Here is a 143,804-nt window from a genome sequence, read left to right on the forward strand (position 1 = left end):
TAAAACACCTGGCCAAACGCAAAACAGAGCTACTGGAAAGGGACTCAGGTAGGGGTTCTTGGGGTGCAGATAAGGACCTTACAAGCGCACAAGAGCGTCCCCATTTCCACCCGTGAGGAGCTGGAGGAGGGCGCCCCTCAACACACGCGCGAGTCTCGCGTTGATCCTTTTCTTTTCTTTTCCTTAGACGGAAACTCTTTCCCCGGAGGAATTTCGTAGCGTGTGAAGCTGCCCTGGATGCGTGAGGAGGAGGAGCAACCACAACCCCCGGCAAGGCGGGAGGGGTGGACTTGGGTGCCGTCGGCGTCAATGAATGAAGGCGAGAGCGTCTCCGCAAGGCGGGATAAGGCGCCCCTAGTGTTTCCTCGGCGCTGCAAGCGGCCGGCTCCGGCTGCTCCGTCCCCTCCGCAATCCGAGCCGCGTCCCCTCCTCTTCTCCGGCCTGTGACCGAGCCGGGCCCAGCTCAGGGAGGAGGAGGAAAACAGGGAGCAGGAGGAGGAGCAGCCGCCGCCGGATGCGGCGAGGAAAGAGCTCCGGCTCCCCTACGCAGCGCTGCCGGCCACTCACCTGAGCGCGCCGCGGCGGGAGGAGGAGGAGGAGGAGCCGGCCGGGCTGCTGCCGCTGCCGCCGCGGTAATCCCGGCCCAGGGGGCGGCGGCGGGCGACCCAGAAGCTATGGCAAGGGCTCCGGGAGCCTAGAGGCGGGCCGCCTCAGCCTCGCTCCGAGAAGCCGCGCCGCAGAGGCCTGCGAGTCCAGGGCGGGCGGCGGCGGCAGCGGCGGGCTCGGCCATTCCCAGCTTGGCCCGGGCCGGCTCTGCAGCAGCGCCTCTCCCGCGCAAGATGTCCACCCGCACGCCGCTGCCCACCGTCAACGAGCGGGACACCGAGAACGTGAGTGCCGCCGCCGCCGCCAGTGCTTTGAGAGCCCTTCTACTCTGCCAGCCGGCGCGGGGCTCGCTCAGGCCGGAGTCGCCCTTCTTGGCCTCGGCCGGCCGGGTTTTTTTGGGGGGGGGTGAGAGGGAGAGCAGGAGGGGGCTTGGCGGCCACGGCTTCCCCGCCTCGCGTGGGTGAGGGACCACCTTGAGGTCTCTTTTTCCTTCCCCGCATTCCTGGGGGCACTTTGGGAACCAGGCAGGGGCTGAGGGCAGCCCCTTTCCTCTCGCCTCCCTTGCCCAGCCAGGCCTCCGCCGGGTGGCCCCTTGCGCGCCTTTGCCTGCACTGCAGCCACGCCTCGGTGGGATGCGCTCTCTCCTCCCCATGCCACACCCGGGGGCTGCTTTCTTCTTCTCCTCCTCCTGCTTTTCCGTTCCTTCCTTTATGCAAGGCACCCCCAAGCCAGCCCAGGCAAAGTGTCTTCTTTGCATGTCTAGTTTGCAGCCAGCCTGTCTCTTGTTTTCACACAGAGCTCTATCTGTGCTTTCAGGTAAACTTTCCACATGGCTTCCCTCTCCATAGGGCCGGCCTCCCCTCCCTGACTGTACTCTCTTCTTCTTCTTCCTGCCCTGCCTATTGCCAGGCTTGCATCCTTCCCTGGGCCCGGCCGGTGACCTCCAAAAGCCAGGCTGCTCTGTCAATCCATCACTCGGGGCAAGCGCAGGATCTGCCTTCACTTCCGCCTGCCCCTCGCCCCTGCTGGTGATGTCTGTGCACGAAAGCTTCTTCTGAACTTTGCTCCTTTTGTTCTTGGGGAAAGCTCTGGTCTTTCTCTCTTAGATCCTTCTTTTTTTATTTTATTTTTGGTGGTGGTGTCCTAGTGGACTTCCCTCCCGGTGGGGTGACTGGAGCTTAAGATAGCAGCCAGACAAATTATAAAGCAGGGTGATTCTCTTCCAAGGGAAGGTTGTTATAGGAACAGTACAGAACAGGAAAATGTACAGTACAGAACGGAAAGCTTTGTAATGACCAGGGTTCAGTGCATGCAAGTGCCTTCAATTGCTCTCTATTTTGTAAATACAAGCATAACCCAGGATGAAAGATGTTGGGGCTTTGGGGTAGCGAAAACATGTCTGGAATGCCTATTTCACATGGTTAGTAGCAAAGGGAGACAGAAGGTTTAGAGTCTGTAAAATCTGGCTTTATGTCTGCACGTGCTATTTCTGGTAGGCATGATTAATGGGAAGTGAACTGTGTGTGGGAGGGAAAAGACATATTTGTAGTGAAGTAATCTAACGGCCTGAATTGAAGCAGACTTTACTATGTTAATGTGAAATGGGATACAGTGTGAACAGGCCCATTGACTTCACTGGCGCTGTTGACAATGTTCACTTTTCTAAGCAAGCAGTGTTTATCCTTTCCTGGGGACACTGTGTCAGTGTCCTAGGCATTATTCACATACTCTGGTTTGGAGAGTTGGATTTAAGGTGAAAGTGTGTGACAACGTGAGGAAGGAGACAAAAGGCAGATTATGAAAATCGTGGCTTCTGTGGATTGTGCTATAATAAGAAATGCTGTCCAAAGAAACTGCATTGAAACATATTATAAATGATTATTATATCAATTCATGGAGTTTTTAAATGTAAGCTAAAAAGTGTACATTTTAGTATAGTGTAAATACATCACACACCTCCAATAATTCTCTCCCTATTAAGTTCTTATAGAAGAGATGTTTGAAAGATTTTTATAGGATACAGAGCTAACAATATGTCTTTATTTCCCCCTTGTAATTAGTGTGGGAAAGTTATTGGTGCAGGAGAGACATTCACCCCAGTAAAATGTGACCTTAAATGGGCTTTTTGAAATATCTTCTTTAATGGCGCCAGAATGTTTAGCAATGCTATCAATTTGTTTGAAGAGTGTTAAGAGGCTCTCTAATTAATGATCTTTTTATCGCTTCTTTTAAAAAAATCTTTGCCTAACACTCCCGCGAAGTGAAACTTTATTGGAATGTATAACGTGTAGGAATATTTTTAGGGAAAAATTCATTGGGAAGATACCCCCCCCCCATCTTTTAAAATTCTTTTCTAAACTCTGCAATGATGCATTGTGATTTAGGCCTTGGATGAATTTTTAAGGGAGTAAAAATGTGCTGTAGTTGCCAAGTTGCAACCAGGAAATATTGTCCTCCCTCCCATTATGCCTTTTGGAACAAATGGGTCTGAAATTGCCCCACAGCAGGCGGATCTGTTAAGGAAACAGGCATAATCACTTGGTTGTGACTTGACAATCCTTGGGTGAGTTGAATTTGTTTTGCTTTATAATTTTGCTACTCCGGCTATTCATTTTTACAGTAGATAAATATGCAGGCATAGAGTCACTCAATTTATGCGATTTCCTTATCACATTGGATATAGAGCGGATTATAGGTCTATAGTGAGAAAGAGTGTGATTGTCTTACCCACTGCGCCCACCTTTTCTTATATTCACAGAGTGAGTCAGCAGGTGGTAGAATTACTGAATAGGCCAAGCAGTTGTTCCTAAAGTACATTTTCTCTTCATTTTTACTTTTTGTCTCTTCCAACTTGGCATTCTTTTTGAGTATTACTTTTCGTTTGTGCTAGATCTTTTTGCTGATGGGTTTTGGGATATATAAGAGCAAACCAAATTGTGTGCTGGAAGAGAATATTTCCATATGCCTGTACTCACTGCAGTTTCTTCTGCAAGGAAGAACGAAGGACCATTGTTTCTCTAGCCACAATGCTCTTAAATGCAACCCCTTCCAGAGGCAAAAATCTCTGTAAGTTCTAAAGAGGTGCTGTTTGTATTTAGGCTGAACATAATATTTTGGATTTTCAATCAAGCCTGTAATTGGAATAGGTTTTTTGCTCTGACACAGCATGTTTTGACATAATGTACTTGAGAAATTGAATTTTATTGCTTCAAAGTTTGAGCTGATAGTTTACATGCATAACAGTACTTTACAGTAACATCAGGTTTTGTTTGTTTGTTTTGGTAAAGCAAATAAAAGCACATAGATGTTTAGGCTTGTTCAAGTGAGCTTTCTTTGGAGTCCTATATCCAATTTAAAATGAGTTTCTTTAGTAGTTATACTTAACTGCATTATGGTAACTGGTAGGAACTATAAATAAAGAACCAGGCCTTGTGGAGAGGATATTGAAAAGAGGGAGAAAGTAGTTGGTATCTTAGGTTGCCTTAGGGAAAGAATATTGGGGAAGCAAAATAGTATTTGAGGATCACAAATAAGGAGATGATTTGGGAAAAGTTCTTACAACATATATGTGCCAGCAGTACCAGAAGTCACAATTTGTAGGCATTGAAGTAGTACTTGATTAGTGACCTAAAGCTAAGGTCTGGCTTTTGTGCCAAATGAATGTTCTACAGCTGTTATTATAAAACTACTTCCACAGACCGGGCCTGCTCTTAAGCTACTGGAGCTATGTGGCAGGAAATCACATTGGATGAACTATTAATGTGTTTCTTGCAGCAGTGCTGCCTACCTCCAGGTAAAGCAATAGCGGTATAGGGAACAATCACTTTGCAATCCATCTCATGTAATTTCCTGTATACAGACATGACTGGAGCAGTACAGATGGAGCCACAGGGAAGCAGCTGCCTCACTGTTTTGGTAATGTTAGAATGAGCCCTAGCAGATACACTTCTGGATTTTTTTGAAATAAGTTTTTTCCAGGCTTCAGAGCAACCAAGACATTGACAGATAGATGTATGGACACCCTTATGGGCAAAGGTTGGCATTCTGATACGTTATAGAACAGACAGTGGTATTTGATGGTGAATATCTTCTCTGGTGATGTTTGCAATCTTGATTTAATTGATTCTTCTTCTTCTCTAATTAGCTCAGGATAACTGTGCTAGTTTACCCAACTGTCGCTCCATGATAACCAAAGTGGCAAGTACTGGCAAGGCAAAGTTGTTGAAGATGTTTAATGAAATGGAGATTGTTGTAGGATTTGGGCAAGGAATAATAACAACTAGAAATAATGGCTGTTTATGCCAGTGATAAAATAATTAACTTTGTCAGATGACATGGTTGGGGCTAAACAGGTTTGAATGTGTTCTGGGTTCTCTCATTGGAGGTACAGGTATGATGGGGGATAAGCACTGAGATGTGTCATGCATGAGACACACACAGAGAAAGGCAACTTCAGAAAGGGCCAGAGGAAGGCAGTGGCACAATTCCTGGTCACATTACACTGAGTTTGTGTCCCAGTGGAATGAACCACTGAAGTGTTTTAAGTGGGATAGCACAGTCAGTAGCGCATGAGACTTACTCTTAGGGTTATGGCTTCGATGCCCATGTTGGGCAAAAAGATTCCTACATTGCAGGGGGTTGGACTAGATGACCCTTGTGGTCCCTTCCAATTCTGTGATTCTCCAGAGTGCTACAGTAGGGCAGTGGAATCACTATACAAAAGGAGTTGCTTTGCCCCAGCTGGTGCAGAAAGGAGTTTGTTCCAAGACAACTGTAAAGATCAGAAATGTCACAAACAATTGGCAGGGAGGTATTATCCTTTCAGACCTGTTATACACAGTTTTATGCCAAATTTTCTGAATTTCTCTAAAATGTGGAATAGAACATTATTCCTTTAGAAACTCCTTCATCACATTTTGTTAAATTGTTTCATGGCCAGGAGACTGTACGGTGGTACCTTGGGTTACAGACACTTCAGGTTACAGACGCTTCAGGTTACAGACTCCGCTAACGCAGAAATAGTACCTCGGGTTAAGAACTTTGCTTCAGGATGAGAACAGAAATGGCGCGGTGGCGGTGCGGCGGCAGTGGGAGGCCCCATTAGTTAAAGTGGTATCCCAGGTTAAGAACAGCTTCAGGTTAAGAACGGACCTCCAGAACGAATTAAGTTCTTAATCTGAGGTACCGCTGTACATGTAATTTATATATAGCATGTAAATTTTGATCTAAAGTCTTACCGTAAGCAAGGTTAACTGTCAGGGACTTTCAGGGCTCTGAAGAGTGTGGGGCAGAGGCAGAGGACCCAGGGGAGTAACTCAGGAGATGAAACCAGCAATTTATGGGGTTTGACACTGCCTGCAAGGCAGGAGCCAGAGCGGGGGGAGGAGGAAGAGTCAGGGTAGTCCAAGACAGAGGAAGGCACACAGGCTACGGCAGAAGAAGAAAAAGAGGCTGCTCAGATGACAGATGGGCCTCCTAAAACCCCTCTGCCTCCTAAAACCAAGAGAAACTTGAAGCAGCAAGAACAAGTACAACTTCTGTGCAGGAGAAGTCTCAGACTGTTGGTGCATCAGAGGAAGGTGTATAACCAGGCCAGGCGGAGGGGGCCTCGCTTTTGCTGCAGGGGGCAGTCGCCTAGTGGCTAGAGCAGACAAAGGCAAACTCGGTCCTCCAGATGTTTTGGCGCTACAACTCCCATCATCCCTAGCTAATAAGACCAGTGGTCAGGGATGATGGGAGTCCCAAAACATCTGGAGGGCTGAGTTTTCCTATGCCTGGGCTAGGCTGGGCTGTGTGTGCGTGTGTATCTGGAGCACTGCAGGAGTTGCTGTAAGTGCTTCTTCTGTACATAAAGACTTTGACAATCAGACACATGCTTGCCTTAGCTGGGGTGGGCCAGGACACTGACATATTGCTACTTAAGCAAGAGCATCTTAAGCCTTTGGATCTTCAATTTAACTTAAATTTGTTTGTCTCTATACTAGGGTATTATTTTATGGTAGCTTTAAAAAAACTCATGATTTTTCTGCTACAGACATGGTGTACATGGGAACAGTTTAGACTGAAAAATCTGCGTGTCTCAAGAATGACATCATATAAGACAGTTGGTAAAGCAGTTAGCTGTCAAAACAGGTAGGGATAGTAAACAAATCTCTTTTTTGAGGAAAGGACAAAGGTTTAATAATGGGTATGGTTAAAATGTAGAATAAAAGTTGAATGGCTATATTTATAAAGTTAATAATATCTAGCTTTGCTCCCGTGTAAGAAAGAATGGATCAGATATGAAGAGAGGAGTTGCGGGAGACAATTCTTTCTAAATATTTTCTTTCACTGCCTTGAGGAACGTATGGCCTAGTTTTTAAGCATTCCAGGTTCAAAGTAGAACTGCTGTTTGCCAATAGATATAGAGTGGTTTGGTGATGGGTGATAGCATGTTTTTTCCCTGGATATCCAAATGAATTGATCCAGACTAAATTTCTCTGAAACAACTTCTAGTTGGCTTGGGGCCAGGAATCCTTCTCTTTTCTGCAGTGAATAACTTGTTTTTACACAATAAAATACTTGTGATAAAAGCTCATCTGAATAAAGCTTATGATTGTTGGGAAACCTCATCTGGTAAGATTTTTTGTCTTGAAATTTTGAGTTTGAGTGAAGACTAAGAGTAATCTTATATAATTTCTGTGCTACCTTTTATTCCTAATTTAATTCAGGGAACTCCAGATTTGAAGAATTATCTGACAGTGAGTTCAGTTGTGTGTGGCAATCTACACAACTGGACATCTGTGTTGGGTATTGAGGTCACTTTGTGATGGATACAACATTTGGTGTTGGCATCTGTCTGTCTCTGGAGACAATAGATGAGTATGCCTTTGCAGGTGAAGTCAAGCCATTGGAAGGTTACAATGCCTGTTGTGGCTGTAGATACCAGAGATACATGTTTAGTTGCAGCTGGGGCAGATGCACCATGGCATTTCTTCTCTGTGTGTTCCTCCCAGCAGTCATTCCTCCTCTGGCCACTGCTATGGATGCATGACCTGATTGGCTGTCTCCAGGCACCACAATTGTCTTCAAGAGATTCCCACATGGTGGGGTTGCCATTGCCAGCCTTCATGTCATGATTGCAGGTATCTTTGTAACACAGAGAGTTGGTCTGCCAGCGGGCTTAGTTCCTGAAGCCAGCTCCCTGTAAAGCACATCCTTGGGGATCCTGCCAGCTTTCATTCTGTGGCCATGACCAAGCCAGCATAGATGTCGCTGAGACAGGAGTGCAGATATGCTGAGACTGTGGGCTTGGGAGAGCACACCTTTGTTTGAGACTCTGTCCTGCCATGTGATGCCCAAAATCTTCCTGAGGCAAGTCGATGGAAGAAGATTGGAAAAAAAATTAAAGTATATTTACAGAAATACTGCAAAATTAATGAATGTTAGAAGTATATTGGAATGAAGTTATATGGTTTTAGCAGAAGGGTTATTAAGAATTATATGAACATTAAGTGTTAATGTGTTAAATTGGGAAATTGAAAGTTAAATTGTTTTATGATAAATTACAGACTAAATTGAAGAAGAGGGAAAGGATTTGTTGAACCAGATAATTTGAACCAGAATACAAAAAAGGGAGGTGCGAGGAAGTCGAGGAAATAAGCTAATGAAAGATCTGGATACAAAAATTTGGATTTGTGTTTTTGAATTTTTTTTCTTATGTTGCATTGTTGTATTGTATTTTTTTCTTTTTCTTATTTTTTTGTTGTTGATGTATTGTTTGTTGAATTTGTGTATTGTTTTTCTTTTACTGTGTTTCTTTTATAAGTATAAAATATCTAATAAATTTTTATTAAAAAAAAAATCTTTCTGAGGCAGCACATGTGGAAGGCATTGAGGTATCGCTTCTGGCGGTTGTAAGTTGCCCACAGATAGTGTACTCAGCATACAAGTCTGGTAGACCTTCTTCTTGGTTCTAGATGTTAGCATCACATTCTCCCATACACTTTTGGAGCAACATTGAGAAATACATATATAGTTTGTTGCAGATGAGATGGGGGGGCAGGTTTCATTTGAAGATTGAACTTTAACCATAGAGTTGTAGCCCATTCTCACACATATTTTGTGTGACTACACAAGTTCACTTGAGAATGGGATATATTGTGGCATGTTTGTTAACACTTCTACAGTGATGGATGGCTTCGGGATATGTTAAGTTAAAAATATTAGTGTGTAATGAGGTTTCTCATTTTTATTTGAACTCATTTCCCCCCTCATGAGATTAGGTGCTATTTTGCTGGAAATAAATTAAAATGCTTTAAAATGCAATAAACATACCTTCTGGAAGTAAGCATTCCTTCTTTAATTTGTCTTCTGACATAACTGAGGTTTGGGAAGGTATATGCCAATCCTGTATTTATCTGACAAATTACATATAATTTAAACTGCTAATGGTTTCAGCTCTCTACTTACTTGAGTGTGCCATTTATCTAAACATACATGCATTTCATTATCTGAGTGATACTGAATTAGGCTGTCAAGACATACTGGACACTGATATCCTCAAAGGCATATGGAAGAGTTTCTGTGTTGCGAAAAATATTTATCATAAAAAACCATGCTGGCCTTTAAAAATAGCTTTCATGGTGGCTTACAAAATTTTAGAAAGAAACAAAATACAATAAACGGGAAGGGACACCATCATAAAACAAAATGTAAAATCTTAGGAGGATAAAAAGGTCTTTGCCTGGCACTGGGTAGATAGTATCATGGGTGCCAGGCAAGCTTCTAGTTCCAAAAATGGAGTGTCATAGCTAAAAATCCATCCCAAATTGCCACATGCCTCAGCTCAGTAGCAGCATACCCAGAGGAGAACTTTGGCATCTGATCTCAGTAAATGAGCAGGTAAAGGTAGTGATAGGCATTCCTTTGATTCCAGGTTGTGGCAGAAATGGTCCTGAGTGCTCAAGGTGGAAGAGAAGAAGAATGGAACTGCCTGCTCAAGATACATGCTTGTGTAAAGCCAATTATTTTCTGTGGCTCATGGAAAGGAAGGACCAGGAGAAATAGTGCTGTTGGTTGCAGAGGGTTTTGTTTAAATCAATTAATACAGAATCCAGTAGTCCAGTCAGAGCCTATAATTGCTGGCCTTCTCCCCTCTTGTTTTTTGTGCACTTCCAGTTTCCTCATCTGTGTTGCACTGACGTAACTCTTCTCTGTTGTGCTATATTTCTGGGCATCCAGCCTCTACTATATTTAGTGGTGAAGTTTATGTGCGTGGATCCCCATATTGGATGCTATACGGGTCCTACAAATGTATTCATATTTCTCCCTTTGCTTTTATAAAACTTCGATGGGTGGGAAGTTCAAATTCTGAAAAGCTTTAAATAAGAGCTCAGAATAAATAATTCAAATGGAACATTAAATGAAAAAATCATTTCATTTAGTTCAGAATGTCCTTTTTCTTGTTGGATCTTGAATTTCCTTCATACAACACGAGAGCAACTCTTTATACAACTCACAAAATATACAGATAGACAGCACTTTAATACTTAGGCTTAGCATAATCATATTGATTTCCTGATTTCATTCCTTGGGGTATCAATATTGATTATACATTTTGTAAAATAAAATAAACTAGTGCATGCTGTTTGTTTTTAGCTGCATCTAAGCAACTTACCTCTCCATCAACAACTGATGTAACTTTGTGTCTAAGAGTTGAGATGAAATTTTGCTAGATGACTTTAGCAAGTCTCTGTTATCAGCTTTGTATCAGCTTCCTATCTGCAACATGTAGGAATATTATTGCTGGATTGTCTTACAGAAATATGTTGTAAAGAATGCTCAGTCCTGAGCTACATGCCGTGGGGGTGTGTGGGAACTATCAAACTACATCCCTCCTCTCTCAATGTATAGTACAGGGTGTGTTTGTGTTTGTAGAAATGTGACAGTGACATCATGTTAGTGTTTTACAGGTCTGCTTAATTGGCTGCCACTTGTAGGGGCAGGGAAAACATGAATGTGATGTCATCTCACACTTTTTCCATCTGCACATTATGGGGGAGACATGAATCCGTTCTCTTTAAGACATTTATGTACAAGCACCAAACCAGGAGATTCCTGAAATCACCCCTCCCCTCCGAAATCTGCAGTTAAACTGGGTTGTCTCTTGTTATCTTCATGCTTTCTGGTTGGAAGTAGCAGGTAATGGTTGAATTGTGAAGCTGGATTAAATCTTTTGTAATTCAACAGATATTACTAGGGTATTTGGGTATCCTTTTCTCACTTTAAATCTACTTCATTAAGAGCAGATAGAGCCTTCTGTAGTGAGATATTTCTGATAATGAAATGCATAGATTGCTGTAACATGAGTGTGTAGCTGCAGAGCAGCATTTTTCCGTCCATTGGGAGATAAGACTGCTTCCTTCATATTGCCCTCCTGCAATGTCTTTTTATTGTTTATATGTAGGAGGGGTGAATGTAATTTCAGAATTTACAATCTTTCCAGGCACAATAACTACCTGAAGGTCATTTCTGATAAGGCTGGAAAATTAAGAAATCATTTTATAAAATTGGCTTTTTTCATGGTTTATGAACAAAGCTGTATTGAAGTGTTGGAAGTGAAACAAAATGGTTTTGCACTGTGCATTAGAATATGTTTGAACGATTGCTACTATTCTGCAGGTATGAGGCAGGCTATAGAAATCATCTGCATAGGAAGTTGGTTAGGAATATTGGGAGTTAGAAATATGCCTGGAAATATGCTCAGTGAGAGAGTAGGAAATAAATTGCTTTGTTTTATTAGTTTTGGTACATAATGAGTACACAACCACAACTACTTTGAAGTTGCATACTGATGAATATTGGAGTTGCAAGCAACCTTAACTAGAAGAAAGCTGGGTTGTTGCTGTACCAGGCTGTCTTCTTATCTGACTTTTTCTGCCTCAAGGATGACTTGCTCTATAAGGCAGAAGGAACTTGGGAAACTTGGCATGTGGCCTGAGATGGCAGTGGTCCTTCTCAGTTAACAGCCACTAGAGCACCATGCTGTGTTTCCCAGATGTTCAACACAGTGGGGAGTTTGGGTTTGCTACTTTCTCCCACTTCTTCTCTTGGCCTCTGAAGGCAGCCCTGTTTAGGGAAGTTTTATTCTGTTTTTAATGTTCTGTTGAAAGCCAACAGTGGCTGGGGAAACCCAGCCAGTGTAGAAATAATATATTATTATTATTATTATTATTATTATTATTATTATTATTATTATTTTCTTTTCTTTTATTGATTGGCCAGGAACCACAGAAGGATGCTCTGTTAACTGGAATTAGTCTGTAAGGCAGACATTGGTCATGTTCGTCTGTGGCTTAAGTCCAAGCAATCTGAAAGACCATATTCCCTCATATAAACCAGCTTCGGTTTTGAGATTCAGGAGAGGCCCTTCTCTCAGTCCTGCCATTCTCACAAACATGCTTTGTAGGCGCACGGGAGAGTTGTATTGGCTGGGCATAATTATATGAAAATCAAATGTGTGAGAATTTTCTGTATGTATCTTCATAAACCTACAATGATAACTATTGCTTTGGAATTTATTTTTTGTTATGAAGAAAAGTCTCTCTGTTCCTTTGATGTGCGGTGTAGAGAAGCAGTAGCTGACTGTAAAACAAGTTCACATTGCTAATGAATCAAATAACTTTCCTCCCTCCTTTCAAGTGTTATCGTTCCGCAGCTTCTATAAAACTGTGTTTTGACCCAGATGCTATGATTTATTGGGCTTTCTTTTTCTTAAATTTAACTAGTCCTAGACTGATGTCTCTCTATGAAAACTGGAAAGAGGAGGTGAACCAGGCTCCAGAGAATTCTGGCTGGAGTATAGGGTTGCTATCCTACCTACAAACTTCCCTTGCTCATGGATTGCAGCTAAGGATATCTACTACTACACCCATGGCATTGGTGTTGGCTCAAAACTGCTAATAAGAACTGGTTAGCAAAAACCGGGAAAACCACATATCAGCCACCCTCAGACATAAAGTTGAAAAAAGTACACGGGGAAGACAAGTAGAGCAAAAGAGTGCTTGCTCTGGCAGCACATGTACTGAAAGTGGAACAATACAGAGATTAGCACAATTGTTGTTGTTTAGTCGTTTAGTCGTGTCCGACTCTTCGTGACCCCCATGGACCAGAGCACGCCAGGCACTCCTGTCTTCCACTGCCTCCCGCAGTTTGGTCAAACTCATGCTGGTAGCTTCGAGAACACTGTCCAACCATCTCGTTCTCTGTCGTCGCCTTCTCCTTGTGCCCTCAATCTTTCCCAACGTCGGGGTCTTTTCCAGGGAGTCTTTTCATGAGGTGGCCAAAGTATTGGAGCCTCAACTTCACGATCTGTCCTTCCAGTGAGCACTCAGGGCTGATTTCCTTCAGAATGGATAGGTTTGATCTTCTTGCAGTCCATGGGACTCTCAAGAGTCTCCTCCAGCACCATAATTCAAAAGCATCAATTCTTTGGCAATCAGCCTTCTTTATGGTCTAGCTCTCACTTCCATACATCACTACTGGGAAAACCAGTTAGCACATTAGCACAATTAGAGCAGCAGAAACCCACATATGGAGGAGGGAGTCCGCATGATGTTGGACTCATGATTCCCATCAACCCCAGCCAGAACAGCCAATGGTCAGAGATGATGGCAGTTGTAATCCAACAACATCCAGAGGGCTACAAGTTCTCCGAGCAATGCTGATGCAGGAAGCTCATCCACTTAGCACCCAGTTGTGTGGTATCCATTGTCTCTTGGAGGGCTTGCTGGGTGTGGAAGTCAAGGGTCCAGAGGGAAAAGAAAGAAGAAAAGACCTGGAAAAATTGCCTCTTAAAGTCTCCTGAACATGAACACCCCCCTTTTCTTATTGTCAGTTGAGCTGCTTGCTGTATCCACCACAGGAAATATGTAATAGAAACTAGCACTAAGATCTCTGCAGATTATTTGACTTAACGTTTTCTTCCCTCACATGGGCCAGTGCATCAACGATACATTAGCATGTATCCCTGCTAGGAACACACCCTTTGAAAATGTATTGATCTAAGAAGATCGTATTGATCTAAGAAGATCCTAAGGCAACTGAGCAAGAGATGCCTGCGATGGTGGGAGTGGTAGAGGCCTTTGACAAGCAGCTTCACTTGATTGTTTCATGGGAAGAAGCTTGTGTAATCCAAGTGTGTGGCTGGATCTTAATTAACAAAGACTGCTGTGTCTCCCCAGGTTTTCAGCTGGCAGAGAGCAGAAGGACTCCGGCTACTTCCTGGCTGCTTTTTAGCTTCTTGTTTGGACAAGAAGGATGGGTCCTTAGGATGGGTGGTGGGTGCACCACCATTTTTTCCCCATTTAGTATCCCATCTCATGAAAATGTACCTTTCTGTAGAGGAAGACTATGCACTTTCTACTGATCTAAAGGGGATATGTCAGAGAGATTTTGGATGCAAGCTAATGGTAGGCCAGACAACCATGAAATCCCAGAGCCAGTACTACTATGACCAGTGGAAAGAAAGGCAGGTTCATTTGCCTGTAAAGTTTGGGGATTTTTGCTTCCTGCACATCTTTCATTAAAAAAAAAGTTCTTGGACCTTATGGCTATGAAGAAGTGTAGTGTGACCCAGGACCACCTACAAGTTTTATACTTTTTTACAACCTAATGTACTGTGTCCATACTTTTTTAGTTTGGGGAGTTTTATTCCCCCCCCCTATTGTATTGGATGTTGTGCTGTAATAGTGTTTGCTTTCTTAGGGGGATAGTATCTAGAAAGGCAGCTTATTAATGCTTGAAATAAAACAAATGAAAATAAAAACCCCAGAGCCGACAGGCTTTTGCTATTTTGCAGTACAAATCAGTGGTATCCTTGGGATTTGGTGGATCTGAAAATGTACCCAGCTGACCAAACTAGTCTGTCTATCTTTATGGACTTGCCACACTCTTTGACAGATATTATTATTATTAATATTGATTGTTTGTTTGTTTGTTTCTGGCAGAGTTGTTTGCCTGTATTATCTAACTTATTGGTATCATTTACTAGTTAGAATATTGCTGATAACCTATTTCTTGGTTTCCTCTGTATGTCTGTCTGCCAGTGACTAAAAATAGCCCTGGCTCCAGTTACTTGTAGACAGTTGTTGAATCTAAGACTTTTTTCTTTTCTTAGGTCATGTGCTATTAAGTTGTTGTTAATCTGGGGCCATTTTTAGTTAGATCATAACATGAACCCCATGATCGATATTTTTAAGGTTGCTTCTACCAAATCATTTCTACATACTTTCTACTATATATTTAAAGTTTTGTATTGTAGAGATTGCAATTTTGGGTGAACAGATTAATAAGAGCTTTGCTCCAGACTACTGGATACTATTGATGGTATATTAAGTGCAACAGACTCAACTAATTAATGCATATGGGCAGTTACCTATGGAGTGAACATTTTAAAAATCTGTGCTGTACCTAAGAGGTAAAGGAGTTAATGCAAGTGAATCTGGCCTTGATTTGACAGTGAAGGAGCAAAGAGCCAACTTCACTAGTCTACTCTAATTTAACTCTTTACAACTTACTGGTAATAAGCAAATACTCATCAAAAGCTACAGTAAAACCCCTTGCCCTTCAAAACATACTTTTCTGTTGAATATGTGTTTTCAGAATGGCTTCCCCAAGATGAACTGTTGTTGCTCTGGCTTATTGAGAGCCTGAGACATATTTCAGCTTCTTTTTGGTTTTGGTTTTTCTTGCAAGTTTCCAGTGTAATCAGAGTTGGCCTAATAAGTTTTTCTGCTTCGGGTGGGGCAGCAAATGACATTCCTCAACCGATGTCAAGGTACATAGTACCCAAAGTCAAGTTTATTTGGCACCTGAGAGAGAAAACCACACAAGTGCTGTTTCTCCTCTGTGGTGGTAAAATGGTCTAATAAATACAATAGCCGGCAATTTTCGTGACTCTTCCTGATGGTAGTAGGAACGGCCCTAATTATCATTCACAGGAATGTATCTAACAAAGTACTGTAGACAGCTGTATTTTCTGGACAGAGAACCATGCGCAAATATGCCTGTTCTAAAGACATTGTCATCTTGATAACCTGAGTTGTTGCTACAGCAGCAGATAACTCTGTGATAAAGCACTTGACTGCTAAAATAACTTTTCCCACCTTGTACCTACCTATGCAGCATTTTGGGTCATTAGTGCTGTGTCATCAGCAGTTATTTTTTACTTATTTATTTCAAAATATTTATATACCTCAAAGTGGTTTACAAAAAGAGCAAACAATGAAATTATCAGTAAGATAGATAAGGTAATTTATTACGGTCAAAGACCAGCTCTGAAATTATCAGTCAAAAACACTTTAAAAATCAGTATTGAAAATATTTTTTTAAAAAAATCTATAATCAACAGGAAGCTTAACAGAATAAAACATATGAAAACTTGGATAGGCTTCCCTAAACATAAATGTTTTTACCAGGCATGAAAGACACTGTGGTCATCTACCAAACCTGTACTATGGCACAAATGCTGGTGGAGAAACTTGCATGTTTCATTAAAGGCCTTTGGGGGGGGGGGCATGGAATCCGAAGTACTTACTTTGACACAATCCTACATGTATGTAGGATTATAGTAGTGATACAGCTGATCACCATACTTACATTCTGCTACTTTACATACAAAGCCCTAAGTAGCTACGGACCAGGTTACTTGACAAACTGTGTAAGGCCACCGTAGTCAGCTAATGGAGCCCAAGTCAGTTTTGCCATGGTCTGATGGTTATCTTCATGGAGTCGGGCTTTTTCACTGGTGGCACCAGTGTTGTGGAATGCCCTCCTTGCTGAAATACAAGATGCCCCATCAATATTGGCCTTCTAGTGGCTCCTGAAGACACACTCGTTTAGACAAACATTCCCCCCAACCACACTTTGGGTTTTATTTTTTGTTTTGTAAACTTTGGTTAATTCAGTTGTTTGGTTAATTCAGTGGAATTGACTGAAAACAAAACTGAAAACAAATAAGCGTCTGATTTCCTTGATAAATATCTTATTACAGAAGCAAATAGTTTTACCTTCCTCTGTAACTTGTGGCGGACTATCTTGCTTGATATAGCCATTTGGAAATACAGTGGTACCTCGGGTTAAGTACTTAATTCGTTCTGGAGGTCCGTTCTTAACCTGAAGCACCACTTTAGCTAATGGGGCCTCCAGCGGCCGCCTCACCACCAAAGCACGATTTCTGTTCTCATCCTGAAGCAAAGTTCTTAACCCAAGGTACTATTTCTGGGTTAGTGGCGTCTGTAACCTGAAGCGGATGTAACCTGAAGCATATGCAACCCGAGGTACCACTGTAGTTACTCATACAAGCACCTTTCTGTACTGCACCTACTTTTTTGTGGTTTTGTGATACATTATAGCCAGGATTGAATAGGCTGGCCTATCATGGGCTGGTTGATTGCACGGTACTTGCAAACAGAGGGTTGGGGTAAATATTGGTCCTTTCCACTATTATGCCAAAGCTGCATTATAGAATCAATTATGTTTCATACTGACAGTGTTAAGTTATACTAGCAGCTATTTTCACATTTGTTTGGGAGAAGGATACTCTGTCCTACTGGTAAGAAATATCCCCCACTGTTTCTAATTAAGTGAAATGTAAGCTATGGATCTTTCAGGATAGGATTTCTATGATCAAATGTGAAGACTGCCTATTTAGTACTAGCATTTTCTTGATCATGCCTAATTGTTTTTAGTGTGGTCATAGTTTACTTACATACCACACGTCCCCCGATTTGTTCTCGAAAGTGATTTACAAAAAAAAGCTAACAATAATACAGTATCCATAATACATAATTAAAATTATAATATCACTACAACACTAAAAGTTTAATAATTAACAATTTGTTTAAAATATATCAAATAAAATTAAGTATGCACAAAGCTTCCAAAAGGCTTGTTTATAGCTACAAATACTCCTAGAACTAATTGCAGTAAGTTGTTTGTTGTTTAGTCGTTCAGTCGTGTCCGACTCTTCGTGACCCCATGGACCAGAGCACGCCAGGCACTTCTGTCTTCCACTGCCACCCGCAGTTTGGTCAGATTCATGTTTGTAGCTTCGAGAACACTGTCTAACCATCTCGTCCTCTGTCGTCCCCTTCTCCTTGTGCCCTCCATCTTTCCCAACATCAAGGTCTTTTCCAGTGAATCTTCTCTTCTCATGAGGTGGCCAAAGTATTGGAGCCTCAGCTTCACGATCTGTCCTTCCAGTGAGCACTCAGGGCTGATTTCCTTAAGAATGGATGTGTTTGATCTTCTTGCAGTCCATGGGACTCTCAAGAGTCTCCTCCAGCACCATAATTCAAAAGCGTCAATTCTTCGGCGATCAGCCTTCTTTATGGTCCAGCTCTCACTTCCATACATCACTACTGGGAAAACCATAGCTTTTACTATACTGACCTTTGTTGGCAAGGTGATGTCTCTACTTTTTAGAATGCTATCTAGGTTTGCCATTGCTTTCCTCCCTAGAAGCAGGCGTCTCTTAATTTCGTGGCTGCTGTCACCATCTGCAGTGATCATGGAACCCAAGAAAGTAAAATCTCTCACTGCCTCCATTTCCTCCCCTTCTATTTGCCAGGAGGTGATGGGACCAGTGGCCATGATCTTCGTTTTTTTGATGTTGAGCTTCAGACCATATTTTGTGCTCTCCTCTTTCACCCTCAATAAAAGGTTTTTTAATTCCTCCTCACTTTCTGCCATCAAGGTTGTGTCATCTGCATATCTGAGGTTGTTGATATTTCTTCCAGCAATCTTAATTCCGGCTAGGGATTCATCCAGCCCAGCCTTTCGCATGATGAATTCTGCATATAAGTTAAATAAGCAGGGAGACAAAATACAGCCTTGTCATACTCCTTTCCCAATTTTGAACCAATCAGTTGTTCCATATCCAGTTCTAACTGTAGCTTCTTGTCCCACATAGAGATTTCTCAGGAGACAGATGAGGTGATCAGGCACTCCCATTTCTTTAAGAACTTGCCATAGTTTGCTGTGATCGACACAGTCAAAGGCTTTTGCATAGTCAATGAAGCAGAAGTAGATGTCTTTCTGGAACTCTCTAGCTTTCTCCATAATCCAGCGCATGTTTGCAATTTGGTCTCTGGTTCCCCTGCCTCTTCTAAATCCAGCTTGCACTTCTGGGAGTTCTCGGTCCACATACTGCTTGAGCCTTCCTTGAAGAATTTTAAGCATAACCTTGCTAGCGTGTGAAATGAGTGCAATTGTGCGGTAGTTGGAGCATTCTTTAGCACTGCCCTTCTTTGGGATTGGGATGTAGACTGACCTTCTCCAATCCTCTGGCCACTGCTGAGTTTTCCAAACTTGCTGGCATATTGAGTGTAGCACCTTAACAGCATCATCTTTTAAAATTTTAAATAGTTCAGCTGGAATACCATCACTTCCACTGGCCTTGTTATTTGCAATGCTTTCTAAGGCCCATTTGACTTCACTCTCCAGGATGTCTGGCAGTAAGTAGTAACTAGTAATAAGTAAGTAATAAGTAAGTATGCAGTAAGTAGTAACTAGTAATCCCACCTCCCTTTTGCATATAGACTGAAAAGACACAGTTCCTCTGTCAGCAGCTTCCTTATGAAGACTCCTGGAGCAGGAGGAAGCAACTATCCTCTGATGGCAAACATAATCACCCTCTCCCCGCTGCATGAAGTACATATTTATACATTGATATGGGATGCATTGCCATCCTCTCCTTTGTCTAGGAGAGAGAATAACAACGGGTTTTGTTTTTAAGAGTGAATTGCGCCATTAACTTTATGACATTCAAGTCTCCTGTTCCTTTTTAGAAAGATTTATGCTTATCAGGTAAGCTTGAGTTGTCATATTTTTTCCTTGTGCCATTGTTTTGAATTGAAATTCTACCCTTCAGGTTGAATAGATTCTTTGTTTTATGGTGCATAAAATTATAGGAAGGATCAGTAAATAACTAGATCCCTGCTCTTAGGCTGACCACCTGCAGTTGTAGGTCTAACCCAGGCCTTTCCTTGTGGCAGCCTGTCACTTTAAGATCACCCAGTCTCTATCTAGACCTCCATCATCTGCAAGTGGGCAAGTCATGACTCCCTTCAGCCTCTGTTTAATACACAAACTGCAGAATGGGTTAAGTTGTGACAGAGAGATGACAAATCCACATAGCCCATCTTCCACTTTCCAAAAGGTGTCAAGCCCTGTCCCTAACTAAGCATCACTCATAAATCGAGGCCCACATGGGTCAATGGTTGAAAACTGACTGTTGCCTATTATTCAGTTTCCCTCTTCTTCCAGCTGACTGTTGATGTTTATCCACTACACATGAGATGACTCAAAGCCTGTTTGTAAGTAGCTGCTATAAGATAGACTTGAACTAAACCCTTTACTTTCTTGAACACTTTACCGAAACACATTCTGCCTCTTCCATTTGTCCTCTTGCTTTTTATTCTTAATAAACTTCATAAAACTGGCTGTTTGGGACTTGTTTGCATTTCTGCCAGACTGAAAGAGATTTCCCCTTTACAGTGGTACCTCTAGTTGTGGACTTAAGCTGTTTGCACCCCGAAAAGTCCGCAACTAGAGTGCCCCTTCTGCGCATGTGCGTGGCATGATCAGGTGCTTCTGCATGTGCACAAAGCCCACAGATAGCTTCTGTGCTGGCGTCGAACCTGGAAGTAAACACTTCCGGGTTTGCCATGTTCATAAGTTGAAAGCCCGTAACAAGAGCGGAACGCAATATGAGGTATGACTACATGCATAGACCATTTAGTCCATTCTACTTGCAGTAGAGGGACGCTGGTGGCGCTGTGGGTTAAAGCCTCAGTGCCTAGGGCTTGCCGATCGAAAGGTCGGCGGTTCGAATCCCCGTGGCGGGGTGCGCTCCCGCTGTTCGGTCCAAGCGCCTGCCAACCTAGCAGTTCGAAAGCACCTCCGGGTGCAAGTAGATAAATAGGGACCGCTTACTAGCGGGAAGGTAAACGGCGTTCCGTGTGCGGCTCTGGCTCGCCAGAGCAGCGATGTCACGCTGGCCACGTGACCCGGAAGTGTCTGCGGACAGCGCTGGCCCCCGGCCTCTTGAGTGAGATGGGCGCACAACCCTAGAGTCTGTCAAGACTGGCCCGTACGGGCAGGGGTACCTTTACCTTTACCTTTTTACTTGCAGTATAAGTGGGGTTTGATCGAGAAAAGCAAGCTATCATTGGCTACTGCGAAGTCCAAATAAGCTGAATGCTCCCTGCTGGTCTCACTTCCATTTGGAGTAGAGGGAATATGGTGGCAGTCTATCTGAGGTTCCCTTGCATGGTTGAACTACCTAGACTGGCAGTTGTGGAAGGAACAAAGTAAAAGGTCCCCCTTCCATTACAGTAGGTAGTGTAATTTCAGCTGCTTTTTTATCCTTTCATTGTGAAGAACAAGTATACATGGTCTGTTTTGACTTGCATCTTTAAAAAAAAAAGTGATATGGAAACAACATGTTGTACAAGTTGCACTCTTGATATTTGTTTACAAGGATGGAAATCTGTTATATTGTGACAAAACTGAAGTGCATCAGATTAAAACCAGGGTCAAAGTTAGGATGTGAACTCAAATGCAAGATTTTAGTATTGTGATATAAATCTTAATTGTGCAGCAAGGTTATCTTGTCATAGCACAAGTTCAAACGCACATGTGCTTTTCTGGTTTCTCCTATTTTAATTGCATCATAAAACATGCAACATGATCCACATAAAGCTAAAATGTTCTGAAGTAGTTGCAGTTATTGTAGAAGTGTTCATCAATTATTTAAGTCCATTAAAATCCGGAAGAAGATAGTGTCCTGTGTTCTGATGGGAAAGCCTATTGTATATGTTTCTATATAGTAATCGCCATGCCGGTCCATTGTATCATTTTCCAATGGCTTGTGGGAGAGGACAATGAGATGAGGGCATCACAGTCTGATTCATTGGGTTGCAGGTTCACCAGCCCCCTCTTCTTCCCTGGTTTTGTGTTATGAGATAGGGTTCCAAGGACTAGTTCACTTTCCATGCTATCAGCAGAGTCATATGAAAGAATCATGACAATTGCATTCCAAGTTTCTTTCCTTCCTCCAAAGTAGAGGACCGAAAGTGACAAGACAGCAGTATTCATGGCTGCTGTTGCTGCTGAGTATGAAAGAGCCAGAAGTTGCACGCGAGGCAGGGCAGAGCCACCATGCCAGCTTTCCTGATGGTGCATCAATGTTGATTACTAGGAGGGAGGGGTGGCATTGTGAGGAGGCTGACAGTAAGCTAGCATACTGGGTTTGCCCTACTCAGCAAGGTGTTTCCGTCACCAGTATGTTCATGGTACCAGGAGAAGCAAGCGAGTCACTGTGGTGTGGGTTCTCCGATACCCAAGCGAACATGTTTGAATGAGATGACCGCTTGAGGAAAAGTATACTGGCATCATGGTTACTTCTCCATGCGATTATTTCCTTCAAATATAGCTGAGCAGGGTGGGAGCAGCTGTAAAATAGCAGTTGACATAAAACTGCTGGTAACCTACGGGTCAGGCCTGGGTTGAGTGCTGGTGGCATGTTTCCAGTTCGGCCGACTTCATCCCTCTCTATGCAAGGGAAGCCAATTCAACCGGAGCCTAATGAGTATCCTGACAATTGTCTAGGACCATCTACTTATGCCACTGTGCTGTAAACAATGCCTTGATTCTGTATTACATTGAGTCAGCAAATCCTCCAGAGTTTTGGAATCCTGCTGGCTTTGGTTCTGTCAGGGTCTGTGCAGGAGCTAGCCAGCTGGGTCTACCATATACAACAATAATATAATTAGATCATTAGCTTTTTACAACAGTGGTGTTTATGTAACAACCTACATTTAATTGCATTTTTCCAGGTTCATACAGAGCATTAAAGGCCAAACATATCCTGCTGGTATATATATTGGTCCTCACATTAGTTGAGAATTCCTCAGTTGTCATAGTTGCTTGTAACAACCTTAATTTGGTCAATTGTTCCTAGGCTAGAGCAATTTTTAAAATATATATTTCTTGCCTGCCTTAGTCTGGTTTTACTCCATCTGTCCTGGTTTGCTGTTTATAAATGGGCTTCTTTCCAATATTTCTGTTGCTGTAGCTTTTTTTCTTTTTTGCTTAATATTTGTTTGCTTAGTGGTGTAGTATTTGCTTTTATATCTGTTTTACATATGAGACTATGCAATCTCCCTTAAGAATAAAGCAAACCGCCACCCCCATCTCATTATATCCTTAGTAGTCAATTCCTGCGAATTTGATACTTTGGTGGGGGGGCGGGGCAAGCTGTGAATATCAAGGAAAATTCAGATCGTCATGATATTAACTGAGAAATCAGGTTTCAGGGTATGTAGCCAAGTAAACGTGTTGTGCTCTGGGAAATAGCTGAGGAGGACATAACAGGCCCAATACACTGGGGTCACAGCACCTTTGTCCAGCTAGGAAGCTTTGTTCTTTCAGCTGTGTCCTTTGTTTCAGCCTCATTTCTTTTCATACGTGAACAGCTTTCATTGACATATACAAAATAAATGGACTCCAGTAGACAAGTCTGGAGGGAAGAATCTACTTCCTGCTGAAGAAACCACAGTTGTCAGTGGCAAGCTTTAAGCTGCATGCAAATGGTGTTCCCATGTGTGGCACTTTCTTGCATATACATGATTTGATGATATTCAGCCCTTTGGGAATAATGAAGCATTGCAGTTTGCGGTACCATAGTATATAGTGGTGAGGAAGAAGCCTGTCCTACCCTATTTGCTGCTAGCTGGCTCAGGTTCCACTGACAAGGGCTTTGCAGTGGTGCACAGGGGGACACTGTTGTCCTGCTTACAGGTGTGTGTGGTGTGGCAATGGTGTCCAAACTTTTTTCAAAGAGGGCCAGATTTGATGAAGTGAAGGGCCATGAGGGCCAACCAAAGTTAACCTTTTTTAAGGATTGAAGTTGTTGAGGGTTTTTTTTAGGATTTTACCCCAGGAAGTAAACTGCCACGGGGGCCGGATTAAACCGACTGGCGGGCAAGATTAAGCCCCTGAAACAGATTTGGGACACGCTTGCTTTATGGCTGTCATAATGATTGGTATTTAGCAAGTTACACAGTACAGTGGTACCTCGGGTTAAGTACTTAATTCGTTCTGGAGTTCTGTTCCTAACCTGAAACTGTTCTTAACCTGAAGCACCACTTTAGCTAATGGGGCCTCCTGCTGCCGCCGCATTGCCGGAGCCCAATTTCTGTTCTTATCCTGAAGCAAAGTTCTTAACCTGAAGCACTATTTCTGGGTTAGCGGAGTCTGTAACCTGAAGCGTATGTAACCCGAGGTACCACTGGAATGTCTTGCCTTAGTCCTAGCTCCCTAAAGTTATCCAGAACCTCCCAACGCTTCCCAACACTGGTTTTGGTGGATTGCTTCTGTGTAAATCAAACTTCATCTTTTTTAGAATATATTCACAAATTATTTGGAGGCTTTTGTAGATACAGTACCTTTAAGTAAATATGAGTTTATCATCTATAACCGCTAGAACAGACATGACTGGTATTCAGCGTGAAGGCTTTCACTTTGTGACCTTTCTGGCTTTTAGCAGTGGAGGTTTTCAGGTGGGTTCTTCGGTGCAGCACCTCTAAACTAAGTGACCATATCCAACTTTGAAACGTTGTTTTTGAGTAGGTATATTATCTGAAGTTTTCAGTGAGGTGAAAGCTCACTTCTCCATGGGAAAGACCATGCTTTTGATACTTAGTATCACCAAGATATCAGAATGACAGTGTTACTGTATTTTACTGACAGTTACTTAAAGCCTGTCTTCACATAGAATATTTGAATTACATATCAGTACGTTTATTTTGCCTTTTGAGTAACTTTAAGGGTATGAATAAGGAGACTTCCAGTTTGTGCTGTACTAGCGTTGAGCAGCCTGCCAAAGAGATCCTCATTTTATTCTCCTGTCCTCCTACACAATAAAACAAGCTTAAGTTTTTCCAAATTAGGAAATTTCATGACTCACACACTTTCACTGTATAAGCAGCAATCGCTGTTCCCAGTTCCCACATCCTTGCAGACAAATAAGGGACAAAATAGTTCTCCCCTTTATTTAAAGAGGAAGACAATCCTTTTGGGCGGTGGGCTGTGGTGTTGTTTTTGGAATTAAAACAGACTCTCTCTCTCTCTCTCTCTCTCTCACACACACACACACACACACACACACGGTGTTTTAAACCAAATTTAATTCTCTTCTAGTGGCATTCCAAATCATGATCCCAGTCTGACACCTTTAATTTAGCAGGAGTTATTCAGGCCTTCAATTTTTTTTTGAAAAATCAAGCTCTTTCCATTGCATCATACCAAATGTATATTTTGACTGAGTGCCTTTTATCTGATGAACTTCCTGAATTCCCTTCTTGCTTGGGTGAAACTTGTCAGACATCACTTTATTAGGTCGTTTATTCTGTGCTATAAACTGTCTGATGACTTAGGTTGAATATGAAATTACCTCAGCTGCAGTTGCCTTAGAGCACAATCCTATACATGTCTACTCAAAAGTAAGTCTACTTATTTCAGTGGGCTTACTACCAGGAAACTTGAAATTGGATTGTAGTCATAGTGTCAGTGTTTTCACATACCAGATGCAAAGGATAGAAATCTATTTTGTAATTGAACTTTTAAGTGGCAAAATTGACTTGTTTAAGTTAACATTAGCTTTGTGAATGAAAGTGTAACACAAGAATGGGATGCCACTGAGAGAGCTGCTATTTTGCAGGTGGTGATTTTGACCATAACAGACAACAGTCAACTGTGTTTCTCCATGTGTCCCAACCCTCTGAAGCAGTTTGGGGTGTGAGCAAAAGGGCCACAGTATGGGAGCAAGGAAGGGAGAATCTCATTGCATGATCAAAATCTATTCCACACATAGATGGGCACAGTTGATTGTTGCCCATTATGGTTGAAATCCTCACCTGCAAAATCTACTTGTATGACATTGGATATAATACAGTACTTATATTAATCTTATACTCGTAACTGATAAGAATAGCCAGAAAAACAGGACTTCGAAGACATGGAGTGTACTATGTTTTGAGTATTAACCGTCAAAATATCTTTTACATTGTGATCAAAGTATCTTCATCTTTTAGTAAATGATAAATGAAGATTGTCTGACTTACTGGGCAGTACACACATAGTGGTAGGTATTCTGTTGTGTCCATCTACAAATGGAGCAAACTTCTGCTTGTGTACGCAATAGGACTCCAATTCCTCCTCTTTACAGTCCTTCCTGAGGACTGCAGGAGGAGCAGAGAAAGAAGAAGTAACATTTTGCAATCGGAAGTCCACTTTCAAGATGGTGAATATCACACCAGGAGTAGATTGTGGTAATGCCCTCTTTCCCCAACCTCCCCCCTCCTGAGTGTGCATTCCCCCCATAGATCTTAACCACTGTTTAAGCACTGCAACAGTACAGTCGTCCCTTGGTTTTCGAGCAGCTTTGTTCTCGAACATTTTGGCTCCTGAATGCCGCAAACCCGGAAGTGACTGTTCTGGTTTGTGAACTATTTTTGGAAGCCAAACATCCGATGGGGCTTCTGCAACTTCCAGTTGGCTGCAGGAGCTTCCTGCAGCCAATCAGAAGCCATGCTTTGGTGCCCGAACATTTTGGAAGTTGAACGGAATCCATTCCAAAAGGTACGACTGTAATGAAATTATATGTGGTTAAAGTTAACCTTGTAACCAGGCTTTGTTTAGTCTGATTTTAAATCATGGGTAGCAGAGGACCTGGTAGTGAGTTTCCTCAATCTCATTTTTTTAGCCCAGGGCAATCAAAATAGGATTCCCCATGTACCATTGTATGGTGCCTATATATCTTTGGTCAGTGTTATTCCGTCTGTCTGAGAAGTCAAAAACAAAAAAGCATGGTCTTTTTAATTATTGTGTTTTACATAAAGCAGAAGGCTTTCACTTTGACAAGTTTTATTTATATTCTTCCAGGAAACTGTTACTTGAATAATCTCTGGCTTTGTACTCAGCAAGCAAAAGGCATGGTTCTACATGACTGCTTTTGCATATGTACTCTCTCCAAAACAAATCTAATCTTGAATGTCTTGCAAATGAGGACATGGGGTTCACTAGGACAAATCTGGCAGCAGAATCAAAACTCTGGTATTTCTTTCATTTTACTGAGATCTTAGCTGCCAAAACATTAGTATAGCAGCTGTACTAATGAATAGCATTAGTAATTGGGGTAGGAGGGAGTGTTCAGCTTTGATATGGAATGCTAGAACACATAACTTAGATCAGTGGTCTTCAACTTAGTAAAAATCCAGGGCTCACCTTTAACCTAAACATTTCTTATTTTTCCATTTCTTTTTTTTTTTTTAACCATATATTTATGTGGTGGTAGGATAATTCCATAGTGACCAACATAACCTTTACAATCTTTTTTACATAATATTTTTCTATTAGCGAATATTATTTGATTTCCATTTACCTTTTTTTTGTTTTTTGTTAACTGGGTTGATCTTCCCTGCAAAAATATTCAAGAAGTATGCCACTGAGAGTTTAAACAACTTTCTTTTTATTGTTTTAACAGGCATGACAAACACTAAAGTTTTGCAACCTCAAGTATTTATCTGAAACTTAGACAATTCTATCCTCTGAAACCATGAATATTTTTTCTGTCTGCAGCAATATACATATACAGCTAATGTTTCATAGATGAGTGTCAAAATTACGTAAACTGTGGGTAAGCTGGGTTTTCTGGCAAATAAATTGTGACCAATGTAACGTGAAAATTCATTAATAGGCACTTACAAATAACTACCTCCAAAGCAAGACCCTGTGCATATTGCACTTTACTCTGTATTCACAAATTACAGATCAGCACCAAGTCCATATGTGAAGTTGTAATGCCAACAGGAATTTACACTTGGCTATAGCAACACTCCAATTATTCTCCCCCCAAAAGGTTGAGAAATTGGCTAACAATTTCTCAACCTTTGCAGTAACTGAGTTGCCAGCTGTTTCAGTTTCCATACTTTCTGGCAGGATTACCCTTAGGGACATCATTCTGTCAAACAAAAAGACAGAATGAAATATATATTCATATATTTTGAAATATATGAGAAATTCATTTATACTTTATGTTCAAGACTCTTCAATCTTTTACAGGGTTGTATTGTTATCCAGAGGCAGATTTAGGGCCAATGTGCAGAATTAGGGCACTGTGCTGCTGAGGGTTCCCCAAGTTAGTAGTGTACATTGGTAACTGAGAGGATACCTTTGAAAAATGACTACCAACAATGAATTGCCATTGTTGAATTCTAGTGTTTCAGTTAGTTGCATTGTTTCCAGTCTTCATTTCTCCTACTCTCCAATTAAAGTCAGTGAAGTCTGGTCCCTTAGGGCAATCTGGACTTAAATCCTACCAAGTGAAATGTCAAACAATTAAAAATCTCAAAGCCATACTCTTCCCTTGTCCTACAATCCTTCCAAAATCCATTTTAATTTAGGCAGACTAGGAGACATTTCTTTCAACTGGCCAATCAAGTTTTCTGCAGCACTCAGCCAATTTCAATCCAGAAGTATTGCTGTCAACAGGAGGTCCCACCCGTCTCCTGGTAGAAAAACAGTGTGATAGTAAATCTGTATATTAATGGAGCTGCTGACTCTTAGCCCTGATTGTACAGGTTTCACCTCCTTCCTGTTGTCACATTGGCAGTCCAGCCACATTAGCAGGTATACTTTTCCATTAAACCCAGGAGCCGATACATCTGTTCTGAGTAAATTCAGAGCAGTTTGCTTAGAAGCCACACCTACATAGAAGTAAAGCTTAGACCCCAGCTCTTTTGATTAGCCTTGCATCTTTCCCTGTTGAGTTGAATGAGCTCCACTGAATATTAACATGACTGTATAAAAGGTCTTTTGACCTTTTCTCTCCCCTTCTCCAGTGTCTCTGCTAAAATAAAAGAATAAGATGAATGTGAAAGATCAATACACAAACTATATATTGTACTCCGTAGGGTTAGTTGTCACTATTGAACCATTCCTACCTGATGAAAGCTTCATAGATTGCCTCTTCCAACAAGAGATTGATAATATATGCCCATGTGACAAGGTGCAACATGTTACATTTGGTTGTATGGTAAGCTCAAATGCACAGAATGTGTGTGCACTAGCCCTGCCAAAGGTGTGAAGGAAGTACCATGCAAATGGTTGATTTGCATAAGCACAGAGCAAATACCATATGGAATGCTGCCATGGGAAGCATTAACAAGTGGCCTCAGTAAGTGGACTATGGCATACAAAAGCAGCATCAGAAAAGACAGACAATTGAATAAGTCTGGCAGGGAGCATGCTTTCTTGTGCAAATAGAGGTTTCTTTGCTGTTTCAGAAATTTATTTTAGGTGGTGAATTAGCCAGATATATTTCTGTATTAAACTTTCTATACCACCTTTCCAAAACAATTCTCCCAAGACAATTCAGAAACTAATTAAAGCAATAAAAAAAAATAAAGAAAAAAAACCATGAGAGGAGCAGTGTGTACATAGCGGCAAAGATGCAACAGAAAGCCCGCACAGCCAATAGTTTGGAGCTAAGAAGCAGGATGCTGTAAAGGTTAAGGCAGAAGAAGCAAAAAAACTAAAAGTCTAGTGAAGTAAAGCTAGGAGTTGGTCCAGAAGATTTCAAAGCCCCAGGGAGTGTTAAGGGAGCAGGTTCTTCCCAAGCTGGGTATGCTAGGTTCACGCCATTTGAAAGATTTGAAGGATGGAACGAGCCTGTTGAATTGAACCTAGAAACTGGCAGGCTAGAGAACATGTAATACCATTTTGCACAGCTGTTGCTTCCAGACAGTCTTGAAGGACAACACCCAGACAAGAAATGACTGTGATTGATCTGCATGCTTTCTAAGGAATTATTAAACATTGCCAAGGTCTTAGATTTCCAGATGCAGCTGGCTTATTAGATGTAGATGTAAACATTGCACCTGACCCCATCTGCACTTAAGCTTCTAGGTCAATTGTTCAATTATCCCGGGGAGAAAGACAATCAGCCTGAGCTTGTTCCTGATCTCACATTTGGGTTCTACCCTAGGGGCAAAGTAGTGGTTGAGCAGGTCTTCCAGATACCCAGCTTAACCCTCCCTCCCAAAAGTTGTAGAAACAAGAAGTTGGTTAACTTATAATGCTCGAAAATATGCAGTACTTGCTAAAAAGGAAATGCTGGAGCATTGTAGTATACCTTTTTAGTTACTGATGTGAAGATAGTAACATATAACCTCAAAAAAATGCCGAAGGAATTGGTTCTTCTCCTGTAATGGGCATTTTATGCTCTCATAATCCATGTAGTGGCAGATCCTCTATTTCAATATCCACACAGGAAAGATGTGAGCTAGAAGGCCAGAGGAGGGGCAGACTTTGGTCTTTCAAATTTCAGTGGTGCCCTGTGCAAGGCCGAAATTCTGCGCCTTGAATTACCCTAAATCCGCCTCTGGCCAGAGTACAAGCTTTTAAACATGAAATATGTTTTGTAAAATATACGTGTCCTCATTGTATTCCATTTGGAAAACCTGAATTATTGGACTGTGTTGGTAAGTACAGTTTTCTTTCTCAGATTTTGATTGTGAAGGATAAATGTGGAATTCACATCCCTGGGTAGGAGAGACAACCAACAGAAGTCCAACAAAATAAGTGGCTGTTAGTTACTGGTACATAGTAATGGATTTGATACCCTGTAATGTTTCAAGCTCTTGCTGTCCTTCAAGATGAACCTCAAGGTGAATCAGTCCATTAAGCCCAGAGATGTAAGTGCTTGAAAAGATTAGGTTTCCCATCCTCAAACATTACCAGTCATAATTCTTTTTACTGGTACATTTTAAAACTTATTTGAGTATCTATCTCAGTACATAACAGTAAATTACTAATTTTAAAACAACTTCTCCATAGGGCTACAATTGGAGATTGTAATCTGATCCCCTTTGACTTTTCTTTATCTAACATTTCTTGCTCAAATGCAAACTTAGATTTTTATTGTGTGCCTTTCAAGAATTAAAACACACACACACACACACGGACACAAAACTGATGAATGAATTACAACATCAGCAACACCTCTTATGTAGGCTAAAGCAAATTAAATCTTATCAAGAGTTAACACAATACTTGAATGCCTCCAAAAGATTAAGTATAAAATAAAATGACCAAGAGCTCAGGGCAACCCCTTAATCTTTTTATGCTGGACTTAAATTTTCGTTGCTGTCAAAGCCAAGCTCAGTATAAACTGTTCATTTCCTGAAAGAACAGTCACATCACTAAAGGGGTTGTAAGATATTCGGGGGGGGGGGTATGCCTCATACATTTATCTAGTTGGTAATGTAACAGGTATGGATAACATCCTCCATTTACCTTTGCCCATAAATACAAAATATTTGAACCCCCATTTCATATGGCCAATGGCATTGCAGATAAAAGCTGTAAAATATTTCCTGAAGGCATGACAGTGAGAGCTAGAGATATAATGACAAATAAGCCACATTTGTGAAATTTGTATCCCATCGCTTGAAACAAAGCTTGTCTCTCTCTTCCCCATCCCTTTCTTTTGAGCAGCTGTTTTCCTCTACTAGGGTGAAGTAGAGGATATGGCATTCCAGTATGGTTTAGGCAATGATCCATGTATTTTGGGAGGTGGGAGGGAAATCAAATGGGGGCGGTGATGGGTGGGAGGGAAATCAATCCAGAAAGTTATGTTAAGTGAGCCGGACTTCAGAAAGCCATAATTTGCAAAAGAGGTCGGTTTAGCTACTTCAGTTCTTCTGCTTTCTTGCTTCTATCTCTGTGGACAAGCACTTCAGATGCCGAGTGCACATTTCTGCAGCTCAGAATATAAGAAAGCCTTATGAGAGAGAACTGGCTACCCTCAAGTTCTTATATTTATTTTATTTATTTATAAAAATATTTATATACCGCTGTATCATAAAATTATTTCACAATGGTTTACAACAGCATCCTGTACTGTAGGCCTGGACAATGTGTCGATACATCACCGAGGACTGGTATCGGGGCTAAAGCGCGATGGCAGCTTCACCCGACGGTCTATCGCAAGTAAAACCACCACCGCTCCTGAGTTGCTCTGCCACCAGAGCCCAGCGGGCTGAAGGAGAAACAAGCTGCAGCTGGGCGCTGGTGACAGAGGGACTCAGGAGGAGTGGCGATTTCACTCACAGTGTGAGAGCCAGTGTGGTGTAGTGGTTAAGAGCAGTGGACTTGTAATCTGGTGAACCGGGTTCGCTTCTCCACTCCTCCACATGCAGCTGCTGGGTGACCTTGGGCTAGTCACACTTCTTTGAAGTCTCTCAGCCCCACTCACCTCACAGAGTGTTTGTTGTGGGGGAGGAAGGGAAAGGAGAATGTTAGCCGCTTTGAGACTCCTTAGGGTAGTGATAAAGCGGGATATCAAATCCAAACTCTGCTGCTGCTGCTGCTTCTTCTTCTTCTTCTTCTTCTTCTTCACAATATACCCCCAGGTGAAACCGCCACCATGCTCTGGCCTCCTAACTGAGGGAGGAACATTGGCCATGCCAAGGCGGTGGTGGATAATAATGCACCGTGTATAATTGTACAGAATTCTGTCACCTGTTTATTCATTTATTTAACAGATTTGCATGCGATCCTTCATTATAAACATTTCCAGGGTAGTTTGTGTCAGTAAAACAGAACAAATAAAACCTACAAGAACATCGCAGAATGAAAAAGCCGATTAGACTACCACCGTTGTTAAGTCTGTGAGGACTAAAAGGTCTTTGTCTACCACCAAAACAATACCAAAGTGGATACCAGGCACCTCTCCCTGGAGGGGAGAGAGTTGCCTAAATGGGAAATGAGAACAATTTCCCTCCCATCCTTTAGGAAATCTTCCCAGTCTATGATTCTCATGAAAGATGATGCACACATGCACAAAAGATCCTGTCCTGGTATCACTAATTCCAAATTACTTAAAAGACCGCCTGTCTTCTTAAGTTGGTGGCATTTTTATTTTTTTGCATTTACATTATTTCTTGTAAATAACTCTGGATATGATTAGTGATATAAAATTCCTATACTAAAAAAAAGTTGCATTACTTTTTTTCTTAAGCGATGAAGCTTTAGGAAAACCAAATCTATTTTTACTCACTTGGGGCTGTAGGCAGGCTGTTGTTAACCACAGCATGGCCTTGGAAAATACCTTGTAACTGATGTGGCTCCTGCATGTACTTTGCAATTACTTTAAGGTTACCAGATTTTTTTCAATAAATCCAGGGACACTTTTCAACTTCATTAGGAATGATAGGATTTTGTGTGGGGACTGATTTGTAAATCCGGGGACTGTCCCTGGGAAACGGGGACATCTGGTAACCTTAAATTACTTGTCCTTTTCCAGTGCATTTGTTATACTGTATGGTTACCACTGATAGTTGTATTTATGTCTATTTAGTTGGAAAAAAGATTAGGGGAAAATACAACCGATTTTATAACTTTTAAGGATTGCTAAAATATTTTAAAGCCCTAATATATTTATAGTTAGGGGCTTGTGAAAAATGCTTGGTAATGTTCAGCTGTTTTGCTGTTTGTTTGTTTGCTTGCTTGCTTGCCCCCTCATTGGGCCAGTCTGTGACTTCCTGAGTTTGCAAAAAGGGTCCAAAGAGTATTACATTGAAATTAAGAAAGTGGCTCACTTCCCAGCTGCAATTGAAAGAACAAAGGTCAAATTTTAAATAAAGCAAAAGTTAATGAGTAAAATTATTTACTTGAATTAGCAATGGACATGCAGTACATTGATACATAATGGAACCAAGGAAGGGACTAGAGGGAAGTCAATTTGTTTTGTTTCTGTATTGTTGTTATTATTATTTTGTGTTATCTTTGGGAAATTAATAAATTGTTATTTAAAAAGAAAGAATTTTCTTGAATTGATCGCACTGTTCAGTTTTGTACATTTCAAATGTAGGCCAAGTATGAAAGCAGACAGAAAACTTAGGGTTGTAGTCAACTAAGAACTACTTAGAACAGAACCATTGAACTTAATTAACCTATGTTAGTCATTTCCACTTACTTCAGTGAGTCTACTCAGGGTAGAACTAGCATTGCATACCACTCTAAGATCGAAATCTTTGTGATTGAAATCATCTATAGAGCATTTTTGCTGGTTTGTTCACACTCGTAACTACGGTATATTGTGAGGTGGGTCTTCCTATTCCCATTTAACATTTGTTTTATAATTCATTAATCCTAAATAGATTAATATTGCTCTGTTGTTTACTCTTATAGCACACATCTGTCGACGGATATACTGAGCCCCATGTCCAGCCCACAAAATCAAGTAGCAGACAAAACATACCCCGTTGCAGAAACTCAATCACGTCTACAAATGAAGACCATCCTCACATTGGGAATTACCGCTTACTAAAAACAATAGGAAAAGGAAATTTTGCTAAAGTGAAGCTGGCTAGACATGTTCTTACTGGTAGAGAGGTAAGCTGTTTGTCTTTTTTTTGCTTGGTAACAGAAGCCTGTGTTGCCTTATTCACACTTGTCTGTCTGCAATGAACATGCTTATTCTCTAGCTCTGTGATTGAATATGTAACAGGCTTTTCTTAGAGCCAAATGAGACATCAGGGCAGCAGACGAGTGGGCAGAATTACGTGTACTACTAAATCTCTTTGAAGAGGTAGGTTTGGAATTGAGATATTTTAAGATACAACAAGAGCATTTGAAGAGTAGGATTCCCCCGAAACAGCTGTCTTTTTTGCGGTGGGATGGTAAGATCGGAAGTAAACCCCACCAAAAGAAAAAAAGTTTTCTAAATGCTTTAAAAAAAAACTTCTCTTCCCCATCCATGCTGCCTTGAACCCCCATATTTTATAGGAGATCAGAAGGTCCTGGGGTTGGATACTGTTCCTGTCCCATCTAGTTGTGCCCTGATTACTGACATTGCCAGCACAAGAAACCTCTGTAAATAGATTGTATTGGACAGAGTGGATAGAACAAGTTGCTCTGAGAACATTTAATGTGGATGGGCCTGTGTATTCAGTATAATCAGGTTAACTTCTTACAAGTACACATATTTTTCGCACCTAGTTTTTAGAAGAGGAAAGCAAGGGAAAAAATACAGAGTGTGCGAGGGAGAAAGATCCCCCTCCGTGCTGGCTCCTGGCTGCTCCCATGCAAGTCACAGAGCCCCTTGGATGGAGGGAACTCGAAAGAGTGTTCCAAAGCCCTCTTCCCCCGCCTCGCCTCTCTCCCCACCCCCTCGCATGGGTGCCGCCATTGGGACGCTTGCACGGGCGGCATGCCATGCCCCCACCGCTCCAGAAACCAAAGTCCCCAGCTCTGCCACTGCCAGCGACCACACATTCGCTCCATAAGATGCACAGACACTTCCCCTTACTTTTAATAATAATAATAATAATAATAATAATAATAATAATAATTTATTATTTATACCCCGCCCATCTGGCTGGGTTTCCCCAGCCACTCTGGGCGGCTTCCAAAAGAATATTAAAATACTGTGATACATCAAACATACATCAACATTTTTAGAGGGAAACAGTGTGTCTTATGGAGCAAAAAATATGGTAATACCAAACATTGCCTGACACCGTGAAGCCCCTTAAACATGTTCATAGGCCCACTATTTTCTTGGAATTGTCATTGTTTCAAGGAGCTTAATTTCATTGTTTTTGTCTGACTGTTTGCTAGTGTTCTGTGTAAAATACTGCTTGTATTTTAAACTTTAAAAACTGTAAACCTCTACACTGACTTCATTTGTTTGCAATGCTAAGCTGTGATTTAGAGTTAGGTGAGCAAGATTCAAGCTTATGCTCACCCCTCCTCTGTTTCAATTGCTTTTGCTTTCATTTGCAATTATCCCCAGTTGCATGTGATTAGTTAACCACAGTTTAGAGCAGCATCTGAACCCTAAATTGTATTTAACTGGTTTCTTTAAACAAGCCAGCTTTCTAAGCCACAGTTTGAGGTTTGCTGCGTTTGCATGTAACACTAAGCCAAACTATAACTTAGTGAAAACAGCTGAACTCTCAGGGAAGAGGTTGCAGCCACTCTTTATCCTTCTTAGTCCTTTTAGAATTTAGCTTAGTGTGTTCCTTGAACGCAGAACTTGTGGATTAAGTTCCCACCTGCTGAAGGACCAGGCAGGATCAAAGTGGATGTAAACTCCTCTCTGGTAGCCAATGCATTCATGCAGTCCCAGTAGTTTGCCTACTTATAACTTGCAAACCAGGCCACTGGCTTATTTCAGTAAACCATAGTTAAGATTCATCACAGTTTGTCTTGGTTCAGAAGTAACACTAAGCTGCAGTTAGCTAAAAACAAGCTAAAGTTTCTCATCTCCTTGAAACAGCACAAGAGGGGAACAGAAAGTAAATGTGTCACTAAACTATAGTTTAGTGCTGTGTCCAAAGAAAGCCAATGTCTGCCTAAAAATACTCACCTGTTGGTACCTTCAAAAGAGTGATTTCTTTATATCCCTAGGTTGCTGTGAAAATAATAGACAAGACCCAACTAAATCCTACCAGCCTACAAAAGGTAAGATGCTTCTTTGAAAAGGTTAAATATGTTGTCACTTCAATAAATTGGCCCATGCGATTTAAAAATAAAAATATTTTTATTCTTCCTCATAAAGAAATACTACTGTTTTTGCCTTTACAGGACAATTGAATTGCTCTGAAGTTTTTATGCACTGAATCCTTGGGCAGTTAGTTACATTGAGATAGAGAGATGCTTTCCGTTCCAGATGTGAGGAGGGGGCCACACTAACATGACCTTCCTTCTGAAATATTCGGAGCATGTCCTATGCAGTGGAGCTGATCCATATGTTCAGTTGGTGCACCCAAAAGCTTTCTGTGTGGAGCAGCCATAAAACACATACAATTTTAAGCAGCCTCCAAAGTAGCTCCCATATTAGTCCAGGTTCAGCTTTAATCAAGTCACTCACCTCTAGTCCCATGTAGGAACTGTCTGAGGTGATGCTGGTGCATATTTTCTTGGCATAAGTGAACTGAAACTCCTGAAATAAATAAGTTACATTTCTTACTTCTTTAGCCAACCAAGATCTCATAATGGATTTGGGCAGTATTGTATGTTGGAAAGGAGAATTAAGTCCCACTGAGATCCAGAACTCTAAAATATTGGTAGTTATACTTCTGTAGATTTGGAGTGATGTCACTTTCTTGAAGAAAAGTGTCCTGTGGGTTGAAGAAAAGTATGTTATATGTTTAAGCATTTTGTGAAGTATATTCGTTTTAACCTTTCCTGAGAAATAAAGCAGTTATTCAGATCTCTTTCTCTGGATCTCCTTGCTGCAATCTTGAACATTCAGTCACTGGTTTGAGAAACTGGTTAAGAACAATTCCCTGCCAGACTTCAAATAGTAGTAGAATGTGCAGTAAGGTTTTGGGTGTAGTTTTTTTTAAAGTTTGGGCAGGGTCAAATTAGTTAAAGCCCAGAGAGTCTAAAGATTACTTACAATGGGCTAGATCCTGACTAAATTAGTTGAACTTAGTTTTCAGTGAAACGTTAGTCAGCACCCAAGCAGACCCCCTTTATTTCAATGGGAACTTAGTGCAATTAACCTAGTCTGGTTCTAATCCAGTATCTCTAGACAAGCAACTTACCACTGGTATTTCATAGACACTTATCTAAGTGGGAAACTACATCTTAAACATTTTTGAATTTTGCATTCTGCAGTTATCCTTAGAATGTCTAAAAAACACCCTAAGTAAAATAGTTCTCTATTTTTTACAGTTGTTCCGAGAAGTACGAATAATGAAGATTTTGAACCATCCTAATATTGGTAGGGATTTGACATTTGTTTTGCTGAATCATATTAATTTTTTCCTGTGTTTGCCTTTTCTTCTAACTTTGAAGAATCTCACTAGGTGACTTTTAGATTTGTGATCAAGGCCCTAATGCATATTAAAAAGACATCCACATCCACATTAGAGGAAGCCTAAATACAAAGCAGGCCGCTTCAGAGGTTTGGGGATCACTTGCTTTCAGGACCCTATGTGCCCCACTTCAGATGACACATCAGTACTGAAATGAAGTGGGCTGCTTCAGAGGTATTCAGACATTCTCCAAAACAAAGCAGATTGTCTGTAGTCAAGTGGACTTGTCCCAAAACTGCACAGAACTTTCCAGCCTCTGCTTAAAAAAACCTCATCCTATCTCCTCTCAGTCTCCTCTTTTCCAGGCTAAACATATCCAACTCCCTCAAGTGTTCCTCATAAGGCTTGCTTTCCAGACCCTTGAGTATCTTGGTCACCCTCCTCTGCACCCATTCCAGCTTATCAGTATCCTTCATAAATTGTGGTGCTCAGAACTGGACACAGTCTGCTCAAGGCAGAATAAAGTGGGACTATTGCTTCCCTTAATTGGGACAATATACTTCTGTTGATGCAGCCTAGAATAGCATTAGCTTTTTTTTTGCTGCTGCTGCTGCATCACACTGTTGACTCACAGTGTTTTACTTCTAGGAAATAAGCTAGTTTATATGTAAATTTTCACCAAGTAGGGCCTGTGACTTGCATCATTCTCTGGTAACTTTCTGCAGGGCCAGTGACTCATCAGATTAGTTCTTTAGCCTTTCATGAAGGGCTGTTAACACACTCTTAGGGATGTCCTTAAGTGATTGTTTATCCTGTGTTTTCAAGCTGTGGTCTGACTTAATTTGGTTGTAGTGTTTTATGAAAATGGGGCACTGATTTTTATCAAAATGGATTTTTAACATTGCTCTTTGTTAAATCGATACCACTTTGATAAGAAAAATTGAGGCCTGTGAATAAGAGCAGGTTTGCAAAGTGTGTAACTTTCCCTTTCTGCTTTAGTTTTCCCCACCTTTAGAGCCCCACTTTGTGATGACAATTCTTCTGGCTGAGGAAGGCAGAACAGTTTTGTTCCAGAGACAGTTATTGTTGCTGAATCGGCCAGAGGGCTTGTTGCATACAAGGTATACACATTGCTGCATACAGGGTATGCCCTTTTTTACTCCTTCCAGCTGAGTGTGCTGCCTTTCCAACATGCTTAGCTTTCGTTCACTTATTCTTAAACTATTGAACAACAATAATTTTGTTAATATATTTGATAGGCAGTGTCCTGGTTCTTAGTTGTTCTACTTTCGCATCTAGCATTTAACCTCTTGTATTCAGCGAAAACAAAATACAGTATGGCCAATTTCTAACTGGTTCTAGAGAAGTGGGTGGTTTTACTTCTACAAGTTTCATCTGTAGAGCCAAACTTTGACTCAGATTTGCATTAAATTGTGACATAGATAAGAAATAACATTTAGCTGTTTTAAAATGTTCTGTATTGTTTGTGCTAAGGCAATTTGTTATCAACTTTTTATCTTGCAGTTAAATTATTTGAAGTTATTGAAACAGAGAAAACATTATACTTAGTTATGGAATATGCCAGTGGAGGTAAGCAAACATTCCATTCTACTTTTATGGGCCGATTTGAAATGTAGGAATTTGAAGATGGACGTGGGGCTGGCATAACACCTCAGAGCTGTGATATACTTTTGGTATCTATTGCATGACACTCAGCTGCATAAGAGCCATAGTTTCCATAGGACATAGTTATCTCTTTCGTTGCTGTAGGCTGCTTTATAGTCTGTGTCCTTGAAAAGGACAGCCTAGTTCTCACCTACAGCAGATGAGTTGGTAGGTCTTTGACTGGACTAAAATACTTCAGAGTGCATCTGGAGACTTACATGACCCCCCCCGACCCCTCAAAAAACCACAACCAGAAAGTATTCCTAGCATGTAATGCAGAAGAGTTCTAACCTACTCCCTGACATGTTGGATTTCTATGTATAGGAAAGTTTTTCATTGAGGAATATTTCAGCGTGTGACTTATTTTCTGCAGTGTGAAGTAGTATAGTCCACACAGGTTTACTGCCTAATTTTCTGTTGTGTGAAAAGTCAGCATGCATAAGCAGCACATCAGCTCGGTTTAAATAAAGCAGTTAAGCCTAATAGGTTTGGTGTCAAAGTTTGGTGCTGATAGAAAAGAAACTCTTCCAGGGAGCCCATATTTTGAAGTTCAAGTGGTAGAAGTTCTGCTAAGAATGAATTCTTCATTCTCAGGAAAGACAAGGCTGATATCCTACACTGGATGAGAAACTGAGTTATTAATCTGCACACAGTTTGGATTGTGTTTCCCCAATAATCAGATGGTTGGATGAGGAGCACTTTATTTATTTGTGGGTGGTCAGGCTAGTTAAAATAGTTTCTAGGTCCAGGGGCGTAGGAAGGTGGGTGCGGCCTGCCCCTGGTGTAATCCTTGAGAGAAATGACAAAATGGCACACCTCGGGGGAAGGGCACTTACCGTGGGGCCTGGCATGCAGCGCACCCGAACCACATGTCTCTCCTGGGAATGACGTGGTGGCTCAGGGCCCCGTGCTGCCTGAAACGGCAGTGTGGGGCTTTCATCCGCCAGGAGGACTCCGTGGGCAGCTCTCCATGCTGCCCCCGTGCGTGGATCACTGCGGCGCCCCCATGCGCAGATCACCCCGCCCCCGCCATGCTGGGTGTTGGAGCAGCTAGCTACACCCCTGTATAGGTCTGTAATTTTTGTGGACATTTCTGCAAGCCTGTGACAGATGAATCCCCCCATAACTAACTATCTTTTCTGTTAGAGGAGGGCAAAGTCAACAGAAATAAAGGCCAGTATGCCCAATTCATCACATCACTCAAAACAAGTTTTGTTTATTGTAATGCTTATTTTTGTTGTTGTTTTTTTAATCATTTAATTTGTAATGTATATAAAACAAAGAGAATAACAGGCAAAAATGAAAACGAAACTATAAAATAGGCACATATAAAGAGTAGTTGCATGTGAGTTAAAAGTCCAAGTAAACACTATCAACTTTATCTGATCATCAAGTATAGCTTCAAATTTGCCAGGCTTGTGACGAGGCTTATCATGAAAACGATGGTTCCGCTGTATATGTCATAAAGGAATCCCAAATCGTATAAAAAAGGCCTTGAGGTTCTAGTCCTTGCCACTCTCAAACTGTGTGTGATTTTCTCCATTATAACTATTTTACAAAGTAATAGGTACCAAGCCTCCAGTGTGAGATTTGGGGCTGTTTTCCATTGAGTTGAAATTACTATTCATGTCATTGAGATTGTATATATAAGAGCAATTCTTTTGAAAATACACGTACATTGGTATCATAAAAAATATTCAGTAACATTAATTTTGGCCAACAGACAATAGTTTCCTCAGTAATATTTATCATTTCTGTCAAAAGTAAATTCAAAAAAATCACTTCCACCATAAATGATAGTATGTACCAAATTTATTGCAGCCACTCTGACAATTAGGTGATGTAGAAGAAAACATTTTTGACATTTGCAAAGAAATGTAATAATTTTAAGGAGTTTTCGCTAAGAAAACTGGAAACAGATTTTAAAATTTGGGTCTAGTTCCCCAAATTTTATTCCAATCCTTAGGAAGAATTTGTGTGCCAATATCTAGTTCCCATATCTTTTTAACCGGTTCCATAGAGCTGTAAGTTACATTAAGCAATATAGAGTACAATTTAGAAACTAATCCTTTTTCTCCTCTATCCATTGTGCCCTATAAATTTTCAAATTGTGTTAAAGGTTTCAGAGCTTGTGTTTTTACATGTTCTTTTATAATAAAACTGTGAATCTGATTAAAATAAATCCAGTTTGTGTTAAGATTTGACCAGTTTAATTTTCTTCGGTTATTGTACTGCTTATCGATAAGACCTATGAGCCTGGCCTTTCCTTCCAACAAGGAATAATCCAAATACTATTTTTATGAGTTGCTTAAGATATTTCTTGAACACATCTCAGGAAACAGATCCATGTCCATAAATTTGGTGTTGTTGGGAAGCCTAAAGCTTCACTTATAGGTTGAGTGGTAGTATAAGTCAGAAAGCAGCTTGGGAGGGTGCAGGGAAGCCGAAGGGGGAAAGCCGCCTTGCATTAGTCAGAGTCCTTGTACTGTCTTCTGCTAAAGGAATGAATTAGTTGACTGACAAGCACTTTGATTTGTCACCAGGGAAACCTGTGCAATATAATTCTGTTCCATTCTGCTTTAGGAGAAGTGTTTGACTACTTGGTGGCACATGGAAGAATGAAAGAGAAAGAGGCACGTGCAAAATTTAGACAGGTAAGAAAAAGTGAACCTGAAATGCTGGCTTCAATAAAAAATACATTTTAGTGTTGTGAACTAAGCGCAGGAAATGTAGATCCCATTGACACTAGGTATTAAGTGTGAAATGGCTGACTTGGTTCGCTCATATTTTTACTAGGCATAATCTCTTATTATCTAACAGTGGCCCTCTAATATTTTCCCTGTGCTTCTTTCATCTCTTTGGGGACATCAAAAAAATCATTATTATTTTTTTTACAAAGGAACAGAACAGGAACACAGTGCCTACAGATGTAGATCTCTTTAGTACAGCTCTTTTATCTTTTTGCAGATGCCTGCTCTTTGACATGTACAGGGATGCTGCCGTCCCTCCCAACTTCTGTACTTTTCTGTGGAATTTTGCTTAGGGAACTTACAGCCATGAATGATTTGGGTCTCCTCTCCCCACAATTCTTCTTTACCAAATCTTCAAAAACATTAAGTCATAAAAAAGAGCTTGATGGTAGGAAGGCTAGGACAAGTTGAAATTGCTTTAAGGAAGGTTGCAGTCATAGAATTATAGAGTTGGAGTCCAACCCTTTCTAATGCAGGCATCCTTCCCACAGCCATCGCTGGCTACCAACCTTTTGGTTATCAACTAGACCCAATTCCCTCAACCGTTCCTCATAAGGCTTGTTTTACAGATCCATTATCAACTTGGTCGCCCTCCTCAGCACACAGTTATGTGGGAGTAAGACCCTGAGCAAATATGCAGTAGTCTTGAAGGAGAAGGGAGGCAGACCAAGCAGTGGCGTAGCGTGGGTTGTCAGCATCCAGGGCAAGGCAAGTAATTTGCGCCCCCTAACCCGTGGATTTTAGCACTCAGAGAGCTGCGAGTGCGAGCCCTCCCCCCCCCTCGATGTTGCGCCCGGTGCGGCCGGCCCCCCCTGCACCCCCCACGCTACGCCACTGAGACCAAGTCAGTCACAACACTGGCCATTAGAGATATAACCAACTATGAGGCACAGAGAAGGTTACAGTATACTGTAAAGGCTATATGGGGATAGGAAGGGGAATGCTACTGAAAATTAGACCGGGTCACTGACAGAGATACTTCTACTAGCACACCACTGATTATCAAGAGCATGGCTAGGCAAACTAAGGCCCGGGGGCCGGATCCATACCAATCACCTTCTAAATCCGGCTCGCAGAGGGTCCGGGAATCAGCATGTTTTTACATGAATAGAATGTGCCCTTTTATTTAAAATGCATCTCTGGGTTGTTTGTGGGGCCTGCCTGGTGTTTTTACATGAGTAGAATGTGTGCTTTTATTTAAAATGCATCTCTGGGTTATTTGTGGGGCATAGGAATTCAGTCATTCCCCCCCCAAAAAAAATAGTCCGGCCCCCCACAAGGTCTGAGGGCCCGGCCCCCTGCTGAAAATGTTTGCTGACCCCTGATCAAGAGAGTACCAAGTCATCTGCTCTTCCTGGAGCAAAGGACAGTTTGGCTGGGAGGAGAGAGGAAAAAGACAGCAACAGAAGCAGCACAACTTGCAATGTAGAAAAATGACAAGGAAGGATATTCAGCCACTGGCAGGAAAGAACTGAGCCTCCAAGAAGTAGAACAAGGAAGATCTGTATCTCTGGTGCGGGATGCGAATGGTGCTGTGGTCTGAACCACTAAGCCTCTTGGGCTTGCCAATCAGAAGGTCATCAGTTCGAATCCACGCAACAGGGTGAGCTCCTGCTGTGTTGTTACAACTTCTGCCAACCTAGCAGTTCGAAAGCATACCAGTACAAGTAGATAAATAGGTACCGCTGCAGCGGGAAGGTAAATGGTGTTTCTGTGTGCTCTGGCACTCATGCTCCAGTAGCGGTTTAGTCATGTGGACAAACGCCAGCTCCCTCTGCCTGAAGCGAGATGAGTGCCACACCCCATAGTCATCTGGACTTAATTGTCCAGGGGTCCTTTACCTTTTACCTATCACTGGTGCCTTATTCTGCCTTCCCCCACCTGCTTTATTTGCTGCAAAAGAATGTCATTTTAATTATTCTGTGAGGGTGCATACCTAAAAATAAAAATTAAAGACTTAAGAAATTAGTCTCTTCTCTTTTCCCTACCCTCTACAGTCCTCCCTTTGCCATGTAGATGGTTTAAATGGGGAAATAATACTGTTTTATGTGCTGTATGGAACCAATCTTCAAAGTCCACTTTATTGTGCAACAACAGCACTTCAGCGGTGTTAAAGAGCTCTAGTGCGGAAAGGCCCATTGCTTTAGTTCCTAAGTATTTAAAGTATTAGAGCATTCTTTAGGAATATTTTCAGTGGGTTGGATCCAAAGGTCCTTCTTTTGACTTTCAGGCAAGTTTGATTGTATTGCAAGTTTTTTTCAGATCTTTGAAAACAAAATGCCTTTTAATGCTTGTGTGTGTGTGCCATAATTTACTCTTGGGGAACCTGGGCAACTTGTTCAGCACCAAGGAGAGCATTCAGAAGCACATGATGAGTTTGAAGACTGCAGCAACTCAGCATATTTTGTTAATATCGCTTACAGTAAATAGGAATCTTAAAAATGTGATTAAGTTAGACTTTTTTTGTCGTAAACAAAAGACTCCTTCATTTTGATTGACATATTCACCCCAGTCCACTTGGTTGCAAAATTTAGGGGAGTACTTGCAGAACTGTTCTAGCACAAGGCAGTTGCGCCCCCCCCCCCCCCGAATTAACTAATAATGGCTTTCAGGGTTTTGACTTTTTGCGTAGTTACCACTGTGTGGAAAGTAAGCTTGCACTCAAGGGCTGACAAAGGAATAAATGTTGCATGTATTCTGACCCGATGCCATGATTCCAATACATTTTCTGGATCTGGTGGGGGCTATTGTGGTGTAGTGATGAAGAGGCTGAACCACTATGAAGCAGGGATTTGCTGGCTGGAATCTTTCCTTTGCATATAACTCATTTGGTGGCTTTAGGCAAGCCATTTTTTCTCCATGTCAGTGTTCCACTTGCAATAAGGGACAATAGTGTAGCAACCTCATAAGGTTCCTGCAGCGGTTACAAGAAGATAATAGAAGTGTAGGGTTTGATCTGCTTCACTATATAAATGTTAAGCATTCTTCTTGGAGTCGTTCTTAAATGTTCGCTTATTAACCAGATTTCTTATTTCAGATTGTGTCTGCTGTGCAGTACTGTCATCAAAAGTGCATCGTTCATCGTGATCTCAAGGTATGTTCCTTTTCCCATCCTTTAAGAACTCAAACTGTACGGAAGCAGAACAATTTATGTGCTCTCTTTGTAAGTTTGTAATATATATAATAAATTGCTGCTTAGTCTCTCCCCATGTTTGTCAGGCATGTAAGTCATGAGTCCTTTCTTCCCCTGAAGAAAAGCAGGACTCACTGCCCAAATCTTCCTAGTCGCCAGTCCAAGGAAACTTTAATCCCACCCCGTTTTATTAAGTGCAGTCATCATGCTGCCTCTTCTCCTGACTGCCTAGGAGATTGGGAGTGCTGCATTGTAGCTTTATGCTGTTCCCTTCTCTTATTCTAAGCCATAACAATTCCTTTAGAGCAGGCATGGCCAAACTTGGCCCTCCAGCTGTTTTGGGACTACAACTCCCATCATCCCTGACCACTGGTCCTATTAGCTAGGCATGATGGGAGTTGTAGTCCCAAAACAGCTGGAGGGCCAAGTTTGGCCCTGCCTGCTTTAGAATCATCACGCAGTCCTTCCCTCTGGATATGAATCCCCACCTCCCTTTAAATTTTGGAGCTAATTTTCACTAGTATTACATTTGCATGTTTTTGCTAACCGCGTTAGCAAATCTGATTCCACTCACGATTGTGGATAATGCTTTGCAGCTATAAAATAGAAGCACCGTTGAGAGCCCTATCTTGATGACCAAGCGTGTGCGCATGTGAAGGCACATCTGTATGTGTTTCTTTGTAAAAAGTTCAGCAATGAAGAGTCTTCTGCTTTTTAACTCTCCACAATCTATATTTCCAATTCAAAAACCACTGTCTTGGTTGTTTTCATCTCTCATTGTACCATCATAGAGCATCTGGCTTCTTGGCCCTCTGTTCTGCTATATCTCCCCTTCTTCAGTTTATCCCAGAAAGTCACTGCCAAATTCATTTTTCTCTTCCATCAAAGTGAACCTTAAGCACAGGCTCTGTGTCGTGCTCAGCGTCTGCTTCAAGCTCTCAGTGCTTTGAAAGCTGCTCATCAATCTGCCTTTGACTATGGGCCCATCTATGTGATCCTTTAGAGATAGAAGTCACTGTGAGTTATCCTGAGCGCAAATGCTTTTAATGATTAAGGAACAGTGAGATTCACTGAAAGAGCGTTAAGTGAGAAATCTAGAGGAGTGGACATTCTTAACATTGAAGAAACAAACCTTTGGAGCCGACAGCAATCTTAAGGTATAATTGTTAAAGAAGATGGCATTAGACCTGATTGATTTTATGGAGTCAACTGTCTAAGGGGCAGGAAAGAGGGAAAGACAAAAGGAAAACCTGGTTCTGTTTTATATAGGAATCACTATATGAGTTTTCATTTGTTTTGCCTGTGTCTTTTTAATTCCTAAACAGTCCAGTCGTTATTTTAATTTCTCTTTTACATTTTTCCATTCTCCAAAGATCCAGGGCAGCATTATCTCTGTAGCTGTTTAGGTTACAATCCTATGCACACATATTTGGGATTGAGGCTCATAAAGCTCAATGAAACTTATTTTGAGCAGACATGCATAGGATTGCACTGTGTCTGATATGTGTACACAAGTCCCATTGATGGCAGCAGGTGTACTGTCGGCTAAATCTTACAAAATCTATACAAGATTTTAAAAATTCCTGCCCTCTTCTCATCATGAAAGGATATCTATTCGATCTCATCTTATTTACAATTGCCGTTCCAGAACATTCTGCATTCTCAGTACTGGTGATTGCCTCTTATGCTGTGACATATAGCAAAACACAAAGCTCTGTAGAATGACTAGTTATTCTCATAATGAAGTTATGGCGAACTGTTATGTTGATACTTACCTTTATAATTCTATTTTCATTTTTTCAGGCAGAAAACCTTCTTCTTGATGGAGATATGAACATTAAAATTGCAGATTTTGGTTTTAGCAATGAATTTACTATAGGCAACAAACTGGACACTTTTTGTGGAAGCCCCCCATATGCTGCCCCTGAACTTTTCCAAGGAAAGAAATATGATGGGCCAGAAGTGGATGTCTGGAGTCTTGGAGTCATTCTTTACACTCTAGTCAGTGGATCGTTGCCATTTGATGGTCAGAATTTAAAGGTACAGTTGAGATTTGAAATGGCTAAGTCTAGTCTTCAATTTTTCTGTCTCAATAGTAGATGTTCTTCTTTGTCTGCTTTTTCTAAAGGAACTGAGAGAACGGGTATTACGGGGGAAGTACCGGATACCATTCTATATGTCCACAGACTGTGAAAATCTACTGAAAAAACTACTTGTATTGAATCCAATCAAGAGAGGGAGCTTGGAAGTAAGTATTGTGATCTTCCCCCATTCCCCTCTCTTATGTATTTCATTGGAATAACTCAAAACCTATAAGGAATAGACTACTCCTACATTTCTCCAAATATGCTACCACAGGCTGCTTCACTGTTCTGGTTTTTTTAGTATCATTTTTCTTGGTAAAATGGTTTTTTTATGGATCCTAGTATGTTGTTAAAGCTTTTTTTAAAAAAAAACAAAAAAAAACCACCTTCCCATTGGAAGCTGTTTTTTCTGGAGGAAATAAATACAAGTTGGTGTATATCATGTGTGTGTGTGATGATCAAACATGTAAGGTTTCATCCTGAGCTTATGGGACGTAGTCGCCAGTTTTTGCAAATAATACCAATCTAAATGGAGGTTGGTTAGTTGGGTCTACCAATTGACAGTCTTCTATGTGGGAATTTTGTAACATGTGCAGTAGAATTGTCAGGTGAGGTTCATTAAATTCATCACCGGATGACCTTGGATTCTAGTGATATGTGTCGGATAGTGGGAGAGAGAGAGAAACTTCTGTCTATCCACTATCCCCATATATTATTTCACAATCCTAGATACCTTTGTCATGTCCCCTCTTGCCTGCCTTTTTGGAGCCCCAAATGTGAAAACTTCCACACTTCCACACAGGAGAGTTGCTCCAGTCCTGTGAAAAAAATGTGTGAAAAAAGAAGAAGCTTTTTGATCAACCAAAACTGATGCCTCTGATTGGGCAGATTTTTTAAAAATTAACTCATTTTAATGCAAGAACTTAGGAAAGCTATAGGTGGCATGCACTTTCTTAGAATATCAATTTCCTCTTCTCTCTTTTGTAGAAGAGAATGCCTCTTCCAAGATTCACACAAGAAAAGTGTGTGCATTATCTTTAAAAAAGAGCTGTTTTCTGTAGTAATCCTTTTTACACATGCAAATTTGGGAGGTTGCAATTAACTACAAATTTGTGTAATTGTTTGACTAAGATTTCTCTGATCCGGTGAAAGCTCTCATAATATACTTAGGCTTAGAATTTCAGTAATGTGACATAATAATGGTCCGACAAAATGAACAGCATATGATTAAACAGCTAAATTCGGGATTGGAGCAAAGCACAAATAACAAAGATCATGTTAAACTGTCTGAAATGTGAATTATAAAATATTCTCAGATATTTATTGTTATGCATACAAAGATACAGTATTCTGTTTAGTGTCTCAAACTATGAAATGCTGGTGTTTTTTCTGTAGCCATGTAGTTGTATCACCCCTTTCCACAAAAAATGAAATGAATGCTAAGTTAATTGTGCTTCTGCTGAAAACAGTGTACTTGTCCGTTGTACTAATTTAACGGATAAAGTTAGTGCATTTAGTGTAAGAAAGGTTAATTGTTCTTCAAAAACCAATGATGCATACTTTTTTTTATATAGTAAAGACAGCTGAGTTTTAAAAGGAGCAGTTTCCATATGAGTACCTGGTTCCCATTTGCTATGATAGTTGGTGAGCTGCATTTGAGAAAAAATATTTTGGTTATGTATTAATTCCAGCAAGTTGAAGCAGCCAGTCACCTAGGCCTCTGGGCTTTGCATCCATGGAAGATTTACTGCTTGTTAATGCCCAATAAAAGTACAGCAGATGATAAAATGGCTTGAGAAGTACAATGTGTATTAGTCATCGGTTGACCTTTCTTTCATCTTCATAGGTTTGCGTTTGCAGCTGAAGATGGTGTTCCACCAAATTAATCTCATATAATCACTTTCTGACATAGATCACTTGAGCACAAGCTGGGAGATATACCCCTGATCAGCTGTGACTCTGTACTGAATAATTCTGTGTCTGGTAGCTTGCCAGTGGAATGTGGGTATGAGTAATTTCTGCTTCACTGATGTGTAGCACTCATTGTTAGGTTCCTGTCTACATAGGATGGTGTAATTAGGATCACAGGAGGTCAGCTCAAGGATGTTAATATTCACTTAGCAAACTTCGAAATGGTTGAGTCCAAAGGATACTGCTGACTAAAAATGTAATACTAATGTTCAGGTCTCTGTAGTTTTGCTGTATTTTGTAACAGCATAGCACAGGCACAAAACCTGGCAGAAGAACAGTGCACAGAATCTGAGAATGCCAGATTTAAGGGTGTGCAGATTTCAACAAGTTTCTTACTTTTATATGTTTAAATTGTGTGGCCAGTGGGTGGTGAGATCTCAGTGCACTATGCTGACTTTTCACCAGTATTTATAAATAGGTTGTGTTCATTTTCATTTTTAAATAGTGTTTTCTACTGATAATCCTCCTAGATACCGTTTTGGGAACTTGGCCCTGTTATGCCCAGTAATGCTGTGTTAGTTCCCTCCTGCCTGGGTTAATACTGTCTCACTATTAACAGCCTTAAAAGAATTTTATGTTGCTGGTTCAAAAATGGGCTCTTGCCAGGACATTGTGTTCAAAGCAGAGTGCATGAATGCTATAGAAGAGAGGGACTGTCTCTGTCTTCCTGTGAAACACAGGGCAATTGTCTCAGGGGGTAAAAGGCCATTGCAGAATCACTGTTCAGTAATTGTGTGAAGTGCTGTGTTATATATGGGTATTGTGTCAGATAAATGATTCTATCTGAGCCTTTGTCTGATCTTCTTAAGATGTGATTTTGACTGGCATCTGCTCATCTAAAATAGCACTAGAATGTTAAGTTTCGTGTCCTAATGAAATTTAATACATTTAGTTATAGGCTTTATCAGTGTTTTGATGTTTGCACAGTGAAACTATTTAGGACCATTTTGTAGCAATATACAGTTTCTGCAGTATGTCTTTCACTAGCAACCTTTGCCAAACTAAAATTGAAGAGGCAGCACTGTATGCTTAATTCATATGTTGCCTACGGAGCATTGTTACCCTGCACTTCGTATGCATTTTACTTTATACATTTAAGCGGAGAATTAAAATACTCCTGAGCGATTTTTGAGGGCATAATATGAAAAGATTTCACACTTTGCTTTCAGTTAGGTCTGAATTCTTCAGCTGTGCACTTTTTCAGATGGAGTTTGGAATATTGCTACATATGTGGTCAGACAGAACATGGGTTCATTATATTTAAATTGTCCAGATGTCATTCTTCTTTAAAAAGGCAAAAAATATGACTGGCTTCCTTGTGTTCCAAAACTCAAAACTGTATTCTAATAGCAAAGGGTGAAATCCTTTTGATCTGTCTGATTTGTGCTCCAATGTAAGAGGAGAAGTTAGTTTCTCTGGTTCCTCCTGCACTAGTAGTGTCCATGCTATTTTGGAGGGTCTCTCAACCCTCTTGAACAGGGGACCACAGAGGGAAGGGAAAACTGGAGAAGATCAATTCCTTTTCTTAAGCTATGAAACTCGCTCCCAGATGAAGTACAGTGGTGCCCCGCAAGACGAAATTAATTCGTTCTGTGAGTTTTTTCGTTCTACGAGTTTTTTCGTCTTGCGAAGCACCAATGTGTATTGACGGTTTCCCATAGGAATGCATTGAAAAAGGCGCAAGACGTTTTCGTCTTGCGAAGCAAGCCCATAGGGAAATTCGTCTTGCGAAACAACTCAAAAAACGAAAAACCCTTTCGTCTAGCGAGTTTTTCGTCTTGTGAGGCATTCGTCTTGCGGGGTACCACTGTAGTGATGGCCAAAAACTTTGATGGCTTTAAAATAGGATCTGACAAATTTGTGGCTAGCTTGTCCCTCCAATCTGAGAGGCAGCATGCCTTTGAATACTGGTTGCTGGGAAGAGCGTGCTTACACTCAGGCCTTGGTTGCGGGCTAGTCAGAGGAATACCATTTTGCCACTGTGAGAACAGGATGCTGTACCATTGGCCTGTTCCAGCAGGCTCTTCTTATGCTGTGTTGTTTAACCACCACTGGATTAAAAGCCATTCCAGAAGTAGAACAGCAGCATTCAAAGAATAAGATAAGCATTGAATTTCACCCATAATCTTGAACATGAAGTTTGAGAGGGACACCCATTTTTGCTGTTGTAGAGAATCTATTATGGACATAGAATTTTCAATAATGCTTCTTCAGAAACTTGAGCAAGGAAAGTGTATGTTTTAAAGTACTCAAGCATTGCAAGCTGATGCCTTCTGTGCGACCCACTAAAACAAAATCCTGAAGCATAGACGTTAGCCAAAAGCAGGAGAACAAAAAGTGCTTCAGTGCTTCAAAGGGAAATTGGTCATGGGGGAGCGGGTGTGTGCACTCAAAGGTCACAGTCTGCAGAACCTCTGAGCAGCTCATCCGTAAGGTGTCACAGCACTTCTGCTTTTTGCTTGGGTATGAAAGAACAATGGCTTGTTGTAAAAATCCTTTCAGAATAGGAGCTGTCTCCTGAGAAGTGAAGCAGTTCCCAAAATAAGTCTTTCTTTCCTGTAGCCAAAATATCAGCAGCTTTCGCCCATTCATATGAATGTGAAGGAAAGGTAAATTACAGGGGACAATTCTCCTTTAAGGAGAATTAAGCTGTTATATATGTTTGGTCCTTTTATGGATTCAGCATGAAAGCCCCAAAACGTATGTTAATTATTAATTCAACATTTGTAGATACAGATAGAAGCTAATAAAGTAGTTCAACGTACTTTAGATGGTAGTTTAAGTCTTCCATATTGTTAATATTTTTATGGATAATTTTAAAATATATTTTCAGTTGAAAGAATGGACAACCTAAAATAGTCTCTAGGCTGCAAAAATGGTACTATGGACTTGTTTGAGGTGAATTAATCATGAGTATAGAAAGCTGTTTTGTTCCGAGTCAAACTGGGTCCATCTCATTCAGAACTGGCTACATGAACTGGCAGCTGCTTTCTGTGTAGAGATGCTGGAGAATGAACTAGGGATCTTCTGCTTGCAAAGCATCCACACTATCGCTGGTCTTCCCCAAATTTATTTCTGTACATAATACATGGCTAACACTAACCCTTGGACCTGAGTCTGTCTTTGTTTTGTGCATTGGGGTTGAAGGGTCCAATTTAATTTTGGCAGTAGAAGTCATATGCCTTCAACCAAATTTGGATGGTACTCCAACTGTGGCTATTCTTGGAAAACAAGATTTGGCCATGGTTATCTGTGCTCTTCTAACATCTAGATCAGAGTACTATAATGTGTTTTTAAGAGGGCCTTTCTAAAGACTGTTTGGAAACTTCATTACTTCAGAACCCAGGGACAGATTTGTAGTGATAGTAGGGAAAATATTTTTTCAGTATTCCAAGATCTTAACCCGGCTACCATTTTATTTCTAGGCACATTTTCAAGTGCTTTAACCTATAAAATCCTAAACCACTTAGGGTCAGCAGAACTTTCCCCATGTTTTGTTTTATTTGCAAAATTTAAAGATCACCCTTCATCACATCATAGTGATCCAAAGGCAGTTTCCAGCATGTTAACAAAATATACAGACAACCATGGGAATATACGTTCATTAAAAATAATCGTTAAAAAAAATGAACAATAAAATACAGCAGTGCAAGGAAATATAAAGCTCAACAAGTGGAAATCACTGATTTACCTGGAATGCCTGGGAAAATAAGAAAGTGTTCACTTGACAGCACGGAGCTTGCAGAGCTTCCACCATCTGTGCTTACCAGCAGAGAAGTGATAATTTCCTTCCTCTCACCAGCTGATCATGGGAGAATGTCCTTCAACAAGTAACTGGGTCCTGTATTATGCTGTCCAACTATTAAAACCTTCTGCAGGGTTGCTGCTCAAGAATAACCCTTACCCCAGCGGTGAGATGGGAAGCATCAAAGTATAGAGCCTTCTTGTTAATAAGGCCTCCTTTATGTAACTCCCTGTCCATTTGTCCAGCACCCGTTTTTATTTAACCAGCAGTTGAAGATGTCTTTTGCACACTGATTGGTCCCCACTGATTATTTTTCACTTATGCTTCAAAGCAGTTTTTATATTTTAAATAAATAAACATGCAGATTTCCCCACTAACTGGGTATTGATTCAGGAGTCGATAAAAAAAATAAAATCCAATGATTCAGTTTTGCTCTGTTTTCTAGCAAATAATGAAGGACCGATGGATGAATGTTGGTCATGAAGAGGAAGAATTAAAGCCATATACTGAGCCTGAACCAGATTTTAATGACACCAAAAGAATAGGTAAGAATAGGTTACCCCAATTGTTCCAATCTATAGCTGTATTGTATTCTCCCTAGTTCCCTAGTCCAGTTCTTCATCTCTTTCACTGTGCGCTGCAGATTCATGTTTAACAGTAGAGAAAAATGCTTGTCAATGTTTTGCTAATTCTGTGGATTAGTTTGCCATGTACCCAGGTTTTTTTATATAGTGAATGTTGAACAGTTCCGATATATCTTCCTGAATTAGCCTAGTCTCAGTTTACCTGTTTTTTTTCGCTGCCACGTCATTAGTTCCAGTTCACATGCTATGGTATGGAGGATCAACAACATCCAGGAAGCTCATAGTCTTATCTTCCTCTTCCTCTCACTTCCAGTAGGAAACAGTGGTTTGCATTTGCTCTCCTAACCAGAATTGGTGATAAAACACACTTTATAATAATTTTCAGTCATGGTTTGGTGGGTTATTTATTTTTATTTAATAATTTTTATTAAGTTTCCATTTACCAAATTAAACATATCAAACCAATTAATCCAAATTATAACAATACACATCATATAATCCAATTATTTCCCAATTTTAAATTTTTGTGGGGGGTACCCATGCTTCTTGATCGGCAGGAGTCCAATCCTCGAATATTTCTGCTGCTTTCATATTTACAATGATATTTTCAGTCCCTCTTCTCAGTCCTTGTCGTTACTCATTTTCCTTTTCGTTACTCATTTTCCTTTTCATTCACCTTTGAGTTATCTCCGCAAGTGGGTTAACAAAACAGTTATTTATATTTCTGTGTGGATTCTGTATTGCTCTCTCATGAATCACTCTCATCCAATAGTCCAGGCGTTTCCACTCGAGCGGGCAACCACCATCTTGCCGTTCCATTGAAAGCCCGCTCGTTAACTTTCCAGACCTGTTGCATCGTAAATTAGTCTTTTCCAGGACGGCTGCCCCTTCCAGTTCACAATCCCATCCAGATAACAAATCTTCGGCTCGCCCTCCCTAAGACCAAACTCCCTGCAACAGATGCCTGTCCTTCTGTATCACATCTCAATTCTTTCTGCGTCACAAAGAGAGCCTTTGTTTTTCCAAGTCCTTCACAGAATAAAACCTTTAAATTCATATTATTTTTCCCCACTCAGCTCATTTTCTAACCCCATTTGCCAATTAGTTATTGTGACGGATCTTCTGAGGGGGAGGGTTATTAGGCAATCACATGAAACAAGAAATAAAAAGTCATTTCCTCCCCCTTTCCGTTCCGTTGCCTTCCACATACCAGCATGTCTGTAGTACTTTGATGTAATCTTCCGTCTCAATCTTCTTCCTTTCAGTGGCCAAATTATTAGCAGATAAAACCTCCTGCCTCTCTCAAAGCATGTGCATTAGCTTTCTCCAAACTTTTCCTTTTAAGTAACGCAACTAGTTTTGCTCCTGGAAGCAGCTTCAGAGGAGTGCCAAGAGCCGCTGAGGGTTATGCACCTAGTGCCTCGCACCCCCTCCTTCTTCCAAACTTGGGGGTGATTTATGGCAACCGCGGGTGAAAACTGTGTCTTTCCATTCCCTGGAGAGACGAGGGAGACTGATTTACTCCCCATAATCAGCCTCAAATTACCTCGTGCGAGCTGGATAGATCTTATTATCTGCCGTCTTCCAAGGCGCCCCTAGCGGTCCCCCCGGTTTGGTGGGTTATTTAATCCATTGGTAATGACAAACTATGTTTGGTGCTAAAAAGAAAATGAATTGAACCTGAATCTGCTAGCCCATATCACATTCCTAATTATCTGGACCATGCTTGGAGGATTGGAATGTTTATGTAATCCAATCCCTCTCCCCTAAATCTCTTATTTCCTATCTTATGTAGATCTCAATTCTGTACAGTGGTACCTTGGTTCTCGTACTTAATCCATTCCGGGACTCCGTTCGACTCTCGAAACCGTTCAAAAACCAAGGTGTGGCTTCCAATTGCCTGCAGGAGCTTCCTGCACTCAAGCGGAAGCCACGTTGGACGTTTGGCTTCCAAAAAACGTTGACAAACTGGAACACTTACTTCCGGGCTTGCGGTGTTTGGGAGCTGATCTATTCGGCAACTAAGCAGTTCGAGAACCAAGGTTTGACTGTATATGTTTAGGGTACAGACTCTGTTGCCATTACATAAATGTTAACTAGTAAAGGGTAATGGAACATGGCAAATTGTGAAAATGGTCTGTCGGGTGAATTTTTATATTTTAGAGAAAATTTGTGAACAGTGTTCTAGGTTCCCACTTTATTCTACTGTGATTACTCCCGTGGATTTTCACAAAACGATTCACAGTACATATACCTCTCAGATAATCTCTTAAGTAGAAGTTTTGTGGATGGAAAAAAATATATCAGAAGTTGTCTAATGACACGTTTTAAATATGTCTTGTCGATAATAAAATTGAGCTGTCTTGTTTTTGATAGATATAATGGTCACTATGGGTTTTGCAAGAGATGAAATTCACGACTCTTTAGTAAACCAAAAATATGACGAAGTCATGGCTACTTATCTGCTCCTAGGCAGAAAACCACCTGAGGTAATTTATAGTTTCTTATATTTATTTATCTGCTAGTTTTGAAGTTGTTTTCTATAGGGATTGAACACAGTGCTGAGACATGCTTATTGACAAGCATATGTACTCTTTGGGTTGCTGAGTTTATGGAATTTATGCATCAATAATTTTTGCTGGCATGGACTCATAAGCATGCATTTCACATGTGTGTGGGGTCCCTGGAACGTAATCCCCGCATACGTTGAAAGTCACCTGAACTAAGAAAAGTGTGGGGGCCCAGGCAGGGCCCACCACTGATTCTTGCCTGCCTGTGGCAATGGTCAGCAGGGACTGGGTAGAGCAAGGTTGATCCAAGACATGAGCCACACAGACAAACCTGACTCCACTGTGTTACTTAGTTTGGCCCCTCTCCCACTGTATGCATGCCAAGATAGGGTCAATGTGGAAGCCCCTGTGCTCTGGGCTGGCATCATCCTTGTGCTGTTTCAGATGCCAGCTAAAAACATTTCCATTTTGACAAGCCTACCCAGACACATGAACAAGTTGTGTATATCCATTTGTATATTTTGCTGAGTTAATCTATATGTTTGCAGCAATTCAGTATGCCTATAAAAAATGAGCCAAACAGTTAATTATAAAACCAAATAAACCAGCCAAGCCATTCCATCCAAAAACAAATAATGGTTTTGCTTTGGAATTCTTTGATTAAGTGGTTCATAAATCCTACTAAACGTTAGTAATAATAATTGAGGTGGGGAGCATGATTAAGATGGTAGTGACAGCATTTGTCTGCGGTGGCGGTTTTGTCACCTGTCTTCCTGTTCCAATCAGTGCTTTCTCCCCACCCACCCCTGCACTCCATCTCTGCCAGTGAGCTTGAGGTTCCACCAAACACTTGGGTGTGGCCTGCCACGGTGGCATAGATTGTCAACCTGTGAATTACAGCAACAATTGTCAACTGGGTCGAATCTTTCACAAATGTCAGTTAATTCTGGGACTGGTTATATCTGTATGATGCATAAATAGGATTTTTATTTCAATAATAATAATAATAATTGTATACCGCCCTATACCTGTAGATTTCAGGGGGGTTCACGACATAAAATCATGACAAGTGATTGTGTATCCTTACATCTATTAGCATGTAGTTTGAGGAAATGTAGCTGCATCTTTCTTTCCCTTGATGCTTTTTCCCCTCCTTCTGTTACGAAAAAGTAGCCTTGGAGAAGGATGCCATAAAAAGTGGAAGGAGAGGCTGCCTCTCTGGCATTTACCCACTTAAAATTCTTCTGTCCATAATGAGGAAAGTGTCTTCTTCCTCTCTGCCAACTGCATTCCTGCTGCTAATGGCAGGCTCTGGGTTTGCTTTTCAGTGTAAAAAAGGAAAAGGGGGAAAAGGAATGGTGCCAAGGTGACTACATAGAGTGCCCAGTCTGCATCCATGTGATAGCAAATGTTGTATTGAGTTTTGTTGCATTGGAAATAACTCTTGTCTCAAAAATAGAGATGCAAATGGCTTTGCTTTCTAAATTGTCACTTATCCTTGTAGTTTGAGGGGAGCGAGTCCCTGTCCAGCAGTAACCTGAGTCAAAGATCTCGACCCAGCAGTGACCTCAACAACAGTTCTATGCAATCTCCTGCTCACCTGAAGGTCCAGCGGAGCATATCAGCCAATCAGAAGCAACGTCGCTTCAGTGAACATGGTGGGGATGGCATTCAACCAAGTAAAGTAGCAAAATACAATTTTAAGCTGTGTGCCATGTTTTCTGGGCTTAGCAGTGCCACCTCTTTGTGCGTTAGTTGTGCGCTGCTTCATATCACACCATGGTGCTTTTATCATGTGATCCTTCCATGGTAAATATAGTTTTTGGTTAGTTGACAGATGTGTTAATTATCATTTGCATTTATTCTGGTGTCTGTAGCTATTTTAACTGTTTGCGTAATGGAAACTGCTCTGTATTTGTCATCATTGCTTTGAATCTAAAACGTGAGCTTGGATATCTGCAGTGCAGTAAGTTTTTCAAGAAAGGTCAATTAGAAGATATGGATGGGTTTATTTCCATAGAAAGAACAGCCATATGCCTGAATAAAATTGCAAACCATTGGCCACAGCCCAGAAGACTGGTTCCCTGTGGGCAACTTGAGGCTTTCCTGCTTTTTGTGTGGAAAGCAAACAATCTCTTATTCCTTTGTGCTTGTCGAACGTTGCTTTTCGGTAATGGAGATGACTATTTGCTTCTGATATTCTGGGTTGTGACTTAGGTACTGCAGTCTCAACAACACTGGACAAAAAAATTTTCTGATTTGCTTTAAATGAGGGAGACAGTGTCCCAGTATAGAGAACCATGAATGATGTAGGGGCCAGAAACCACACTCAGGTGAACTGGGAGCAGCCAAAAACCCCTTTTCTCTTCACTTATCTTCCATAGCTGACTGATGCTAAAAGGAATTCCTTAGTGAAGTGTACCACACACCAATCATCTGCCCAGTGGAAGGACAAATGTTTGAATGGAATCCGGGCATCCTCTGCTTTACTCTTATCTAGCAGCTAAGACTTCCCAGCCATGTCATAACCTTTGGTTTGCACCAATGCCAGCACCAGCAACACCTTGCAATCTGAGTGAAGGTGCAAATGTCTGTCTTTCGTTTGAGGAAAGGCTGAGCTATGGAACTCTTTGCCACAAGGAAAACTGTGTGGCAAATAATTTTAAAAATTTCTGAAAATGGGTTAGATATGATTAGAAAGTGATGTCCTTCATTGCCAGCTGGTTATGCAAAACTCTGCCTCCATCTGCCTTGATTTTGCAACTGGATTTGATAGTAATGATTCCACTTTCACTGGGAAATTGGTTGGTTGTAATTGACAAATTATTGTATTATGGATCCACAAATGAGGTGGCAGCCCACTGTATCATTGAAGGCTTCTGAACGGAAGCTAGTTGAGTAACCTTAAAGTATGCCTCTAATGTTTTCAATGTGTATGGCATATTAGCAAGTTAATGGGGAACAAATAGTAAACATTAAGCTTAAAGGTTTGTGAAATTATACAATCAAGGCACTGGTGACACATTTGTATTCAGGCAAATTCTTTGCACAATATCTCAGGTTCGTAAAGTGGCACCAGAATCTTATTTGAATTAGTTCCTTGGATGTTATTTTTAGTACCAGCGCAGACTGATTGAAGGTGATACAGAGAGCACCATCTCATTGATGTTACCTTTGTTTGACAGTTGGCCCATCGATTCCTCCCGCCGTCTCGTATTCAAAAAGAGCTCAGGCAAACAGTGTGGAGAGTGAACACAAAGAGGAATGGGACAAAGATGTGTCACGTAAACTGAGCAGCACTACAGTGGGGTCCAAAGGTGAAATGGCCGCAAGTCCATTGGTGGGCCCTGAAAGGAAAAAAGCGACTACTATTCCAAGTGTAAGAAAGATCTTTGCTCAAATGTTTTCTGTACCACGATAACAATTGTTGCTATTGTATTAACTACATGATTCTCTTCTGCAAATGCTGGCATACACTAATAGAAATGGGCTCAGAAATCCAGTCCATCACTTAAATACTTTTTTTAAAAAACAGGAGTGGGGGAGAATAGTTGAGTGTGACAATTGGCTCCTGGGTTGCTGAAGGAAGGAACTTGCCGGTAATGTTGCATCCTGGCATTTTTCAGCTGGAGTGCCCTGTGGGTTGTTCCTTCACTGTGCTCATTGCCTCTCACTGCCCTGGTTGCTTCGCTCTCTGAACTCATTGTCACCACTGCAGGCCTGCTTTTTCATTTTTTTAAAAAACCACCCACTTATATAATGAAACAGCAGCTTAATTGTTTAATATGTGAATGTTTGACTATCAAAATTGGTGTTCTTCCCTGTGAGGAAAGTTGATCCAAGGCAATTGGGAAATAATACTACAAGCTGTTTGCCAGGGGCTATACAAATTTGCATTTCCCTTCAGGACACTATATTCATTGTAGCTGCTAGTTCAGCTCTGGAAGTTCCCAATGCTTGAAAACCTGTTCTTCTCAAATAATACCTAAGCATTTGAGTCTGTAAACAGAGCTCTCTTCTTCTGGCCTTGCTCACATACGCTTGACTCAGTATCACTAGATGATATTGCTCTTGTGCATAGTTCTCTACGGTGAGGGAAATAGGATGGATGAGAACAGAAACAATGCCATAGTTCATACACTCTGTTAAGCAGCCTCTCTGTAGTAGAGGTGAGAAAACAAGAATGGTGCTTGCTACCACCACAGTTACAGCGCATTGTGTGATGCAGTTGTATGCATAGATGATGCACATCTCCCCCCCTTTTTTTAAATGAGGGAGAGAATTGTGCAAGTTGTCTGTGCAAAAAGTCACATTGCGCGCTACATTGTAGGCATGGTAGAAGTGCTTCTGCTTTCACACTTGCTCATCTGTTTATCTAAGTCAGGCATAGGCAAACTCGGCCCTTCAGATGTTTTGGGACTACAACTCCCATCATCCCTAGCTAACAGGACCAGTGGTCAGGGCCGAGTTTGCCTATGCCTCATCTAAGTTCATAGACCAGGTCTGTGCTTTGTGGCTTAAGGTCACAGTTCAAAGTGCACCTTGATTATTTTTAGGAGGCAATATCAGCTCAAAAGCACCAACATGCTCTCCAGATTCCCATGAACTGAAAATGCACTTTGAGGATTTTGCACAAGACCTTTTTAAAAGGAGGAGATCTGGGCTGCTTATACTTTCTTAAAACACGCCCCCCCCCCACGCCCTGAGAGAGCTGTTGAAGGTGGGGGAAAGTACTATTTTTCATTTAAAATGCTGTTTTAACAAATCTTCAAACTGTTTTTGAATTAACGGGGCAGTAGAATAGCAATTTCAGGGCTCATCTGTGTGTGACAGCTGCTATGTTTTCTTCTTCAGAAAAATGGATTGTGTGTCTAGTCTATTGTTTGCTAAAATTGTGGCACATCAGAATATTCTATATTTTTATATTGTGTCTTTTAGCCTGTCTATTAGAACAGAAAACAGAGCAACATTTTTACCAGTCAACGTAAATTAGAAAATGCATGGCTAAATAACATGGGATGCCCAAATGCATCAAAGAATGTATACATACGCTAATGTGCTATATATTTAGTCATTCTTACTCTGTCATGTATTTTTAACAATAATTGTATTTCCCTGTCTTTTCTAGAATAATGTGTTTTCTGGGACTGGCATGACACGAAGAAATACCTATGTCTGTGAACGCTCTACAGATCGCTATTCTGCCATTCAGAATGGGAAAGACAACAGGTACTGAACCTGTTTCATGCGAAAATTAAGATTTCATGTTGCTCTGGTACTTAAAGGAACATTTCATGTACACGTTCAACATAGTTTAGCAAGCCTCGGAAGCAGAAACTCAGCCTAAGCAGGTATTGCAACTAGAGAGGGAAAAGGAAGCCCCCAGAGTTTAGGGCATCGCTGACCAGCCTATAACAGTCTTCTGTTATTTCTGTCTTTAGAAAAGTTGGATATTTTTAAACTTCGGCAGGCATCTATCTTGTTTCGGCTGCTGTGCTCTGGTCCCTGCCCTGGATTGGCCAGAATGATAAGATGTCAAGCAAAATTCAGTAGAGTTGTAGCCTGTTTCATTCTTCCCTGAGTGTCAGCTGTCATTGTGCCCCTTTCTCCTGCCTCAGGCAAAACTGAATGAATTTTATTATTTCGGTCACAGACCAATTCCAGCTCACATACAATATCAAGGAAGTCATAAAGCACGATAGGGATACATTTGAATTTGCAATTAGGTATAACAGGGACAATACAGATATAGCAACAGTTAAAAAATATATAAATTAAAGCTTAGTCACTAACACTAACATATAACCTAAAATTATCATTTAAAACCTTAATCATTATGATGGCACAGCTAGATCCCTAAGTTTTATGGCAATTGCACGGAACTCAGGCAAAACTGTTCCTGAGGTTTTTAGACTTGTTAATTTTGCACATACCTAAAAATCTACATTGGTATCATGAAGGAGATGCTGGGAAGCAGCAACAAGAAAAATGATCGAATACTGAAATTATATAATTCCATCTGACTGTATTGTCCCTCTTGTTAAATAGTTGCTTTCTGTGCTCTTCCCGAGTTGATTATATTTGTATTGAAATACATGCTGTGGCTTGTTCTTCTCTCTGCACTTTGAAATTACTAGAGGATTCATTTAAAGTGCTACCAGTAGCCTTTTAATCGGATACAATGGTAGAGATAATTCATCAAGACTAGCTATGCAGATGAGTACAAAACATTTACTGTGATTGATCAGGAAAGCCAGTTGCAGTTGCTTTTCTTTATTTATGCAAATTGATAGGACTTGGTGAGAGATTAATTACTTTTTATTGAGGCATTCTGTGCTATTTTGATGAGTGGCCAAAAGTTCAAAATTCTTTTGCTGCCACCTATTTTCCCTTGAATATCGATAAATACTATTAATTTCTATTTTCTTCTGCATTTGTTCCCAGCAAGTACAGAAAGGGTAGCACCAGTGAGCAAGTTCCTTTCATATGTTTTAATTTGGGTTAGGAATCCTAAAAGTGTCTGTCTGTTACCTGAATGGAGCCAAGGAAAAGCAATCTTAAGACATTTTTCAGTAGAAGCTGCTGTTGACCATGTCTTGGCTAAATCAGTTTTTTCTTAAGTATCCAACAGTAGTTCAAAGGTTCCACATGCAACTACTTTACTAGACCATTTTATCTCAAGATATTCCTTTTCCTGCTTTCGTTTTTATGATGAAAGCCTAACAGAAATGTCTGCAAGCAGTACCTCCTCTACTGGCTCCGCTGTCTCTTCGGCAATATCAGCACGACCTCGACACCAGAAGTCCATGTCTGCCTCTGGCCACCCTATAAAAGTTACACTACCAACTATCAAAGATGGCACTGAAGCTTATCGACCAAGGTATTTTTCAATATGTAGCATTTGTGTGGTACTTTGCATGGTCAGATGTTCTACAAATGTGCATAACATAGGTGTTTAGGCACAACATCAGTAGTGCTAGGCTCTGCCAATCTACTGTATATTGTGATACTGAAGCCTTTAGCATCAATCAGTTGAGCTTACGTGATGGTGTTGGAATATTCACAAACATTCTGACTGCTTTGGTGAACGAAACTATGATAGTTCTAGCTCACCAGAAGCCGGCATTGTGCCCTCCCCACCTCGTGTGGACTGCTACTCATGTTCCTTGACAAATGATCATGCCTGACCTAGGTCGATATGAGTTGTAGCCTACAACATCTGGCTGTCGGTGTGGGCGAAGGGCAAATCGACAGTTTGTCTGGGGTTGATGATTCATAGTTGCCCAAGAGACAGGAGCAACTTGCTAAAATCAGACTGAAAAATGGCCCTGTGAGGCAGGTAAGTGAAGAAGCAGGAAGTCAGAGGCAAGGCAGCTGAAGTAAGGATGCAAAGGAGCCCTTGAGAAACAAGAAGCTAAGGAATGGGTAGGTGAAAGAAAGGTGCTTGTTGCATTTTGTCTCATCCTTTCTGCAAGGAGCTCAGGAGTCCCCCACTCCCAGTTTTAGGACAACAGCAATACATTGAGTTCTTTCCACATTTTATCCTTCCAACGGTCCCTTGAGATCGATCAAGCTGTGAGATAGTGACCGGTCCTAGATCCTCTTAAAGGCTGAGTGGGAACTTGAACTTGGGTCTCCCAAGTCTTTGTCTAAGCTCTAACCCAGGCTTCCTCAAACTCAGCCCTCCAGATTTTTTTGAGACTACAATTCCCATCATCCCTGACCACTGGTCCTGCTAGCTAGGGACCATGGGAGTTGTAGGCCAAAGACATATGGAGGGGCAAGTTTGAGGAAGCCTGCTCTAACCACTAAATAAGACTTTGGAGGTAGGAATTGTATTTTCTAGTTCTAGCCCCAAATCCTATCCATCTCATGCATATAAAACCAACACTCGTGTGTGTGTGTGTGTGTGTTTGTTTGTATTTAAGTGCACCACTTTATCATGACAAAAATTTTACTCACCAATATCAAATACCACTAAACCCTTTTCTCTTTCTTGCTTTTTCTTCTACTTCCATTTGGGCTCTTCCCATTGGAATGAAAAATCCCATGTAACCTCTGAAATAGCAGCAAGACCTGGTATATCTGTTGTAGAGGATGCATTTTCTCTTTCCCAAGCTTTTACTCTTTCTACAGACTATTTTGAATTAAAATATTGTTCTTCTGTTCTTCATCTCTTTAGAGACTTTTTGTACATAAAAACATACGGCTCATGTTATCCCAAGATAGTGCATGTTGAGATGTGCTAGTCATATTGAAGGTTTCTCATGACTTGGCTCTTTCTATCTCCCTTGCTTTTCAAACGTACTTCTGGCTTTCCAGCAGTGCAACTCAAAGGGCACCTGCTGCTTCCCCATCCGCTCACAGTATTAGTACTAGCACTCCAGACCGAACCCGTTTTCCTCGAGGGAGTTCGAGCCGAAGCACTTTCCATGGGGAGCAGCTACGGGAGCGGCGCAACGCCACTTACAACGGGCCACCTGCCTCACCGTCACACGAAACAGGCACGTTTGCTCAAACTAGAAGGGGGACGTCAACTGGCATTATAAGCAAAATAACTTCCAAATTTGTCCGCAGGTTAGTACCCTCCGTCATTTCCATTTCCAGGTAACTTGAAAGGTGCAATGGGACGTTACATTGTTAGAAGCAAGCCTTGCAAGCGCCTGGATGAGCAACTGCTTGGAACCCCCTCATTTAAGCCAGTGTAAAATCAAATTATAGGATACAGTAATGATGACAGCTTTCTGTATTCATGTCATTTTTTAAAAAATCAAAAACTTCCTGAATAAATTATACTGTTCAAATCCAATAGGTATGGTTCTTTGGCTAGTGTCCCTGAAAACGTTGATAAGCATCCTAGCGCTTAAAGGCTGGTTCTAATGTCACTAATTTCATACGTGGGTTTTCACTTGTGTGGAAAAATTGGTATGTGCACCATCATGTGCAGTGAGCATCATTTTTGGCATGTGGACACTTTAACATAAGAAGAGCCCTGTTTGACCAGACCAAAGACCCACCTAGTCTCACAGCCCACAAGTAGGACACAACTTCAACAGCACACTCTCCATTTGGGTTCCCTCACAACTAGTATTTAGAAACAATGCTCTCATGACTAGTGGCTATTGATAGCTTTTTCCTCCACAGATCTCTCTAATTCCCTTTAAAAGCTGTCCAAGTTGATGGCCGTTTACTGCATCTTCAACTTGCAAACTCCTACGTTTGCTTATGTGCTATGTGAGGACGTGCTTTCTTTTGTCTCTCCTGGGTCTTCCAACATTCCACTACAGTGACTGACTCTGGGTTCCAGTATTATAAGAGAGAGAGGGGGGAAAAACTCTTTCCCTATCCATCATGTCCCGCCTCACTCAACTTCTTTTCTAAACTAGAAAGTTGCAAAAGTTGCAACCCCTCTCTTGGGATGTTTTACAGCCTCCTCATAAATTTGATTGCCTTTTTCTGAACCTTTTGCAACTCTGCAATATAACAACAACAACAACAACAACAACAACAACAACAACAACAACAACAATTTATTATTTGTACCCTGCCCATCTGGCTGGGTTTCCCCAGCCACTCTGGGCGGCTTCCACAAAGACCAAAAATACACTAATATGTCATACATTAAAAACTTCCCTGAACATGAATGAATGGCTGAATATCCTTCATGACATGCTGTGACTGAATTCTGAGAACATGCTGCAATTCTGGATTTCTCACTATGCACAAACGTAGCAAAATGCACATGTGCTCTCTCTTTAATGTGACAACTTCCTACAGGGAAAGGGTGTAGGAAATTCATATTGCCTGGAGCAGCCCCAAGTATTTTTTTTTTTTAAAAAAAAACTAATTACCCCATTCATCTTGACCCATTCAACACCGTTTGTTTTGACGGTATCCATCTGCTGTTAGAACTAAAGATATTACTGATTTCAAAAGGACTCTAGTTTAACAGTTGCCTGCCAACCTAGCAGTTCGAAAGCACCCCTGGGTGCAAGTAGATAAATAGGGACCGCTTACTAGCGGGAAGGTAAACGGCGTTTCCGTGTGCGGCTCTGGCTCGCCAGAGCAGCGATGTCACGCTGGCCACGTGACCCGGAAGTGTCTTCGGACAGCGCTGGCCCCCGGCCTCTTGAGTGAGATGGGCGCACAACCCTAGAGTCTGTCAAGACTGGCCCGTACGGGCAGGGGTACCTTTACCTTTACCTTAGTTTAACAGTTAAACATTTATTGATATCATAATCCAAAAACACAGCCTAACGTGTAACCTGTTGGGGGTACATTGGGGCCCATAATGTTACCTTAAAACAATTAGCTAGCATCTTAAGTTTAATTGTCATTTTGAAATGGCATTTTCTGAATCCAGAGCCCCATAACTTGCTTTGAAATTGTGTATGGTAATGGTGAGGTTCACTAAAATCGGTAGGAGTTTTGCTAGTCACTTTGTTGCCCTGTGAACCTTATCAGTGGCATTTGAGAATAAGGCAGTTTCCAGTTCTGAAATTCTTTCCATGATTCTGTTAAATAGAGAACTCACTTGACAGCTCATCAGATTTCACACATTGTGGCGCCACATGTGCAGATACTTGGAAAAAGTCATGTCATCTTTGTGTTCTTTAACAGCTGCATCTAATTTTAAGTTATGTTCACAGCTTGCATTAATATTGTCCCTTTTTAATTGAATATATTTAGAAATACATTTCACTTACAACTTAAAGTGTTCAGTAGTGTATAAATATGTGCTGGAATCAGAAGTACTTTTTTCAAAAAATGCTGTAATAAAGCGTATTTTATAAACGTGCAATCTAGCATATGATTGATACCTTAGAAAGAATTATTTGCTGCTTGTTCTCAAAGTGTTCTGGTGAGTTTATGGAATGTTCTGTGTAAATCAGCCCTGCACAATTTGTGACCCACCAAGCTGAAAGCAGCCCACAAGAAGCATGATAAAACCCTCTTCTTAATGCCTGCCTGGGATTGCAAAAGATGATAGTTGTCAAAAATGATGTGCCAAGACTTCTATTTTCTGACTTAGAAATACAGAGTTTACTGGTTCAGAATGGTCCTGTCAAATTCAAGGTGAGAATTACGATGCACGTATACTAGTTCTTCTCCAGCTTGGATTTTAAGCAGAGCTGGAGAAGAACTGTCTTCCTTGCACTCTACTTAAACTGGCTGTTGCCAAAAAAATAAAATAAAAATAAAAATAAACTGGCTGTTGCCCGTGCTGGTCAGCAGCAGCAAGCAGAAGGGAGCCTTGCAAGCTGGTATACAGTGAGCCAAGCGCAAGTAGCCTGTGGGATGTGCAGTTTTCCCATAGGCCTGTTGACTTTGCAGTGGGGAGGAGAATGGTGTGAAAGCTCATGGGGTTTTGTAAAGTCTAAATTCAAATTGGCTTAGAGATGAGCATGCTGATCCATTGTGAACAGCTCACCTGTTATTGGTGGCCTAGTACATAGCGGATGGGCTGCATATTGGTTAGGTGGGTCACATGCTACACAGGTCTGATATACTTGTATATTTGATGTCATTTTAAATATTACGAGGAATATTGTGTGGGACGGGCTATACAACACTCTGCAGATGTTGCAAGAAGTGGTGTCTTTGAGCCCTTAAATAAGAGCTGTTAAAGCTGGGAGGTAGAAAATTTTAGTATGTTTTTTAGGTGGTATCCAATAGGCCTTAATTTGCAAATAACTAACACAATTGGGAAATGTGCTGCTGTGTTATGACTTAAGGGCATGGCAAAGCACACGGCTAAGTGCTAATAGCGAACTGTTTGAGGCATCTTCGTGAGTAAGAACCCCTATCTGGAGAAGTTCCTTGCTGATTGCAGTGGTGGTCTCTCGCCATTAATACACAGTCAGGTGGGGAAAGGAAAAAATGGAGCTTACTCGCCGTATGGCTTCTGGCTTTTGAGCGTGGCTATTTTAAGCTTAAGGGGGGGAAGGGAGGGGCAATCTGAAGTTACCCAGCCAGGGTAAAAATAAACTGAAGTTTCATAGGGAGAAAGTAAACTGCAGCTTTGGAAAAACACTATTTAAAAAAAATACTAGTAAATGATGGTTTCGTGCTATTTGCTCAAAAGTAATTTTAACTTTGTTCTGGATAACCGGTTTTCTTGACTCATTTTTTTTAACCATTTATTAAAATCTTGACCTTAACTTTGTTTTGAGGGATCCAAGTGAAGGCGAAGCCAGTGGCAGAACTGACACCTCAAGGTGAGGAGCCACGATTAATACTTCGCTGCTAGGTCCCTTTGTGTTCAAAGCTTTATGATTCTGAAAGCCTTTAAACTAATATGTAAAACAGAGGAGTCTCTAAATAACTTGTCTTTTAAAAAATACTATGTATGAGTTAAATTCCCCATTTCTCTTTTAAATACTATTAAGTTTAAATAACTTTTTTTAAAAAACAAGCTATGATTCTGCAAGTTCTTAGACTTCAGCAAGTCCACTTTGGGAAACGGCTCCCTTCTAAGTGTTTGCAAGGTCACAGCTTAAAAAAAACCACAACTATGTATATTCAAGCATTATCTTTCATTGCGTAGTAAAATCATACATTGCCATTCTGAGAACTTTGCCAACTGCCTAATATGCATTTCTGCCATACGCCTCTGCTTTTTACAAATACTAAAATAAAAAAATATGCTGGCAAATCCTTTGGGGTTAATAAGACTATATGCATCAGAGCACCTCAGGCCCAGGGACTGAATGCGGCCCTCAGTAACTAATTATTTGGCCCTCTAAACTCTCCCCAGGCTACACCTCCTCCTGGCCCTGCTTCACACTCTTTTTGAGTGTGTTTGCTTGGCTGCAGTGTGTCCTCGAATTCCTTGAACTCTGATGACACCTTGATGGAGGATAGAGGGTCAGGAACTTAGCCTACTTTGCAAAAAGTGAAATTTACTTTCCTATCGCTGCCCACTTTGGCCTCTGGTCCTGCTCCTGAATGTCGTGTGGCCCTTGGAAGGTTGCTCAGAAGGGAATGTAGCCTTTGGGCTGATAAAGCTTGCCCACTCATGGTATATATAAAACAAAAACAGACGGATGTTATTTTTAAAGATTGCTATATAACACACTCTGGAGATGTGGGAGTTAGCCTTGGACTGATGCCTTACTCGAATCCTGCTTGCAGGCTGCTTAGTTTGAACCAAGGACGCTACACACAAACACACACCGAGAGTCATAAATAAGTTGCCCCCATTCATCTGCTTCACAACAAGGGTGTATCCTAGGAATGGTTGTGTGTGTTGGCTTTTATTCCATGGGCAATGTGCTGCCTGGCATGCAAACCCAAAGCTTGATCCTTAGCACAGAGCTTGTGTGTGAAGCTTCTCTTTAACAATCTGAGAAAACTTAGTGGCGGGGGGGGAGGGTGTCCTCTTGAAATTATCAAGAGGAAAGTGGTTTACATATCAGGAAGGGATAATCTACCTGAATGCTATTATGCCTAGTATTCAATTGGCATTTTATACATTGAATACATAAATCTCCTTCACTTGCTGGTGAAATTGTGGGCTCTGAATGAAAAGGAGTGTGTGATCCTGCGTAACTTTTGCAGGTGTTAAAGATTAAAATAGCATTGCCTAGTCCCCAGAGCGTATGTGTGTGAGCACACATTCATGTGTGCGCACCACCACCACCCACTATCACTGGCAAGAAAGTTCCTAACTTCTTAGATGCTGAAAAATCTACTTGATAGAAAACTAAAGTTAAGTTCCAATGGTTGATCATTTTGCTGCCCTTTAGTCATGCATTGCAGGCTACAAAATGCTTCTGGAATGCACACAAGGATTGGAATTTGTTTCTGATTTTTCTTCTTACGGCAGCTCCTAGCCAAATATCTTTCCCTGAAATGCTTCTGGTTAGGGAGTGACTTTTCAGATGTAGGGTGGCCAGTGGACTAAAAAGCTCTGCAGAGGGTAACTAACTATGGACCACGTAAACATGATGTATTGTGTATAAGCAGTACATTTTGTGGTGATAAAATATTTCTCCTGTCACATTCCAGTTGATAGGCTGAAGCCACCGCACTGCTCCTTGCTCCACAGCTTATTTCCTCACATGATGTTGGAAAGATCATAGGACTTTAAAATACTAAATGATGCCTAAACAGACATTGAATAATTCTCAGCAAGCATGGGACCCTTGAAGGCAGACAGTGTGTGATGAAGTTTTAGCTGAAAGAATAACAAATAATAATAGTAATAAAAATAATAAAAAAATAAAATAAAAACATACTTCGCTAGGGCTATTATTCTGTGCACTCTTATTTGGGAGTCAGTCCTGTTGAACTCAGTTGACCTTAGTACTTAGTAAACATGCATATGATAGAACTGCCAAATTGTTTTCTTCCCCATTACATCACAAAACAATTTGCGGAAGATGCTGCCAAAACATTATGAAATACTTTGTAATAGGAAGTAGTGTATTCCCTGTCAATTATTGGTTTGAGTTCATAAATGTTCTGTATTGCACAGAAGGTAATGGCAGATATGACGGAGAGCCATGCTGCATATGACAGCGCATTTCTGCCACTGCCATCCTATCATTCTGAATGGAGAGGAAATATTCTTTATGGATTTGTGTTCCTTGAGTGCCAACTTTTAAAGATAAACTAGTTATAATTATTTCTAAAATTGGACAGTAGAAGGAAGCAACCCAGTTGTTGAAGAGATGCTCATATTATTAATTCTGTAGGTTGAGATATTATTGCTTGGAGGAGGCCTTCTAGGCAAGAATCACCCAAAATTATTTCCCTTACTTTCTCAACTTCCAACTTTAAATTTGCAAAATAAGCTGTTATTGTAAAGGAGGGTAACATTTTTTAATTACTAATGAATGAAAGGTGGCTTCCTTTCTTCCCTGCTTTTGTCAGCATTCCTTGCCTTCTGTTTTGTGTGGCCTTTCAGTGTTTTGGTGATCTCCCTAAAGATGAAACCTAAAGAGAGCCTAACCAAGTTGATAGTTGAGAAACCTCTTTTCGTTGCTCCACTAAGCGAGGATAGTTTTGATCAAGAGCATTTTTTAATTGTCTGGTGCTTAAGGGTAATTCCCTAATTTGTCATTGGTATATAAATGATGTTTCCCTTTTCAGGAGCACTTCTGGAGAACCAAAAGACAGAGAAAAAGAAGATGGTAAAGATTCTAAGCCACGGTCTTTGAGGTTCACGTGGAGCATGAAGACCACAAGCTCCATGGACCCAAATGATATGATGAGAGAGATTCGAAAAGTGTTAGACGCTAACAATTGTGACTATGAACAAAAAGAGAGGTTCCTGCTCTTCTGTGTCCATGGCGATGCACGACAAGACAGCCTCGTCCAGTGGGAGATGGAAGTTTGTAAATTGCCACGCCTGTCGCTCAATGGAGTCCGCTTCAAGCGAATATCCGGGACTTCTATTGCCTTTAAAAACATTGCATCCAAAATAGCGAATGAGCTTAAGCTGTAAAGAGCAACAACGTTTCTGGGATCAGGGAAGAGTCTAGCTTACATTCTGAATGTACTGGTTATGCCTAACATGATTGGCTTGTGAAACTCCCCATGTAGAAATTGCCCCATTGCAATAAGGTTATACATAGTTATTCTGAATTGTAAAATTAAATTCAGTATGACCTATATTAAAAGGAAAAAAAACTGTAGCTGAAGAAGTTATGTTCACATGTACAGGTAAGTATATAGAGCATTTTGTTCATTTTATGTTCATAGAGTTGTATAATAAAAAAGAAGGCTTAAATGCAGATCTTGTATAGTTGTCTAGATATCAGCACAGAAGTGTGTTTGCTTTGAGTTAAGAAGTTCTTCCTGGTCATTATTTACATTTTTTGTGGTTTTTATAATTCTTACCTCTTACCATGCGTTTTTTAAAAACTACGTCCATAGTAGAAATGCACAAAAAAAAAATGTTTTCACAACTGTAGCATGAACAATTTTAGTTACTTTAAAACAAATTACATATAAAGATTGAATTAGTCAAGGACAGATTGGCTTTTGTTGTATACAAGATTTTTCCTGCTTCCCTTTCACTCTTAGCCTCCTTTATAGAACAGTGTTTATTTGGCAGAATAAAAAATAAAAATGCAACCATGTTTACAGTGTTGGCACTTACAGTGAAGAAAAGGGGGTTCTGAGTATGTTGGCCTCTGGCCCCTTGAAACTTGTTGGGGAACAGAAATCATGTCTTGATAACATTTTTTTAAAAAAAGGTTTTTGGGAAGACTGAACTATTGCTCTTGTGATATATGGTCAAATGTAGCAACAGAATAGAAGTACAGTTCATATTCATTCATCATGGAGTGAAATACTATTATTCTCTGCCTTCACAAATCCCACTTTATGAAAATACATTGTTTCATAGCACAAGGTATTCTGAAATGTTGCCCAATTGTAAGAGCTAATAAATGACACCTCAGGAATTAACTGGTTTTTGGAATATTCCCCACCCCACCCCACGCTCCAGTACGTGCAGTTTCATATACTTTACAGCTGAGCAAACATGGTTTATAACAATAGATTACTACTTACATGATTGTACAAATTTTGTTCTCATATATCTTGTTTGTGTTTCTAATATTTTGCCCACTTTCTTGTATTTATTCCACATCATTATGCCTGTAATGTGCAGCTGTGAGTAGGCATTTGCCTACGGAAGTAAAGAAAACTCCTTCATAATTGGTGATATATAAACTATGTAAAACCACTAGTACTTGGTACATTTTAATATTTGTTACTTTTTACTGAATTAATCATAGCGGTTGGTTGTGCAATGTTATTTAATGTCGTAATTACTGTAATTTCAACATACGGGCCCCATCCGCACACCCCTGTAAAGATTAGAAAAGTCATTCAAAATTGTCACTTTATTTAAAAAACAAAAATGAAAAAAAGAAGCTGTGGTAAACTCTGTAACCCGAAGTTAGAAGGCTGTAAGTGTAGCTAAATGTGCCATTTGAGAATGGATTTCTGACAGATGGACTTGACATGCTGTACTGTACTGTGATGTAGCTCTCCTGTAACAGTTCTGTTCTGAAATGAACGTGTATTGTTGCCTTAGAAGAAGAAAAAAGGATGGTGTTTTGGCAAGAAAGAACTGTACCCCTTTTTATCTGGTGTTCCTTTTTAAAATAATAATAATAATAATTTTTTTGATGCAAGTCATCCTAATTCACATTCACTGGTGCACTCTATTAAAAACTTACTTGAACGGTTCTCATACTACCTTCCCTTGTCTTTTGCTCTTTGTCGCTAATTGTGCCGGTTGGATGGTTTGAGGCTCCATTGAGGAAGGGTTGCAAGGGGAGGTGGTGATGAGTTGGTGGTTGCAGGTTTATGAAAGCTTTTAGATTTGTGTGTTTCTTTTATTTCCTAACCTTGGCCTTGTTTCTTTTTTTTTTTTTTTTTTTTTTTGGAGGGGGCATGGTTCAGTTTTAGAGGAACCCAGGTCCTAGCGTGAATTCATCCCAGATATGAACTTGGGGCTGTTTTTGTTGTTGTTGAGATTTTCCTTAGTATGCCCAATTCCTAAGGCTCTGGATAGGGTATGAAATTTAAGAATGTAAACATTTTAATCATCTAAAAATCAAGTAAAATTGATGAATTCTCAAAACACTAAGCAAATTATCTTAATCACTCACAAGCAGTTTAGCCATACCATTTAATGTCAGCCTTGCCAAAGAATTTTTATTATGTGCATCTTCCGCCAAAGGGTTTAGGGTAGCATACATGATTCCATTTTATCAGCACAGTGACTGCGAAATAGGGCTGGGCTAGGGTCTAGAGCTCCCTGGAAAGGACCCTGATGTTGGGAAAGATTGAGGGCACAAGGAGAAGGGGACGACAGAGGACGAGATGGTTGGACAGTGTTCTCGAAGCTACCAGCATGAGTTTGACTAAACTGCGGGAGGCCGTGGAAGACAGGAGTGCCTGGCGTTCTCTGGTCCATGGGATCACGAAGAGTCAGACACGACTAAACAACAACAACAAAGGGTCTAGAGCAGGAACTGGGAAGCATTTTAAGCTTGAGGGCCACATTCCCTCCTGGGCAACCATTTGGGGGCCACATGGCAAGTGGTGAGTGAGACAAGAGGCAATAGTGGGCAAAGTAACAAATGTTACTGTAGGCCAGGTTCTACACACACTCATGCACCCCTCTCTATCAATCTAGGCAAACAAGAAGCATCATCCCAGAGTTCAAGGGCACATTCCAGACTGGCAAAAAAACACTTGAGGTGTCAAGTAGGGCAGCTGTGGAGTGTCAAGAGGGTCACATAGGCCTGAGGTTCCCCATCCCTGAACTAAGAGCACCCAGTGGCTTAGAAGGACTTTGCCATAAATGGTTGAGAATTTTCCCCTAAAAGTTTTTTATTCAGTGCAATTTACATTTTCCGTTTTCCTCTGAAGTAACAAGAATTGTAAGCATACTCTGCTTTTACATAAAAGCTTACACACTAAAGTTGGTTCATAGGCAAGTTGTGGTCATTCATGGATGGTGATAGATTGACCACAAATCGCCCATGCATAGGTGAGCTCAAGGTTGGATTACTGCATCGCGAGGACTACCTTTGGGCTTGGTTCAGAGGCTGCACCTGGTGTGTGGCTAACAATCCGCTACTCAGCCAAGTCCAAGGTGTTTGTACTAAAGTGTAAGTTAATTCGCTACTTGAGAAACCGCCTTAGCCCTTATATACCCTGTAGATCATTGCAGTTTGTGGGAGATTTTCTTCTGCAAATTCTGATGATTTCACAAGCCCGCTCCACAGTAACTCAGAAAAAGACTTTCATTGTCTCTGCCCCGTTCTGTGGAATAGCATTCCTGTCAAGAGATGACAGGTACCTACTATTTGTGTTTTCCAGGGACTAAATGAAAATATTTTTCTTATGGGCTTTCCTAGCTGAATAAATGGGTCTTTGCTACAAGTGTATATTCTGTAGTGTTTTGTTTTAAATGTATCAACTGTTTTTTTGTGTGTGTGTTTGTAACTTCTTTGCTGTTTTTATTGCCTTGAGATGATTTTGTAGAAGGCGATTAGTAAATTGTGATTAATACGAATATAAAGATGGTAGCAAGTAAATATTTATTTGCAACCATCAGGACACATGGCGTTTTGCAGAGTAGAAGACAGGCCTTTGCCCAGACAAACCTACAGCCTGAAATTTGACACAGGGAAAATGGAAAGGAGGGGAAAATGAAGAATATGTGATGGTTTCATTTTAACATGTGCTTAGGATGAGTTGCGGAAGGGCCATAGCTCTATGGTACAGTATCTGCTCTGTATGCAGAATGTCCAAATTTCAATCCCTGGCATCTCCAGGTAGGTTTGAGGAAAAACCACTGCCTGAAACCTGGATAAACACTGCCAGACATAGAATCATAGAGTTGAATGCCCCCCCCCCAGCATCACCTAGTCCAACCCATTGGAATGCAGGAATCTCAGCTAAAACATCCATGACAGATGGCCATCCAACCTCTGCTTCAAAAACCTTCAGAGAAGGAGAGACCTCAAGCTCCAGGCAATGTAATTCTGAGGTTGATGAACCCATATTCTGATTCAGTATAAGGCAGTTTCCAGTGTTGTAATGAGCTGCAGATGGGAATGTGGGGATTCAACCAAAGGTGTCATGGAAAAGTGGGTTTTGACTATGGATGTGAAGGAAGAGGTGGCATCATGCAGGTGTCTTGGGAGCCAGTTTCATGTGCTGGGTGGGTAGTTGTGGAGAGAGTGGATTTTGGGGGACATTAAAACATATGAGGATGATGGAGCTTGGAGGTAGGGAAGATAATAGGCAGGGATATATCTGGATGTGGGTGGGATGTGAAGTGGGGAGCAAAGCAAAGGCAGTCTTTGAAAGTAATAACAAATTAATCTGCTGGAGCTGGGAGTGAGCAGGAACCTATTGTAGGAAATTAAGGAAGGCTGCAGGGGGCAGGTAAGCCACGCCTCACATAATTGATCAGAAGTCGTGTACACCATTTAAATGGCAATGCCCATCAACTTGCAGAGGGGCATCAAATAATTTACTGAGGGGGGTCAAAAGGACCTTAGCTCCTAGGAGTTGGCTCCTATAAGGAAGAGTGTCATGTGGCCAGACTGAGGCTATTATTTTGGCAAAGTGCAGGATATACATGAGGCAGCCAAGCTGAGACAAACACATGAGAAGATTGGTCATCGCCCAGCTAGACCTGCAATCAAAATAACTTAAGAGGCATGCTGCATCAGGCCAAAGCTCCATATAGCTAAGCGTCTTCACATTGGCCAACCCAGTGCCTTACAGGAAGCCTATAGTCTAAAGCAGGCATGGCCAAACTTGGCTCTCCAGCTGTTTTGGGACTACAACTCCCATCATCCTAGCTAACAGGACCAGTGGTCAGGGATGATGGGAATTGTAGTCCCAAAACAACTGGAGGGCCAAGTTTGGCCATGCCTGGTCTAAAGGGTCTATCTGATTCTGCCTTGGCTACATTCTTCCATGAGGTGGTACAGCTGTGAAGAGATTTGTTGAGTGCTAGATGATCTATCTATGAATTTGATTCACAGGTTTGGTGATTTTCCTCTAGGGACTCTGCTGGCCAGCTGTGCTCTTTAATTATAATATATTTACAATGATAGATTCCCTTCCCACCCCCACCCCCACCCCCACAAACCCATGTTGCTAAACCAAATTCAGCCTCAGGATTAATGTACTTTTTTTCTCACATAGAGTATTAGAAACCAGTAATGCAGAATAAAATGGGATTTTGGGGGTGGGGGAGAAAGATTAGATTCTTTATGACAGCTCCTGCTGGAGGAAAATGTATATAATTCCCAATATCTTAGTAATCAAAAGAACACTTCTAGTACAGAGCTCGGACAGTGAGGCATGGTAAAATTCTTAATTACTTGGGGAATTACTTTAGTAGAGACATCAAATGAAAACAAGATAAGCTTATTAATGAATTCCGACCAAAGAGCTACTGAACTAAAGATGAAATAGCATAAAATAGGAGGAGGAAGTGATCATTTCATATAACTGGTTTATGGATGTGTAGTGAAGTGTTTAGCGAAGATTAAGTACTGGAGGGTTTATATCATTAAACAAAATAATGATCTCGCTTCTCTTGCAGAGGCAATATGCCTGCAAACCTGGACTCACTTTGGAGTTTAGAATTCTGATCAATTTCTGGACCTGAATATGCTCAGAACCTACTTCTGGCTATCCTGGTGAATGAGACAAGGTCAGGGCTAACAATGGAGACATGGGGACCAGGCCACCACATGCATTATGTCAACTTGATTTCAAAGAATGCTTGCATAAGGCTTATGAATCATATGAGCATAAGAAGAGTCTCCTGGATCAGGCCAATAGCCTATCTAGTCCAGCATCTCACAGTGGCCAAGAACATGCTTATGGGCAGCCTGAAAGCAGGACCTCACCGCCACATCACTTGCCTCACTTGTGATTCCTAGCAACCATATTCAGTCTGTCTACACTGACTGGCAGCCGTTGTCCAGGATTTAGGGCGGGGTGGGGTGGGGACGGACACTCCAGCCCTACCTAGAGAGGTCACTGATTGAACCTGGGACCAGATCCTGTCCCACTGAGCTGCGGCGAAATGCCTCGCGCTGCAAGTAGACCTCATACTCTCTCTCTCTCTCTCTCTCTCTATATATATATATGGTGACAGCAGCCACAAAATTAAAAGACGCCTGCTTCTTGGGAGAAAAGCAATGACAAACCTAGACAGCATTTTAAAAAATAGAGACACCACCTTGCCAACAAAGGTCCGTATAGTAAAAGCTATGGTTTTCCCAGTAGTGATATATGGAAGTGAGAGCTGGACCATAAAGAAGGCTGATTGCCGAAGAATTGATGCTTTTGAATTATGGTGCTGGAGGAGACTCTTGAGAGTCCCATGGACTGCAAGAAGATCAAACCTCTCCATTCTGAAGGAAATCAGCCCTGAGTGCTCCCTAGAAGGACAGAACGTGAAGCTGAGGCTCCAATACTTTGGCCACCTCATGAGAAGAGAAGACTCCCTGGAAAAGACCCTGATGTTGGGAAAGATGGAGGGCACAAGGAGAAGGGGACGACAGAGGACGAGATGGTTGGATGGTGTTCTCGAAGCTACCAGCATGAGTTTGACTAAACTGAGGGAGGCAGTGAAAGACAGGAGTGCCTGGTGTGCTCTGGTCCATGGGGTCATGAAGAGTCGGACATGACTAAACGACTAAACAACAACTATATATATATAATTACTGTTGAAAATGCTATGTTAAAACACACACACACACACATATAAATTTTTATTAGTTTTTTAACATATAATTTTCAACAGTAATTAAACTTACTTTTACATCTTATTCAATTTTTTTGACTTCCATCAATCCTGTCTGAAAATTTTCCAATCTAATCCTTCAGTATGCATTCCTTATCTTCCCTATTACATTTCAAACTCATAACCAATATCTCTATCTTTTTCTACTTTGTAACACTTCGTATATTTCTCCTTACAAAACTTATTGTAGTCCTACTAGCGTAATTTGTTGATTACAGTTGCTCTTCAAGTAATTCATATACTTCTTCCAATCTTCTGTAAATCTCTAGTCCCGCAGGTTTTGAATCCTTCCTGTCATTTTGTCCAATTCTGCATAGTCCATTAATTTTGTCTGCCGTTCTTCTTTCGTCGGAATTTCTTCTTGTTTCCATTTCTGGGCTAACAATACTCTTGCTGCAGTTGTTGCATATAAAAACAATTTAACGTCTTGCCTATTCATGTCCTGACCTATAATACCAAGTAAAAATGCTTCTGGTTTGTTTTTAATGTATATTTCAAAATCTTTTTCATCTCAAGGCCTCACACTTTATAGTGTCTGGAAGCGGAAGAGGGAAAACAGAAGATGACAGGGAAAACTTTTCCAAATCAACTGTCCCATCAGCTTTATAAATTTCCGAAGATGCCAATGGATCAAATATCCCGGGGAGGAAATTGCTCTTCTCCTGAGGCAGCACTTTTTCCTTTTGTTTTAAGAGTTCAGTCGCACACAACGCCATTGTTTTCCCTGCCTGAGCCTACCGATCACGGCTATTGTGCGTTGGTATGTGAAGTGCCTGGTGCAACAGGAAGCCCTGGAAATGGGTGTGTGTGTGTTGTCAACAGCGCCGTCTGGCACAGGATGTTGGACTTCTTGGATCAGCTGCCAAGCCTCGGGAAGCGGACTCTCCCCGCCCGCTGCCCTTTGGTGGGGACACAGGGAGGGCAGGCTGCGGCCTTGGCGCTGGCGCCGCCTATGCGAAAGTGTCCCTTGAGCGCCACCTGTTACTTCTCTCCCGCCGGCCCGGCGCGCGGATCTCCTGCTGCGCGCTCGGCTGAGGGAAAGGGAGCAAAGGTGCCTCAGGCTCTTCGCCAGCGCCGCCTGCGCATTCTCCGCGGGGGCCACCTGCGGGCGCCATGACCGTCGGGGGGTCCCGGAGAGCCAACTACCACCGGCGGGGGCCTGCGGAAGACGAAATCTCTATCCTGGAAAAGGACGAGGAAGAAGAAGAGGAGAGGAGGCAGACAGCCCCAAGCGGCCCCGCTGAGGAGGGGGAGTCCGGCTGCGCCTCCAAGAAAGTCGCCTTCGCCGTCCTCCCGGACAAGTACGAGCCTCTCGGCGGCGCGGGAGACGAGCAGCAGCCCAAAGCCGAGCGCAAGAGCAAGAAGCGCAGGAGGAAGCTCAAGAAATACGGCAAGGTAGGCGGCGAGGGCGGCGGGACGAGGGGCGCCTCAGCCGCTTCGGGCGCCCCGAGGCCCTGCGCGCTCGGCGGATCATCGCGCGCAGGTCCGTTATTCGGGGGTCGCTAGGCGAGTGTCTTGCCCAGCCTCAGCGCCCCGGCTATCGGATAGGATGAGGGCAGACTTCGGTCATATTATATAATAAAACAAATATTTAAAAATTGCTGGGGGATTTCTGGACGCATCGGATTGTGGAAATGCCTTCACCACACTTCACTAGCACCTTGTTGTCAGAGTGGTAAAAAACTGGATCTCACCCAACCGCGACATAGGCACCTCGAGTTATGTTGCGAGTGGCGTTCATGCAGAGCCGACCCATCCAGGAGGCTGGCTAAGTGAGGCAACCGCCTCAGGCACAGCAGCCAACTCCTAGGGGGTGGAGGTCCCTTACGCCCCCCCCAAATATATATTTGAGGGTGCCAGGGTCCCCTAAGTTGATGGGCATTGCCATTCACATGGTGTTCATGTGCCATGTCATGCAATCAATTATATGGGGCCGGATTTACCTGGTCTCTCCCAATATTTTATTCAAGTTGGTACCCCTGGCCTGAGGTGGCAGGATCCACGGGGGCAGCAGATCCTGATGTAGATCTCTATTCCTCCTTTGTTCCTGATGCAGATCTTCACTCACCCCTTCTTCCCTGGTGGGCTTGGGTGTGAAAGCGGGGTGTTTTGAGGGGCTAACTAGGCTGGGATAGCAGGCTTGTGGGTTTTTGAGTGTCTGATGTAGAATTTTTTTCAATTTCGTTGTTCTGTATGGGACAATGGCAATAAAGATTATCGTATCATTTTCCTCAGGTGCCAAAATGTATTGGGCTGGCCTTGTGCGCAAGGGTATATGCTTAACCTTTCTGTTCAGATGACTCCTAGAGAACATGTAGAGGGTCCAGGATGGTGCTCAGTTCAGTTCTCTCAGCATTCGCAAGGTCTTCTGTACAGTGATCCAAGACCGCCCTTTCTCGCTTTCAGAGGTCGTAGTAACAATCCCAGTTGTTGACATCCTTGTGTGCATGTTCATTGCAAGTCTGAAGCCACCTGCTTTTGAAGGACTATAGGATGTTGAAGTTGGACGGGATCTTGGAGGTCATCTAGTTTGCTCAGTTCAGGGATTTGGGCATAGCTGTCAACTTTCAGATTTGAAAATAAGGGATCAGCCTGGGATATCCCTGGGACAGTCTAAGGGATATCTAACAATTTGGGATAGCAGCGGGAAACAGCACTGGAATAAGGGAATTTCCCGCAAAAAAAAGGGGAAGCTATGGATTTGGGGAAGAATCATTTGAGAAACCACATGGTCAGAGTGGGGCTTTCCAGAGACAAAAAGAGATCTGGGTTGGTTTTGCTGTCTATTGCTCTAATTAGGAAAGATAATCTTGTAGTAGCTGTGGAACACTGGTTTTATATGGTTTTATAAAAGGAAATAGGGACGCGGGTAGCGCTGTGGGTTAAACCACAGAGCCTAGGACTTGCCAATCAGAAGGTTGGCGGTTCGAATCCCCATGACCGGGTGAGCTCCCGTTGCTTGGTCCCAGCTCCTGCCAACCTAGCAGTTCAAAAGCACATCAAAGTGCAAGTAGATAAATAGGTACCGCTCTGGTGGGAAGGTAAACGGCATTTCCATGCGCTGCTCTGGTTCACCAGAAGTGGCTTGGTCATGCTGGCCACATGACCCGGAAGCTGTACGCCGGCTCCCTCGGCCAGTAAAGTGAGATGAGTGCCGCAACCCCAGAGTCGGCCACGACTGGACCTAACGGTCAGGGGTCCCTTTACCTATAAAAGGAAATAAAAGAATGGACCATGAAGATAAGGAGACTTTTTGTGTTAAAATGCACACACAGAGAGGCCAGGTGTTTGTTTTTGGCTAAAAGATATCCCAAACCCAAATTAAGTTGTGCAAAATAACAGCCACTCTCTACATTCGCTATCATAAAGTGAAGTGAAATTTCTTCCTTTGTCATGTTAAGGTTCCAGCACAACAGCCAGCCTGTGCAAATAAAAAAATATTTTGACCTGAAGTCAAAAAGACAATAATGAGGATGGTCAGGGGAGGGTGTTTCATAAACTATGTACCTCAGTGGAAAAGACCGTCTTTTCTGTTTTACTTCCATGGATGGAGGAGGGTCTCTAATGCTCATCTAAGAGCAAGGTCATGAGCAAGAGGCAATTCTTAAGGTAATTCTTATGATAATCAAATCAAATTAATAGTAGTAATTTGATTCCTTACTTGCCCTTCATCAAATGGTCCCAGTGTGGGTCACAACAATATAAAAACACAATATTAAAATCCGTTAAAACAAATTACAATAAAAATAATAGGGTGGACCCTATATGTATCAGGTGACAAAGTGGCAGGAGACAAGAATGTTCATTTTCCTTGTAACTGTGCTATCCTGAATGCAATCAGTTGTTTAAATTTGTACACTGAAAGTTTATTGTTTTAAATTCCATTTTGTTTTAGTTATTTAGAAAATTTTGTATCACTTTACTAAAAAGCAAACTCAAGTAGGGTCACATTCAGATAAAAATACAAAACTAGTCAATAAAACTATCTCAAGCCTGAATAGTAATATTTATTTATTTAATTATAAAATATGTACGCCTATTGTCAAAACCTCTAATTGGTTTACTTCCTTTTGGAGGAAGGGCGTGATTAGATAATTATGTTATAATTATCAATAAAAGCAGAAGTTAAAGACAAGCTGGCCTAAACAATCAAAGTATACATAAAATCAGTGGTTTGAAGTATACCTTTAAAAAAAGCCTATTAAAATGCATGACAACCTTACATATGTGGGTGGGATTGCCTAAGCAACAAATAATTCAGCAGGCAGTAAAAACAATACAATGAAGGCACCTGCCCAATATCAATGGGTAAGGAGTTTAAAAATGTAAGTGCTGCTGAAAATTCAGTTCCCTACCAGTGCAGGACAAATATTTTGTGGTACTTGTAAAAGCGCTAGTTCCTCAAAGTGGTTGAATGGGCATATATGGGGTAAGGGGATCCCTCAAGTAAGCTCATTCTGTATCTGTACCAGGTGGCTCAATATCTCAAAACCCTTCTGATGAATTTGTTCAGCTGGTGCCAATAGTTGAACCATGTTGATGCCAATCATGCCTTGAGGGAAGAACATGTCACATTCAAGGCGCCATCACCATTAAGGCCCTGTCTCAAGCTAAAGCACCTAAGGTTTTGCTTAGTGATAGAGTGACAAGAAGGACCTTCCTGACAAATCTTAAATGCCCAGGCAGGACAATGCCAAGGGAGGTGCTTCTTTAGATAACTGGGTCCTAACTCATTCAGGGAAGCATTCAAAACTTGATTTGGGCTTTGTAGCGTGTAGGTTGCCACTGCATACTCTTCAGAAGCGGCATTGCATGATTTCAAACAACTGAAGCATTTTGCACCAGCTGCTGCCTCCAAACCATCTTCAAAGCCACATTGAGTGCATTGCTGTAATCTAGCCTGGAGGTTACCAGAGCATGGTAGGCAAAACAGCACACATTAAACAAGAGGGGGTATCAGTGACTCTGATGGCTGTGCTGTTACCTCCACTGGTGGAGGCAGCATACTTCTGAATGCTGGCAGCAGGGAAACAGCAGAAGATGGAGAGTGTTGTTGTGCCCAGGTGCTGCTTTTGGGCTTCCCATGGGCATCTGGTTGTAAGAGCAGGATGTTGCACTAGGTGGGCGTGGGCCACTGGCCTGATCCAGAAGAGGCTTCTTACCCTCTTAGCAGGTTTGAGGAAGTTCATAACCAGGTTTGAGAATATCCTTAGATAAAAGGTGAAGGACACTCCTCCCTGCAAAGAACCTAGTGAGGACTGAGAGTGCTGCTCAGTGGCTACAGAATGCTGGTTGGTTGACTGTTGACTGTTGGGAGGGGACAAGGGGAAATTGAGTGGTTGGAATCCTGAAAAAAAGAGTGCAGCATTTTGTTGCAGGCTGCACTTATAAGTACGTAATAACAACTTTACGTTCATGCGATATTCTTTGGATAATTCTTGTGGCAGAAGGCTGCTCTTGCAGCACAAACAGAACTGTCTTTGAAAAAAGCAAGTAACACGTTAAATCCAGTGAAGGCGCCTGTTGGATTTCACCTCCCCCCCTTTTCCCTTTCCCTTTTAAGACGAAGCCAGTCCTATCTGAGCTGAAGCCAGCATTCCTGTAGATCAAAAGAGAGACCTGCCATTTCAGTCTGTAAAATACTCTAAGCTTATCCACGTGACAGATGCTTTGCATCTCTTTGTGCGGCATTTCTTGGCTTGGCATCCTTACTTTGACAATGTTCCAATTAGCAAGAAGTGTGAGGTTCGTTTCCCACCCTCTGCAACAGAGACAAAGAGATAAAATAATAGACCTCCCTTCCGTTCTGTGTCCGACTGCATCAGCATTAACACTTTGCTGCTGGTTTACTGCAAGAGTTTTACCACTGAAAATACTACTCTTGCTGTTTGTTTATTTATTTATTAATTCATTATACGTATACCTGTCCTTTTAAGAACATAGGAAGTTGCCTTATACTGAATCAAACCATTGGTCCATCTTGCTCAGTCTACAATGACTATCAGGGGCTCTCCAGGGTTTCAGCACTACCTGGGGATTGAACCTGTGAACTTCTACATGCTCTGCCATTGGAATTACCAGTCTTTCCCCCATACCAACCCTTTTCTGCAAGGAGGTCAAGGTGGCCAGTGTGGTGTAGTGGTTAGAATGTTGGACTAGGACCTGGGAAACCAGGGTTCAAATCCCCACTCAGCCAGGAAGCTCACTGGATGACCTTTGGCCAGTCACTGTCTCCCAGCCTAATTTACCTCACAGGGTAGTTGTGAGGAGAAAATGGAGAGGTGGGAAGAGCCATGTATGTCACCTTGAACCCATTGGGATATAAATGACCCTCTCCCCTTTTATCCTTACAACAACCCTGTGAAGTAGGTTACTCTGGCCCAAGTGACTGGTCCAAGGTAATTCAGTCAGGGACAATGGCCATAGGTTCCCTATCCCTGGACAAAATAGTAAGCATCAGGTTCCTCAAAGAATTATGGGCATTGTAGTTTACCCCTCAAAGAGTTACAATTCTAGTAACCTTAACAAAGTGCAGTGCCCAGAATTCTTTGAGGGGGCAAATGTGCTTTAAAGGTATAATGTGTGTACACAGGGAGTTTGATGGCCATGATTTGTTGTCTGTATCATTTGCTACAGGTTTCGGTGAGACTTTCACATCCCGCCTCTTAAATATTGCTTCATCGTGTATAGGAAATGAACACAAAGGTCATGCTGTATGTTTGTGTTGGAAAGTACCTTGAACCCTGCTGAAATCAGGGCTCCATTGTTTTGGCCAAGGTCCAAGCATTTTATGACACAATCTCTGCCAGGCCCAATGAAACAAAAGAGGTGAAGTAATTTGGCCAAGGCTAGATAGAGGATGAGCCAATGATGTCCTCTATGTGACCACCTCTGTGGGTGGCTTTCCAGCTTCATCTTTCTCATCCTTGAACAGCAATTTATTCTGATCTTGCACCAATGACTTCATACAATTCTAAGCATTTGATAGGGAGTTGGCTGCACCAGTGCATTTTAAAGAGGTGTGATTGTGCAACTATTTGTAGGCCCTATCACAGAGATGAGGAACTCTGAACCTTCCAGATAATGTTGGATTACAACTCCCATCAGCCCAGCCAACATGGACTGTGGTCAGGGATGATGGAATTTGTAGTCCAACAACTAGAGGGTCACAAGTTCAATCACTGCCCTGCCTTAAGTTTGTGGCTGCAGCAAGTTTTAGAATTACAGTGGTACCTCAGGTTAAGTACTTAATTCGTTCCAGAGGTCCATACTTAACCTGAAACTGTTCTTAACCTGAAGCACCACTTTAGCTAATGGGGCCTCCTGCTGCTGCCGCGCCACCGGAGCACGATTTCTGTTCTCATCCTGAAGCAAAGTTCTTAACCTGAAGCACTATTTCTGGGTTAGCGGAGACTGTAACCTGAAGCGTATGTAACCTGAAGCATATGTAACCCGAGGTACCACTGTAGTTTGGACCAAAGGGCCAAAATTTAGCCACTTCATAGAATTGAAGAGTTGGAAAGGACCCTGAGGGTCAACTATTTCAACCGCCTGCAATACAGGAATCTCAGCTAAAACATCCATGACAGATGGCCATCCAACCTCTTCTTAAAAACCTCCAATGAAGGAAAATCCACTACCTTCCAAGGGAGTCCATTCCACTGCCAAACAGCTCTTACCATCAGAAAGTTCTTCCCAACGTTTAGTTGGAATCTCATTGTTTATAACTTGAAGCCATTGGTTTGAGTCCAACCCTCCAGAGAAAGAGAAAGCAAGCTTGCTCCATCTTGCATGTGACAGCCATTTAGATATTTGAAGATAGCTATTATATCTCCTCTCAGTCTCCTCCTATCCAGGCTAAACATATCCAACTGCAATTCCTCATAAGGTGACCTTGATAATCTTGGTAGCCCTCCTCTGCACACATTCCAGCTTGTCAATATCCTTCTTAAATTGTGGTGCCCAGAACTGGACATAGTTCCCCAGGAATGGTATGCTCAAGGCGAAATGGAGCAGAACTATTACGTCCCTATAGTTCTGTTTATGCAGCCTAGAATAGCATTAGCTTTTGATAATTATTGTGGTATCCTAGTGCTTTGAATGTATAGTGTGGATATGACCAAGTCTTCATTCAGATTCAGTCAACAATCCACAACTAAGTTTTTCCTGAGTATGAACTGATGAACGAGCCCATGGTGATAGATAGCTGGTGTTGTGTAATCTAGTACTTGAGGCAATCTCAGTCTAAAGGAAATAGCTTGAATTCCAGGGAGTCTCATACACTCCTCCAGCACCAAGTATTTGCTGCAAAAACAGCATAGCAGCCTCCAGCTTCCAGTGAGGTTTTGTTTCATTTGTCTCAGCATGAATCTGGGGGAGCTACCTTTTGTTCTTTTTAATGTCTTTTCAACCCTCTATTCCTTAAGGCTTGTTTCTTATGATGTCATAAAATAAAGGCAACAACCTTACCTATCTAAATAAAGGCTTTTTCAAAAAGGTGATAGTCATAGATTCACATAAAAAGAAAGTCTAAAGAGAGCAGTGCAACGATACCTAATAAAAAGTAGAACACCATTACAACAAATTACTATAAAAAATCAACAAAATTTAAGTGAACACAAAGGTCACCAATATTTAAAAATATTGAATATTGCAAAGCTGATGACATTAGCTCCTAGCAAAACCAAACAAACCAAAGACCAGAAATTCCCCACTGATTTATTTTGGAAGCAGCTTCCGTAGGCAGTAGCAGATGCCATGGTATAGTGGTGGTACTCACCTGACCCCATGAGTTGTCAGGAGAAGGGGAGGAAGGTAGGGATGATGGCATAGTGCAAATGCACCAGTGGAGCCAATCTAGCATTCCTGCTGAAGGGTGGTGCAAGGCAGGTGGAAACACTCATTCCCTGATGGCAAACATGGCCTCGCTCTTCCCTCACAGTTCTTCCTCTTCTCAGATTTTAATGGAGTTCTGAGGCACTTGATGTGCCTTCCTAAAGGGGTGCAGGCAGTGTAAAGGAAGTGGTTTTGGTGAGAAGGAATTGGGGGTAGGTGTTGGTTGCATTGTATATTTTCTGTGTTTACATTATTTGTAAGCTGTCTTGAGAACCCTTTGAGGTATAAGGCAGGAAAGGAATGGCCGTATGTGTGCATATATATGTACGTAGGTTGGCCAATGAAAGTGATACCATATAGAGGAATTGCATGGAAAACAAAGCCTTGCATGAATGTGATAAATGCTGTCTCTGACCGCTTTCAAAAGTCACATTCAGATGAAATCAACATGGTATCCAGGACCAGCCCAAGGCATTTTGGCACCTGAGGCAAACCACAAAATAGTGCCCTGCTCCCCAGCAGAGTAGAATAGGTAAGTGGAGATCTGCATCAGAAACCAGGGGGAGGGGGATAAAAATCTATATCAGAACCTGTTGCTCCTGTGGATCCCTGCACCTGAGATGATCACCTCACCTTGTCTCACGTGTGAGCTGGCCCTTGTTACAAATGTATCCTGCTCCCCGCCCCAAGGAACTAGGGGGCTGCACCCCATACCATTAACCAGTAATTCTGTGTGGTAGTGTAGGCTGAGAGATGGTGACCAGCTCCACAGTGAGCTTCATGGCTAAGTAGGGATTCAAACCCTTGTCTCCCAGATCTGAGTACACAACTCTTTCTAGTACAGTGGTACCTCAGGTTAAGTACTTAATTCGTTCCGGAGGTCCATTCTTAACCTGAAACTGTTCTTAACCTGAAGCACCATTTTAGCTAATGGGGCCTCCTGCTGCTGCGCCGCCGGAGCACAATTTCTGTTCTCATCCTGAAGCAAAGTTCTTAACCCGAGGTACTGTTTCTGGGTTAGCGGAGTCTGTAACCTGAAGCGTATGTAACCTGAGGTACCACTGTACACTGCACTGGCTTTCTTATACCTTGTGACCAGAAAGCATTTGAGAACAGAGCCTCACTCAAGTAATATTTTTTGAAACTGAAAATAAATGTTAAAAAATCTGTGTGGTGTACTGGTTAGTGTTGGACCAGGACCTGGAAGACAGGGGTTAAAATTTCAACTCAGATATGAAGTTCACTGGGTGACCTTGGGCCAGTCACAATCTCTCAGCCTAACCTACCTTACAGGATTGTTGTGAGATTAAAATGGAGAGGTTGGGAGACCCATGTATGCCACCTTGAGGAAACATGGGGTATATGTTGTCACTTTCTTGAGTATGTCCTGCTCTTCAGTAGTGTTCTCTGTTCTTTTCTTCTAGAATGTGGGCAAAGCACTGCAAAAAGGATGCCGGTATCTGGTACTCGGTCTGCAGGGATTAGCGAATGCCTACTCATCTCCTCTTGGAGTGGCTGTTTCAATAGCTACAGCGTTTCGTTAAGACTTGCAGCCTGCCACATTTGGGTTGAAGACGGAAGGAACGGTCGCTGAAGCACCTGGCCAAATTTCCCTTTCGCCGAAACTTCGTCTTCAGAAATGCCTCCCAACTCAGCACCAAGAAAGAAAAAAATAGAAAAGATTGAACATTCAGAATGGCTCATTTGCCGCTGTGGACTTGAGTAGTTCTCTGACAAGTGCTTTGATCAAAAGAATGAGTAAGGCCAAAAGAACAAAACGTTGATTAGCTGGGCTAGCTTTAGAAATATAGTAACTGTGTGTCAACCACTCATCAGCAGGATTGGTCCAAGACATTTGGCCGCCTGAGGCAAGGATGGCACCCCACCTCCCATTCCATGTGCAAAATCCTACTGGATTGCCAGCTGAATGAACACTGGTGGCAGGACAGTGGCCCCCGCCACACATGAGGCCTGAGAGGTATAGGGCAGACTGTGTGACATGCACAACTCTGTCCTTCAGCACCTCACCTCCATTCCTCACCCCTTGAGGCAGACACCTTTGCCTAACAGTGGTGACTGGTCTCCACTGGGACTGCTGGCGTGTAAGGCAGGAGGCCAACAGTAGGTGGAGCCAGAGCCAATGACAGCCACAACCACGGTCAATGATAGGCAAAGTCAATTAATTCTAATTTTGTCCCTAAACTCCTCCTTGCTGAGTTCTGCACAGGAAACACTGAAGCTAAGGAGGAGGAAGCTGAAAGCCAGTTACATCTTTTGGACTAAGTATAATTGAAAAAAAGGCAGGGAGATGGAGGTTGACTGAGGGTAAAATGAAGTTGGTGCGGTAGTGGTCAGCCCAATGGACCAGACTGTACTGCCGCCTATTAGTCGGGCTGGCCTTGACAAAAGCAAAATCTGTGGACAAAGAAAAGGACAGCATGTAGGAGGAAATGGAGGTAGAGTGACAGGTAAGGGGGGCACATAAAAGGAAAACAAAGAGAGGAAGTTTTCATAATTCTGGTCAGGCCTTAGTAAAGCTGCATGGTGGGCTGGTGTTCCACAGAGGCAGGAAAAGCTGCATCTATGGAATGTCTGTATCAGAGATTGGGAACATCTGGATGTTGTTGGACTACAACTCCCATCATCCCTGACCACTGGCCATGCTGGATGGGAATTGGAGTCCAACAGCATGTGCAGAGCCACAGGTTACCCATCCCTGGTCTACATGTTAGAGCACGCAGGAGCAAGAGCAGAAGCAGGCAAAGACCAGAAAAGATGGGTGAAAAGGGGGAATTGGGAAGAGAAATTATTTGACAAAATAAGAGCTTGAGGACATTATTGCATTGGACCCATCACGTAGCCAAGCATCTTGTGATCAGTTCCAGATACCTTGGGAGTTCTGGTTCTTAGCTGGAGAATTGTAAGAGCCCTGTGGGTAGGGTTGCCAGGCCCTGGTAGTGCTTTTATCTCTCTTAAGGAAAGGGAACATTTCTGCAAGCCATGCCCGCTTTCACCAGCCTTGCCTCATGCCCACCTTCAGTGGCTGAAATGTGTTTTTGAGGGCAGATAATTAGTTTCATTTGCTTGGATAGAGGATAGAGGCAGGGGTGTGCGTATAAACTAGCCTGTGGTACAAAGGTAACATTTACATTCATTGCTCTGCCTGGTTTTGCCTCTGGCTCTGCCTACCACTGTCATGCAGCCCCCAGAAGGCTGCCCAGAAGAGCTGAAGAATGTTCCCCACCACTGTGCTAATTTCACACCATGCGTACTTTTATAAACCTTATTAAAGGTGTGGGAAACCTTTGGCCCTTCAGATGTGGCAGAACTTTGACTCCCATCAGCCTCAGCAAGCATGTTTCAATAGCTAAGAGTTTATGGGAGTTGTAGTTCAGCAGCATCAGGTTAGAACGCGAGACCATAAGATGATCCTGCGGGATCAGGCCATCCAGTTGTCACAGTGCCCAGCCAAGCTGCTTATGGGAAGCTCTCAAGCAAGACCTGAGCCCAAGAGTACTCTCGTCTCCTGTGGTCTCCAGCACCTGGTATTTGGAAGCGTTACTGCCTCCAACTCTAGTGGTGGAGCACAGCTGCCATGGCTAGTATCCATCTATAGCCCTTTCATAGAATTAAGAATCTAATCCTCTTTCAAACCCATCTAAATTGGTGGCCATCGCTGTGAGCGAGTGCCATAGTTTATGTGTTTATTTTTAAAAATGCGTCCTGAATTTTCCAACATTCATCTTCATTGTATGTCCATGAGTTCTAGCATTATAAAAGAGGTCCTCCACACCTGCTCTGTTATGTCATTTCCCCACCACTACTCCTCAGTAGACTTTCATTCTTCTTCTGTATCTCCTGCTTGATCTGTGACTGTAGGTCAGGGGTGAGGAATCTCCAGCCCACAGGCTGACTTAGACCTAGTTAGGCCTCTCATGGCCCCCAAGGCCATTTTGGCCAAGCCACACCCACCTGCCCTACCCTTGACATCATATATGTCATCAGTTGTGGGGCAGATGAAGACCAGCTGACAGGGGGTTTACAGGTACCACGGATGGGTGGTGCTTGCAAAGTCCTACTTGGGTCTTGTGGAGCCTCTCGCAAAATGCTCCTGAAGAGCCCTGCAGGCAAAAATGGGCCACCTGGTGCCATGATGTCAGGTGATTCATAAGTGAGTGTCTCCCACCTGTCTGTCTGCAGAAGCTCCTAAGTTCACTCTCCAGTATCTCCAGGTGAGGCTGGGAAAGACTCCATGTCTGAAACTTTGGAGAGCCACCACTAGTCAGTGTAAATAAATAATACCAAGCTAGATGAGCAGTTGGTCCATCTCAGTATAAGGTGGCTCCTTATGATCTGATTGTCCTGGGACCATGTGGCTTCTGACAGCATTGCAAATGACAATTCTTGTTCTACTGGTGGTGCAGAGGGCCACCTTACAGCCTCAATAGTCTAGGGCAGTTCATGTGGCCCTCAAGGGCATTTTTGGCAGAGAAATCAGGGCAGGCATAGAAAGTAGCCCCGGCATTCTTGCTTTGCAGCTAGAATGCTACACCTAGGATTACAGAGCAGCTGGGAGTTGTGTAAGACATCTGTATGGCATGCAGAATTTTGCCCCATTTGTTGGGTACTAGATGTTGCCTTGGCATAGCTCTCTGCTTATCCTGCTCCAGTCAAAGCAGCTGTAGACAATCAAGCAGCCTGTGTGTATAGGACAGAAGTATCTGTCATGGTGTTTAATAAAACTCATCTTCCTGGAATGCCCTAGGCACCAAGAGTAAGAGATCAGATGAATATCTCACTGGAAAAAGCATTAAGCTGGCTTGCTGGGTTTAGCCTTATGGATGGAAATCTCTGAAAGCTGCCATTTAAAGAATTATCTTGTCCAGTGTTGACAGAAGAATCAAGCCTTTGCATTCCCGAAATGATATAATTCTACTTAGATAATAGTTAATTTTGATACGTTTTTTATATACCTTCTGAGCTTTACAGAATTTATTCAAGAATACTTGCTTTTTAAAAGAAATATGCTTTAAAGCTGGTTGTTATTTTGTTTTACTTAATATTAATGAACCTGCTAACAAATAAGCTGATGTACTAAGATAAATTAAATAGATTTAACCAGAATGCAATTTGTGTGTAAACTGCTTTTGATTTTCCAAACATTCTCTACTATTAATCTTGTCTTGTGGACAAGACTGGACTTAACCTTCCAGGGGTCCTTTACCTTTACCTTACCTACTATTAATTCAGAACTGGTGTGCAAATAACCCATAAGGTAAGATCTCTGTAACAACACCCTGTAAAGTGGGTTGTCTTCTGTGAATCACAATTATTTGTTAATTAATTTAGAGTATTTTCACCCAGTTCTCCAGCTGAAAAAGGGGATGGGGAGAAAGACGAAAGCATTAGCTAAAGTGGTGCTTCAGGTTAAGAACAGTTTCAGGTTAAGAACGGACCTCCGGAATGAATTAAGTACTTAACCCGAGGTACCACTGTAATTAGTATACGTAGATCATGATTTATATAAAGCACCTAAAATCCTGGGCACTGGACAAAAGTGAGGAAGAAGGAGATCCTTTACATAGATAAGGTTGTATAGTTGCCTGATTTTTGCTCCATAAAAATCTAGTCTTCCATCGTTTTTAAATAAAGCAGGGATAGGGAACCTGTGGCCCTCCAGGTGTTATTGGACTACAACTCGATCACCTTCTGTGAACTCCGTGGGAATTGGAGTCCAGCGACTTATGGAGGGTCAGAATTAAACAATGTATCCCCCCCGCATGATGCTAAGGATATATTAGAAAACACACTGTGAGTGCCTGTGTATGAATAGATGGTATACCCATGATCCAGAACATCTGTACAATTTAATATCATGGCTTAGTCCCAAAGACAACAAGCAGCTTTTGCTTGGTAAGGATATTGAGAATCTTGTGTTGTAGATCCCTAGACCCCTTCACAGAACTGCATTTTCCAAAGTTAGCTATTAAGCCTATAGGTGTAGATACGCCAATGACATGGCACTGCTTATTTTATAGTTCTTGTGTCCTCTATCCCCTGCTGATTTCTGCAAGGTGGACAGTATCCCAGGGCATATTTATCAGAACTCTTGGCACCTTCGTAGTCCATCTAAGTTCCCCCATTACTGTTTGTATGTGGGGCTCCAGCATTACATTACAGCCAGTGGGCAGCTGTCACACTGAAATACATTGATAGGAATAAATGGCAGGCTGTCAAAAATCTTAAAGGGAATCGATACAAGTAACGCGTTAAAGGGGGGGACTGTTGACACTATAACTCTTATTTATTTATTTATTTATTTATTTATTGATTGATTGATTGTAGATATAGTGGGAGTAGTTTGGTTTCCTGGAGTTCTTCCCTGGTGAGAAAAAAACTGTAATTGCAGTGAATACTTTCCTTGATGTGCCTGCTTTAAAATGTGCCTGCAAAAAAAAGGCATGATATAATGTGTAGTCATATCAGCCAGTACTAAACCTTTGCTAGTCAAAGTCCAAAGTCCGCTTTGAGAATGAGAAAGGTTTTACGGATCACCATCCAGCTGCACTAAATTAAGAGCTTCAACACCAGTGTTTACACCAAAGAGAACACAGCAATTTTTTTTGTTCTTTATAACTTATACTTTAATATACAAATTCCTTCATAATCTTTACCTGTTAGATCACATTTTGCAGAACACCAGTGCCTTGTAAGTTTCTCTTCATCATCGTCATCCTCAGATTTAATGTTATATAAAATCTATAGGCTCAGGTCCAAAGGCGCAAGATGCAGCAACTTTGCTAAAGTTAAGAAGGTCTTGATTTGGTCAGTGTCTGGATGGGAAAGAGAGAGACTGCCTGGGAATCCCATGCAAGCCATCCTTAATTCAGCGAAAGGAAGGTGGGACAGATGGTGGGTTAAGGCATTCAAGTGCACTATTGTAAAGGGTAAAGAAATTCTCTGTTTGCCCAATGTTTATTCTGTTTGCCTTAAACAAAATGAAGACTCTCGTCCCATAAGAAACTGCTAGCGGTTTATGCCATGCAGCAAGCCCACTATTTGGAAAGGCTTCCCTTAGTCATGCTGTGTTAGTCCAGTTTCTGCATGGGAGAACTGAGGAACCTAAAACGCACATTTAAAAATGGGAACTTAGAAAGCAATCTCTGAGCTATTTGGACTCATAATTCCACCTAACTGGAAACATATGTTACACATAACAACCGTGTCCAGCTTGCATGCTTGGTCACAGAGGCACAGGCATTCCTATGAAAACTAGGATTCCTCCGTCTCTGTCGTAAGACTATTCTTTAGTGCCCTCTACTGTGAAGAATTCAAATTCTCCTGAGAATAAGGAAAAGTTGTTTTTCAACAAGGCATTAAAAAGGAAGACACACACTTTGGAGCTACCATTAGACAGAGTGAGGCAGCTGCATCAGGAACTGGTTGGGATATTGTGAAAGTGTAGCAAACTTTTAATGACTTTATTATTGTTGTACAGTCCTTTTGCTGCCGGGGGGGGGGGAGTGCGCTGTTCTGCTGTTTATGCCAAAATCTCGTTAGGTACTATGCATCTTTACTTGGTGTGTTTGCCATTTGCTATTCTGGCTCAGGCAGCCAAATGTCTCAGGCCAGCCCATATTTAATGGTCCTCTCAATTAAGTTTAATTTTGCCTTGGTGCATCTAACCCATTTTAGATCTCAAGGCAACCAGGTGATGAACCTTTTTTGCAGTGGCACCCAACCTCTGAAATCTTTCTCTCTCTTTCTCTTTCTCTCTCTCTCTCTCTCTCTCTCACACACACACACACACGCACACATGTGTGTAAAGGCAGCTACCACCTGTGACGTTGTTTCAGCATCTGTTAAAGGATGCTTTGTTCATTTAAGCCTTCTGCTGATTTTATTGCCAGCCTTGTTCTGATAATTTTTACTGAGGTTTATTGTACTTCTTTTATGTCTGCATTTTAATGTATTTGTTTTGTACTTTAGTAGTAGAAAAAGAGGAGTTTGGATTTGATATCCTGCTTTATCACTACCCTAAGGAGTCTCAAAGTGGCTAACATTCTCCTTTCCCTTCCTCCCCCACAACAAACACTCTGTGAGGTGAGTGAGGCTGAGAGACTTCAGAAAAGTGTGACTGGCCCAAGGTCACCCAGCAGCTGCATGTGGAGGAGTGGGGAAGTGAACCCGGTTCACCAGATTACAAGTCCACTGCTCTTAACCACTACACCACACTGGCTCTCAGTAAGTAATAAGGGTTGCAATCCTAAATATTACTTACTAGGGTAAACTTGCATAGAATTGCAAGTGTGTCTTGTTGGTTTGATATGTTTTGTACACCACCCTGATGTAGTTTTGATAATGAAGGACAGCATAAGAGCTGCTGCTGCTGATTTTATACCTGATAGAAGGTAGCAGACAAACCATTATGTAAGCTCAAGCATTAGTATCATTGCTCCACTGATCAGTGGGAAAGTACATTTGTGTCCACAGGAACTGGGCTAGAATGCTAGCAAAACCAAGAAATTGAAGTGACTAGTTTCTGCATGGCCACCATACATTTAAAGCAGGTGGCTTCCCCCCAAAGAATCATGGGAACTGTAGTTTGTTAAGGCTAGTGGGAAATGTACCTCTGAGAGGGTAAACTACACTTTCCAGGATTCTCTGGGAGAAGCCTTATGCTTTATGATGTGTGCACAGCCTCATACCATGTCCAACAGCACAATTCTATGCAAATTTACCCTAGTAAGTAATATTCAGGATTGCAACCCTTATTACTTACTGAGCCACTTAGGCTATAACCTTAAACACATCTACTGTTCTGGGATTAGACTCCATTAGACACAATGTAACATACTTCTGCATAAACATGAATTGGATTACACTACTTGTAATGTAAAACTAAAGTACTTTAAAGCTTAGAGGGTGTAGCAGTGCCTTTTTAGGATTCACAAGCTAAACATCAGGAGCACTACAAATTATAGGAGTTACGTAAAGAAATTACATCTTATTTTAAGGTTGTAAGCAGAAATACAGAGACAGAGACTAAGCACAGATCACAAAAGAAAGAAAGCTGAACTAAACATTGGCTTCAAAACAGTAACTTCTATCACAATGTTCCAGGAATGTACAAAGTCATTTATAATGTGACTCAGCAGATTGCTCTGTTGTAATTACAAGACGGCAGAGTGGGTGGAGTTTGGCCAGTAACCTGGTATGCCAAAAGAGCAGGTGAGAGATGAAAGATTTGGATGAGTGATGGGCTGGGAACTACATTGTAGAAGCCCCTGCAGCCAGTCGGAAACCGTGGAAGCCCTGTTGGACATTCGACTTCCAAAAATAGTTTGCAAACCAGAACAGTCACTTCCGGGTTTGCGGTGTTTGGGAGCCAAAACGTTTGAGAATTAAGCTGTTTGAAAACCAAGGTACAACTGTACATTTGCACCAACTTGAAGTTCCATGACAGAAGAAAGACAGGATATAAACATTAAAAAAAAAATGAACCAGGCTTCTTGTTTTAAAAAGAAAATGGAAGCCAGGGTGAGGCACATAATTGTAAACAAGTTCTAGACTTTATTTCTCAAGGATGTTCTGGGTCAGTTGTTTAGACTTCTAAAGACTGAACAATGTAAACTCATATTCTGCACCTGGAATGGGGAATCTGTGGCTTTTCAAACATTGTTGGATTACAACTCCTATCATCCCTGACCACAGGCCATGCTGGCCGGGGCTGAAGGGGAAATGGAGTCTGACAACATTTGGAGGGAACAGGTTCTCCATCCCTGATGATTCAGGTGCAAAAGACATACATTTAACATGAAAGAACTCAGAGCCCCATAATTTGCTTGTAGGATCAGAACTGAACTGAGTGCACAATCTTTCCACATAACTTTTTTAAATGTCCGCAATGTATTTTTTATGGTGATGGGGGAGTTATTTTGTCATTGCCATTTCTGAACAAGTAGGAGTCAGGAATCTTTGCTGCTCTACTGCAACTCATACCGAAATTCACCAGGAGAGCATGGTCTACCATCTTTGCAGGGTAGTACACAATGAAGTGACACCATCCCACACCTTGGATTAGAACTTGACCCATGGCAGTCACAAAGAGGTTGATCTTGATGTGAATAGGTTATCCTTCAGTGCAAACCCAGCCGGTAAAAGGTCTTCTGCTGCTTATTGGTCTCTCTGCAATTTTTGCAGCACTAATTACGCATTCTTGAAAATAGGTGTACCTGGAAAGCGATTTCTTACTGAGAGAGACAACTGCAGACGAAACCCATTATCTTGCTGCTTTGCAAAACAGCTCTTTTCTTTCAGGCATTTATTATGAATGCCTCTATTTTTAAGCCTATCATTGGCTAGTTATTTGCTAGAATAATTCCGTCCTCTCCTTTAGCTACATTGCGATCACTTAAAGTGCATGACTCACCAAGCTTTCCCCCTGGAGACTATAAATGGTAGAGTAGATGTTTTCATCAACCTCCCTCCTGTTTGGGGGAAAAAATATGTTTATGTTCATTGTTATTTTCTTTAATTTCCTGCCACAGGCCCCCAAACAAAACAGAACAAAAACCTTCTAAAAATATAGCTCCCTGTCAAAAGGACGGCTATTATTAACATGGAATTGTCACCAACCCAACCTTATCTTGTGCTGTGTTAACTGTTAAGGTTTTCACCATGAGCATTATTAAGTTGGACTCTTAAGAATTACATTTATAAATCTGAGATTTAACTAGAGATTCTTTGCTTTTAATAGATTTGTATCTCAGGCAAATAAAAGGAACGCACTCTAGCTGTGTAATACTCCTTTTTAAGATTTTATTTTATTTTTTGAGATTTCAAGAGGCACTTAGCCAAAGCAAACTGAAGGTCAACAGCAGATGAACCAAAAGGCTGGTATACTGCAAGCAGAAGGTAGGAATTTGCTATGCCCACACCAATAAATATGGCAATTAGGAATCTTTCTGTTCTCCTCTCCTGTGGTTTTGCGCTTGGCAGAATCACCTTTATCCTAACTGGACTCTGGCTGAGACCCAGAACCAAATATTCACAGTTGCCAACCAGATGCCTATGAGAAGCCCACAATCAGGGCATGAGCACAACAGGACTCACCTGTTTGTAATCCTCAGCAACTGGTATTCAGAGACACATACAGCCATCATTGATATAGTAGTTGTTGATAGCCTTATCTTCCATGAATCTTAGACAAGGATGCTGGACTAGTTGGGCCTTTGGCCTGGTCCAGGAGGGTTCTTAAATTCTTAGAAACATAAAAGAAATACTGTCCTGCCTTCTCCAGCAGGAGACTTCTCAAGCTAAAAAGTTAAGATGCTTCAAAAGGGATCAATATCCTGCTGGAGGAAACATCTGAGCAAACGTTAATTACAAAAAGCAAAACTTCCACCTAGAAATGTTTGGTTTGATTTAATTGATGCCCTTAAGAGTTAGGGATCTGACTGCATCCACAATTAACACTTGGATATTGCTGTGGTGGCAATTTTTGCATTTCAAGGGAATCCTATAATTGCTTAGGGCTCCGCCATGTGCTACAAAATCAGTGGCTACACTGCATGCATCCATAGTGCACTACATGTGAGAGTGAAACATCTTCTTTAAAGCACTTGTTGTTATTTTTGTTTTGGTTTATCTCTTCCTGTTGCTCCTCTGTTCATGGTGAATATTGTATTGCAAGTGTCAACAGAGATAGACCAGAACTTTTGAGGCTCAACAATTCAGTGCTTAACACCATAGCCAGACGTTGGAAAGACCTGTCAGGTGTGAACATGGACCACTGGTACCAAATCGTATGGGAAACAGTCTTACTGGAAAAGCTAGCTAACAGACTGAAACTGAAATGGGGACAAATAGAAGAGGACACCTTCATCCCAGTATGACTCCCCTTTATCACATACACAGCTTAACAAGTCAACAACAAGAACCCACCGACAGCATATGAATCAATCCATCCGCCCCCTCACAAATGCAAACAAACCCCACTGCAGCCAACTACAGATAACCAACCACACCTTGCCCCTCCCCAATCCCTCTCACTACCAAGAAAAGGTAATAAACAAGTAGAAAAAGAACCTACCCAGTTGACGCTGACACAACCCCCTCCCCCACATGTACACTATATAAAAAGAATGTTTCCCCATTCCTCCCTCGTCTTCTCCGACCCCATACTGAATACAAAACTAATGTCTCATATCAAATGTAACTGATTTGCAGAAAAGACTCTACAACCTGAAAAAAGAGACAATGCAGGTACTTTTGTAAACGAAGAAAATCTTTAATTTTATTTTTCTTAAATAACACCAATTCGGTGCTTGAATGGGTTGGAAAGCAGATTCCAGTTTAGCTGAGGTTTTTGTTTTTTTAATTAATATTTATTTTATGGGTTTCCATAAATTCAGGGTAGCTAATAAGTATTGAAAGCAGAAGTCTGCATACTCTCCCAAGCAGCCACAGCTGAAGCCCCTGGAGATTACTGTTTGCTGACTGGCGCTCTGATTTGGCATAGGATGGGGAAGAGCTGGCTTGGAAGCAAGACAGCACATGTGGAAAGTTGCTCAGGATTGTAGTCAATCGCAAGCTGAATGTGAGTCAGTTCAGTGATGCAGCTGCGGAAAAAAGGTGAATACAATTTGGGGCTGCATTCCTAGCCCAAATCATGAGAAGTTATAGTCCCGCTTTTATCTTGCACTGGTTTTACCTCTTCTGGAATACTTCAAACACTTCAGAGGATATAGACAATTTTTACATAAAATAGGATACAGTGGTATCTCTGGTTACAAACTTAATTTGTTCCAGATGTCCATTCTTAACCTGAAACTGTTCTTAACCTGAGGTACCACTTTAGCTAATGGGGCTTCCCACTGCTGCCGCCACGCGATTTCTGTTCTCATCCTGAGGTAAAGTTCTTAACTCAAGGTACTACTTCTGGGTTAGTGGTGTCTGTAACCCGAAGTGTTTCTAACCCGAGGTACCACTGTATAGAAAAATTGGAACAGGGTCAGAGGATGGAGACCAAAATGATCAGCAGTATGGAAAACCATTCCTATGAGGGGTGAAGGAACAGCAGGGTATAATTAGAAAGAAAAATACACTAAGGTGCTGGTGACCTTGGTGAGAGATGATAGTACTTCACATTTCTGAAGGGCTGTCACACAGAGAGCCAACAACCTTTAGCTGTCAAGTTGTAATGTGATTCAGTATGCTACCTAAAGTTTGGCACCTCCTGTGTTCAGGATCCCCACCCCACATCCCACCCGGTTCCACTGAACGCTAGAGCTAAAAATGCCCCCATACCTTTAGCTACCCCATTAAGTGCTATGTTTTTTTAAAAACTACTTGCAGTGATAGGTTGAACAATGGATTTCAATGGCATTGGAAAAACAATGGCATCAATGCTGCAAGAAATGTGTGTTATGAGGGTCTGCCTTTTGCTGGATTCATACTTGTCTACAGTGCAGAAGCAAGTCACAATTCCAGCAGTCACTATCTCCACAGTGAGAGAAGCAGAGCATACAGGTAGACGCATTGAAGGCGTCTTGCTGAAGCGCCCATCAAAACCTGAAGCCAATACCGATCTTTCCCCCCACGATAGAACCTGCAGCCCCCTTAGCACCAGTCGGATAGGTGAGCCAGAGCAGGAGATGCTAGGGATTGAACCTGGAACCTTCTGCATGCAAGGCAGAGGCTCTACTACTAAGCTATGGCCCTTCCCATCCTCACAACTCAAGGAAACAGGATGGAGTTTGCTAAATGCCTTTTATTTCAAAGCAGCAATAGTTTCCCCACGTTTCATCAGTCAGGAGAAAGGTGACCCAGACAAATCCTTGGCTCTAGCTGCCTTTTGCTTTCATGTTCGCTATCAAGTCATGCACCTTCTTATTCAGAGCCCCTCCATGGACTCCCTTTTTGCCCATGAGAAAGATGAGCGCTTTGGCACCTTTCCCAATACAGATGGATCTGCTGTCGCCACCTTTGGTTCTCGTGTCCATCACAGCATCTTTCTCTACTAGCAAGTTGTCTCGGATTACGCTGCACTTCTTCCCTGCTATGGTGATCCCAGTCTGCAGGAATGCCTTTCTGTCCTGCCCAATAATTATTCCTACTTCCTGGGGAGAGATGGCGGCCAGCAGGCCTCCTGGCTTTGAAGCCCAGACAGATTTGTTGTCAGAATGTCCCACGATCGCTACATCTTCAATGTTTTTGTCCTTCAGGACTGTATTGATGTAGGCTTTCCAGTCTCCCATCCTGCTTTGGCTCCCACAATTTCTTCTTTGACGAGTGTTCTGCCTTTTCTTTGTCTCAGGACTGGATTGTTTTCCAGCTAATGTTAAAATATTTTTAAAAGTACATATATAAATATATACATCCATCAATTTTAAAATATGTATACACTACTTTTTTTAAAAAACACAACTGATTCCAACAGTAGTTTACAGCAATATAAAAGATCAGGCAGAAAGTTAAAATGCATCGCCAGTGCTGAAGCAATGATTCTTCAACATCAATTTCGTTGGACTGGTCATGTTGTGCGGGTGCCTGATTATCGTCTTCCAAAGCAACTACTCTATTCCAAACTTTAAAATGGAAAGCGAAAATGCTGGTGGTCAACAAAAGAGGTTTAAAGACTGTCTCAAGGCAAATCTGAAAAAAGGTAGTATAAACACCGACAACTGGGAAACACTGTCCTGCGAGCGCTCCAGTTGGAGAACAGCCTTTACCAAAGGTGTCATGGACTTTGAAGACACTCGAACTCAGAACGCAAGGGAGAAACGTGCTAAAAGGAAAGCACACGGCAAATCCACACCGTGATCAGCTCCTGCCCAGGAACCAATATCCCTACTGTGGAAGGATGTGTGGGTCCAGAATTGACCTCCACAGTCACTTACAGATTCATTGTTAAAACCGTGTTTATGGAAGACAATCTTACTCGGCTACGAGTGATCGCCAAAGAAAGAAGAAGAAAGCAAACCATACTCCTTTGCCACTGGGTATGGTGTTGAATGGGGTGCAGTGTCAATCTATCCAGCTCTGCCAGGCTCCAGGCTAGAGCAGAAATTTGCCTGCTCTCCACCTTCCATGCCCTGGCTGGCATGTGCAGCAGAGCTGCAGATGCACCGCTCCATGAAGTCCTGCTGGGCAGTGGCTGGAGTTAGGGGTTGTGCAGCTTTCCACAATGTGGTGTGCTCCAGATGTTGTTGCACTCCAACCACCATCAGCCCCAGCTAGGGATGGTCAATGGTTAGGAGCAATGGAAGATGTTGTCCAACAAAAATCTGGGGGGCACCTGGTTGGGGGTTGCCGCACTAAAACAAATGAATAATAAAAACAGCATACCAAAAACAATTTAAAAAATCCAAAAGAGTACTTAAAATGGTTAGATAGTTTTTGCCTGACACCTAAAAACTGGAACCAGGGAAGCTTCCTTAGAAAGGGCACTTGATAATGGGATGCACAGCCAAAAAAGTTTGTTCTCTGGTTGAGATCTGCCTCTCTGGTAGAGGAGGTTTTAGGGAACATCATCAGCAGATGACCTTAGAATGTAGGCAGGTTAATATGGGAGTACTGTAGGTATACCTTCAAGTATTTGAGTTCCAGGCTGTTTAAGGCTTGGAAAAAGGCTAGTGAAGCTTAAAATGTTAAAAAATTGAGAAATGGGATCTGGACAAACTGTACCAGTAAAATTATAGCATCTGTATTCTGAACAGAAGCTCCTTTTGAAGGTAGCCCACATATGACACATTGAAATAATTCATCTGGGAGTTTACTAAAGCATGGGCAACCTTTGCAAAACGCTCCAGCGGTGGATACAGCTGGTGAATCAGTCTTGGCTGGTAAAACTCACTCCATGCCGCAGAGGGTGACATGGGTCTCTAAAGACAGAGCTTGATCCAGGGAAGACCCCACCCCCACCCCAAGCTGTGAACTTGCTCTTTCTGAAGCAAGCCTTTCCAGATCTAGCTGAATACATTATCCCCAAACATGAGAACCATCCACCCTCAGTACCTGTGTAACATCAGCCTGTGGGGTACTGATGAAATGGTGCAAATTGAGATGAAAGCCTGGAAGGAATGGAGGTAAGGACTTGAAACCAAGCCCCTAGAGGTTTTAAGCCTGAGGTTCCAGCTCAAGATCCTGGGCTCGTTGGGAGTTCAGGATCAAGGCTCTGGACACCTCAAAGCTCAGATGTCAGGAAAGTTAATCAAATACCACCCTTGCTTAGCCAGCCAAAGGCAGTTTGAGCTCACAAACCAATTGTTTATGTGTTTATGCTCCAACCGTTGCTAAGGAATCCACTGTGATGTCAGAAGTATCTGTAACCGCAGCTGGTCAACCCATTATGACCTCATACCACTCCTAAAGTAGAATTATCCTCTACCCTCCATTATGTGATTGGAAAGAAAAAAAAATATGTTTTCTTTCCGCCCTTCTTGTTGTTGTTTAGTCGTTCAGTCATGTCCGACTCTTCGTGACCCCATGGACCAGAGCACGCCAGGCACTTCTGTCTTCCACTGCCACCCGCAGTTTGGTCAGATTCATGTTAGTAGCTTCGAGAACACTGTCTAACCATCTCGTCCTCTGTCGTCCCCTTCTCCTTGTGCCCTCCATCTTTCCCAACATCAGGGTCTTTTCCAGTGAGTCTTCTCTCCTCATGAGGTGGCCAAAGTATTGGAGCCTCAGCTTCACGATCTGTCCTTCCAGTGAGCACTCAGGGCTGATTTCCTTCAGAATGGATGCGTTTGATCTTCTTGCAGTCCATGAGACTCTCAAGAGTCTCCTCCAGCACCATAATTCAAAAGCGTCAATTCTTCGGCGATCAGCCTTCTTTATAGTCCAGCTCTCACTTCCATACATCACTACTGGGAAAACCATAGCTTTTACTATACGGACCTTTGTTGGCAAGGCGATGTCTCTACTTTTTAAAATGCTGTCTAGGTTTGCCATTGCTTTCCTCCCAAGAAGCAGGCGTCTCTTAATTTCGTGGCTGCTGTCACCATCTGCAGTGATCATGGAGCCCAAGAAAGTAAAATCTCTCACTGCCTCCATTTCCTCCCCTTCTGTTTGCCAGGAGGTGATGGGACCAGTGGCCATGATCTTTGTTTTTTTGATGTTCCGCCCTTAAGTCTCCTTAATAAAACTGATTTGCTGTAGGTTTGGGACAGAGGAAGGGGAAGGATTTCACACCACATACAATTCCACTTTGTGTGCTTCTGGATGGGGACTTTATATTGCAAATGGGTCATTCAGATCAGATTTTCCTGTGTGTGCATTTGGCATGTTAGAAACTACCCACCCACTAAAAGAAGGCACTAACAAACTTCAACACCGGCAGTGACTGCAGAGATTTAACAGGCTCTGTTGCCATATTGGTTCATCTGCTGAAGGGGCAAAAGCCAGATAAAAGAAAAAGATAGGGCTGGCATTGTGATAATGATGACATCATGTGGATGCTGGGGGTGGGACTTGCAGACATGGTCAGTGTTGATACCACACCTATCTGGAAGGGCCATTCAGAGAATTGGGGTGCCTGCATCAATATTTTGATTGGGAGCTGAGCATTCAGATGCCCTGGGGAAGATCTGTTGCTCAGCCAAGCACTTTCTTTGCATGCAGAAGAACGCTGGCTCAATCCACAGCAACTGCAAGTAGGATTGGGAAAGACTTCTGCCTGAAATCCTAGAGAGCCACTGCCAGTCAGAGTAGGCGACGCTGAATAAGATGAACCAATGGTATGACTTGATATAAGGCAGTTTCCAATGTTCTTACCCAGCTGGCATAGTCGGAATGCTACACTTATTGAATCTAGATGGTTCTTGGCCTGACCCACTGAAGCTGTTCTAATATTATTTGAAAAATGAAAGAGGAGGTGGCATTTAATATACATGAATTGAACCAAACCTGGCTAAATCTCAGTGCTAAGACAAATTATGTTTTAAGGCCATTTCATCAATGTAAACTGCATTATGCATATTGAAAACTTGGCTAGCTGAGGAAAATAATTCAAATAGTTGATATTTTATTTAAACCTTGCTCCAGTTGCTCAATGCTGCTTGCAGCATTATGAAATCAATTTTCCTGATTTAGAAGTTAGGATCTAATCTAACTTTGTCTTCTAGAGTAGTCCAAATAAAGGCGCTGCCAAGCTGGATTTTCAACATTCTTGAGTGAGGGAGCCAAACTGCCTTTAAGGATTATGCTCTATAAGCATAGCATTCAACATGCTGCTCAAAGTTTGGCAATAGAGCTTAATTTGTGAGTAGACATTATCACACACCAGCAAAATGGTTTGTAAGCTGTCACTGTAATTACTTTCTTTTAACGTAGTTCTGAAATCATACATTCTAATCTCATTTGCCTTATGCATATGTGGGACACTTTAGGTAGTTATGTGCATACTTCATCCACTTCAAATGCTGAAGTGAATCAGGTGTGGGGAACCTTTGGCCCTCCAGATGTTGCTGGACTACAACTCCTATCCACTCCAGTAAGCATGATCAATGGGTAGAGTGGGAGACCAGGGTTCTTGTTCTACTTGGCCATGAAGCTCACTGGGTGACCTTGGGCCAATCTCTCTCTCTCAGCCTAACCTACCTCACAGGTAGGATACAATAGTATTATATACTGAGTTGAATAGGATCCAAAATGCAGCAGTCTGATTGGTCCTAGAACAATAAGATTCAGAATGCAGCAGTGTGATTGGTCCTAGAACAACGCAGCAATATGATTGGTCTGCAGGAGCCACCTAATCCAGCTCCAGGTGGAAGTGAATCCTCAACCTGATTGGCCTACAGGAGAATCCAGGAATTAGCCAATCACGTGTGGCCAATGTATATAAAGCAGATATCTTGGGGGAACTTTCATTCCTCACTACTATGAGCTGAATAAAGAGCATGAAATCCATACTCGACTCCAAGTATATTTTAAATGGAGAGGGGAGGGGAGAAACTAGGTCTGCCACCTTGAGAGCTTTGGAGGAAAGGTGGGTATAAATAAATGAGCAGGCTCAAGTCAAGGCCTTTTGGCACCTGAGGTGAACCACAAAATGATGCACCCCCTGCCAGGGAAGAAGGGGAAAGTGAAAATCTTCATCAGAAACAGGGAGGGCAATAAAAATGCGGGATGGAGAAGGGGCCTACTCTGAATCACTCTGGGGAGCAGAACCCAGGAGACCCCAGAGGAGAGACCCCGCCACTTTCTCCCTGGAGTGGAAGGAAGCCAGCAGTGCTTCCTGTTCGCTGAGAAGCTGTTGTGGAGAGGCTTTGAGGGGGTGCCGAGGAGGCGGCAGAGCCAGCCTCCAAGTTGCGCAACGCCATGGCAGCAGCGTCTGGGGATACAGTGGTACCTTGGGTTAAGTACTTGATTCGTTCCGGAGGTCCGTTCTTAACCTGAAACTGTTCTTAACCTGAAGCACCACTTTAGCTAAGGGCATCTCCTGCTGCTGCCGTGCCGCTGGAGCACGATTTCTGTTCTCATCCTGAAGCAAAGTTCTTAACCCAAGGTACTATTTCTGGGTTAGAGGAGTCTGTAACCTGAAGCGTATGTAACCCGAGGTACCACTGTACCTTATTTAGAGACCATATATGCAGCCCGTGTGGATCCTGCCACCTGAGGCAGTTGCCTCACCTTGCTTCATGGGCGAGCAGGCTCTGGACTGTAGTTCAGCCATAGCTGGAGGGCCTGCTGAGTCTGCAGCGACAAGAGTCCTAAGACCAACCATTTCTCTTCTGCATGGACAGCTAACAAGGGATCTCACGGCCTGATTTCTGGCCGAGATTCCCGCCCAAACGCCGCGGCCTCCAGTGGGGCTCGAGGGGCGGCGTCTCCTCTCCCTCCGCAGCAGCAGCGAAAGCGTCGAGGGAGCGGCCTGCTTCTCATATAAACTCGCGCTGCCCCTCCGCGGCGCTTTTTCCCTCTTGCGCTGCTGCAGCCGCCACCGCCATGGCCGGCTCCGCTCTTCAGTCGCTGCCCAAGCCTCGTCCCGGCTGGCTTTTGGCCTCCGCCGGTCTGGCCGTCCTCGTTGTGCTGGGGGCTGCCGCAGCCTGGCGCCGGCGGAGGCGCCTCCGTCCAGGGCGGCGGGAGCTCAAGCCGGTGGGAAGGGTCTCGGGCCTTTTCATCTACCCGGTCAAGTCCTGCCGCGGGGTGGCCGTGGAGCGGGCGGAGGTGACCGAGCTGGGCCTCCGCAACGGGGACCTGGGCGACAGGTGGGTGTGCAAGTCGGGAGGCGTCGCTTTTTCTTGCTTCTGTGGGTTCCCCACGCCACACCTCACCTCCCAGCCTCCCTTCTAACTTGCTTTCCTCCCAAACTTTTGGAGAAACGTGTGGAAAGGTGTTTTAAGAACACGCGCGTCAAATTTTTATCGAATTTAGATATCGCCTTTGATCCCAGGATCGTGCGCCTGTTTACTCGGACTAAGTGCATTTTGGGTCTTGCTCCCAGGCAGTGGCGTAGCGTGGGTTGTCAGCACCCGGGGCAAGGCAAGTAATTTGCACCCCCTAACCCGTGGATTTGCGCCCCCTAACCCTAACCCCCAGATGTTGCGCCCGGTGTGGACGGCCCCCACTGCACCCCCCCACGCTACGCCACTGCTCCCAGGTAAGTGTGCAAAGGATCGAAGTGTGCATTTCGATGCAGCTAACCCCCTAGGCGAGCTTGCGTAAGATTGTAGCTGTTTGCGCAAATCCTTTGCACACTTTCATGGGCATAGCCAGGATTTATGTTGGGGGGGGGGGAGAGATTTCATGTTAGTGGGGGCTGAACCTCCGTTAAGTATTTCTATTGATTTTCTTGATTTGGGGGGGGGGGCAGCTGCCCCCACTTGGCTACGCCTATGCACACTTCCAGCCCTTGCACTCTTCCACAAAAATCTTCTAGTACAGCAGGCTTGCGGGATTACAGTGGTACCTTGGGTTAAGAACTTAATTCATTCTGGAGGTCTGTTCCTAACCTGAAACTGTTCTTAACCTCAAGCACCACTTTAGCTAATGGGGCCTCCCGCTGCCGCCGCACGATTTCTGTTCTCATCCTGAAGCAAAGTTCTTAACCCGAGGTAATATTTCTGGGTTAGCAGAGTCTGTAACCTGAAGCGTATGCAACCCGAGGTACCACTGTATTTACTGGAACCCTGAGTGCCACAGTCAGAGCCAGTTGTGAAGAACATACCGTTAACAATTCCTGGATCAGGGATTTGTTTTTGAGTAGTAGAACTGCAATGAGTTTACAGTCCTTCCACACAGAAGTCCAGCCCTATTGTAAAATTGGAAGGGACCCCAACAGTCATGTAGTCCAATGTAGGAATCTCAACCAAAGCATCCATGACAGATGGCCATCTAACCTCTGCTTTTAAAAACTTCCAAGGAAGGAGAGAGCACAATCTGCTGAGGGAGTCCGTTCCACAGCTCTTACTGTTCAGAAAGTTCTTCCTGATGTTCAGTTGGAATCTCCTTTCTTGTAACTTTGAAGGCGAAGCCGTTGGTTCGAGACTGCCCTCCAGAGCAGGAGAAAACAAGCTAGTTCTGTCTTCCACATGACAGCGCTTCATATAAATTGCTTGATTCGCAATAAAATGAAACTGCTCCAAGTGAGATAAAGTTTACAGCTGCCCGTGCCTGTTCTGGAAATAAGTTCTTTGAAACAGCACTTTGCTGTGAAAAGAGAAGCACATACCATAGTCAAAACACCCTGAAAGTGCCAAGTTAAGCTTAATCTCCTTTCACTCTCCCACTCCCAACACACAGACTCCTGCCCCCATGAGCCTTTTGCATGGAAGAAAACAAGCGCAGTGGCAGAAGGTGGAATATAATGGTATTTTTACCTGGTTAGTAGGGACTTAACCCTTTGTTCTTTTCTTCAGAATGTAAGACCTTTTGAATCTTGACACCTTACACCCTGACTTTCCTCTTTTCCAGTTGTGCAGCGCAGTACAGTTCTTGGTGCTGGCATTCCCTGTTTTTAATGTTTTGCTTTTTGTCAGGCTGTATCCTGTCCCTCTTTCTCCACTGTACTTACCATGCCTTTCTCCTTAGGGTTTTTGCTTGGCTTGCTTCTTTCCCTTTTAACCGAGCTTTGGCAAACAGAAAACATCAGAGGAAGCTCTTCAAGACATGGCATTAAACATTATCACCTGCTATTTGCAAGAGATGAAAGGGCTGTTGTTAAAGGGGCAGCTACAAGGGCCATTTCAAAAACTGACAAGCGTATTCTTCCTCTTCTTTCAACTGCTTCACCTTTCAGTAGAGCAAAAAAGTATTGTGGCACCATGAAGAAGAAGAAGAGGAGGAGTTTGGATTTGATATCCCGCTTTATCACTACCCTAAGGAGTCTCAAAGCGGCTAACATTCTCCTTCCCCTTCCTCCCCCACAACAAACACTCTGTAAGGTGAGTGGGGCTGAGAGACTTCAGAGAGAAGTGTGACTAGCCCAAGGTCACCCAGCAGCTGCAGGTGGAGGAGCGGGGAAGCGAACCCGGTTCACCAGATTACGAGTCCACCGCTCTTAACCACTGCACCACACTGACTCTAAAATGAAGACTGAAATGTATGTCTTAAGCTTTTGTGGCCTACTGTCCATTTCCATCAGATATATAAAGCCTTATCAGCTTTCAACTTTGGTCTGTTTCTAACTCAGGTGTTGGCTTGTAATAAAAGAAGAAGATGGACATACAGTGACCGCTCGGCAGGAGCCTCAGCTAGTATTGATTTCTGTCACCAGTGAAAATGGCTGTTTAACTCTGAGAGCTCCAGAAATGAAGGATCTTCGTATTCCCGTCCAACTGTCGGTCAAAAACCCAGTGCAGAATTGCAGGTGCTTTAGACTTCCCTGTATGTCACCTCTTAGTTGTTGTACATAATTCTTAATATTCCCCTCCCCACCAAGCTACAGCAATAGAGTTGGCTTAAAAGGCAATCCTCCATTCTAAAAAATCTTGACAATAACCACAAGGGGACACCAGTGAATGACATTAATTTTTGTGTGCGTGATGCAATTGATTTTCAAGTTTTGAGCCTTATTGTCCATTCTGAAGAGTTACCACAAACTATGCTTCTGTATGTAGAGGTTTTCTATATTTGACCCTAAACTGCTTTAGGAAGAGTAGTTTTTGAACATGTGAAGTCCTTGGCTTTGTCTATGTTTTCTCCAATAGGGCAAATGACAGGTATGGGTGGGGATTTCCATTTGAGAAAATGATTAGCTTCTCCCCTTCTCCAGCATTGTAGTATTAATTATTTTAATTACAGTTGTTAGGAAAGATAGTACTGATGCCTCCCACAAATCTTGCAGGCTGTTTGGCTTTGATGTCCAAGGCAGAGACTGTGGAGAAGAAGCAGCTCAGTGGATCACAACCTTCCTGAAATCAGAACCATACCGTTTAGTTCACTTTGAGCCGAACATGGTTCCTCGGAATTCAAAAGATCTTATGGAACCTTTCCGACCCACTGATAAGGTTAGGAAACAACTTTGTAGTGATCTTTGGAGCGTGCCACACTCATAGTTTTGTAGTGTCAATTTGCTTTTCAAAGGTTATATTCTTTGTCTCGTGTTTAACCAACCAACCTACTGTTGGTTTAAGCTGAGTAGTAATGACCAATATAACTGGATTGCAGGCAAATAAGTTATATGTGCAGGTTGGTGCTGGAAGACCCCTAGTACAAGCTTAAAATAACTGGATTTTGGCTCCAATAGAATACTGTTTGAACAATGGCATTTGCTATAAGAAGTTTTTGTTGCTTTAGTTAGATGTTGCCTTTACATTAACAGATCCTTTACATCCTTTGCTTATCCTTTCCCACCGTTTTATCATGTCTAAACTTGTTTTCCAAAGACCGGCTTGACCAAACTAGTGACCTCTGCCTTTGAAAAGCAAGTGGGAAATTCCTACATATTTGGTGGCTGTTGCGTTGAGGGATACTAAACAGACAGGTGTTTCTAGTTGTCAAGCTTTCTTCAGAGATAAGCACAATGTTGATCACTTACATTAAACTGCAGTCCATGAGCCTGATAATCTCATTAGCTAAATGCTGCTCTCCTAGTTCTCATTCTCATTTCATTTTTAATTTGTATGCTGCCTTTCTACATAAGGGATAGAAATGGGGGGGGGGGAGTATAACAAAGATCACATGTCCTGCAACAATCTGATTCAATACAAATAATTCATAATGAAAAATGTAAATATAAAAATAAGCAACTAAAGTAGTCCTGTTCCTGGGAAAGTAGTTGTTTATTTATTCAATAAATTTATAGACCGCTTTACAACGTAAAGCTATTGAAGTAGTGTACATGCTAAGAACAAAACAGAATATGGAAACATATTCTGAAAACAATAAAATAAATTCAACTAACTTAAAAACAATAAAACAATTCATACCAGCCCTAAAAGCAACATGACAATTTCATCAGAGATGAACTTGATTAAATGACGTGAGTGACACCCCAGGGAAAGTCTTCCTAAACAAAAATGTACACACCTTAAGTCCCCATTATACCTTTAAGCTGAGTGTTTTCTCAGTGTTGACAGCTGCTTGTGGTGTAAGGTGCTTGTGGTGTTTATTTTCCCAAGCTTTTTATGTATTGTAACTTATTGTGTATTTTATTGTTTCTGTAAATCTCCCTAGAAGCCTTGTTAAAGGGTGGTATATGTTTTTTAAATAAATAAAATGTTGGCACTTGTATACAGCGCTGGGGATTTTCTTGCAAAATTTTCCTATGCAAATTAGAAATATTGGCATAAGGTAATTTGCATCAGAAAGTTTCAGTTTCTATTGGGAAATTATCTAGTGCCCTAGAGCAGTGAAGGAGAACCTATCCCATGGGTCTAATGAGGCATGGTAGATCCCTCCACATTTGGCCTACAGCAGGCATAGGGAAACTCGGCCCTCCAGATGTTTTGGGACTACAATTCTGATCATACCTGACCACTGCTCCTGTTAGCTAAGGATCATGGGAGTTGTAGTCCCAAAACATCTGGAGGGCCGAGTTTGCCCTGGCCCGGCCTACAGTATGGTTTGGTCCCAAACCACACCCACCTGATGTCATGACAGGTAAACCCACAGAGCCGAATTAAAAAGGGGAAAGGAGGAGTGCACTTAGAGCATACTCCTGATTATTTATTTGAAGCTGAATTACCTGATGGGCAGCTCTGTCAAAAGCTGCCTGTGGGATGTTTGGGAATTATGGATCCAGCCCCTTTGCTCCAGTTTCTTACCCTTGCCCTACAAAGTGACCTAGTTTAGCATGTTTGTTTACTGGGCTAAAGACTTTGGAACTGCTACTGTTGCCCAATACTTCTGCAGTTGCCATCAATTAATTGCTGCTATTTGAACTTAGAGAACGCTCTCTGCCACACCACTACTTGTATAGTGTTCTTGAGAGCCATTACATTTACTATCCGCTATAAATGGTCTAAAAACCCACCATCACACAACATGATTCCTTCACAAGGAGGAAACGCTTTTTAATCATTTGCCAAGTAGCTACTAGCCCAGGGCATTACATACAAATCCAACAGACCCAATACTAAAACTGAAAAATCTTTGAGAACCATTTCCCCTATAAAGGTAAAGGTACCCCTGCCCATACGGGCCAGTCGTGTCCGACTCTAGGGTTGTGCGCCCATCTCACTTAAGAGGCCGGGGGCCAGCGCTGTCCGGAGACACTTCCGGGTCACGTGGCCAGCGTGACGAAGCTGCTCTGGCGAGCCAGCACCAATGCAGCACACGGAAACGCTGTTTACGTTCCCGCTATAAAGTGGTACCTATTTATCTACTTGCACTTAAGGGTGCTTTCGAACTGCTAGGTGGGCAGGAGCTGGGACCGAAAGGCGGGAGCTCGCCCGCGGGGATTCGAACCGCCGACCATGCGATCGGCAAGCCCTAGGCACTGAGGTTTTACCCACAGCGCCACCCGCGTCCCATTTCCCCTATACCTGTGGTCAAATATTTTATCCACACCTTCTGCAGTAAGAGGCCTTTAATGGTCATTACCAATTCAGGCTGGCCTTTTAAGCAAACATTTACATAATCGTTGAACTTTCTGATCCTTTTGTTTGTTTTCTTTTAAATCTGAGCTGTTAATAGCTTTATTCTGCCTCTGCAGATTTTTTTAATCACTGCATATGGGATGTTGTTTTCCCCTTTTTGTTCTGTAAGCAGCCCAGAGAATATCTGTTAATGGACAACCATGTACGTTTTAATCAATAAATAAAATGGCAATGAACCACTGCCAGATTAAATGCTGTCTGTCTTGCAACAACCTCTCTCTCTCTCTAGATTGCCTATCCTGACTGTAGCCCGGTTATGGTGCTTTCTGAAGCGTCTTTGGAAGAATTAAATACCCGATTGGATAAGAAAGTTACAATACGCAACTTCAGACCAAACATTCTGGTCACAGGTTGCAGTTCTCATGAGGAGGTAATAGATGGAATATCCCCCTCACCAAACAATACCTTTCCATTTGTATATGTCAGAGAGATAAAGAATTATATGACCTTCCATGAACATTTGAAGCCCTGTATTGGGAAGCTTTTATTGTGTGATGTTCTCTTGTGTTTTTGTATATTCTGTCGGAAACCGCCCAGAGAGGCCGGGGCAACCTAGTTAGATTGGGGGGGGGGGTGTTACAAAAAAATCAAATTATCGTATTTTTTGCTCTATAAGACGCACCAGACCACAAGACACACCTAGTTTTTGGAGGAGGAAAACAAGGAAAAAAAATATTCTGAATCTCAGAAGCCAGAACAGCAAGAGGGAGCGCTGCACAGTGAAAGCAGCAATCCCTCTTGCTGTTCTGGCTTCTGTTGATAGCTGTGCAGCCTGCATTCACTCCATAAGACGCACACACATTTCCCATTACTTTTTAGGAGGGAAAAAGTGAGTCTTATAGAGCAAAAAATATGGTATTATTTTTAAACTGTCACTTGGAGCAAAGTACTTTTATATTTATAAGGGTGCAAATTTCTGTATGCAAGTAGAACTCTTTAGTGCAGCCTTGGGCTCCTTCGGGAGGAAGGGCAAGGTATAAATTTAATAAACAAATAAAAAATACGAAATAAAACACATTCTACGTGCAAAGCTTACAAATGACCTAATATTGTGAACACTATATTTCCACAGGATACCTGGGATGAGATAACTATTGGTGGTGCAGAAATGAAAGGTGCAATGGGCTGCCCTAGGTAAGCAATTTTGCATTGCATCTGAAGAAGCAAGGAAGTACTTGAGGTTGCTGTTACCTCATTCTGTTTCTTCATTACAGGTGTATACTTACTACTGTTGATCCAGATACTGGCATCATGGACAGAAAAGAGCCTCTTGAAACCTTGAAAAGGTAACAAAAATTTTCTGAGTTCCTCCTCCATCATCTGAGTAGGTAGACTAATGATTGTGTGCAGCTCTCAAAATGTGATCATGTCTTGAAATCCTGGTTCTGTGGGAATTCTCTCTGCATTTTAGTGAGGCAGTAAACTTGCAAAACTAGACTAAAAATAATACATTATTTGTTGAACTGACCATTCTGAATGCTTACTAATATGAAATCTGTCAACAAAACAACTTTTAAGAGTGCAATGTGCTCTGCTTTTTCTCTTTAATGTTCCTAATGATCTAATGGTAATAGCTGAACCAACTTGTATTATTATATAATAGTAAACAACAAATTAATATTTAGAATGACGCGGGTGGCGCTGTGGGTTAAAGCCTCAGTGCCTAGGGCTTGCCGATCGAAAGGTCGGCGGTTCGAATCCCCGCGGCGGGGTGCGCTCCCGCTGTTCGGTCCCAGCGCCTGTCAACCTAGCAGTTCGAAAGCACTCTCGGGTGCAAGTAGATAAATAGGGACCGCTTACTAGCGGGAAGGTAAACGGCGTTTCCGTGTGCGGCTCTGGCTCGCCAGAGCAGCGATGTCACGCTGGCCACGTGACCCGGAAGTGTCTTCGGACAGCGCTGGCCCTTGGCCTCTTTGAGTGAGATGGGCGCACAACCCTAGAGTCTGTCAAGACTGGACAGGGGTACCTTTACCCAGTGGCGTAGCGTGGGTTGTCAGCACCCGGGGCAAGGCAAGTAATTTGCGCCCCCTAACCCGTGGATTTCCGCCCCCTAACCCGTGGATTTGCGCCCCCTAACCCGTGGATTTGCGCCCCCTAACCCTAACCCCCAGATGTTGCGCCCGGTGCGGCCGGCCCCCCCTGCACCCCCCACGCTACGCCACTGCCTTTACCTTTACGCCAGCTGCTTTTCTGGTCAACAAAGCATTCAGTAATGACAATAATATGTTGTTATTGTAGGTGAGTATGATGGCATGCTTGTTTAGGATCAAGATGACTAGTGCAAGCCTCTACTCAGAAGTAACCCTCATTTAGTCCAGTGGTACCCATTCCCAGATAAATGTGCAAAGAATTGCTGTGTGGTGGCGCAGCAATAAAACTACTAGCACATTTGGAAAGCTAAGCAGGGTCTGGCATGGTTTCAAAGGGAACATGGTCTGGGTTTCCTGCCTTGCAGGGGGTTGGACTAGATGACACTCCTGGTTCCTCCCAGTTCTACATTTCTATGATTTGAGCTGAAACGCCCTAACACTTTGGTTCCAGCCTTATTTTTTAAAACCAGAAAACGTCTTGTGGCACCTTAAAGACTAACATTTACAGTATTAGGCACAGACTTTCATGGACTATAGGCTACTTCATCAGATGCAGATTGGACATGGACAGTAAACCTCAAAAACATATCCTATAAGAAATGTGTTAGTATTTAACGTGCCACAGGTCTCTTGGGTGTTTTTGCTGCAAAAGACTAACACTGCGTAATCCTCTGCAAAAATTTTAAGCAGTAGCTCAGTTGGTTAGAGCATGGTGTTGATAACTCCAAGTTTACAGTTTGATCCCTGTATGGGACAGCTGCATATACAAGCATTTCAGGGGGTTGGACTAGATGATCCTCAGGGTCCCTTCTACCTCTAGTTCTGTGATTCTAAATATTAAATAGCCTCTTAATAAAGTGTGCTTCGTTTGCTATAATGTTTTTCACAACAGCTCTGATTAATCAACAAATTTGGCCCTCTGATGTGTAAGTAAAACACTCAAAACGAAGTCCTGTTGACCTGAATGCAACCAGTTTCCGTGCAACTAGCATGCAATGGAATTCTCAGCAGGTTTACTCAAAAGTTAAGACCTATTGATTTCATCAGTGCTTGCTCCCTAGTGAGTACATTAATTTGGCAGTGGTTTTCTCTCTGTGAGATGTCCTTTCCATCTACTCCCAAAAGTAATTGTTACTAATTTGCCAATCATGAAAGTAACAAAGTGAAACCTTTCATATGCTTGGAAATCCTGTATTTCTATCAGCTTCTTACCAAAATGTTTTCTTAGTCACTTAACTTGAAAACAAGCATATTTAGCTATTTTGTGGATGGCTTATTGTTCTCTAATCTTCTTTACAGTTACCGCCTGTGTGATACTTCTGAACGGCACATATACAGAACACACCCTCTCTTTGGATGGTATTTCGGAATTGATAAAACAGGAACAATTCAAGTTGGAGATACGGTGTACAAGGCAATCTGATGGTGTAAAATACATCATAAAAGGAACTATTTTGTACGTTTTTTATGAAAACTGTGCCAAAAATAATTGTTTGGGGGCCTTTTTAAATGAATCTTTTCTACCTTATATTCAACAATAATAAATGTGGTGTTTTAAGACAAACCATGGGTTTATTTTATTTATTTTTATTGATTTTCCAAGTTATTAAAAATCATACCAAATTAAGTTAACATAATAAAATATCTTAAAATCAGGTTTCCCGCTTTTGTTCTGAACATACTATCATCATCATTTCTTCACATTGCCGAATCATTTCTTATGTAGAGTCGAGTTGACATCCTTCACTTGCCATTAAACATTCTTCAGCTACCCTCTTTTTTCACCTAACAGCACCTCCATTACATCTTATAAATAAGTAATCTGTTTCACGTATGCAGTCCTTCAAGCTGCTCTTCTGGTTGACATAGCATTCAGTAAGGATAGTAATATGCTATTATTGTAGGTGAGTATGATGGCATGCTTGTTCAGGATCAAGATGACTAGTGCTTGATTTATGAGAGTATCACTTGATGCTCTTGTGCTCATTTTGAAAAGATATCTATCTATCCATATTTTGCAAATTAAAAAGATACTTTTATACTATGGTATGTTCTTGTTGTTGTTGTTGTTTAGTCGTTCAGTCGTGTCCGACTCTTCATAACCCCATGGACCAGAGCATGCCAGGCACTCCTGTCTTCCACTGCCTCTCGCAGTTTGGTCAAACTCATGCTGGTAGCTTTGAGAACACTGTCCAACCATCTCGTCCTCTGTCGTCCCCTTCTCCTTGTGCCCTCCATCTTTCCCAACATCAGGGTCTTTTCCAGGGAGTCTTCTTTTCTCATGAGGTGGCCAAAGTATTGGAGCCTCAGCTTCACGATCTGTCCTTGCAGTGAGCACTCAGGGCTGATTTCGTTCAGAATGGATAGGTTTGATCTTCTTGCAGTCCAGGGGACTCTCAAGAGTCTCCTCCAGCACCATAATTCAAAAGCATCAATTCTTTGGCGATCAGCCTTCTTTATGGTCCAGCTCTCACTTCCATACATCACTTACTGGGAAAACCATAGCTTTAACTGTACTGACCTATACTGAAATGCTTAAATGTTTATTTGATTGTCCTTGAATCTTCCTGCCACACCCTTTGAGAACCACTGTGATAAGCCAATGGTTTGGCTTTGCGTTACATGCAAACTGACTTCAGGTTTAGAGGATCAAGACTGAGAAAACAGAAAAGGACAAGAGTTTGTGTTCAGTATCTTTTTCATTGCAACACAGCTTGCATTATCTTCTGTTGTGCGTAGTAGTGCTAAGCTTGTTTGGAACGATGCTCACAAATTCCAAAGTCCCCCCCTCCAAAATTGGCGGAATTTCAAGTTCTCCAGAACTATTCGTTAGGCAAGACCATGCAAAAGTTGAGATAGAGGGTGACTGGACAAGGAATAATAAACAAAAATTAGGCCAGGTGTTAAAGCCACAAGATCTGCTTACAGACTGAGTTGGAAGGGGAGATAGCAGGCTCAGTTTTCTTCTGGGTTGAAGAAAGAAAAGATAACTATTATTCCATTGGTTTGAAAAGAATATTGCTGGACTTTGTTTTTCATCTTGTTCAACCACCCCATAACTTGTATAAACCCTGATACAGGGTTGAAAAGTTTGCCACGTTTTGATACTTTTGGGTTCATCCTACCCTGTGAATGTTGGAGGTTGTTTCCTAAGCAGCCCGACTCCCCTTGTTCTTTCATGTGCTTAGAAGAATTGTACCGATTGCAATTGTTGCAAGTGATCTGATATGGGAAACATTTGAATGTATAAAAAGTGTCCTACTTGCATAAAATCATTGGACTGAAGTAGCAGAGATAAATTATTTGAAAACATTGTCCAAAGTTTTTATAGTAGCTAGTAAACTGAACTAAATGTATACATGTGTATCTAATGTGGAGTCTTTATAGCTTTTTCACATGGTAAAAGTATCTATGTGCCTTGTTTTCCAACCGCCCCGCTGCCTCATATCCCAGTGCAAATGTTCCAGCAAAATGTACAGTGAAGCTTGAAGAAACTGGAATTTAGGTTACAATCCTATACACTTCTGAGATTAAGCCCCATTGAATTAAATCGTGAACTTACACCTCAGTAGACATGTACAGGATTCCACATCAAGACTGTAGTCTTTTGTATGCTCTCCTGAGAGTAAGCCTCATTGACCTAGTAGGACATACTTCTGAATAAGCATACTGTACAGCAGATAGTGCTGTTAACTAGAAACCACCAGTCTGCGTATTCCTTTGTATGTGAAAATGACAGATTTCTGTCTTGGAGAAGAGTAGCAAAGGTTGATAGCTGTTAGAAGAGCAATAATTATTTCAGTATTTCACCGAAAAATAAAAGGACCAAAATAATGCAGCTATATACTTTTCTTTCTTTTTTTAAGGCCTTTTATGGTGGTGAGAAGCAACTTCGTTCTACAGCCAGTTTTAGTTATGTTAATAAATGTCTGTGTGTGCTAGGGAGTTTAAAAACAGCAAGAAGAATAAGCTTCAAATGACCCTCATAGTCCCTTCCAACTCTACAATTCTATGTTGTTGGGAATAATTAACTATAAAACACATTTAAAGGCCTGGGCTATGCCAGTAGGTTCCAAACACGCAAGTAATCTTTCTTTTATATTTTACCAGATAAAAGATCTCAATAAGCTTAACTTTTATCTCTGAACTTTGTCATGGTAGTTTTTCCCTACAAAAACAACAGACTCTTAACAGTATAATTCCCAGCAGATTGTCACTGAGAGAGGGAAATATTAAAGGAGCTGAGTTCTTAGTATAAATGGTTACTTTTTCCAAAGCAGAAGTTTAATGTAGAGTGAAACACCACTCAAGCCCAATGTAATTAAATTTGTTTGTTTTTTAAATATACTTGTCTTAACTGCAGTTCACAAGGGAATTGTTCTGATCTAGCTGTGCAGTATCCCAATATATGTCATTGGACAGCTCATAAATAGCTGATTCCTGCTTAAGCTGAATATACTTGTTCTAAAAACAAATCCTGATAGTCATCTGCGCAATAAGCCCCGTATCAGGAAGTTTTTAATGTTTGATGTTTTAGTATGTTCTGATATATGCTGTGAGCCACCCAGAATGGCTGGGAAAATCCAGCACCAGATGGGGTAATAATAATAATAATAATAATAATAATAATAATAATAATAATAATAAATTATCTATTAAGATTCACCTTAAGGTCCCTGGGTGGGTTACAACATTGAACCACAAAATTAAAAGGGTTAAAATTTCTTGCAATCATGAAAAGAAGGTGGGTCTGAAAAATAAAACACTTCAAATGTCAAAAGCCAACGCAAAATGGTTCTTGAATTTGCATTGTAATATTTTGTTCTTTGAAGCACCTTCATGTGTTTTCCAGTCAATAAATTATTCCTCTATCTCAATATCTTGGAGCAAGAGGCTATAATGTATGCATGTATAGAGGTATTGCTCTAAAAAGGACTACTTCAGATGTGATTGTTTCCTTACATGTGAGTGTACATGACTACCTAAATTCTGTAGGTGGCTTTGGAAATTTCAGTTCCCCATAGGACTCTCATTTGATGTAAATACACTATGTTGTTACAAAGCTTGCCAGTATGATTTCCCCCCCAAACCAGGCAACATGCCCAGATTTAACTTGAAGTTAGTTTTGGAAAGGAACAATCAGTTTACATTTCATATATACAGACACAGTAATGATCCCCAAACTGGAAATTATGGCATATTAATCAGTTAATACCCAACTGGAGGAAATGGATGTTTCAAGTGGAAGATGCACTTTTGCACCTATATGAGAGCTGCCTTCAGTGCCTAAGGGGGACTGGGAGAGAGGTGGACTGTCTTTAGTCTCCCTCTCTGCCATTTGTAGTGAAAGAATGTGTGGATTTGGGAAGGTGACAGAATTAGGGCATCTACAAAATCCCATCCATCACTGTGGGTACCATGATGTATAATCTGGTATTCTGGTTGACCTGAAAGGAAAGTGGCAAAGTGTTCCAACACAAAGAGTAAAAACTCATTGATTTGTTTTTTTTAGGTCTCTGCCTAATAACTTTTACATGTTGAGCCCTGAAAGTGGAGTGTTTCTATTCTTTCTTTGGGAGGGGTGTGTGTGTTTCCTCTCCCCAAAATACAGCTCTCTGGGTTGCCAAGAAACCGAACGGTGAGAGTAAGCACACATGCACACGCTTGGGTTGCAATCCCGTAGGCACTTAACCAGGAGTAAGCCTCACTGAACTCAATGGGGCTTGCTTTGGAGTAGGTCTGCCCAAGAACGCAATACCAGCTGCCATAGCGTCTGGATAAAGGCGGGGGCGCCTGCAGCGACGGCGCCTGCCAAGCGAGAAGCTGGCAAAGGAACCGGGCCGAGGGAGGCATGGCCCGGCCTAGGCCCGCCTCGGGTTAAAGTTCTCCCGCCTGCGACACGGTTTCCCCCTCGGCAACCATGGCCGCGTCGCTAGGCCGGTTCTCGATGCCTGCGCTGCCGTCCTCCCGCCTGGCCTTGTTCTGCGCCTCGGTCGCCGTGGTGGGCCTGGGAGCCGCCGCGGCCTGGCGCTGGGGCCGGCGCCGCGCACGCCGAGAGCTGGTGCGGGTGGGCGCCGTGTCCAGCCTCGCCATCTACCCGGTCAAGTCCTGCCAGGGGCTGCCCCTCGAGAGCGCCGAGCTGACCAAGCTGGGGGTCCGCAGCGGAGACCTGCGCGACAGGCAAGGAGAGGCGGTGGAGAGCGGGAGGGAGGAAAATGGAGGGAGGGAGGGAGGCGACGAGGCTCCGCTTCCTTTCGAGAGTTGAGGGGAAGGAATGTGGGGCCGGGGCGGAGGAAGGGCCGCGTGTGTGGTTAGTCCGTCCTGTGGCGACTTGAAGACTAACGGGCTTCTAATGGCACCGTAAAGCTCTCGCGGACCGCTGCGTCCGCTTCCTTCTCCCGCGCGCCTGTGCAGGCCGCTGCAATTCTTCACGGGACAAACTTGGCGCGCAGACAAATGAGGCCAGTTTAGCGCCTCCCTCCCTTATTGGTGTGAGAACCGTGTTGGTTTCGGGGTGTCTGCGCGGAGTTGTTTTGGGAAGGGGGCGGCCCTATTGCAGCTGCTACCCGCGCGCAACGAAGCTTCTTAGGACCCTTGCGCCTGCAGGCGAAGCCCGTTCTGCCCTGAGTGCTGTTGCTGTTGCTATACGTGTCCCAGAGCTTCAGTCCGGTGGTGTCCGTGGGGAATTACTTACAATCTGGAATTCTATGGCGTTTGTAGTCTTAGAGCTGTTCCACCAGGCCTTTGGCCAAGGCACAGTCTGACCCCCTCCTTTGGTAATTCTCGTAGAACTCTAGCCCAGGGGTCTGCAACCCGCGGCTCCGAAGCAGCATGTGGCTCTTTTACACCTTTGCCGCGGCTCCGGGGTGGATACTAGCCAGGGGAGGAGGCGCATTGTGCGCCCCGACACTCCCCACTGTACTGGCTGTGATGTCGCATGGGTGTGGTGCGTGCGTTAGTCACGCACCGTCCCGATGTCACCTTTCCGCCGGCCCGCTACATTGTAAGGGGCATGTACGCTGGTCACTGCATTGAAAGGGGGCATGTACGCTGGTCACTGTTTTGAAGGGGAGTGAAGAACACACACACACAAAAAGGTAACTTGTTAATTTAACGTTTATTTCTATGAGGAGTAATTCTGAGGGGTCAAACAAAGAAATAACAAAAAAAGTAACAAAAAAGTTATTTTTATAATGACGAGTTTTGCGGCTCCCAGGGTTTTTTTTCTTTGGAAACGGGTCCAAGTGGCTCTTTTTGTCTTAAAGGTTGCAGACCCCTGCTCTAGCCCAATGGTTGCCATTAATTTGATTCTGAATTGATTTTAGAATGAACTGATTTTAGAATGTATTTCAATTAATTGATTGTGATTTTATGTAAACTGTGATACTTTTACTGTTGTTAGCCGCTCTGAGCCCGGCTTTAGCTGGGGAGGGCAGGATACAAAAATAAAATTTTATTATTATTATTATTTTATTTATTAAATTTCTATACCACCCTTCGTCCGAGGATCACCAGCTCTTTGCAATATAAAAACACAAAAATGCATAACGTAGTAAGGTAAGGTAAAGGACCCCTGGACGGCTGAGTCCAGTCAAAGGTGACTATAGGGTGCTGCGCTCATCTCACTTGAGGTCAAGGGGGCTGCCGTTTGTCCGCAGACAGCTTTCCGTGTCATGTGGCCAGCATGACTAAACTGCTACTGGTGCATGGAGGACCGTGAGGAGTTCCAGAGCGCATGGAAACACCATTTACCTTCTTACCGCAGTGGTACCTATTTATCTACTTGCCCTGGTATGCTTTCGAACTGCTAGGTTGGCAGAAGCTGGGACAGCAACGAGAGCTCACCAATCGGCAAGCCCAAGAGGCTCAGTGGTTTAGACCACAGCGCCACCCACATCCCTTGCACCCACCCGCATCCACCCCTAGTTTTAAAAGCCTTGTTGTTGTTGGCATCCATCTGCCTCAGGAGACAATGGAGTGTGCCTTTGGGGTTGAAGGAGAATTACACCGCCAGTGGGTGTAGAGACCGATAGGGGAGAGACATGTTTTGTTGCAGCTGGGTCAGATGAAGGCATCCAGTTGTGTTCTGCAACAAACCACTTCATTTATCAATAAGGATGCTTGGTTTGATAGTGTGATAAAATATTGCTATAGGTTTATAGGTGCTAGCATATGGGGCGTCAAAGCTAGACACGTGCATTTAAGCCAGACCCAGTGTGTAATTAAGCTGTGTGCTAGACTTAGCTAATCCCTCAATTAAGCTAAGTATCAAAAGCCAATTAAGCCAGGACATGCCTCCTGTGTGAGGTATTACTTTTGAGTAATGAATTATTAGCATTTCAAAGGGTGAAAAGGTTTGCAAATGGGTGGGTTTCCTCCCTCCCTCAGCTAAGAGTTTAGTTCATAAATACAAGGCCAGTGTTTTAGGTAAGTGGCGGTTTAGAATGGCAGTAAGGAGCTAAGCAATAGAGTGGCAATGGGCTGGAGAGAGAGTAAAAAAGCAGGATGCTGATGTCTGTTTTGGATCCAGTGCTGTGGCTATGGGGGAAGCCAGAACCTCTTGGAATGTAATGCTGGAGATCCCTCCATGGTAAACTCCGCCTGTATAATTAAACCATATATCATAAAGACACCACAGTCTCTGTTTTGCCTTATGATCTAAAAGGAATCAAAGAATACAGGTAAGCACTCCTTGTAGTCCTGGAATCTTAGGCAGCTTGGAGATTGGGATGGCAATTTTTTTCAATCCTTGTCATCAGTATAGGTATAACATTTAAAGAATTAACAATAATCTCTCTGTTTAATCACAGATTTTGGCTCGTGATTAAGGAAGATGGTCATATGGTCACAGCTCGGCAGGAGCCTCGCCTGGTTCTGATCTCTGTAAATTGTGAAAATGGTCTCTTAATCCTGAATGCTCCAGAAATGAAGGAACTGACCATCCCTATCACTGCTCCTAAGACAAATCCAGTGAAGACTTGCAGGTGCTGAATGATAGGTTTTAATCTCTCTCTTTTTTAATTCTGCTGAAAATGTTAGTTCCACGTATTGTTTTCTCTTTGCCTTCTTGGCCTTTGTTGTTAGGTGTCACATGTCCCTAACTGTTCATGATGGTACTACACAAGAGTTCACTATCAAAGACAAAATAATCTGTGCTAGGACCTTTCTTTTAAAACCTGATTCATGATACTCAGATGGTTATATCAAACATATTGTTTTAATTATGCAGACCTGATCACCCTGAGTTCCACTGTTTTGAGATTTTTCTAGAGAATGGCTTTGCAGGAAGTTGGGATAGATTACCCTTGGGGGTCCCTTCTAAGACTGAGTCTATGATTCAAATAAATAAACAAGTAATAAGGCCCACAGACTAATGTGCCCCTTCTTGATCCATTTTTGTTCCCTACCTGAATTCCATTTCCCCCTTCTGTGCTTTCCCACTTCCAGGTGGGAATACAGTGGTACCTCGGATTCAGGTTACATATGCTTCAGGTTACAGACTGCGCTAACCCAGAAATAGTATCTCTGGTTAAGAACTTTGCTTCAGGATGGGAACAAAAATTGTGCGGCAGCAGTGGAAAGCCCCATTAGCTAAAGTGGTACCTTAGTTAAGAACAGTTTCAGGTAAGAACAGACCTCCAGAACGAATTAAGTTCTTAACCTGAGGTATACCACTGTACCTTAAGGCTCACCCAAGTTCATCAAAAGTAGAAGTTGGAATAGAACAATTCATGTTTACTAGTTCTGCATTGCTTTTCCTCTTTGAAAGCACATGATGCAGCTGGCACCAACTTTCCCATTCAGCTAGCTAGTAATGTGTGCTTCATCTGGGAGAATACAAATCTTTAGTGCTACTACCGCTCATCTCAGCAGGAAAGAGTAGAGATGGGGGTGCAGATAAAAAGAGGGAGCTAATAGTGATGAGGCCTTGTGATGTTGAGAGAAAAGAAGTGTATGTTAAAAGAGTAGAGCACAGGAGGGAGGGCCAGTAGAGAAAGGAATTTGTTTTTCTGTAACAAATTTAAATATTCAGACACACCCGAAGTGGTGTGAAGAGAAAATGCACAAAGGTGTGCAACGAGAAAAATAAAGTGAACAGCAAAGGGGTTAAAAATAAAACTGGAATAAAAACACAACATGGTTCTCTTGAATTAGTAAAGTGGACCTGAGGAAGATTTGAGTTGTACTCCCTTACAAGAATGTCTTCTTTTCAACTGAGGATAAAACCAAAGTCCTTACAATGGTATTACCTTGTGTAGCACCTGTCTCCATTTTGTAATTTCCAACAGGGTGTTTGGGCTTGATATTCAAGGACGGGACTGTGGTGATGAAGTGGCTCATTGGTTCACCACTTTCTTGAAGTCAGAACCATATCGGCTGGTACATTATGAGACTGACATGGCGCCAAGAAAATGTGAAAAGATTCACAAACCTTTTCAACCTAATGATGAGGTTAGATAAATAAATATTGTTTTATTGTGAGCATTAATCATTTGCCATCCTGCTTAAAAATAAATAAATCCTTGCCATATTTTTACATCTGAATTGATAGCTGATTTTAAAAATGTAAGTCAGGACTAGCCTGGGACTAGTCATCATTCAGCCCAGACACTGAGATCCAGCTCTGAGTGCCTTCTGGTGGTTCCCTTCCGGCCAGAAGTGAGGTTATAGGGAACCAGGCAGAGGGCCTTTTCAGCAGTTACGCCCGCCCTGTGGAACGCCCTCCCGTCAGATGTCAAGGAAATAAACAACTACCTGACTCTTAGAAGACATCTGTTTGATTTATTGTACTTTTAATATTCTGTTGGGAGCTGCCCAGAATGACTGGGAAAACCCAGCCAGATGGGCAGTGTATAAAATAATAATAATAATAATAATTAATAATAATAATAATAAACAATAAATAAAATAATAATAATAATAATAATAATAATAATAATAATAATAATAATAATAATACATAAATAATAATTTACTTGGAGCCCTTGGCCTTTCTGAAAGAGGATGAGCCAGTGTGGTGTAATGGCTAGACTAGGACCTAGGTTTAAATATCTGCTCCGTCATGGACAGTGCAATTTTTGTAGGGGGGAGGGGAGGTGCCTAAACTCACCATGAACACCTCCCTTGTTCTCTTATAATGGCAATGGCACCCATCTGAGAACTGCTGGAACTGAGTTCAGGCTGGGGAAAAAGCCCTAGTCATGGAGTCATTCACTCTCAGCCAAACCTCACAGGGCTGTTGTGAGGATAAAATGGAGGATGAGGGGAACTCTGTATTCTACCTTGAGCTCCTTGGAGGAAAGGTGGGATGTAAATGCAATAAATAAACAAGTTAAAGTCTGAGAGACTGTTTTATCGATAGATAAGACTTCATGGGCTATTCATTGCATGGGATGTCACAAATTTTGTAATGTCTTCCTTGCATTCTAAGTACTGAAAGAGGGACGAGATTAAGAGGTGTAAACTGGTGGGATTTTCCAGAGCTAATAATAAATGGCAAGACAGCTTTTTGCTATTGCTGCTGAGGAATCTGTGGAATGCGCTCATGATGAATGCTTGAGAGGGATGCCAGCAAGATGCTTATTAACCTGCTATTGTAGTGACATTGGTAATATTTATGTATCTTTGCAACACAGGTTCCCTATAGTGACTGTGCCCCCCTCTTAATCATCTCAGACGCTTCAATGGAAGATTTAAATTCCAGAATGGAGAAGAAAATCAACATGCGACATTTTAGACCAAACATTACTGTTTCAGGCTGTGGAGCTTATGAGGAGGTAGAGAAAATGTTGTTTGTCTCCCTTTGGTTTCTAAAACAATTCACCCAAAATGTGTGCATGTTTAAAAAGAAACATTTTATGCGAGCATTTGGAAAAGCACCTGAGCTATAGTGTAGCAACTGCAGTATACAGTATGTATCTTAGAATATAGACAGTTACAAGGATTTTATGTTGGCAGCATTTACAACATGTGTAACTGAGGAGAAAGCAATCATTTCCATTTCCAGACTATTTACAAGATGCACTGATTTAAATGCAAGCAGTAAGATAGGCTTTTCATTGAACCAATTTGTATTAATGAGCACCTAACCTAAATGTTTCACTTGGAGTGACATTATCTCTGGTTTCATTTTCATTTAAAAATAAGCAATCCAGATAGAGGACACAGGGCACAGGGATAGAATTTTAACCCATTCCTTCCTTACCATGATCCTGAAAAAATATATATACAGCAGTAGAACTGGTGTGGTTTTTAAATTTAAAGTAATAGGCATTGTGCAGGTATATTTCCAAGCCCTAAAAGTGATGAGCTTCAATGTTTCTTCTGCGTGACATTTCCTTTTGGAAAAGATCTCCTTCTTAGGGGCTTGCATGCACATTCCACTTTATTCACTGGTTACTGTACTGGTAAATCTTTGCATAGCTAGCAGAAATATTAGCAGACAATTCAGCAGTCAGTACCCTACTCAGATGCACTTCTAGTGTTGTGTGGTGCTGCATGGCAGCTACCCTAAGGGAAACTAGTATTCCCTCCATATAAACTTTCTAAGCATTCCTAGCAGAGCTAAGAGCTGGAATGCAAATCGGTTTGCCATGGGTTTGCCTCTAAAAATAACACCTCCCATTTCCGTACACACACAACCTGCTGCTGAGATTTTATGTTCTCATTTTCTTTATGAGAAAATGCTTTGCATTTGGTTCCATATTGCAACCTTCTCAGCCAAGGTTATCTCACTTGGCCTTGAAATTTCCAAAAGTATTTTTCTCTCTGCTGCCGCCGCCTTATTTCTGAAATGTTGCAGGTCAGGATGAATCAGGATTTTCCAGTGTAATATGGTAGAACATGCCAAATCTAGGCAAAAGGCACAGTGTCAAATCTCCCCCGCATTGTGAATGTTTGCACAATACTGCTATTATAATGATGATAGTCTCTGGAAGGCATTGTAACAATGAGGGTGTGTGTACAAAACAGAAACCTTGCTTATTTGATCACTAACCTGGTTGATTGGTTGGTTCGAAAGACAATGGCTTTGTCTAGGGACAGATTAATATCCCTTCAGCGTTTTGGGGCACCAGCAGTTGAGCACACGGAAGGTAGAAATGCAAGTCCTGGAAAGTTTGGGCTAGAGTCACAATGGGCCCAAAGTGGAAGTTAATAACCAGTTTCACATTAAGGCAGTATAAGAGATCCACAGGGGTGCAAAGGTGAGATGGAAGCAAGGGTTTAAAATGAGGAACCCACTTAAATGAGGACAGCAAGAAAAAGTGCTGGGAAGCACCAGATAGGAGGGCAGGGGTGTGGATTCTTCACCCTCAGATGTCTCACCACAAAGGTGAACCAGTGCAGAGATAAGGAGGCTCCGGCTTTGAGGCTGAGCCTGCAAGAGGGGCCTAGATGACCCTCGGGTTTCCTTCTATGATTCTACTGAATTATGATACAGCTCTTTTGGAGGCTGCTGCTTGGTTAGTTAGTTTATAGTGGTAATATTGCCATCTTGTGGTGAAGTGTGGGAGAAGCAGCTTTGGCAGCATGCCAATGTGATCTGAATTTCGAGCTTTTAGGTGGGAGTAAAAGAATGGTGCCTCTCTCCTTCAGATCCTTAAACAGCTCATTCTAACCAAAGTGGACTCCTACTCCTTTACCTCACTTCTTCAGGTCCTCCTCCTCCTAGTCCCTCTTCCACACCAGCTCTGCAACTGGCAGAGTGTCTGCCCTGTGCCTAAACATTCAGTGAAGCCCTCACTGGGAGAGCCAGTGTGGTGTAGTGGTTGAGAGCGGTAGTCTTGCAATCTGGTGAACCGGGTTCGCTTCCTCACTCCTCCACATGCAGCTGCTGGGTGACCTTGGGCCAGTCACACTTCCTTGAAGTCTCTTAGCCCCACTCACCTCACAGAGTGTTTGTTGTGGGGGAGGAAGGGAAAGGAGAATGTTAGCCGCTTTGAGACTCCTTAAAGGGAGTGAAAGGTGGGATATCAAATCCAAACTCCTCTTCCTCTTCTTCTTCTTCTTCTTCTTCTTCTTCTTCTTCTTCTTCTTCTTCTCATTCAACCCAAAATGACATTCAGCCTTCCCTCAGAAGCAGCTGCACTGATTGTCAAAATCCCACAACTGGCTTTCCTCCCACAAGAATGGGAACTTTTACATAACCAGGCCATAGTGAGGATGAGATTGTGCATGTGCGCACACATTTGTGAAGGTGACTAGCTATTTGGGGAGCCATTGGAGACTGAGGGGAAGAATGGCTCCAGCTTCCCCTTCATTCTTTCCCCTCCCCACGAATCAGTTCTTCTCTTTCATCTGTCTTCCATAACCCTTCTCTTTCTTTGTTATGTGTTGCAGAATCTTCTCTCATGCTCTCTGCATCTACATGCCAGCTCCCTCCCCTCATTTTCCCTCCTGAAGCATCTACCCAGCTGCCCACATGTACACTATGTGTCCCTCTTTCTTTCCCCCTTTACTTACTAGATATAATGTCAGGACAATGAAGAAGTGGTGACGCAGGGTAGTAGTCAACTAAGATATAGGTAAAGGTAAAGGGACCCCTGACCATTAGGTCCAGTCGTGATCGACTCTGGGGTTGCGGTGCTCATCTCGCTTTACTGGCCGAGGGAGACAGCGTACAGCTTCCGGGTTATGTGGCCAGCATGACTGAGCTGCTTCTGGCGAACCAGAGCAGTGCATGGAAACGCCGTTTACCTTCCCGCCAGAGTGGTACCTATTTATCTACCTGCACTTTGACGTGCTTTCAAACTGCTAGGTTGGCAGGAGCAGGGACTGAGCAACGGGAGCTCACCCCATTGTGGGGATTCGAACTGCCGACCTTCTGATCGGCAAGTCCTAGGCTCTGTGGTTTAGACCACATAGTTGGGATTAAAATCCACTGTTATTAATGGCCATATTAATGACCTAACATGGCCATATTCGGCAATATCAGGAGGTCTACTTTGATTTAAACTTAGCTGAATATTACCCACGATTGTCTTCACATAGGGGTCATGTAAAAAGCATGCAAGTCTCCAGATGTTGCTGAACTACACTACCCATCATCCCTGACCATTGGCCATGCTGGCTGGAACTGATGGGAGTTGGAGGCCAACCCACCTGGAGAGCCACAGGTTCCCTGTCCCTGTGCTATTGCAAGTTTTTGTCAGCATGTGGCGACTTTCAAGTTTTACCATATCGGGTTGCTTCCACAAAACCACTTTATCGCATGAAAACTGGGTTGGAAAGGGCCTTTTTGATGCCTCTTCCACTTAAAGACCAGTCATGGGAATTTGGTTTTGAAGAATGTAATAACTAGCCTTTCTGGCTCAGAAGAACAGTCCATGTAAGTAACTAGCCCATCTGCTAGGCTAAATAATTCCAGATGATGCAAAAGAAAAGTACTAATATAATCCTTCTTTCAGTCTTGTGGTTTAGCAACATCTGACCCTTTCATTAGAAAAAAACACATCATTTCCATTTTAGTTTTAAGCATCTGCACATCAGCAAATAGGGGGTGAAATCTGTTGAACTTGAGTATGAGAAGTTTAGTATGAAAGTAAACACAAATTCTTGCTTGATTTTCCCTTAGGACACCTGGGGCAAAGTTATAATTGGTGATGTGGAACTGAGAGAGGTGATGGCATGTGGCAGGTAAGCTTGGGGTTGGCAAAGGGAATAATCAGCTGTTTGATCCTGTTTACTACAAAATGTCATTTGCCATTGCAGGTGTCTTCTTACAACTGTTGACCCAGAAAACGGCATCATAGACAGAAAGGAGCCACTGGAAACACTAAAAAGGTAAAGTATGACAGCAATCACGAACAGTTACACGTCTGGCATAGTGTTGGGGTGCTCCTCATTTATTGCTGGCAGCAAAATGCTGGTCTGTATCTTCGCCAATTTAACCCAGGTTTACCTTTATGGGGGGTGGGTGGGATTGATTTGGGAAGGGAAAACACTGTTGCCAATGACCTGCTTGTGATATCTCAATAACCCATTTGGAAGTTAGGGCCCTATCTGGAAACACCATTGCTCAGTAGATGAGTGGCACTGCTTCTGAAGCTAATCCTACGTACTGTGTTCCTTGAGACTTACACCCAAGTACCTTGTGTAGGACTGATGTGTATGCCACTTTTTAAAGTTTAAAAATATGGCCTGTATTTGGGTAGTATGCATTTATGTCCATCGACTTTACCTTCCTGCATTACTACATATATTTCTAGGCCTTCATACATTATGTTCAGCACTGAAGGTAAACGAGTTCATTTGACTAGAGAGAACTCAGAGTAACTTCTAAGTTAAACATACAAAGGATTGTCCGCTGAGTCAAATATCTTTAACTTTTCAGTTTTGGATCAGGGTATTAAGAGGCAGCCAGTGATCTAGACTACCATTTGATAGTAATTTCATGACTGAACCTCCTTCAGCTTCAAACTGATGCTCAGAAAACAGGTATAGCTGCATCTAATGCAATAGCAAGCAATTTGCATACAACTCCCCTGTTGCATGATATGCTGAAGATCCCGTTTGGGGGATAAAAAGCAATGCAACAATCCTTGCCTATTGAGATCAATAAGGTGCCATCACTGTACTCTTTTTGGCACCAGCTAAAAACATTCCTCTTTAGACAAGCCTACCCAGAAGCTTCGAAAGTTGAGGCAATTTTAATCTGTTTTAGTATTTTAACTTTTATTTAATTTAAAGTAGGGTTGTAATTTTCCTTGATTTTACTGTTTCATCTTTTGCAAACTGCTTTGGGTCCTCCCACCCCCCCCATTGAACAGTGTATCATTTTTATGAAATATGCAAACAAACAGGGTTCAAATTTGGATCTGCTATGGGTCAGGGCTAAGCCATGTGGAGACTGTTTTTGCTTGAAACCTCTCCATGCTTATCTCAAATGCCTAGTAGTGTAATTTGCCAAGTCTCTGTACGGAACAGGGGTGGTAAACCTGTGGTCCTCCAGATGTTACTGGACTCCCAACTCGCCTCATCCCTGACCATAGGCCATGTGTGCTGGTGCTGATGGGAGTTGGGATCCAACAGCATCTGGAAAGCTTCTCCACCCCTGATACAGAATGTCTAAGACAGCACTAGTAATCTCTACATTCAATTGAAGCTGGTGGGAAACACGAGGCTCCATGTGGCAAGCCATGCTAGATGCAACAAACAGGGAGAGGTAGCCTTTCACTTACATAACCTAACATGTAAACTAGCCTGAGTGTTGCCCACTGAAACAGCACGGAGTACTATTGCTATTACTTCTCCTAATATTGTCGTTGTAAAAATTTATTTGGTATCAATAATACTGCTTAGTTCTGTGAAGTATAGTACCCTTAGAAGAGCAGAATATGAAGGGCATTTTCTTAGTTTCCTGCTTGGCAGGGGGTTGGACTCGATGGCCCTTGTGGTCTCTTCCAACTCTATGATTCTATGATTAGTTAATTTTAGTACAGTTGTGCAACACTAATTAAATTGTGCTGCAACAATTATTAATTCATTCACTCATTGCATTACATTTCTATACTGCTCCCCAGTAATTTCGTGTGAGTTTGTTGATTAATTAATTAACAGTACAACTCGAACAAGAAGTAAGTTTTAACTGAATTCAGCAAGACTTACTCCCACATAAGTGGAGCTAGGATTGCAGTCCTAAGCATTATTTGATTAACCATTTCAGGTCAGGTCTGAAAATTAAGGGGAAACTTGGGTTTTTTAAAAGTCAGTTTTGGTTCCAGCAGGTTACCATAATAGGAAATGTAAAAGAGTACCTTAAAAACAACAGTTACTTTATTGCAATGAACGTTAATTGAAAGTTATCTCATGCTTCCCTCAATATCTCAAAAAGGCAGCACTATTGATATTTTGGCAATATACAAATGTATTTAATTGTATTGTTTAATTAATCATCTTCCTCTAAAACTATTAATCAACCAATAAGTCTTGCTTGGCTGACTGCTCTAATGATAACACAGAGGATCTCACAGGTTTCTGTCCCATAATCTGGTCTATCATATAACATTATCCGTCTAAATTTGCAGTAATAAAGCTTGAAGGTCTTATGCAGCACGGCCAACGTCCAGGATTTTGCTAAGCCTTTAAGCCATTATAAATACAACTAAGTGTAAACTTTCAAGGGGGGCACCATAAATTTGGGCGAGAGAAGGTCTTCCGCAATCATCCCAAGAGCTCATCTGGCAAATGCAAAGTGCCTTCCTTGTCTGCGTGGGGAGAGTTTAGCATGACAGGACACTAAATCTCAGCCAAGTAAATGGTGAAAAGAAAATAATTCTCCTACCACTCTATCTCCACAATGTCCAAACAGCAAAAGTGATTCCTACCCCTCCATGCCCCCCATCAGTTACTTGACAAGCCCACAGCAGCCAGGGAAATAAATTTCAAAGTACCCAAGAGGTTTTAAAAGCCATTTTAACTCTTTCAGCTCCCTTCACAATTCACTTTTGTAAGACACCTTAGGAAAGTGAATGAGACGCTATTCTCAAAAGATGGAAGACTCTGCACGTCATTTAAAGTGCCGCTGTTACAGCTACAGACTTGGAACGTCGCCATGCGAAATACTTTTTCTTGAGTGTTGTTGCCAGGATTAAACCTGCTGCGTGAAAAGCAGGTGCCCTGGCAACTGAGCTATGGTCCCTCCTTAGAAGAAGTGCAGGATAAAAATAAATAAATGTAAAACTGGGCCCTATGAGCCCCCTCGAAAGTTTTAAAATGTGGGGCAGCTGTGTGAAGAAACAGTCACATTGTGTGGGCAAATTTAAAGGTAACAGTGTTTTTCTCACAATGTTCCCTCACAATGTAACCCGTTTCTTCACACACTAACAGTCCTTTGCCATAATTTCACTAATAAATGTCCTGTTTTTTTCTTTGCAGCTACCGCATGTGTGATCCAGCGGACAAGCATCTCTACAAATCTGCCCCCTTGTTTGGGAGCTTTTTCACAGTATCTAAACTTGGAACCATTAAAGTTGGAGACCCTGTGTATAAGATAATCGAATGTTAGGGAGGGGTCAGAGGACTCTTTGCCTTAAAGTGCTTGTCTGTTCAGCAGTTGCAATGTTGTTATCATAGGGCACAAACCAGCCAAATCTCAGCATTTAAAAATTCCCGCTGATATCAGTGAAAGAAATTTAAGCACCTATGTGTCTTGTTCATTCATTTGCCAAGTGTTTAATTTGTTGGCTAATTTGTGCCCATACTTCCTGCCGGTTATAATTTTACTTGGCTTCTTAGAAAAAAAGACCTGCATTGTAATTTGTAACTCAGATTAGTATAATGTTACCAGATAATTGTTTATTACCAACATTTTGAACTGAACTCTCGAAAGATGCCGAAACTTTATGGGGGTGGAAACAGGAGTCCTGTGGTATACTATAAAGACTAACAGATATTTTTTTTTTTAGGCAAGATCACTTTGTTATACCCATGGTGTTATCCTTAGTGTCTCTCTCTTGTTTTTTGGTCACTGTTTTGGAAAGGCAGCATTTAAAATAGATAAATAAATATATATCTGTTAATTGATTGTATCTGCACATGGCATCATAATGAACTACGTTAAGTGTGTCCAGGCCTAATGATTTAGACATGCCACAGCTCATAATTCTTACTGCAGGGAAGGCCATGGTCCTTGGAGGGCAATCTGAGTTAATCTGTGATAAATGGTAGACTGATGGATCAATGATGTGCTTGATAAGACTGTGTTTGTTCATGGGAACAGATGGCACCCACCTGCAAGTTCATTTGATTTGAATGAATAGTCACAATTAGAGAGACTGCAGTTAAAAAACATGTGATCCTGGTGTTATATATACATTTGAAGGCACTTTGTAAAAGGCATTCTTGCAGTGCAATCCTAAACATGTTTATTCAGAAGTAATTCTCATTGAATTCATTGGGGCTTGCTCCCTAGTAAGTGTGCTTGTGATTGCATTTACTCGGGAGTAAGTTTTGCTGAACTGGGAGGTACTTCTGGGTAGACATGTGTAGGATTACACTGTTAGTGTCGCCTGTGAAAAGACCTAACTTTGAGAGTCCTTCCTGAAAACCTGAACAGTAGATTCAGCTGATACTTACTTAGATTCAGCTGATACTAATTTTATCAGCAGCCCAGTGCTGCTCCTCCCAGCACAGAGAGACATTTTTTAAAATTAAGGGCAGATCTAAATAAAATGTGGCACAGTGCTTAAACTATTAGATGGACACTCAGATCAATCTGTAAGGAGTTTGGGGGTGGGGAAGGTGCGAACAGAAATGGCAAAATGCTCGTGTGCCAATTCCAATATTAATTTTAGTGATCTAAGTTAAAGTGGAAGGCAGGTGGAGTGAAATAGCAGATAGAGTGAACCCCTAGAACAGGCATGTCCAAAGTCTGTTTTGGGGGCCTAATCTGGCCCAAAAAGCTCAAAAAGTTCAGTCCTAAAAACCAACTTTGTTCGGCCCTCACACATGTTCACTTCATCAAATCTGGCCCTCTTTGAAAAAAGTTTGGGCACCCCTGCCCTAAAGCAATAAAAGAATGAAGTAAATATGCTCATTCTTACTTCCACCCTGGGATTAGGACTTTGCAGGTGGGACGTCTATGCATGGCATTGCATTAGCCTCAGGTGTTAGTCCTTGCATAAGTAGACTGAGGCGACAATTCCAATCCACTTTAACCTGGGAGCAAACCCCATCAAATCCAACACAAGTTACTTATGAGCATATACAGTTAGGGTTACACTGTGAGGCTGCAATCCTACACAATTAACTGGGAGTAAGTCCTTTGAAGGTCAAATGGTGCTTACTTCTGAGTAGATCTACATAGGACTGCACTGTTTGGCTGCAATTCCAAAGCACTTATTTAGGTATAAGTCCCACTGAATGCAGTGGTTAAGAAGGAATCACTGCAGCACAGTGATGGTAGCACTCCTCCAAGTTTTGTATGGACACCATATATTAATTTATATGCCCAAGGTATTTAGATCAGGCATAGGCAAACTTGGCCCTCCAGATGTTTTGGGACTACAACTCCCATCATCCCTGACCACTGGTCCTGTTAGCTAGGGATGATGGGAGTTGTAGCCCCAAAACATATGGAGGGCCGAGTTTGCCTATGCCTGATTTAGATCTTTGCAAGACAAAAATGCTCCATATTCTGAAGTGCCCCCATTGCAAAATGGAAACCCTGTTAAGTCTCATCAATTGTATTTGTACCTGGTGGCCCCCTCCTTTTGTTCCTTAACTATAGATGTGACACCCAAGAAATGCTGGTGCAGGAGAAACAGATTAAAAAGGGGCCACCATTTTAGCTTCTTGCTTGTTGGTCTCTGTTCAGAAGAGTAGGCTGGCTATAGCAGCCTCGCTAGCCTTTGAGCGCATGCTCTGTGGGCTCCCTGTGACAGCTGCCGGGATCTTCTTTCTTTCCCGGAGCTCTGGTTAGCGTCAGTTAGGAAAGCTTTTGGTAAACAACTGACTAATTGATCGCTCAGCTTTCACATAGCTACCGCCGTGCTGCGCCCACATCTGTGTACCGTTCCTGTCACCCTCATGCCATAACATTGGAGAAATGATGGCTGTTTCTTGGAGATTCTTCTGTAGGCCTCGTTGCCAAGACCAAAGCTGTAATGGTTTGTTATTATGACCTTTTGTTATTCCATTAGGGCTCAATTGCTCGGAGAAGAAGGGAAAAAAGACATGTGCATACTTTAGGAAAGTTTTCACCCTTTCCATTGACCTGACATCACAGTTTATACTAGAAAATGTATTAATGACAAAGTAGTGTTTTCATGTCAGGAGGACCAACTTTAACAGCTATAATCTGCCCTTAGTCATCATAAATATAAATGTATTGGTAAAACAGATCTTGTTAATGCAGCCAAGATAAATGCTAGGCTATATTTCAAACCAATTGAAGCGCACAGAAAGAGAGGCTGTGTGTGTGTGTGTGTGTGTGAGAGAGAGAGAGAGAGAGAGAGAGAGAATGTGTGAGTCAGCTGAAAAACACACTATTGTCAAATGGCTGTTAACATGATTCCGCCTTTGCTTGTTTTTCTTTTTGTAGAGCAGTCATTATCTACTTGAGGCCTTTGGATTTCTGGAAGGAGAACACAAATCTTTAAGCTAAGGAAAAGACCACTTATAGGCAGTGATGTGGTGCTAGATTTAGAAGTGTAGCTCCCATAGCCATGTCCCCGCTAAAATTATACCTCAGACAATATCTGACCAAAGCTTCAGACTTGATGGAATAGTGGCTGTTGATAGTCCTGCAAGATGCTTCCATGGGGGTGAAATATTAAGTCCTTCAGCAAAAACTCCACATTAGACTATTTCCCCTCAGTTAAGGGTGGCGAACCTTTTTTAGTTTGGTGGCCACATTCTAGCGCAGTTGGTTAAGGTGTGGTGCTGATAACACCAAGGTTGCAGGTTTGATCCCCATATGGGACAGCTAAATATTCCTGCATTGCAGGGGGTTGCACTAGGGCCCCTTCAAGCTCTACAAGTCTATGACAGTTTCCCATGGACAACCTTCCAGGGGTCACATAGCCCTGGTTGGTGTTGCAAAAGTGGGTGTGGCTAGACACAAGCCACTCTCCTTCAAGGCAAGCAAGAGGTATTAGCATAGCTCAGGGACACATTCCATCCAGGTAGGGGCAGGTGCAAGTGCAGAGCCAATGAGGGTGCGTCATCTGAGGTGGATGGTCTGGGCAGAGTCCTCTGGGTCAGATAGGGCTGGTGCACCACATTTGGACCTTGCGCCTGATGTTCTCCACATGGCTCCTAAGCAGTGTCTCTTTCTTCCTCTGCTCCATTTAGAGGGTCTCTACCTGTAGTGTTGCCTCAATTTGCCTGCTGAAAGTGAGTAGAGTGATTCCACCCCTGTCTAGAACATGAGGTCATTCAATGTCACTGAATGGTATACAATTCAGGACAGAGAAGATAAAGTATTTCAGAGAGTGCATAGTTAAGCAGTGGAATTCAATTCTCCAAAGTGTGGTCAGGGTCATCAACTTAGATGGCTTTAAAAGGAAGATTAGGCAAATTCATTGAGAATAAGGCTATCAGTGCCTATTAGACATGATTGGTATATATTGCTTTTAGGGTCAGAGGCAGTCTGCATCTGCTGGGAATCACAGGTGGAGAGAGGTCTGTTGTAGTCATGTCCGACTTGTGGTCTTCCTATAAACACCTGGTTGGCCACTATGGTGGAAAAGGATGCTAGATTAGATATACCTTTGGTCTCATTCAGCTGGACTCTTCTTATTTTTTTAAGTAGGTGCAACTTGAAAGTATATGTCAGATGTCTGGAACACAATTTTTCTTCCTGAAGCTAAATAGTCCTTAATATATATTTACAACCCTACAACAAAAAGCAAGTTGAAAGCCTAAAGAGTTACCTCTCCACTTTGCATAACAGAAAATCAACTACTTTTTAAAAAATGTAAATACATAAAAACACTTACAAAAAAGTATACTTCAGATGCATAAAATTTAGTGCTCCTATATACTGAATGGGGCGTGGGTAGCGCTGTGGGTTAAACCACAGAGCCTAGAACTTGCTGATCAGAAGGTCGGTGGTTCGAATCCCCGCAATGGGGTGAGCTCCCATTGCTCGGTCCCTGCTCCTGCCAACCTAGCAGTTCGAAAGCACGTCAAAGTGCAAGTAAATAAATAGGTAAATGATAAATGGTCACTTTCAGCAGCAGGTAAGCCAAAATGCATCCAAAACCAAAAGTCCTATTGGGATGCATTTCGGTTTGCCTGCTGATGAAACTGTGTGTGTGATGATTGATAATATTGTCATTTATCTGTTTTAGACCTCTAAGTAGTAGCAGTTGCCAAGACATTGTCCTGTTCACCTCTGTATAGTTCCATCCTTATTTCAGACATTGGGTAGATTGCAGTGTTAAGCTGGTGATATTGTGAGGTTTAGCTGGTGAGTTATTGTGATGTTGTAAACCAGATATCACCTAGCTTTTACACACATTGTGATTCGCAGTATATTGCCAGCTCAAATATTATGAAACAATTATCAATGATGCAAATTTCAAACCAGTGTTGGACGATACATTGATATATCGCCCAGCCCTAGTGTCCACTTCCCAGAGAGGTGAATGATTTCAGGGGTGACGGTGGGTGAAGCTTCTCTGATTTTGGCTTCCTTTGGGATGAAAGGTCGTTGAGAACTTACAACACTTTTTACAACATATTTGCTTTATTTACAAATACACAAGCTGAGCATAGAAGGAGACAGCTAGCATAGCACTCCAGAAACCATCAAATTCATTGCCACACCTCAGATCTTCAAAGAGAGACATCTGCAGCCCCAGATGCCATTTCTTTAGCAGTTCCCAAATCTGCTCGCACTCTGTGTCTTTCAGTCATTTCTCTGTTGCAAAGCATCCCATTTTTCTTATGTTCATTTTCAACACACATACCATACTTTAACAATGAGTTTCCATAGACAGATATTTCTTGAACATCCTGGGTCATCACCATGCATTTTGCCTGTCAAAAGTTATGACCGGCATGGCTGGCAACGCTTATGCCTGGTCAACATTTATAGCACTTTGTTATACAGCAGACCTGCAGTTTCAGTGGACCTCCCATTGTGGGAGATAGATGGGAAAGTGTGGGTGGCATTCAATGCTAGAACTATTCTGGGCAGACCCATGGAAGTTAAGAGATATGGCTAACTTATGCCCATTAATTTTAGTAGGGCTACTCTGAGCAGGACAGGGTTGAATGCAACACTACATCTTTTATGCACTGATGTTTCATCACATAGCAGGAGAGCAAAGACCACGGTCCTGTTCAACCCTCTCAAATGCTTTATCAATATGAGGAGTACACATGTGGTTCTTGTGGGGCAATTCTTCATCATTACCCTTCCATATCAAATGTAGCCTATCCAGGCCAGCACCAGCAGCCACCAGGAATGCGCTGTTCTGGTTCAAATACCACCCCCTCTCTGTGCGTAGTAAAATATAAAGTGGGTGACTGGCTCAAGGTTATTGTATAATTGCCGAGCCCAGCCTTCATATGGTGTCAGTTTCAAGCAGTCTTCATATGGTTAAAGAAAGTGTGTAGATGAGCCCTAAGCAAGCCTTCAGGTCTCTCTGAGATCAGCTCATTTCTGTTTCTGGGGAAGGGGGAAGCACAGTGTAATGTGATGGAGCACATAAGGAAAAAAATTACACATGTGCCCTTTGTTCAATGGGAATGACAAAGGACATATTTAGAGGCTCAGCTTTTAGACCTTAATCCCTTTGGAAAACAATATGCCTCTCAGGAATCCTGGAAGTAGAATAATGGTACTCTGTGTTGTTTAACTGCTCAATTATTTAACTACAGTTACTTAAGTCTCTGGAGGGAAGGATGTAATAAATCTTTAAGTATTTGTTCTGGTTTATGGCTGAAGGGGAACTGTATAGCTCTAAATCAGACGGTGTAAACATTTACATGGGGGCATCTTGGCATAACATTTGGGAAGACGGGCTTCCAGGTTCTTAAACTTTGCATCCATTTCTCACATGACACTTGGAAGGTAATAGGTGTGCATGGATGTCATCTTCAGATTCCTGAACTTTTCGTGGAGCCAGGATAATAGCGATGTCTGCTTCCAAGAGAAGATGTGTAGAGTCAGCCAGAACTCTGGGGCTGCATCTGGAAGCCTGAATTCAGATGACACGTGCAAGCTGAAATCCATGAAAAATTAAGGCAATGAAGATGGATTTGATATCCCGCCTTTCACTCCCCTTCAGGAGTCTCAAAGCGGCTAACATTCTCCTTTCCCTTCCTCCCCCACAACAAACACTCTGTGAGGTGAGTGGGGCTGAGAGACTTCAAAGAAGTGTGACTGGCCCAAGGTCACCAAGCAGCTGCATGTGGAGGAGCGGAGACGCGAACCCGGTTCCCCAGATTACGAGACTACCGCTCTTAACCACTACACCACACTGGCTCTCAATGGGTAGAGAACCTTAGATCCAAGGGCCATACATGATCCTCCAAGTCTCTATCTGCCATTTGGAGCTCTGGCCAGACCAGCCCCCCCCCAGCCCCACCCCTCATGGGCCCTGTTCCACACCCTCCTCTAGTGATTTTACCTGGCCATAATGTGTCTTTAGTTTTGCCCCCATTATCACCTCAGTTGAGTTTACAAGGACAACACTAAGACTGAGCAGGAGGAAGCCGGCAGGCGGCAGTGCTATCTCTGAATGGGAGGTAAGTAAGAGGATGGGGGTGTTGGGGGCTGATCATCAAGGTCAGATGGAAATTGGGCAGACAGTGTCCCATTTGCTTTACTGGACCTGCCTCCACCAGCTGCAGGCAACCTTAGGGGTCCAGGTCACCCACCTGTGCATTAAGGTATCGCTGTGTCTTCTGGCTCTTCTCACAACACACCACTTGCCACGACAAGCATATTATTTGCATACATTAATAATAATAATAATAATAATAATAATAATAATAATAATAATTTATTATTTATACCCCACCCATCTGGCTGAGTCTCCCCAGCCACTCTGGGCAGCTTCCAATCAAGTGTTAAAAACAATACAGCATCAAATATTAAAAACTTCCCTAAACAGGGCTACCTTCAGATGTCTTTTAAAGAGAATATAGCTGCTTATTTCCTTCACATCTGAAGGGAGGGTGTTCCACAGGGCGGGCGCCACTACCGAGAAGGCCCTCTGTCTGGTTCCCTGTAACCTCACTTCCGGCAATGAGGGAATCGCCAGAAGGCCTCGGCGCTGGATCTCAGTGTCTGGGCTGAACGATGGGGGTGGAGACACTCCTTCAGGTATACAGGACTGAGGCAGTTTAGGGCTTTAAAGATCAGCACCAACACTTTGAATTGTGCTCGGAAATGTACTGAGAGCCAATGCAGATCTCTCTTTATGATTTCAATGGAATTGTCACAGGCTCTCCTTTTCACTGAGCTCCAAGAAAGTTAGCAGGGACAAAGAGCTGAGAGTTTTGGGTTGCATTTTTGCGGAAAGGTGGCAGTCTGTAAAAGACAACAAGCTGGAGAGAGGATCAGAGCTATGTTTTGGAGCTTGTTTGATTTCTGTTTGAATCCTAGGCTGTGGCTATGGGAGAAACAATAACCCCTTGGGGTTTTGATGCTGTCAGCCCCCTCCATTGTAGGCTCAGTTTGTATATATGTGTAAATAAACCACATATCATAAAGGCACCACGGTCTTCATTGTGCCTCATTTCCTGAGCTTCTGGAATCTCGCACCACTCAAAGACGGGGGTTGTTTGTAACAGTATATTACAGATGTGGATGAAATACAATCTATGTTCTCATCTATCTTGAATAATGCCTGAGCATTAAACTGATGCAACAAAGAAAGAATAGATTTATATTAGAGAGCAAACGTGTTTTGACCCCTCAGGGGTCTTCCTCAGAAGTCAAGGAATCTGTTAACACTGTGGTCTCTGTAGTTGACCAAATACATATACATAAGGTTCCTGTGCACACCTGGTGTTGTGGTGAATGCGAAGATATATGAGCTGCTATGAAAAGGTGGCACATTTCTGCTGCTGCCCAATCCTATGTGTTTTAAGGCATCCTCCAGATCTCTGATTATGAATGTCAACTGCACACATAGATATCACAGGATGTGTGTTTGTGTGTGTGTGTCCCTAATTCAGGTTACAGTGTTTTCCTCTTACTGAAATGTAGAGGGCAGTCAAGCTCAGCAGAATTGCACAAAGTTAAGCAAAGAAATGTCATCGGAGGTTTTGCAAAAAAATAAATACAACTGCACATTTCAAACAAAGCTTTTTTGGGAGACAAGTTTATAGCAGGTCAGGCTCATCTTCTCACACTAGAGGCTGTTGAAGGGGTTCACAAGGCATGGAAAGATTTCCCCCCTCTTGCTCACAGGTTCACAGCCCTGGGGTGGTGCTGCATCGCCCAGGCTGGTGCCTGGACCTCCAGGTATCAAGGGTTGCTAGGATCCCTTTTCAGCAACTCCATTTCGGGAAAGACTTCAGCCCATCTGCTGAATATTGTCCTGTTTCACACCTCTTAATATGAGATTATTCTCTTTGGGAACACAGCTCTTTCCCTGCAGACCACTGCATAGATATGGACTTGATGCAGAACAATAGCAATCTGCCATGGGAATGAAGGAGGCAGCATGATTCTATACATATTACTTGAGTATGCCCCATTGGGTTGCATCCAATGAAGACATTATGCAAATGAAATGAGGTCTATCCATGGACAGTAGTGTAGTGATTACTTCAGAAGATACGGTAAATGGCTTTTCTGTGCGCTCTGGAACTCGTCACGGTGTCCCGTTGTGCCAGAAGTCGTTTAGTCATGCTGAATACATGACCTGGAAAGCTGTCTGCAGACCAACGCCAGCTCCCTTGGCCTGAAGTGAGATGAGCACTGCACCCCATAGTCAAGTTTGACTGGACTTAACCCTCCAGGGGCCCTTTACCTTTACCTTTTTACCGATGAATTCAGTAGTGCAGGGTCCCCTCACAATAGCCACAGCCACATTCTCATAGCCATGTCCCTTCTAAGATTATGTTGTTGTTGTTGTTGTTGTTTAGTCGTTCAGTCGTGTCCGACTCTTCGTGACCCCATGCAAT

At 42.2% G+C, this 143,804-nt stretch overlaps 5 protein-coding genes across 12 annotated transcripts; 4 read left to right on the forward strand and 1 right to left on the reverse strand.

The window, feature by feature from the left end:
- Nucleotides 1–232: 232 nt before the first annotated feature.
- On the forward strand, nt 233–73,143 carry MARK1 (microtubule affinity regulating kinase 1). Of its 8 annotated transcripts, XM_083433281.1 has the most exons (19): nt 286–752; nt 793–890; nt 33,907–34,110; nt 36,130–36,183; nt 37,402–37,450; nt 39,009–39,074; nt 41,733–41,803; nt 44,937–44,993; nt 46,836–47,072; nt 47,161–47,280; nt 53,278–53,377; nt 55,793–55,905; nt 57,431–57,605; nt 59,112–59,305; nt 61,055–61,155; nt 62,645–62,806; nt 64,249–64,503; nt 68,100–68,144; nt 71,023–73,143. In XM_083433281.1, exons 2-19 carry the CDS (start codon nt 840–842, stop codon nt 71,375–71,377), a joined length of 2,409 nt encoding a protein of 802 aa, XP_083289407.1. In that variant the 5' UTR covers nt 286–752; nt 793–839; the 3' UTR covers nt 71,378–73,143. The 8 variants fall into 8 exon arrangements, 7 of the variants coding, with proteins under 7 accessions (XP_083289409.1, XP_083289407.1, XP_083289410.1 ...); XM_083433282.1 differs by having other exon boundaries at nt 290–890; nt 57,431–57,584; XM_083433283.1 differs by lacking the exon at nt 68,100–68,144 and having other exon boundaries at nt 285–890.
- Nucleotides 73,144–79,064: 5,921 nt separating this feature from the next.
- Nucleotides 79,065–92,202, forward strand: LOC310674302 (required for drug-induced death protein 1). Its single transcript, XM_083433388.1, has 2 exons — nt 79,065–79,633; nt 88,498–92,202. The coding sequence occupies exons 1-2, from the start codon at nt 79,352–79,354 to the stop codon at nt 88,615–88,617; spliced, it is 402 nt and encodes a 133-aa protein (XP_083289514.1). The 5' UTR covers nt 79,065–79,351; the 3' UTR covers nt 88,618–92,202.
- An 8,625-nt stretch (nt 92,203–100,827) lies between these two features.
- PFN3 (profilin 3) lies at nt 100,828–103,316 on the reverse strand. Its single transcript, XM_083433387.1, has 2 exons — nt 103,094–103,316; nt 100,828–101,411 (listed from the first exon to the last, which is right to left on the reverse strand). The coding sequence occupies exon 2, from the start codon at nt 101,332–101,334 to the stop codon at nt 100,921–100,923; it is 414 nt and encodes a 137-aa protein (XP_083289513.1). The 5' UTR covers nt 101,335–101,411; nt 103,094–103,316; the 3' UTR covers nt 100,828–100,920.
- A 3,612-nt stretch (nt 103,317–106,928) lies between these two features.
- On the forward strand, nt 106,929–116,775 carry LOC310674296 (mitochondrial amidoxime reducing component 2-like). The gene is made up of 7 exons (XM_083433381.1): nt 106,929–107,289; nt 109,713–109,889; nt 110,367–110,529; nt 113,351–113,491; nt 114,194–114,255; nt 114,336–114,407; nt 116,511–116,775. The coding sequence occupies exons 1-7, from the start codon at nt 107,027–107,029 to the stop codon at nt 116,632–116,634; spliced, it is 1,002 nt and encodes a 333-aa protein (XP_083289507.1). The 5' UTR covers nt 106,929–107,026; the 3' UTR covers nt 116,635–116,775.
- Nucleotides 116,776–120,790: 4,015 nt separating this feature from the next.
- Nucleotides 120,791–134,731, forward strand: LOC310674295 (mitochondrial amidoxime reducing component 2-like). The gene is made up of 7 exons (XM_083433380.1): nt 120,791–121,391; nt 124,022–124,195; nt 125,501–125,663; nt 126,848–126,988; nt 130,786–130,847; nt 130,923–130,994; nt 134,088–134,731. The coding sequence occupies exons 1-7, from the start codon at nt 121,132–121,134 to the stop codon at nt 134,215–134,217; spliced, it is 1,002 nt and encodes a 333-aa protein (XP_083289506.1). The 5' UTR covers nt 120,791–121,131; the 3' UTR covers nt 134,218–134,731.
- The last annotated feature ends 9,073 nt before the right edge of the window (nt 134,732–143,804 follow it).

This window comes from Podarcis tiliguerta (assembly GCF_965153285.1).
Source record: "Podarcis tiliguerta genome assembly, chromosome: 3".
In the NCBI taxonomy this organism is placed as follows: domain Eukaryota; kingdom Metazoa; phylum Chordata; class Lepidosauria; order Squamata; family Lacertidae; genus Podarcis; species Podarcis tiliguerta.

Excerpts from the sequence above, each read along its gene's own strand:
- MARK1 (XM_083433281.1), top strand. The coding sequence starts at position 840 with ATGTCCACCCGCACGCCGCTGCCCACCGTCAACGAGCGGGACACCGAG. Across the intron at positions 891-33,906 it reads ACGAGCGGGACACCGAGAAC|CACACATCTGTCGACGGATA; the intron begins GTGAGTGCCGCC and ends TTACTCTTATAG. Across the intron at positions 36,184-37,401 it reads ATCCTACCAGCCTACAAAAG|TTGTTCCGAGAAGTACGAAT; the intron begins GTAAGATGCTTC and ends TATTTTTTACAG.
- LOC310674302 (XM_083433388.1), top strand. The coding sequence starts at position 79,352 with ATGACCGTCGGGGGGTCCCGGAGAGCCAACTACCACCGGCGGGGGCCT. Across the intron at positions 79,634-88,497 it reads AGCTCAAGAAATACGGCAAG|AATGTGGGCAAAGCACTGCA; the intron begins GTAGGCGGCGAG and ends CTTTTCTTCTAG.
- PFN3 (XM_083433387.1), bottom strand. The coding sequence starts at position 101,334 with ATGGGAGACTGGAAAGCCTACATCAATACAGTCCTGAAGGACAAAAAC.
- LOC310674296 (XM_083433381.1), top strand. The coding sequence starts at position 107,027 with ATGGCCGGCTCCGCTCTTCAGTCGCTGCCCAAGCCTCGTCCCGGCTGG. Across the intron at positions 107,290-109,712 it reads AACGGGGACCTGGGCGACAG|GTGTTGGCTTGTAATAAAAG; the intron begins GTGGGTGTGCAA and ends TTTCTAACTCAG. Across the intron at positions 109,890-110,366 it reads AACCCAGTGCAGAATTGCAG|GCTGTTTGGCTTTGATGTCC; the intron begins GTGCTTTAGACT and ends CAAATCTTGCAG.
- LOC310674295 (XM_083433380.1), top strand. The coding sequence starts at position 121,132 with ATGGCCGCGTCGCTAGGCCGGTTCTCGATGCCTGCGCTGCCGTCCTCC. Across the intron at positions 124,196-125,500 it reads AATCCAGTGAAGACTTGCAG|GGTGTTTGGGCTTGATATTC; the intron begins GTGCTGAATGAT and ends AATTTCCAACAG. Across the intron at positions 126,989-130,785 it reads GCTGTGGAGCTTATGAGGAG|GACACCTGGGGCAAAGTTAT; the intron begins GTAGAGAAAATG and ends ATTTTCCCTTAG.